The sequence below is a fragment of the Cupressus sempervirens genome, chromosome 1 (assembly GCF_028749045.1).
Source record: "Cupressus sempervirens isolate cs-2001-9-10 chromosome 1, ASM2874904v1, whole genome shotgun sequence".
Classification (NCBI taxonomy): domain Eukaryota; kingdom Viridiplantae; phylum Streptophyta; class Pinopsida; order Cupressales; family Cupressaceae; genus Cupressus; species Cupressus sempervirens.
The window spans coordinates 401,606,878-401,751,056 of record NC_143118.1 but is presented as its reverse complement, the minus strand read 5'-3'; the positions used below and the strand labels follow the sequence as shown (position 1 = coordinate 401,751,056).

At 36.0% G+C, this 144,179-nt stretch overlaps 1 protein-coding gene across 1 annotated transcript; it reads left to right on the top strand.

Annotated features, from left to right (window-relative positions):
- The first annotated feature begins 39,203 nt into the window (after positions 1–39,203).
- Positions 39,204–114,183, top strand: LOC149577992 (Plasma-membrane choline transporter family protein). The gene is made up of 10 exons (XM_089827089.1): positions 39,204–39,714; positions 41,664–42,022; positions 64,100–64,245; positions 64,570–64,753; positions 74,720–74,796; positions 74,914–75,027; positions 112,362–112,718; positions 112,815–113,072; positions 113,198–113,425; positions 113,562–114,183. Exons 1-10 carry the CDS (start codon positions 39,497–39,499, stop codon positions 113,745–113,747), a joined length of 2,127 nt encoding a protein of 708 aa, XP_089683215.1. The 5' UTR covers positions 39,204–39,496; the 3' UTR covers positions 113,748–114,183.
- The last annotated feature ends 29,996 nt before the right edge of the window (positions 114,184–144,179 follow it).

The window sequence follows — 144,179 nt, the reverse complement described above, 5'->3', positions numbered from 1 at the left end:
TTCTAGGTTAAGCTTGCAAAGGCTGCACCTATTGGGGATGAATTGGCCTTTATTGGCTAAATTGTCCAGGGTAACAATTTTGTCTTGCAGTAGCAACCAGAAAAAGATATTAATTTTGGGAGTGAGGCCAGAAATCCAGGCATTGGCCCACAACGGCTTCTCCATTCTGGCCCATAAGGAGAAGTAGCCAGAGACTATAGAGAAAATCCCATCCGAGTTATCACCCTAAATGATAGAGTCCCTATTGTTGTTGATGGGAGTGGCATTTAACAAAATCATCAGAGGGATAAGGTCCAGGGATAGCTCAGAGAGGTCCTGCCAACCTTGACCATTTCTATAATCACTGACTTGCCTACCATAACTTTCAATGTACTATTCTTCCCATCTTCCATAAAGGGGGTGGTTGATAAGAGGTCCCTGACTAGTCCAGTTGTCCTGCCAGAATAAGATATTATCCCCTTTGCCAACTTTCCATTTGGCCTTTGACTTGGCCAGGGGTCTAGCCTTTGAGATCCCATTCCAGATATAGGACCCTTGGGGAATCTCGGTCTCTTTTATCAGGAAGTTAAAGGGTTGTCTTCTCAAATATTTCTCGATCAGGATATCCCTCCAAACACCTATGCTTTGAAAGATACGCCATAACTATTTGGCCAAAAGGGCATTGTTGAGGTGTTTAATCTTTCGGATGCTTAGACCTCCATAGCATTTTGGGAGACAGATGAGATCCTAGGCGACAAGGTGATATCTCTTATGGTCATCAGCCCCTGACTAGAGGAAGTCCCTCTGAATCTTCTCCATTCTATCTGCATGTTTGGCAGGGATTCCAAAGAGGCTTAAAGCATAAGTGGGGAGGTTCTAGAAAATGGATTTCACCAGGGTACACTTGCCAACTTGGCTAAGGGTAGGCCCTTTCCATCTAGCAAGTTTCTTATTGAATCTATCAATGATGTTGTTCCAGAAGGAGTCCGGGGGTCTGGAGCCCAAGGGCAGGCCAAGATAATTGGCTGGCAGGGATCTAATGCCACTTCCCAAAATTTGAGCAATTTTCCTCTGTCTCTCCAAAGGGGTGTTGATGAAGAAAACTGAGCTCTTCTCCCAGCTAATAGCTTGGCCTGAACCCCTAGTGTAGGTGTTCAGAATGCCCTTGAAAGCTTTGGCTTCACAGATAGTAGCTTCTCCCCCCAAGATGGTGTCATCCATGAATTGTTGGTGAGATAAGGTCGAGGAGCCCGAAGAGGGCTTGAGACCCTGTAGACTCCTGTCCTGATGTTTCCTATGGATGAGTCTTCCCAGGCATTCATCCAAAATGATAAAGAGAATAGGGGAGATGGGGTCACCCTACCTCAGTCCTCTCGAAGGGAAGAAGAAATGAGAGGAGGAGCCATTAACCAAAATAGATAAAGATGGAGAGGAGACAAGTTGAGAGATAATCTTGCATACCTGAGCATCAAAACCAAATGCCTGAAGGACTGCCATGAGAAAATTCCAATCCACCCTATCGTAGGCTTTAGACTTATCCAACTTTAGCAAAAAGCCTTCCTTTTTGTCCGCTTCCAGAGAGTGGATGACCTCATGAACTGTGACAATAGAGTCAAGAATCTCCCTGCCAGGGACAAAACCAGTCAGCTGGGGGGAGATAAACAGGGGGAGAATGCTAAGGAGTCTGGTGGTAAGAACCTTAGAGATGATTTTGTAAAAAGAATTGCAAAGACTAATAGGCCTAAACTTGTCTAGAGTATCAACCCCCGAATCTTAGGAATGAGAACCAGGAAAGTGGCGTTGATTAGTTCATTCAGTTATTCTCTAACTTTTTGGTACTTCTCAAATTGTGTTCTAAACCTTTATGCATTCTCGTAAGTGGTTAAATTAACATATTATTAACATATACAATAAAAATATTGGTATCCACTTCATACGTGATAGGAATTATCCATAATGTCCTAGGTTTAACAACCTCAATACAACATGTATCGGTGTTAACCATAAAACAAACTAAATCAACATACTTCTCAACAATGTGCTTCAATTTCCTCTTCTTTGTTGCATTTATTTTTTAAACATCTTAATGTATCAATGAATCTCTTCAGTCAAACAAATATTCTCATCCTATATTATGCGATCTATACTAATTTCAAATTTAGAAGGAGTATCCTTCTCCTATGTGATACTGTCTATACTAGGAAAATAATTCATAGGGTAAAAGAAAATGTGAATAAGAAGAGAACCAAACTTGAATATCTAAGATTTATCCTTATTTGTATTTGAAATATTTTTCATAAGTTTATCTCTCAAGATTTGACATGCATCTATTTATGTATCCTTCTTCAGCTTTCAGTAAGAACCATTTATGATGGTTGTTGAGATTGAATTCATTCAATTGCTATAGTATACCTTGTAACCAAGTATCATAGAAGCTAATTTCACATTAGGTTAGATGATATCATTGCTTATCATCACTCTTATCACATCTTGAATTGGTTGACTTTTTAGCCATATTCTTCTTTGATGATCTCAATTGAGGGGCTTGTCCAATTGTATTGAATCTAGTAACTTATTCCATGAGTTCCTTCACCATCTTAAGAAATCTATCACCTAGCCAAAATAATTGATCATGAATCTAACTTAGCACTATCCAAACCCATTTTGATTCATCAAACACATAGAAATCTCAATATTGTGCAAGCTTTGTTTCCTCCAATTTCTTGTATTCTTCTTTCAAAACTCCATCAACAAACAACAAATCATACTAATTATTGATCTCAAGGTCTCCTAATTCTTTCATTTTGTAATGAATGCAAGAATGGATTTATTTGACACGAAGAACATCTCAAGGCACTAAAAAATGCATCATGAGGGTCATTTTCCATTGATTTATAAGGATGTTTCTTGAATATGTATATTGTCTTATCTAATACACTTAAAATATATGGTGTACACATATTATTTGATGAAATTAATGGATTTTAAAAGAGATAAGTACCTTTTGAGTGTCATTAGGTTTTTCTTGCCAATTTAATTGATAACTTGAATCAATCACCAAATCCCTATGAAATCAAATTTGCAATGTGAAGAATGGATCATAAAAATTTCTTTTTATCCTTTTGATCTATCTATTTTTTTATATCATTTTAAATTGGCATTCTTACCCTAGGTTCAATAAATATGGTACAAATTAGTGAACCAAAAAATCACCTGTGATTACTGAAACTTTAATATCTTTGTCTCTAATCGAAGATGTAGAAATTTAAGATCTAAATCCAACTATGCCTGCTAGCCCATCATTCCATGATGTCATCTTTTGGCATCTCATAATATTATAGTATTATTTCTCCACTACATCTAAGACCTAATTAGTTTTCCATTGAAGATTTTATACCAAGAGCTAGTGTGTCTTCCCCACAAGAGCAAATCTATTCTTTTCTAACCCATGTGCTCTTCATTTCATCTCTAACTTTCTCGACGTCAATTTTTTTTCATTTTTTTTCAACATTATGATTTCTCCTATCAGCTGATGGTCTTGTTTTATCATTCATCCCATTGTATCTATAATTCCTAGCAATATTTCCTAAATTATTGCACCTATAATAAATAACATCCAAATTTCCATACCTATTATTGTTTTGGTTTGTCTTCAACATACAATCCCTTGCAATATGACCAAAATTATTGCATTTAAAGCATGCAATGTTACCTTTATTTGTGGATCTTGCATTAGGTACGCCTCTAGATTTTCATTCATTTAATTTTATGTCCATATTCCCCCAACATGTGAAATAATATCTTGAAAATGGTGTGGTAGAAATAGTATTTCTCCTACAATGTTTTTTCCTACGTTCAAATTTATTGCATGTAAAACATCTACCATTGAATTTATTCTCATTAGCTTATTTTTTAGGTGCTGAATTGGTTTTATAGTCAAATTTACTCTAGCTTTAGCTATTTTAGAATATTCTCCTTGTTCATAATGTAAGCCTTGTTTGTCTCCAACTGGTCTCCACTGTTTCAACTACTCATCAATCTTTTTAGTTCTTAATTTGAATTGTTCCTTGAATTTCTTTTCATAAGCTAAATCAATACTTAATACTTGATTCACTTTCTCAAGTTCCTTCTCATTGTGTTTTGTTTCATCTAGCTCAAGATGCACCTATTCAATCCTAATATTTAATTTTTGACATTCATTATATTTCTCCTTTAGGGCCTTTTCAAGCTTGTCTTGATTTTCTTGTCTTTCATTAAGATTGTTAGTCAAACTTAGAACTGTAATGTCCATTTCATTTGTAAATAATATTTTCTCTAATCACCTTCTCAAGATGCTCCGATGAAGATTTATCAACCTCCATAATAGCATTTCCATCATATTTTATTTGACCAATAAGTTGTTTTCCTTTTAGATGTTGATTTCTCCAATTGATATCTAAAAGTCTTGATAAAACTATCAACCTCCTTAAGATTTACTTTCAACTCAAGGTTCTCTACTTTCTACTTGTCAATATATTCAAGTGCAATCAAGAGCAACCTTTAAATACTACTAGTTCCCATTAGGATTCTCCTGAAGATGTTAGACTTCCCATGAGACACAAATATTTGATACCAATTATTGGGATTGAAGAATACTTGGGGTAGGTGGGTGAATTAGAATCTAGCTCTTTTAATAACCTTAAATTGTCTTCTCAACTACCATATAAAGTAAATAGAGATATAGTAAAAAATAAATTCAAGAAGTCATAAAACCATTTTTTTTGTGTAGAAACCCCATTTAGGAAAAAACCATAGTAGGAGTTGTGACTCACAAAATTACTCTGCATAAGTAACTATTTGAGTTAAAGGATTTAACAAAATAATCAACCCTATCAAAGGTCTAAAAAAATGCACAAGGCACTTGGAACTTTCTTGGAGCTTACTACTCTATTACATTATTAGGGCACAACCTAATCAAATACAACAAAATATGGGCAACAACCCAATCGTGAATTGGAGAGTCGCATTGCCTATGCTAGATTAGTTTTGACTAGCTATTCTCTATATACTTTCCTTTACATCTCAAATTATAATTTTTTTTTTAATGAAAAAAACATTACATATCATATCATCAATCATATCTTCTCATATTTTCCTTTGCATTATGAAACTCAATATATTCAAAACGATTCTTAATCAGTTGGCAAGTCCTAAACAAATGTGTAAAATAATCCATTTTACTCAACCAAGTTATAAATCCATCATATGATATCAAGAGATAAAGCCTCTATTAGTCATCTCAAATATAATGATTAACCCAAATAATTCATCTTACCAAAATTCAAATATAGCCAATGAAATCATTGCATCTCTAGATTATATTCTTGACCAAAATTATGAATCCAATATTGAGACATGAATATCTCCTAATTATGGAACTCCAAGACTTGCAATCATAGAATTAGACTCTTATAATTGTTTCAAAATTATATCCATAATCACATCACATAACTTTGTCCCATTAGTGTGTACCAATTCATTTTTTGTACCTATATATTGTTTTGTATTCTATACTTTGTTGATTTCAATCAACTCTACATTGATAAGTCAAAATCTATTGTCATGACCAAGAGAAATGTATGTAGTTTCCATCGATGAAAATGTGCCATCCATAGTAAGTGATTGTTTTCCAACAAAAAATGCACAAATATTTTGTAGTCTTCAACATTTTTGCAAATAAAATATGGACTTTACCTACACAAGAACTATATGTCTAATAATGCAACAAGATACACCATTCCAACCAAGAACAATATCGGCCAAGTATGATGGGCATCCAATGTGTTAATCTCTTGTAACAATTATCATGAGGAAAGATATTCTTAGACCTACAAAGCCAAGTGTAGTCAATGTCTAGAACTTTCCATTAGTACAACAATGTACATCAAGCCTAGATACTCATGTGTTAAATAACTGACGCACATGTATAATAATATAGAAATAGAAATCAATGAAAGGACATTTTAATTATGATGCAGAAGCATCCTGGGTTGCCTTGTTATCCTACTCATTTTTGTTCATTTTGCATGTGGATGCCGAGTTACTGTAGCTCCAGTGTATGCCAAGTGACTCTTCATTTGCCAAGTTACCTAGTGTATGCCATGTGACTCTTCATTCGCCAAGTTACCTAGTGTATGCCAAGTGACTCTTCATTCACCAACTTACCCAGTGTATGCCAACTAACTCTTCATTCACCAAATTACCCAGTGTACTCCAAGTGACTCTTCATTCACCAAGTTACCCAGTGTATGCCAAGTGACTCTTCATTTTCCCAATTACCTAGTGTATGCCAAGTGACTCTTCATTTGCCAAGTTACCCAATGTATGCCAAGTGACTCTTCACTCGCCAAGTTACCCAATGTACGCCAAGTGACTCTTCATTCATTGAGTTACCTAGTGTATGCCAAGTGACTCTTCATTCGTTGAGTTACCCAGTGTATGCCAAGTGGCTCTTCATTTGTTGAGTTACCCAGTGTATGCCAAGTGACTCTTCATTCTCCAAGTTACCCAGTGTACACCAAGTGACTATTCATTCGCTGAGTTACCCAGTGTATGCCAAGTGACTCTTTATTCATCAAGTTACCCAGTGTACACCAAGTGACTCTTCATTCACCGAGTTACCTAGTGTATGCCAAGTGACTCTTCATTCGTTATGTTACCCAGTGTATGCTGAGTGTCAGCATTTGGACGTGATTTCTGCGAGCCAACTTGCGGGATTTATTTTGTTCGCGACATTTATGTTAAGATATTTTCTTGGGATGCATCTAGACTATTGTTGGGTTGGCCTTCCTCTTATGTAATGTTCTAGAATAATTTGTAAGCCATTTTGGCAAGTATATATAGAGTGTGTAGGCTTAGAGTTAGGTAAGTTTTTGGGAAGAAGATTAGAGAGCAGAACTGAAAGTACAAATTTGCAATTGGATCTTTGAATGTGAATGTATTTGTAATTAGTCGTAACCCAGAAGGCCTTACAGCTACGCATGTATGAAGATATTTTGATGAATCAATAAAAGTATTTCACTCTTCTTCCTCCTTTGGTTGTTGTTCTTTGTGCTTACTTCTGTTGTGTTAACTCTTGCAAGGTGGTTTGGATAGCTGGGTGAGCCTTTGGCCCTAATTATTCATCTTTTTGCCTGCGTTAGTTGGTATTAGAGCTTGAGGTTCATCCTCGTGGAGATTGGATCGTGTAGAACCCTGATTTGAGATTTGGTTGTAGGGTGGTAGATCTGCGAATTTGACCTATAACTTGTAGAGGGTTATGATCTTCCAGGAACCTGATTTGTAAAGATGGTTCATGGTAGATTAAATAATGTTGATAATGCTATATTGGATCAGTTGAGACAAATTGCAACCAGATTAGATGCTGTGGAGATAGCCCAGAGGAGGGGAGCACATCTTGATGATGTAAGTGGTGATGAAGCAGCAACACCAAACCATAATCCAGAACCTAAAGAAGATCAAGATGAGGAAAGATTGTTGCAAATATTGTCTAGGGAAAATTCAAAGCCTACTATAGAAGTTTTTCCTTATGGTGGAAAACTAGATACCAATGTTGTGTTGGATTGAGTCTCTGATATGGAGAAGTTCTTTGAGTATGAAAACACTCTTGATAATAGAAAGGTGAAGATTGTAGTCACTAGGTTGAAAGGTTATGCTTCACTATGGTGGGAGCACTTGCAAACTGATAGACATAGGAGAGGAAAGGAGAAGATCAGAACTTGGCCAAAGATGGTGAACAAGGTAAAGAACAAATTCCTTCCTACTGATTACCAAGTTAGGTTGTTGAGAAAGATGCAAAATTTGAAACAAAAGGACATGACTATGAAAGAATATACTGAGGAATTCTATAGATCGAACATCAGATCTGGACATGTGGATGATGATGTTGAGAAAATTTCAAGGTACATTAATGGATTGAGATCTAGAATTTAGGATGAAATAAGTTTTGTGAAGTTGGAAAGCATAGAAGAAGCATATCAATATGCCTTGAAAGCTAAAATGAACAAAGATAAGGAGGTAGAGGTGGTAGATTCCAAAGAGGCAAAGGTGGATCTTATGGAGAAAGTGGCAGATCTGACAGTTCTATGCAAGATAGAGGCAAATTTGAATGGAAGAATGATGACAAAGGCAAGACTGAATGGAAAAGTGGTAATTCTTATCGAGGAGGCTAATTCTTACTAAGGAAGAGATAATTCTTATTCTAGAGGTGGATTTCATGGTAATTGTTTTAGATGTGGTAAAGAGGGACATAGATCTTTTGAATGTAGATCCTCTGAAAGTAAGCAAGGTAATAGAAATGATGTGATTCAAGAAGATGATGAGGGTTGACCAAGTGGACCTAAGGTTGCAAAAAATTTGATGGTGAGAAGAACCTTATGTAATAAGGGAAGTGATGAGGAACCTATTTTAAGGAGAAGTCTTTTCAAGACCAGATGTAAGATGGCTGGAAAATGTTGCAAGGTGATTATTGATAGTGGAATTTCTACAAATTTGGCATCAGAAGAGGTGGTTACCAAGTTGTAGTTGCAAAGGCTGAAACATCCCAAACCTGATCATGTTTCATGGATCAAAGATGAGCATAAGATATTGGTAAGTGAGCAATGCCTTGTGAAGTTCAAAATTGGACAATACTTTGATGAAGTTTTGTGTGATATTATGCCCATGGATTGTTGTCATATTTTTTTGGGTAGACCTTGGAAATATGATAGATATGTTTTACATGATGGAAGATTGAATCAATATACTCTTCAGGTAAATGGGAAGAAACAAACATTATTGCCTTTGATTGAAAGTCCAAATGAGGTTAATTGTACTACTGTAAAAATTTGCATGGTTAATCGAAAACAATTCGAAAAGGAAATGAAAAAGAATCAAGTTTGTTTTGCCATAGTTCTTAGAGGACTGAGTGTTGGTAGTAATGACCGAGCAGTAGAAGCTAGTAATGATCGATTGACCGCAAATAGTGATAGCCGAGTGCCAGTAGAAATTACCGAATTACAGAATGAGTATAAAGAAATTATTGCTGATGATATTCCTGATGGTTTACCTCCAGTAAGAAGTATATGTCATTGTATGGATCTAATCCCTAGAGCTAGTTTTCTAAACAAAGCACCATATAGATTGACACCTACAGGAATGAAGAACTTAATAGACAAGTGCATGAGTTGATGTGGAAAGGTTTGATCAAAGAAAGCTTGAGTCCATGTGTTGTACCTATTGTATTAGCACTTAAAAAGAATGGAGAATGGAGAATTTGTACTGGTTCTAGAGCTATTAACAAAATCACAGTGAAATATAGGTTTCCTATGCCAAGGATGGATGACATAATGGATTGTTTGAGTGGAGCAAAGTATTTTACCAAGATTGATTTGAAGAGTGGCTATCATCATATTAGAATCGGAGAAGGTGATGAATGGAAGACTGCTTTCAAGACAAAAGATGGTTTGTATGAATGGTTGGTTATGCCTTTTGGTTTGACTAATGCACCTAGTACTTTCATGAGGTTGATGAATGAAGTTTTGAAAAGATTCTTGGGTAAGTTTAGGATTGTTTATTTGGCTGATATTATTATATTCAGCAAGACTAAGGAAGAACATCTTGAGCATATTAGACAAGTATTGTAGAGGTTGAAAGAGGAAAAGTTGTTGATTAATCTGAAAAAGTGTTCTTTTATGCAAGAGGAGATTGTGTATTTGGGATTTGTGATTTTAGTTGATGATTGAAAATGAATCTTGAGAAGGTTAAAGCAATTTTGGAATGGCCTACACTTGAGAATGTGGGTGAGGTAAGATCATTTCATGGTTTGGCTAGTTTTTAGAGAAATTTTATAAAGAATTTCAGCGTTGTTTGTAATGCTATGACTGAAACAATGAGGGGAGATAAAAAGGAATTAAAGTGGACACATGGAGCTGATAAGAGTTTTGAGACTTTGAAAAAAAAGGTTGTTGAATTACCTGTATTGGCTTTTCTCGATTTCAACAAAGTATTTCAAGTTGAATGTGATGCAAGTGGTAATGCAATAGGAGCTGTACTAAGTCAAGAAGGTAAACCCGTTGCTTTCTTTAGTGAAAAGTTAAATAATGCTAAAAGGAAATATTTTGTGTATGATCAAGAGTTTTATGCTATTGTTCAAGCCTTGAAGAAGTGGAGACATTATTTGATTCCTAAAGAGTTTGTGTTGTATACTAATCATAAAGCTTTACAATACTTGGGAAGTCAACATAAATTGAATCAAAGACATATGAAGTGGGTTGAGTACTTGTAGAATTTTACATTTGTGATCAAGCATAAGAGTGGAGTTACTAACAGAGTTGTTGATGCATTGAGTAGAAGACTTTTTTTGTTGACTGAAATGAAGGTTGAAGTTCTTGGTTTTGATGAAATGAAATAATTGTATCATGTTGATCCTGATTTTTCTGAGGCGTGGAGAGAGTGTAGAGCACCAAATCTGACAAACCACATAAGTAAGTATGATGAATATTTCATTCAAGAAGGTATGTTATTCAAAAGTATTCAGTTGTGTATTCCTATAAGTCCTATGAGGTTGAATCCGATTAAGGAAAAGCATAGTGGTGGATTAGCTAGACATTTTGGAATTGATAAGACATTGAGTTTGCTAAAAGAGAAGTATTATTGGCCACAAATGTATAAGGATGTTCAAAAATTTGTAAAGAGTTGTGGAGTTTGTCAAATTGCAAAGGGAGTGAGTCAAAATAGTGGTTTGTATACACCTATTACTGTTCTTGAGGAACCTTGGATTGACATTAGTATGGATTTTGTTCTTGGATTGCCTAAGACAGTGAAGGGGTATGATCCTATATTTGTTGTAGTGGATAGATTTTCTAAGATGACTCATTTCAGACCATGTAAGAAGACATCAGATGCTGAGCATGTTGCTAAACTTTTATTTAAAGAGATTGTGAGATTGCATGGATTACCAAGAAGTATTATTTTAGATAGAGACAGAAAGTTTGTTGGTTATTTTTGGAAGACTTTGTGGAAGAAGATGGGTACCGAGCTAAAGTTCAGTTCTACATTCCATCCAAAGACAGATGGACAGACAGAGGTTGTGAATAGAAGCTTGGGAAATTTGCTGAGATGTTTCGTTGGGAATAAGCCAGGTAATTGGGAGATGGTATTGGCACAAGTTGAATTTGCATATAATAATTCTGTGAATAGGAGTACAGGGAAGACACCTTTTGAGATTGTTACCAGAATGCATCCTAGAGGTATATCAGATTTGAGAGATGTTGCTAGTGAAGAAAAGAAAAGCATTGGAGGAGAAGAATTTTTTGATTTTATGGAGTCTTTGCATAAGGAAGTGAAGTTGAGGTTGGAACAAAGTAAGCATAAGTATAAGGAGAATGTTGATCAGTCTAGAAGACACCATGATTTTCAAGTTGGTGATAAGGTGATGGTTCATCTAAAGAAAGGAAGATTCCTAGTTGGAACATATAGTAAACTAAAGATGAAGAAATTTGGACCTTGTAAGATCTTGAAGAAGTTTGATAGTGGTAATGCTTATGAAGTTGAGTTACCTGATGACATGGATATATTGCCTATATTCAATATTGCTGATTTGTATAAGTATCATGAGTTAGATGATGAAGTTGTTGTATTAGAAGATTATCCTAAGAAGCAGATTGAAGAAATTGAATAGATATTGGATCAGAGAGTTGGCAGGAGCACAAGAGGAAAAGATTACTATGAATATTTGGTAAAGTGGAAGAACGGGCCTATTGAAGATGCTTCATGGATTTCTCAATTTGAGTTGGATTCCACTCAGATTGTGACATCTCAATGATTCAGGAGAATCATTTCTTTCAACCCCAGTTGTCTGATGTAGGAGCATCCTGGGTTGCCTTGTTATCCTGCTCATTTTTGTTTATTATACATGTGGATGTCGAGTTACTGTAGCTCCAATGTATACCAAGTGACTCTTCATTCACCAAGTTACCTAATGTATGCCAAGTTACTCTTCATTTGCCAAGTTACCTAGTGTACACCAAGTGACTCTTCATTCGCCAAGTTACTCAGTGTACGCCAAGTGACTCTTCATTCTCCAAGTTACTCAATGTATGCCAAATGACTCTTCATTTGCCAAGTTATCCAGTGTACGCCAACTAACTCTTCATTCGCCAAGTTACCCAATGTATGCCAAGTGACTCTTCATTCACCAAGTTACCCAGTGTATGCCAAGTGACTCTTCATTTGCCGAGTTACCCAGTGTATGCCAAGTGACTCTTCATTTGCCAAGTTACCCAATGTACACCAAGTAACTCTTCATTCGCCGAGTTACCCAATGTACACCAAGTGACTCTTCATTCGCCAAGTTACCGAGTGTATGCCAAGTGACTCTTCAATTGCCAAGTTACCCAATGTATGTCAAGTGACTCTTCATTCACTGAGTTACCCAATGTATGCTAAGTGACTCTTCATTCGTCGAGTTACCCAGTGTATGCCAAGTGACTCTTCATTTGCCAAGTTACCTAGTGTATGTTGAGTGTCAGCATTTGGACATGATTTCTATGAGCCGACTTGCAAGATTTGTTTTGTTTGTGACATTTATGTTAAGATATATTCTTGGGATGTGTTCAGACTATTGTTGGGTCGGCCTTCCTCTTATGTAATGTTCTAGAATAATTTGTAAGCCATTTTGGCAAGTATATATAGAGTGTTTAGGCTTAGAGTTAGGTAAGTTTTTGGGAAGAAGATTAGAGAGCATAACTGAAAGTGCAAATTTGCAGATGGATCTTTGAATGTGAATGTATTTGTAATTGGTCATAACCTAGAAGGCCTTACAGTTGGGCATGTATGAAGATATTTTGATGAATCAATAAAAGTATTTCACTCTTCTTCCTCCTTTGGTTGTTGTTCTTTGTGTTTGCTTCTATTGTGTTAACTCTTGCAAGGTGGTTTGGATAACTGGGTGAGCCTTTGGCCCTAGTTAGCTTGTGCCAAATTACATAATCATTCTTATGTGTTAAAATATTATAAAATCACCCCCTTTATATTTAATCCTCATCAAAACCCATAATAATAAGTGTATTTTATCTATGCATTCAATAATATTTGATGACAATACAAATATAAATAAAATCCCTAAACTAGAATGTAACCAAACATGGTAAAAAATAATATCCCAATGGCCACAAACACATACATAATTAAAATAGTCATGAAATCACATTAGGATTCATATAATCTAACAATCTCATATGTCATAAACTAAATATCATCATATAACATCATGTTGCATTATTGTAGATTCATCACACATATAAAATAATTACTCAACTACAAGTAGAAACTACCATCTACATTAGTAGTAGCATTGATATGAACAAAAAAAATCATGACTATAGTTGGGTGCATCGCACAAGTGCCAATCAATGTATATTTTAGTGGCTAATATTTGCAAATTGGCTAATTTTAGAATTTTTTGGCTAGTAATTTGGCTAATAACTTAAGCTTTGATACAACATAAATTGCCATAGTTTTATAAATTTGAATTCTAGAATATTAAAATTGCTCAATAATTTATTTTATTGAAAATTTTAAATTCAAGTATTCACCACAATATTCGTTACATGATTAGATTTGAGTCACCTAAATATAATATATTATTGGAGAAATTAAATTGAACTGATTAATAATTATCATAATTATTAGTTACTTCTGGGATATATCACTAATATTTAGTTTTCACTATTGATTTAAAGTATATGTAACTATCCTCATAACATTCCATGAGGCAAAAAATGTTCAATTTTGATTTGTAATATTCCATGGTGATTAATGAACTCCCTATTATTATTGAGATTCATCAATATTTTAAACAAAAGAAAATATGATTCAAAAATAATCGTTAATATTAATCGTATTTAGAATAAAAATTTGAGAAATTCGCCAATAGAAATAATTTTGTTTTTTCAAAATAATGAAATATTTGCCAATATTTTATATCCTTTTTTGGAGGTGACTTTCTTAAAATTTAGCCTGATGCCAATACCAAAATAATAACATACAATTAGTCTTAAAATCAAGAAAAAGACCAACTCTAATCAAAATACACAAGAACATAATGCAACTGCAAGAGGCATTACATTCAAACCCAACTCGAGGTCCCATAAAACATATATAATATCAATATTTGTCTAGTAGTAGTGCATTGATTGCATAAATTCCCCTCCAAGGATCAAATTAAAAATCTACCAAAAGAGAGGTTCACCTATTTTCAAAATCCCTCTCAACCACTTCTTCATTATCTAAACTAAGAAATATTTTTTATATTTTAGAGAAATTAGGGTGAAATTCGCTCCCATATCTATTGTCACTTGGCTTTTCAATATTTGACATCAAAAGTGAAAATGGAAGAAATGTTACATGCCCTCAACATGCATGCCTATGTTGTCACTTCAATTCCTCTACTACCTATTGCATGTGATGCCCCACCTCTGCCTAACTAATATCTCAGGGAATTGTTTCCCTGTGATACAAAATATATGGCACAACAAACCTTAAAAAGGCCTATGCCAACATGTTACCATTTTGTTCGACATGGATTGCTTTGTAGTCCTAAAAAATGATTTAAAAAAAGCTTCCAAAAATTAAATTTCTCTAATGCAAAGTCACCTACTATGGCATATTCAAACCCCTTAGGTATTTGGACATTATGCTTAGTTTATGAAAGGATAGTGCCCATTTTGAAAGAGTATAAACAATGTGGTTTCCTTCAGATAGTATAAGGGTCCTTTAAAAACTTGTCAAACCTTTTTGTAAATAATGCTTATGAATTTCTCAATTTTCCACTCACGCACATTATCATTGGTCATGCCAATGATAATTATTTGGGAGTCTCCTTCTAGATGTAGTTGTTTCATGCCACTTTTTAAAGCCAATTGAATGGGAATACGAGTTTTCTTTACCTTTTCATTGTTATAATTGGTACCATTTTCAAGTTTGTCAGTTGCCATATCTGCTATATTGAAATCTATGTCTTGTGCTCCACAACTATTTCTTGAACAACCAAAATTCCCTTTGGATACACCATCAAAACTAATCTTAATCCAAACCCTCTTAAGCTTCTCCCCTTAACCTAAGATCTTAATAGAAATGAGATGAACCCGAGACAACCCATAAGAAGGCACCAATATTAAAAATATTACTGTAAAATATTATATAGTATTAAAGAGTAAAATATAATCACTTTTCTCCTTTGTAACATAAAAGAATTTTGAATGATGGAGGCCCCTAAACCTCCGGATTTGCCTTCTTGCTCGGACCTGTAACTGGTGCTTGCGGTGAGTAGAGATGTTGACCAGTTGTTTGGCAGTGGGTCCATGGTGTTTGATGGGTTGGGGTATGTCAAGCCAGCTTTGGAGGATGGACGGTCGAGTGTGAACATCCCTGAGCAGGTGGGAGGAAGTTCTGTCAGTTGTCAGCATGGAGATGCCCAAAAGTTGGATGTGGGTTCTCTGTCAGGATAGAAGAATGCGCTCATGGGTTCCAAGATATCTAGCCCCATCATGGAGAATCCCATGGTAACACATGGACAAGATGGACCTGTGATTGTACTCCTTGATGGCATGATGGATAATGTGACTTCTGGCCTCAAACTTTGTGTTCTTGGTAGATTTGTTGCTTTTCGCCCTTCTATCGAGATGGTAAGGAAATGGGTGGACCATAAGTGGAAGGTCAAAGGAACTGTAAGTGTTTCTGCCATGCCAAGTGGTCTTTTTGTTTCAGATTCACCACGGAAGAAGATCTCATGGTGGTTTTGTCTGGGACTTGGTATGTTGGGAAGCATTGTCTAGCCTTGACTAGATGGCATCTGAGCTTTGATGTTGGTTTGGAGCTAAAAAAACTTGCCCCAGTTTGGGTAAGATTACCTGGCTTCCCTCTAGAATTTTGGGATGAAAGGATATTAAGATGGATGGGGAACTTTGTTGGTCATTTTGTTACTACTGACAAAGTGACAATGCAAAAATTGAGACTTGTCTATGCTAGATTCTGTGTGAATGTAGCATTGAACAGAACACTACCTACTGTGGTCACTTTAAAAACTAAATGGGGTGAGAGAGTTTAGCCCATAGAATATAAGAATGTTGGCTTGTTTTGCCAAAGATGTGGGCAATTCGGTCACCTTATTGTAAATTGCAAAGCTAAAATGCAAAAAGATAAATAGAAGGAGTGCTCCCCAGGGATAGTTATGGAGAACATTGGGGAACCTTCTGTACAGACTGAGAAGACAGTAACGAATCCTCCTTTGACCTTGCCCATTATGACCCCTACGTAGGAGATGAGTCCTAGGGGTAAGGAGACCAAGGAAGATGAGAAGGCTTAGGAGGAATACCCTTTCAAAAGAGACTTGGAGGATCTTCTGGGCTCACCTTTGGCGAGGTCTTCGGCGGAAGAGTGTTTGGAAGATGGAGAAATAGAAGGAACCAACACTATACAAGATTTGACAACAATCAAGTCTAGGGGGAGCATGCTTGAAAACCCTTCTAAGGGGAAAGGGATAACCCCCGCTTTCATGGGCTCCTCAACAACAGGGGGGGAACCATAAGCATAAGGAAGGTGATATAAGGGAGTTAGTTTGCTCCCCTCTGAGGATAGTAAAGGCCTCGCAGGCTGAGATAGCAGCGAGAATAATGGCAAGCATTGATAATATGGATAAGGAGATGAGCCCCTCTTCACCTCAAGAGGATAATGGGGAATGGGAAGTGCAAAAGAAGAAGAAAAGGGGAGGGAGAAAACCAGATATTGGAGTTTCAAGAACAGTAGGAAGACCATCAAGTAGAGTTACAAGGACAAAGCAAACTGCTAGAGATGTAGCCAGTGGTAGACAGCTTACACTGGAGACAGTAAGAAAAGGTAAGAAATGAAACTCCTTTCATGGAATATAAGGGGATTGAATAATCCCCAGAAGCAGTATGCTCTTAAGCAATTAATATCTCAAGAAAAAATAGACTGTGTGTTAATTCAAGAGACAAAAATGTCTAGCTTAAATTTTGATAAAATTGCTAGCTATATCTGGCCAGGGGTGGGGTATATACATAGGGATTCAGATGGAGCTTCAAGGGGAATTTCTACCATGTGGAATCTAAACTCGTTGAAGGGCTATGAGATCTGGAAGGAAAAAAACTTTATAATTACTCATTTCCAATCGAATAGTCACAGCTAGAAACAGAGTAATATCTATGCACCTAATAGCAGATTAGGGAGGAAGGAAATGTATGACAATTTGATAAGGATATCTGAAACTATGTTGGAGGAGAAATGGATGTGTATGGGTGATTTCAATACCCCTCTTTACCATTCGGAGAAGAGGGGAGGCAACAGAGAATGTCAGGAGAGCTTGCGAGATCTAAGTGATTTTACGGGGAAGCTGAACTTCATGGATGTGGAGTTGAGGGGTAACCCATACACCTGGACTAATAATAGGAAAGGAGAAGATCTCATTTAGGTTAGGCTGGACAGATTATTACTGTCAGGGAATTGGAATAGCATGGGCAACTCCTACTTGGAAAATCTCAACAGAACGGTGTCTGACCACTCACCCATTTTATTCCATTAGGAGGATGGCTATAAAGGGGGAAAGAAACCTTTTAGATATGAAATAATGTGGGAATCACATCTGGAATTCAAAGATAAGATTCAGGAGTGGTGGAATATAAGAATAGAGGGTACTGCAATGTACAGACTTACCCAGAAACTAGATAATATTCGAAGAAATGTCAGAGCTTGGGCTAAAAGTTCATTTGGGGATCTGTTTAAAGGTAAAGGAGAAGTAGAGGAAAAGCTTAAAAAAATCCAAGGGGCTATTGCAGAAGGGAATAATTCGAAGGAGAATATTCAGGAAGAGGAAGAACTTAGAAGGAGGTGGAAAGAGATCCTACAAAAGGAGGAAATTTTTTGGAAACAAAGATCTAGAATCCAATGGCTGGAGGAAGGGGATAAAAATACCACATTCTTTCACAGATCTACTTCTAACCACAAAAGAAGAAACACTATCTCAAAACTAAGTGATGAAGGAGGAAGGGTATTGAAAGAGCAGGAGGAAATGGGGAAACTTGTGGTTGATCACTTCAGTAAGGCACTTAAGGAAGATAACTTTGCTGGGAACCAGGTGATTAGGAGAAGTCTGATTAATTCAATTCCAAGGAGTATAAGAGAAGAGGAAAATGATTGGATCCTTGGTAAGATCTCGGAAGAGGAAGTGAAAAAGGCGGTATTCTCAATGAAAGCTTTTAAGGCCCCAGGCCCCGATGGCTTCCCACCTACTTTCTTTTAGCATTTCTAGGAGGTGATCAAATCAGAAGTTATTTGGGCGACTAGGGATTTTTTCAGAACTGGAAAAATTCTACAAAGCATAAATAAGACCTTTATTGCACTAGTTCCTAAAAATTCCAATCCTCTAAATTTGAATGATTTTAGACCTATAAGTCTATGTAATACTATTTACAAGGTCTTTGCCAAGGTTTTAGTGAACAGATTAAAGCCTTTCTTGGAAAAAATTATTGGTAGTCCTCAGAAGGGGTTTGTGCCAGGAAGACGGATCCTTGATGCAGCTATTTCAACCCATGAGGTTATCCATTCAATGGAAAAGAGCAAGCAACCTAGAATGGCATTCAAGTTAGACATTTCCAAAGCTTATGATAAGGTCAAGTGGGACTTCCTTCAGGATGTACTAGAAAGAATTGGATTTAACAATAGGATTATAAACCTGATCATGTTGATGGTGAGCTCAGTGCAGTGCTCCGTCCTACTAAATGGGTCCCCATGGGGTAACATAATGGCAGGAAAAGGCTTAAGACAGGGTGACCCCCTCTCACCTTACCTTTTTATCATGGTTGTTGAAGTCTTGGAAAGGTCATTTTGTAAATTAGCTGATTCGGGTTGCATTAAAGGTGTGAAACCAACCACTAATGCAAAAGCTAAGGTTATTCAACAATTTGTGGATGACACCTTCCTATTTGGAGAATCTTAAATCATGGAGGTTGAAGCCTAGAAGATGATTTTACATAATTATGAAGAAAGCTCAAGGCAACAGGTGAACTACCGTAAAAGCAAGATTTATTTCTTTAACGCTGATCCTTCACTTCAAGGAAGGATTAGGAAAATCTTGGATTGCCAATCCGCTTGCCTCCCAGACACTTATTTAGGCCTCCCTCTCACTACCAAGGAGGTGTCTAATGAATTTTGGAATTCAATAGTGGAGAGAATTCAAAAGAAGCTTGCAGGGTGGAAAGGGAAGATATTAAGCAATGCTGAAAAACTTCAACTGATTGTTGCTAATCTTAATATGGCCGAGAAAATTGAGAGAATTCAAAGGAATTTCCTATGGTCAGGGACTAAAGAGAAAAATAAATTGAATCTAGTCAACTGGGAGGAGGTGTGTAAACCAAAAGCTAAGGGGGGGCTTGGGATTAGAAGAATGAAAGACATTAATAAAGCTCTCCTTACAAAAATTGGATGGAGACTGGCAGAAGGAAACACGGGGTGGGGAAATATTATGAAAGCTAAACATTTGTCTAATACCTCCTTTCGGTGGAACTTGTATAATAATGACCTCCCGAGTGGTTCAAAGATCTGGCAGAACATTATTAGAAATAGAGGACTGCTAAGAGAAGGATTGAGGTGGATTATGGGCAATGGCTTCAATATAAGGTTTTGGGAAGATAGGTGGACGGAGGGGAAACCATTGGCTTTAAGTAAATATAGTGGTTTAAAGGAACTCCTTAAGGAGGACATAGGGGTTAGAGTGGGAGACTACATTGATCAGGGGAGGAGATGGAAGAAGCTATTGAAGGAGGATTATCTGCGGGAGATAGGTATTCTCATAGAGGAACTGGAAGAACTAATAAAGGAATAGAGTATCCCAATGCTGCCATAGGAAGATGTATTAGCTTGGGATTTAACTCCGACTGGGAACTTCACTGTCAAATCTGCTTATACCCTAATGTTCAGTAAGGAACTATGCCCAACTAGGTGGAGTAAGGTTTGGATCAGTAACCTTATACCTAAGATTAATTTCTTTTGGTGGACGGTTCAACATGGAAAAATCCTAACAATCGATAATTTGAAAAAAAGGGGATTCTACATAACAAACCGTTGTTGCCTTTGTGAACAAAAGGAAGAAAGTATTTACCACCTTTTCATTGAATGTCAGTTTGCGGTTGACATCTGGACTAAAGTTTGGGAAAGATTGGGGGTGGTTTGGGTCATGAAAGATAACTTGGAACAGTTTGTGGATAATTGGGATTGCCCATTCCATCATCCAAGACTAATCCTCTTATGGAAGTTTATCCCACCATATGTATGCTGGCACATATGGAAAGAAAGGAATAACAAGATATTTAGGGGAGAAAATAGGATGGTTGAAGTGGTTTTTGGAGTGATGAACAAACTTTTGAAGGAAAATATAAGAGTAGCTAAATACAAGATGCCAAAGGAGGAACCTAGAAGACTTGAAGGCATTGTGGTTGAGAATTGGGGTTGTCAAGAGGACTTCTTCCTTTTTGATAGCTCTGCTAGGAGGAGGAGACAACAGACAATATGGAGACCACCCACCATCACACAGTATAAATTAAATTTTGACAAAGCTGCGAAAGGAGGACAGGGAGCAGTTGGTGGTGTGTTGAGAGACAGGAATGGTGATGTTCTATTGGTTTATACAGGCCAGGTGGAGATTGGTAGAAATAATGTGGCAGAAGCTATGGCATTATTATGGGGTCTACAACTCTTTAGGGAAAGAAACATTTTAGAGTTAACTATAGAAGGGGACTCCAAACTAGTGATCATTGGGTAAAAGGGGAGGCAAATTTGGGATGGAAGATTAGAAATATCATCCTAGATATTAAAAATATATTAGAGGAAATTAGAATGGTCCACCTACAGCATATCTACCGGGAGGGTAATCAAGTGGTAGACGCTGCGGCTACCATGGGGTTTAACGTTAGGGCAATCACATGTTGGGAAAATTTAGTTGATATCAACGAAAATCTAAGGATGTTGATATTCAAGGAAAAAGGCAGCAGAATTCAAAATGATGATCACTAAATTTAGAAGTAAGGCCAATTTTGGCGAGATGGAGAACTTTGTCGCCAAATTTAACTTTAGCATTTTGGAAATAAGAGACAGATGTGGCCGTACAAATGACAAGTGGAGTAATTACAAATTAAGGAAATTGTCTTTTCGCAATTATGGTAACTCGAGGCAAGCTTCAAATCGCTTCCCAAATGGAAGTACAATAGATATTATGGATTGGGATGTCAGAAATCGACGAGGAGAGAAAATTAGGTTTTTTAATACCCACGAATCTCATAATAAGATGTTATGGGATTCTGGTGCTCATCATACACGGGTCTGTAATTTTGATCCTTATTCCCCCAAAGGATTAAAGCAAGAGAGCAGCCACAGAGAATTGGAAAGTGATAAAATTCTGATGCATATTTTTGAGGAAGAGAGGCTGGATAGTGGTGAAATTAATATGGGAGGTGATCTGAATCAGTTGGAACCAACGAGACTTGAGAACTTCAAGGACAGGACGACGACCTGGTATCTCCTGAAGGAAGGGAGTTTTTTGCCATATATGATGTCCATGGCTGGGCACGATGAAAATTGTGCGTTACAATTTGTGAATAATTGGGATGATAGGAAGGTCACAATCAATGGCATTACTTTTCAAGTCACGGAGGAGGTTATTGCCATGGCAACAGGACTCACAATGAAGGGAAAAAAGTGGAAGAAAGTCAACGAAGTCTCAGATGAGAATAGCATGAAAAAATTCTTTGTGGAGAATGAGGAGCTGATTCACTACAGAGGAGGGTTTAAAAGGGATAAGCTACCTGAGCCCTGAGATGATGTGTGTCTGGTCCTGATGAAGTATCTCACCCTGGAAGGTAGGTTTGGAGTGTGCTATTACTATCATTTTCCCTTGTTGAATCATTTTAGAAATAGGGATTTCATTTCCATTCCATTTTTTCTTCTACATTCGCTTGAGGATATGATTAAGGATATTAAGGGAAAAAAAAAGTAAAGGCCTGAACTTCACCATTATTCATCAGGGGTTAATTTTCCGTCTGTATCAGTTCCACTTAGCTCTATGTCCCCCCAGAGAGGTTGTTGTGGAAAACCCCTGCCATAGCAGGATTTCCCCCCCGAGCTCCAATACGAGGACGAAAATCCATACTCCTAGGCCATCTCCTAGTAAGGATACTAAGAAAAACAAAAAACTTGACATAGCCATAGAACAAAAGGGAAACAAGAACTTAAAAGTTGATAAGGTGGTTGAGATTGTTGGAGAGGATTTTGGTGAAGATATTGGGGGAAAAGCAAGAAGAAGGTCTGGTAGGCTAGCTTAGTCCCAGGCTAGGGGTAAGCAGAAGTCAATTAGATACCCTGTTGAGGAAGTTGAAGAAGATAGCTCTGACAATAACAGTGACAAAAGGGAGGAGGAAAGCATTTCCAACTCTAAAAAGGATGATGGTAATGAGGAGGGGGGAAAAAGTTTCAATTCTAGGAACATTTTGATGGATGACACTCAAACTCAAGTGTCAGATAACAAAGAAAGGAATACTGAGACAACCCATGTTTCAGCTAGCTTCTCACTTAAACCCATTACTTTTTGTGATGAGATGAGCAAAAAGGATAATTCCCCTATTACCATTTCTTCCCCTGTTAAGGAAAATTTGAAGATTTCTTCTAACCCACGGGTGCTGCAAGATAAACCAAAGGGACATAAAATGAAGGAGGTTGATACTAAGAAGGTCCAGGAGCATAAAGAGGAGACAGTGACAGTGGAGGAGCATTATAGAAACCTGGAGGAAAGAGTCAAAGCTTTGGAGGAGGGGTTTTTCACCTTCTCCAAGTTTGGACTTAAAGTTACTCATGCTGCTGCGACTACCCTCCAATTGCTAGCACAGGAGAAGGAGGAAGCTGGCTTGGACATGGAGGACAATAAATTACTCTTTAAGTTCCTTGTTGACGACTGGGCCCAAATTCTTCTTCATGCAAGAGGAAAAGGAAAAAAAGAAATCTAAGTCTTTTTTTATTTCTGTTCAGTTATGGGGTCCATGGATCCAAAGACTTTATATACTATTATGATAGTTATAGTTTTGTTGGTTATCAGCTGTAATTAAGATTTAGGCCTGGGTGCCTCGTTGGACTTTGGTTAGTTGCTTGGGTTCCTTTCTAGTTCTACCTCTCTAGTTTTAGGTTCTTGTCTCTGACTGCTGGTTCTCCTGTTCTTTTTGTCTGGTTTTGTTACTGGTTGGTAATGTGCTGGTTACTAGCCTTTTGACTGTTAAGGGCCGAACCCCTTGCTTTTGGTCGCTTTTAATTTCAAAAACATAAAACCATAAAATAAATTATAAATCTTTTAAAAATGTAATATGAATTCTAAGACAAGAAATGTATCTTGTTCCTACTTATACTAATTAAATACATGGTAGGGTTGTTGGCAATTGTAGTTATCTTAGTCACTCTTACAATTCATTTTTTAAAAATATATTAAAATATAAAGATCAACTATAAGGAACAAAATGACTAAGAAATAACTTTCATAGAAATTTAATTTACTACCATGTCATGTCTATAATGCTATTCATTGTCTTTGAAACAAGTTTCACATATTGACTAGTATTTGTTGATCAACTTGTTATTGTTATAATAATTAAAATTATTAAAATTGCAATATTAAATCAAATATAATTTAATAAAAATTATGTAAAATAAATAATATATTCAAAGTACCTATAAAAAATGTAATATTATCAAATATGATTTCATATGAATTTAGATACAACTGTAGATGGTTAAAATCATCCCAAAATAATATATTAATTTATTAATATTTCCCTTGACATTATAATTTAATTAATTATATTTGTCATGTTCATGTACTTATTTAAATAAAATTATTTAATTAAATAGGTTCACTTTCCAAAGTATTTAAATTTAATTTAAATGTATCCCCTTAAATGTGTTAAATTTATTTAATGCATAATGCTCAATAAATCCCCTTTAAATAAATTTTGATTTATTTAATACCCTCCACTTTATTAAATTCTCTAATCCTATGATTAAATTAAATCCTATTTGACTTAATGCTAATCCCACCTAAAACCTAGCCTACCACCCATCACTCTCATCCTTTTAAGCCTACCCACTTGCTAAACCCACCTTATTAATCCTAAGCTCCCCTTTAAACACTTTTTAGCCCCTAAGCTATTAATAGCTCATACATGTGTGAGAAAATCAATCCCTATTAGCCCCCTTTTCATTAATGTCTCTAAAAGGACTCTTACACCTTTGTCCCCCACTCCTTTCCCCAAGGTTTCTCACACATGTGCGAGTGCACCTTGAGCCTCTCAACCCTAAAGGCTCTTTTTTACTTTTGCATGGCTTGTCCTTTAGCCCATGTGTCTCCCTTGTGGCACCTATGTGGATGCCATGTAGATGCCACCTCCTTAAGGTCTCCCTCAAGCCTATAAATAAAGCCCTTGTCTCAAGCATTTTCAATCTCCTCCATTGCATTGGTAACATGCCAATATAATGTTAGAGCTTTTTAGAGATTTTATTCATTATGCTAACCTTTGGTAGTTGATTTCGATTCATTTTCATTTGTATTTGCATTGGTAACCTAGTTGTTTTTCTTGCATCCACCTTCATTATCCTTGAATGCTCTCAAGAATGGTTGCTTCCATAGCCATTTCTTGAGGTGTTCTTCACTCATTTAGCATAGGTTCATACTCATTTTCATATTTTCATCATCTTGGGATTCAATAATTGTGTTTGAGGAGAGCACATCGACATCCCTCAATCCTAAGCACACCAACAAGGTCTCATTTGAGTGCCCCTATTGAGTTGTTCTGAGGTTGTGTGGGGATTCTTTCTTTCGGTTGCATTATTGTAGTAAAACACAATGATACTTAGTAGTTCTTTGTTTGATTTAAATCTTGATATATGCACATGCTACTAATGTTTTCTTGTTTACACATGCTCCCAAAAGATTAGGTTTTCACATATACATTTTGGCATGTCCAGTGGGACCCACATCCCTTTTTCACACTTAAAATTTGTTAAAATTCACAACTTTTTGGAAAAAAATGTGCATTGTCTTCTCTATTCCAATGCAATGTCATTTGCGCAGATGAACTGTCATCTCCGCTTCCAAATTGTTGTCTAGGATCAATTATCGTCTATGCATTTTTTTGCATGCACATTTTTGTCGTCTGCACAGAAGAACAATCATCTATGCTAAACTATCATCTACGCAAAATTATCGGCTATACATTTTTGTTGTTAGTGCATTTTTGTCATCTGCGTAGAAGAACTATCATCTGTGCTAAAATGTCATCTGCGCAATATGTCGTGTGCACAAAGCTGTCCAATGCATTGCACATTTTATCGGTTGCACATTTTGGCATCTACACATTTCAACATTTGTGATTTTTTCCACGTGGTTTGGTGTCTGCAGTTTCATATTGTCATATGCAATCTACAAAATGTAAGTATCAAGTATACCTTTTTTTTCCCTTCTATCGTTTGTGTTTTATCATCTCCATTATTTTTTCATCTACGATTGCATTTTGTCATCTCTAGTATTTAGTAGATTTGCTAATTTTTTAAGGATTCTTGATATTCACCTCATCATTTACTTCATATATAGAGATTACTGATAATATTTTGTTGTAGGAAGCAGACTTTGAAGGACTTTAAAGTTAGGGATTGGAATGAACTTGTATGATTGAGCCATTGGTCATTTGGATGAATGTGCTTAAATTGCATAAAATCAAACCCACTCTTGAATGAGTAAAGTTAAAATAATCAAATCCAATCTTGAATGCTTAGTAAGTTAAACAATATCTTTCATTGAATGAATATTGTTCAAACACAATCTTGAGTGCCTAATAAATCTACGTGCTTTCATTGGAATGAATGTTAACACACAATCTTGAATGCTTAAAGGATCGAAGAACATTGCAATGAACATTTGGATTTAGTGTTTAAAAAAAACACTCAGTCAATCTTGAATGCAAAAGGAATTTACTCTATCTCTATCGAATTGCTTATGTTGACACTGATCGATTTATTTTTGTTGACGAACTCTCGATTTCTTATGTTGATGACGTTGTCAAGTTGGAAAGATCATTGTATGATATAAACACAAGTGTCTTCAAGAATAGGTTACAAAACCTAAAGCTTCATTAGGAAAGAGCAAGTGTCTTTTAAACCCCGAGGCCATTTACGTATCTCTCCTCTTGCGCCTTTGGGTGATCTTGAGTGCATAAGAAATAAGTGGTCTTATTCTTCTTCTTTTAGGAGGTCTTCTTGGGGATTTCATCACCTCAAGGGACAACCTCAACTCCTGTGTTTTGACTGAGTATAAATAGCGGGAGGTGAATCCAAATACACCTCTTTTGGAAGTAGAATCCTATCACTCGTGGCTAAGACCCAAAGAACTTTATACCTATGGGAAGTGAAGGTGGAGATTTGGGTTATAGTCTCCTCCTGACTGTGTGCTATTATTCTCTTTCATCTACGAATTTGGGCCTCACATACTGTTGGCTCCTGATTTAAAAGTTTTGAAAATGACCAAGAAACCAGAAAAATGCATCTAAGGCTAGCAAATTTTTATGATGGATGCACTCGAATGCAGTCTTGGGCCAACTATAAGGCATAACTCCTTCTTCACTTTAGGCTCTACAAGACCTAGGTGGGTTAACCTTGGATTCAATTGATATTGTACCAATGCAAAACATATCCTTGAATCTATTTACTATAGATGTAAACCCTTGTATCTCCTAATAACTCATGCAATAACACAGATCTACAATAGCTAGATGCATATCTATGAAATTCATAAGTTGAGTGAGGGTTAATCCTTTTCAACCCACTACAAGACATGAAAATTTGAATTTATTTTGAATAAAAGATTTTGTGCAAATGACATTCATATCAGCTTGCATCTGATTTAGTGATTAGTGCCTTATCCATTGAAACATAGAGTCATTACTAGCAAGATGACCTAACTTGTTTGCATTACAATCAAGTTTATCAACTAAAATCCCCAAATCCCATTCTTATGCAATATCCCCTTCATACACCCAGAAACCCTATCAAAATGATGAAGCATTTACTTAACTCTTTGAGTCAAAAGCAACAATAGATCTGACATACAACTCATCCAAGCTGCCTTAAATCAAATGAACCTTATCCATTTAATCACAAAGTTAATGACATATGAAGAATCAAGAGATAGAATAAGAGAACTTAGATAATTCATGTAAATCCCCTTTTGTATTCATCCATGGAAAGACTGAATACATTAGACTGGTAAAGCTAAATGAAGCTCAAGATATGTCACATAATCTAGCATCAAATTCCTATATCTCAGAAAACAATACATGACATGAACTAAAAATCTGCCCATAAATGGGTGTGTGGCCTTCACTGCTAGAGCTTAGCTCGATAGACCGAAAGCAAAACCATCAACAACCCTAGTTTCAACAGTAGAACTGGAACCTTGCTGGTATTACCCAAAGCAAACTACCAATAACCTTGCAAACAAGAAAAAGGAAGAAAGATATAGGAGAAGAGTTGATTCCTGGATCTGATCAAAACATGACACTTGTCCATTTGGAAAACCTTCTTAACAGGTTAAAACAACTCTCTAATCTCTCCCCTCAACTGGTGAATCAAATCTTCATCATTTGGCCTTCCAAATGCAAAAATATCTCATATATTTTGGTTGAAAAGATAACTGATTTTGATTCCTGATCTGGAACTAAAAACCAAAGCAAAAATTAGTTAGATGACTTCCAAAATGTAATATAATCTTTTCAAACTTGTTTTTTCCACATTCAAGCTTTAACAAGCCTTTATATATGCCTCCAAATTGATTTTGACATCCCATGATGAATTCTACCCCTTTTGCTGAGAATGCCCCAAAATTTACAAAACTACTTATAGACTGAACCGATGGATTGCTGTGCAAAATCTGACCTCAAAACTGGAAAATTCAACTTCTCTCGGTTCCAACGATATGCTACACTGCACATTTTTGATAAAAATCACCCCTATTATGGCCATTTGAAATTCAGGCTCCTGGACTATGAACAGGCATTAAAAATAAAAATTTAAAATTAAAAAAATTATATAGTCAAAACTATATAAAACTTCAAAATATTTCAATTTTTCATTCTGTGCGTTTGAAGCATCTCAATTTCTATTTGAAATTCAATTCTTTACTTTCTCCCTCAATCTGCTATTGTTATGTGATAGGTCCCTATTGGCTTGGACCCATCTTGAAATATTTTTAATTAATTAATTAAATAATTCCTGCTCGTAGCATTGGAGGCTCTCATTTCTCCATTTACGCTTATACGTGAATGATATATTAATATTTTATTTATATTTCATTCCATCCTTCTCCTGTAGCAACAGAGCCTTTTAAATCTTCCTTCCCAACCATACACTCACCTTTGATATTTCAAATCCTTTTACGCCTTTACGTTTCACCATTTACACCTTTACGAGCACATGCCACTGTGAACCTTCAGAATTTTCTTTTCGTTCTTACAGGGATATGATTTGGCATATCACCGAGACCCTCTGCAAATCTCCTTTACGTTCTTACGCTGAAGATGTAGCATCAGAGACCCTTAAAAATTTGTTTACGCTCTTACGCGAGCGAATTCCCTTTACGCTCCTATGAGTCGAGCGTAACACCGAAGAAGTTTGAAAATTCCCATCCACTCATACACTTCATCATGATCATTCACCGAGTCAAAACTTTGACTTTGGATCTGTAGGCCCCTCCACGTGGCCGTGGCTTCTAAAAGCCCATGTCCTTAGACATTTTAACTAATGTGTGTTGTATTAAAAAAGTTGAAGAAACCCAAACACAAAAAATATGGGACTAATGTTTTTACTATTCCTCCTTTTGCATATAGCGGCTTCCTCCAGTGTGAGTCTCTATTCTTTTCTTGCAGCTTCAAGCTTGCTTACATGAATGCATTCTTTGTTCTTCCTTTCATGTAGACTGCGGCTTGATGCTGAACACCCCTCATCTTTCAAAACCTCTTTTTTGTAGAATTTTTTTCTGGTTCTTTGAAAATGGCTCCAGAGGCACCTACTAATGTGTTCTGCAATAATGTTGGGGCCTTAGCGAGGGTTACTCCAAGCAAGTGTATGTAACATTTCCTACAGGAGATGGAGATTATGTGAAGGGAGTTGTTGGAATGGTGAAGGGCTTGCACGAGGTTAAGAGAGTGTATCCTTTGCATTTTACTCCTAGCTGGCTCCCAACGGCTTCTTCTACTCTTTCTTCAAAATCTCGATCCTTATAACATACTGCAACCAACTAGATGTACCTCCCCTGCCGCTTTCACTCCATTGTGGGAGCCATGTTTACAAATCTTAGTCCCCTGCCGCTGCTCTTCATTACATGGGCGACTTGTTTCTATGCCAGATTACTTCCTCTTTTTCATGTTGTGAGCTGCCTTCTATGTTTGCTGGATTGCGTGGAAGTCTTTTTTGTTAAGCTGCTTCCTATACTGCCTCAAAATTTGGTACACGCTGTCCTTATCTACAGAAAATGCGAGATTTCCCATAAATAGTGTTGTAACACTGGGAGTTGTTGGGGATTTTCCCTTTATGAATGTAGTTGGACCACCAAATTTTTACCTTGACCAACTACTGTAATTTCCAACCTGATTGCCAGAAGGTGTAAAACACTCTCCATGAGGTCTAGAAAGATTAGGTTTAACACTTCATCCCAAAAGCTCTTCTTTGTAAAGCTTGATGCTCACAAACCAGTCATACAATAAAATTTGCCACCTCTTCATTCTTAAACGACTCCACCTCCATCTATGGTGCACCGATCACCAATATCAAAAGGGTGGGTGACGAATAGAAAGACTACTAATTCGAAAACTGTCTTGCAGGTTTCTTGAAACAAAAATGTGAAAAGCATTATTTGAGAAACTTCAAATACTATAATGTGTGATGTAATGATTCCGAGTAGTAGAAGCCACATTAGTTTGATGCTTGTTCACACCAACATATCCACCATCAATTTTTTAGCGGATTCATGTTTAAAAAACACATTTTGCTCTTCAAAGTGCAAAATGTAGAATGAATTTCATCATCATAAATATATGGTAAATTAGACATTGCCTTGAATTTCATTTGTCTTCTATCCGAAAATTCCATGCCACCTCCAGTAACCTGATTTTCCAACTCTATTTCTAGGAACCATTGTTTTCCTCATTTGTTTTACTTTTGATAGCAACTATATCCCTTCGCAATGGAGACATATTTTCATCTTTAGATCCAAGTAGCTTTGGTGGACACCACTGAGTATCATTGCATGTAATATTTGATGCATTGTCAAAATAAGAAATTGATAATAGAGTAACTTTATTTGTGTTTTGTTCAATCCTTTTGTGCACAGGCATCTGTGAAATTTCACTAAACATTTCTGTTGATACTTCTCTTTGTTTCCTTTTGCAATATGTTTCCCTGTCTGAAAAATAATAATCACCCATTATTTTAGAACCCTCAATGACTTCAATGGAGGACATATCTGTTACAGTAAACTGTTCGGTTCTTATTAAATATGAATATCCATTTGAAGCAATATATTTCACATTTTATCAATCTAGAGAAATCAATTTGGAAAAGTTTAGATGGTATGCAACTCATACAATGAAATATATACAAGAAATATATACAATAAAATATTTCTCTAGAAAGTAGTTGCAATATTTACACCATTGGCAAGATATTCAGTTGCAAACGCAGCCTCCTGTCATTGCTTGACAGTTAGGTGAAAATGCATAATTGACACTAGCTCAAAATAGGACTTCGCCAAATGACTCAAAATCTCAAATTAACTTCATGGAACAGAAGGATAGGTTGAATGGAGGGTGTTAGAAAATTAAACACCTTAGGGGTCTCATAGGTATAGCCGGGTACAATCACATTTATGAGCATTCATAGGGGTTGAATTTCTCAATGGTACTCAAAATTGACCATGCAATTTTTTGTCCCAACACATACCTTGCGTATATCGAGGACACCCCTAGTTGAGCTTGTATATCCTAATTGAAACCTTATAGGATTATTGGTGTGTTCAACGTGCTTAAGTATTCAAAACCCTCCCTATTTGAAGGGGACACACCATCTAAACTTTTCTTGTATATATTTCATTGTATGAGTTGCATGTTATGTTTCAAAAAAATCCAAAAACATCATAAAAGTTCAAAATCCAAAAACATTTCAAAAAATAATAATAACAAAAAGAAGCTCTAGTTTTCCACATCACTTATTCTATTCATCCATTTCATCGGACCCTTCAAAATATTAACCATCCTAATCATTACCTCATCTTCTTAATCATTCAATCAAATCCCTAATCTTCATCCTAGTCATGATTCATAATCCACATCAAGATCCAATTCCCTCATCCAATGATTCATCCTCATGATTCTTAATCCAATCCCTTGTCAAATTCATTCCTTTCTAATCAATTCCCAATTCAATCCATTTACATCTTCATCCAAAATTAATCTTTCTAATTTCATCTATTCAAATCTTCCTCTAATTCAAATTTTCAAAAAAATCTTTGACTTTGGACATAGGAGCATCATTATAAACCTTGGAAAGTAATCCTAACTATCTTGATTGACTTAAATCAATATCATCAATCATCTTTCTCCTTCGTCAAGATTCAATCCAATCTTTAGGAAGAAAAATTTATGCAACATGTGATACTGGATCTTCATCCTTAGCAAACATTGTCATAGCTACACCCTCTCACTTGGGATCATTTGCCCATCATCAAGTATTGAGTCATCTATCTTGTATCCATTCCAACTTGGTATCATTTTTCCATCTCCAAGTGGAAGACGATATCATCATTCAAATCCAACATCCAATTGTTTGCAATACCATAAGGTCTTTATCTACATCAAGGTTATCTTAAACCTTCATCGAATGTCAAATCAAATCTATATCAAATTAAAACAAAGTAAAAAATTGCTCCTAGTCCTAAGGTCATATTTCATATATCATCAAATCTTTTACCACTCCTCATCTAAATTCATGGATAAGAATTGGCTTAACCAACTGGTCAAAGATCTTCAAAGGCAATATGGAGTTATACCTCCCATTCAACCCACGTACCAAATCGATCCTCAAAATTGCATGTCCAATCCTAGTCCATCTCACATTTATTATTCTTCCTCTACCTTTGACAAGGGAAATCCACCTCATTATCCTTCATCCACATATGATTCCCTTCACATCCCACATAATTCCTTGAACATAAATGACATTATCGAAGAAATTGAAGAACTCAAAAATTATATCCTTAGCCCACAAAATGGGGGTCAAAAGAAAAAAAATACCTTCCAAAATATATGTCCTCTTCTCTCATTTTTACAAGTCCATAGTCCTCATGTCCCATCTAACCCAAATCCTCCATGTAATTTCCCATACTTTGAGCTTAATGTCCAAGATCGTCATCCCAATCCCCTACCTAGCTCCCAATCTCCACACAATCCTAATCCTCCAAAACCAACATCATCTCCATCTTGTAATAAGTATGTCTTTGTCCCACAACCATTGGTATAAAGCTTGTCTAAATACAAAACTAGAAATAAAGTGACCCAATCACCCAAAGTCATACACCCAATGCCATGCCAAGAACTCGTTCCAAAGCATGCCATTATGGATTCCTCCTCTCCTTTAGATCCAAGAAATTCCCCATCCCATAATTCCCTTATCCCTCAAAACCCATTTATCCCTCTTAATCCCTCTCATGATCCCCTTCCTAATCAAGATCAAGACATTACCTCTATTTCACCCATTATTGATTCCCCTCCACCTCAAGAGCTAACATCCATTGATCCTCAACTTCATGAAGATGTTCCTTCCACTCCATCCACTAATACTCATCCATGTCAAGATCAAATCACTCCACCTTATGGTTCCATTCCCTCCGCTCCATCATATGATTCTATTCCACCTCATGGTCCAATAATTCCACCACATAATCCCCTTATAAGTCAAGATCAAAGTACCCCTTAATTTATATTTCATGATCCTAATCCATTTGAAGATCCTATTATCCCTCATAATCCCACTCGTGATCCTAATCCTCCACATGATCTTATCACACTTATCCAATCCACTCATGAACCCCATATACATGGACTCGCATTTTGTATTGAAAATAATATCTCATTGAAGAAATAATGTCACAAGATGTTGGTACACCTTTCACTCCTTCCAAATCCAAAATTCCTCCATCCAAACCTAAATGTTCCCATCATCCATATTCCAAGTCCATTTTGGGCCCTTATATCCATATTCCCATTACTTCCTCATTTCCATCCATTTTGGGTCCTTATGTTCCAAAGAAAAACCCTTCATCCCTTCCATCCATTTTGGGTCCTTATATCCATCCATCTACCATATTCAATTCTTCCACTTCATCCCCTCATGCTCCTAATAAAGATCAACAAAGGCACACATCCTTGAATTCCTTCCAATGTTCACAATCCATAATTTCATTCATAAACTCTCCATACCATTTATCATCATAAACCCATATCATGGCTAATGGAAGCAAATTAGATGCCAAAGATAAAGTGATTCAAGCCAAAAATCTGCAAAAATCCAAGGATCAACATGTCCCCTCTAAAAGACATGTTCAAGAAAAGGAAAATACGATCCAAAAGAAAGAAAAAATCAAAAGGCCACAAAGGCTGAAAATAAAAAATGCAAAAATTATGTGGATTCTAAAGCTACTTAATGAAACAATGAATCTGAAAGAAAAATTTAAAATGACGTCCATATTCACTAATCCAAAGGCTTCCTTCATCCATAAATCCTTAAAATTTTCATTTGCCAACTCTATTTTGGGTCCTTATGTACCCAAATCCACCATCTTAAATCCATCATCTCCTTCATCCATTTTGGGTCCCTATATCCCAAAATTTAGACTTTCTCCTACATATTCTCTAAAATTTCCTCCTTTCCATCACCCTTCAAGGTGTGTGTCAATGATGATATTTCCACCTCCTTCATCCACTCATTCACAAATCTTCCAACCTAGCATCCATCAACCATGTCTTCCTCCCAACCATTCCACCCCCTTAATCCAAACTTTTTCATAAGTCACCGTCCTCCATTTCCCAACCCATTTCATCCTTTGTTTCCCTATCCTACCAACATCTATGAGAAAATAGTAAAAATTCCTTTAAAATAACAAAGAAAAAGACATAAGAAGAAATATCAAGGGATGCCATCCATGTGAATAGATGCTCGAGTCCTCCCTCCATTTCCCTATCATGTATCCACCATCTTTTGAATTCATATATCTAGCCATTCACTTATCCTTCCACTTGCACTCTACATTGGGGGCAATCCCCATCCATACCACATCACCTTACATATCTTCCATATTTCCATCCATCGTCCATCATCCTTTCCATCTTTGATCTTGACTATCCTATTCCTTTCATCCATTCGTGATGACTTTTTATATCCATTCATTATCCTACATATTTCCATCCACTTTCACGTATTTGATCTTGACATCCTATCCATATCGTGTATCCCTCGTCCTTGTTAGATTTATTTCCTCCATCCTCCATCCATAGTCCCATATAATCCCATTCTCCTTTAATATGTCCTTCATCTTGATTATCCCATGCATTTCCTTTGTTTCATATTCATACTATCCCTCTTATGCCTTGTATTCATATCTCTTCCACTTACATACCTTTTCTTAAAATCGAAACTAGAGGAACCATAAATAACAACCAAAAAGAAAGTTATAATATCCATGTATTCATTGGAAACAATTCATGAACCTCCATTTCCTCCATGAGTATCTCATGCACACCATCTGTCCATTTTCATGCATCCTTTCCCACCGTATTTCCTTCCATTTTCCTATCTTTGGTATGGGGCATTTTAACTCCTTTGAAACATGGTCCTTGGCTCCACATTTTTCGATACCATATCCTTTGGTCCTCCATATTCTTTCACCTTTCATTTCATCCATATATCATCCCATCCATAAAAGTCTTCCCACCCTTCCCATTTATTTACCATTCCTTGGTTCTCCCTTGTCATTGGTTTTAATCTATTCCACCTTCCATCAATTTTTACTTCTTCCAATTCAATTCAATCAACTCATTTATCCTCTAATCTGATCAAATTCCCTTCTCCCAATCATTTCTTACAAATCATTTTCCATCCTATCTAACTATCTTTTTCTACTAACCCAAGCTTATCACAACCATTCTGCTAATTCAATCAAGTTCTTCCTACATCCATCATCTTGTCCAAACTATTCTATTCATCATCTCTTCTCATGATGCTAAGCTTCAATCCATCAAATTGAGCTTATCAAAATAGTGATTGCAAACAAAACTTACACAAATTCATAGTGAGACTAAATGATTTGAAAACCTTGTTTCTTTCACACAATTGCTAGCAAACAATCACAAACATTTCAATACAATTCAATCAAACAATCAATTTTTGCCTTACAAGATGCATCCTTCCCACATAGGATTAAAAAATTCACCATCAAAATAAAGTTTATGGCAAGAACTGTGGACTGAATGACTACTTGGTCACAAGGTCTTTTGTTGATTTTATCTTTGTGTGTCAGCGATAGCCTCCCCAAGTGTGCCCCGATCTTCAATAGCTTGATATTATTTGAACGACTTAACTTGATGACATAGGTCATTTTGTGATACGATCTGTTTTCATGAATTTTTAGCACATCTATGTTGCTTTTGAGTTATGGTATGCATTGCTCAATAAGGGCAACAGATTAACACACTTTCCACTAAGATCCCTAAAAATACTTTGGGTGTGCCTAGGCCTCTCTAGTGTTTATCTGTCATTTGTTCCATCATAGCTACGAAATCTACATTATGTTTTAATAGTCTATTCCATGCAAAGAAACCTTTCCATCTATGCTAATATAACATTTGATGCATAAATCCTCTTGCAATATCAAACTAGGGTGTGCTTTCCCATATGAACACAATTGAATCCCATGAACTCGTGTAGTCAAGATTCATTTTGATTTGTTATCTAGTTAAATCATTATCCAATTCACCCAACTTCATTCTAGTCTTACTGACAAGTCATGCAAGGTCATTTTTTAAGCCTTTTCTCTTTCCCTTTTCCTTCCCGTGTCTATTTTCAAGAAAATGGGGCAAAAATATATTTCTTTTTCACCCCATTTCCTCAAGGGGGCACACTCCTCCCTTGTCGTCACTACAACATGACTCTTGCAACTCCTCTCCTCACTGGGGCAACTTATATATATTTTTCTTTGATGTAATGTAATTCCAACACTACATCAAAGAGGGGCAAAATGCAGATGGTTAAAATCATCCCAAAACACTATATTAATTTATTAATATTTCCCTTGACATTATAATTTAATTAATTATAATTTTCATGTTCCTCTACTTATTTAAATAAATATATTTAATTAAATAGGCTCACTTTCCTAAAGTATTTAAATTTAATTTAAATGCCTCCCTTCTAATGTGTTAAATTTATTTAATGTATAGTGCTCCATAAATCCCCTTTTAAGTAAATTCTAATTTATTTAATACCCTCCACTTTATTAAATTCTCTAATCTTGTGATTAAATTAAATCCTATTTGATTTAATCATAGTCCCACCTAAACCTAGCCTACCACCCATCACTCTCATCCTTCTAAGCCTACCCACTTGCTAAACCCACTTTATTAATCCTAAGCTATCCTTTAAACACTTTTTAGCCCCTAAGTGCTTGCTCACATGTGTGAGCAACTCAATCCCTAGGAGCTCCCTTTTTCATTAACCTCTCTAAAAGGACTTTTACACCTTTGTCCCCCACTCCTTTTCCCAAGGTTTCTCACACATGTGTGAGCGCACCTTGAGCCTCTCAACCATAAAGGCTCTTTCTGAATTTTGCATGGCTTGTCCTTTAGCCCATGTGTCTCCCTTATGACACCTATGTGGATGCCACATAGATGCCACATCCTTAAGGTCTCCCTCAAGCCTAAAAATAGAGTCCTTGTCTCAAGCATTTTCAATCTCCTCTATTGCATTGCTATCATACTAGTATAGTGTTAGAGCTTTTTAGAGATTTTATGCATTATGCTAACCTTTGGTAGTTGATCTAGATTCATTTTCATTTGCATTGATAACTTAGTTGTTTTTCTTGCATCCACCTCCATTATCCTTGAATGCTCTCAAGAATGGTTGCTTTCATAGCCATTTCTTGAGGTGTTCTTCACTCATTTAGCATGGGTTTATACTCATTTTCATATTTTCATCATCTTGGGATTCAATAGTTGTGTTTGAGGAGAGCACATCCACATCCCTCAATCTTGAGCACACCAACAAGGTCTCATTTGGGTGCCCTTGTTGAGTTGCTCCGAGGTTGTGTGGGGATTCTTTCTTTCGGTTGCATTAGTGTAGTAAAATACAATGATAGTTAGTAGTTCTTTGTTTGATTTAAATCTTGATATATGCACATGTTACTAACGTTCACTTGTTTAAACGTGCTCTCGAGAGATTAGGTTTTCACGTATACAATAACTAGTAGAGAAATATAAAATTTTATACAAATTATACTTTTTAAAATATTTTGAGAAAGATAAAAAAATGTTTTATTGTTGAAAATTGATTATTTATTTTAATGATTGAAAAATTAAATAATATTATTTAACTAATTTAATCAAATAATATTAAAATTTAAAAATAAATTTACTAACAATTAATTGACATATCTATCAACTAAACCACAAATATTACCTTGGAAATTGCATAGACATAGTTCTTTCTAATTCACCCAAGAAGACTTCAAAGTGATTAACCAATCATTGTGATAAAAAATAATTTTGATCAATTCACAACTTTAAAATTTGACATGTTTAAATTGAACTTAAATGGTTAAAAGATAATTTGGTTGAAATAAAGTATTATTAATAACTAGTTGACACAATGTGATTGCAGTATTATAGCCTACTACAAATACTAAGTGCTACTATTGGCCAAGTACTTGTCTTTAGCTTAAAAGTAATTTTTTTGTTTAATATAGTTATAACAATATGAGAGTCATAAATAAAAAAAATTATAACTTTTTTAATTAATAAAAACTTTTAGAATAACATTTTCTATTATAGCAACAAAAATATATTTTTAGTCATAATAATTTAAATAATTATTGTTTCTGAATTATAATAAATTTAATTGCTATTTTTTAATTTTATGTGTATTATTTCTTAATTTTTAATATTAATTTATTAATATATCATTTAATTATATATGATCAATCAGACTATATATAGTCTATATTATAATATTTTATTGATTTAGTCAGTGAGACATTTGATTTTTTTTATTATCAATTATAAACTTTAAAATATAACATTAATACTATAAGAAATGTGTTTTTTAACAAAATAAAACCTCACTAATTTTTAATTGGTGAAAAGTTGATTCTAATTGAAAAATTCATAAAATGACACAATAGTACTATAATAATTAGTGTTGATAGTTTAATCATAAAATTTAAGCTATTATAATATTTCTATAATAAAAATTGGAAAACAAGTTATTTTAAAAAACCATTCTAAAACCAACCAATAAAATCTATACAATGATGTCCTATGACATATACAATGGTAATCATGTCATTCAAGCCATTAATATAATTGATAACTGATATTTGATTCAATGAATTAAATATTTTAAGACAATGTTTTTATTAAATAAGAATTTTCTTTGTTGTTGACTAAGAGCAAACCATTTTAGCCCAATGGCTGAAATTTCCCAGAGTCAAATGCAATCTCTTCAACTAAAATAAATACAAGGAATATTTAATCCATTAAAGTAATTACATAAATTTAATTTTCAATAAAAAAAAACTGATTTTATATTATAAATAATGCTAAATATATTGATATAAAAAATTGAATGCAATAAGACGAGGGAATCTAATAAACATTCAAAAATTTATCCCACCCTTAATCGGCCAATTAGTAAATCCTCTTTCCTTGAAAAAGGTAAGAAAAACATCTCATGTCGAAGAGAATATTGCGTTCTAAATATAACAAAACATAAAAAGAAGATTAAGTTCCGACAACAAAATTCAGTTTTCCTCCAAAGATACACACGATACTGCCTTCACCTCGGGCAAGTGAGTGAAAGACCGAGTTAATCATGCGAGCAAGACGTACATTTCATCAATATTCATGCTTAGCCATAGACCATATGGGCAAAAGTTGAGGGTAGCTAAAGCCAATGGTATTCCATTTCCTACTGCTTTTATGGCAATAAAAACTGATCTTTTCCCCTTTTTATTTTGTGGGTTACATCTGAAGTTGTTGAAGCTCTGAGTTCACACTAAACAAGCTGAAGGAAGGAAGAGAAGGTAATGGGCATGGACAAAGAAGAAGAAGAAGTGGGTATGAGAATGGGATACTCTGAAACTACTTCTAACGCCAATGCCAGACAGCAAGAGCACCCAAGGAACCGGCGAATCAGGGATAGAAGGAAATGCAGGGATATAGCGTTTCTGATTGTGTTCATTGCATTCTTGGTTGGAATGGTGGTTAACTCTAGCTTTGCATTCAACAGAGGTGATCCCCACAGGTAAGTACTGTCCATGATTTGTTCTTTTTCCTTCCTCTGCTCAGATTGTTGCAATGAATACTAGTTACTCATCACATTGAGTTTTGAAGGACTCTCGTGTGATGACTAGTGTGTTTTCTGATCAAAATCTCTTGGCCTTTGCTTTTGGGTTGAGTTTGATCAAGGGAACACTGCATGTGTAAAGGGGTGCTTGCTTTGGTGTGAAGTAAATATGTTTCAGATTCTATAACCCCAATTGATCAAATGACAAAAAAAACCTCAAGATCATCTATCTGGGTAAGCAAAGTAATTCTATTTCCTAGTTGCGGTGGGAGATGGGTTTTGAACTCACAAATCGGTACTGTTTGGGCTTTTCTTTTTTAATAAACAAAAGCAAATTTGTACTCCCCGGAAAATATGTTTCTAAGGCTGAAGAAACGTAGAAGTTTATAAATGTCCTAGAAACTTGGGAAATATAAGACACTTCGCGGCTTTTTAGGACATTGCAAAGTTGGTCGATTACTTTTGAAAGTCACTCATGTCGAAAGCAGATCACTTCCATTCCCACTCGTAGCTGCTTATGCATTGTGAAGTCACCATCCACAAAATGTTGTTGTTTACAATCAAAAGCAAATGTATTTCTTTAAATCGTTATCACTAATGGTAACCTGCGGAAGTCTAATTTTTTTACCATTAGATATGTTCATTCTTTGAGTTTTAAGTCATCAGGGCTGTGCTTCTCTTTTTGGTTCCAGAATTTAAAATGGGACCTATGCAGTTGATTTGTTCTCTTCAGTTCAAGTGGGATCGACCAGTCTATGGGAATGTAGTTCATCCACCTTTGCAATTTCGATATCAAAAAGCTCTCCAGATTCATTTCCTGGCAAAGAGAAATTTCAGAGTCTATGGATTGCCTATGTCGTGAGCTCAATTTTTTTAATAAACATTGGATTTGAGTCAAGAATCAGCACTTTCACTAAAAATGAGTTTACGTTTTTCTCTCCCTATTCCACAAACATGTCACCTTATTGTATTCTATTCTTTTTTTAAAACATTCTGTTTATATAGTCGTGATAACCAGTTAATCTTGAATTTGTCATTGCTCTGGTAAAAAACTGAGTAGATTTAACTTTGATGAGTTGCTGAATAGTTGCCACTTTTTATGCCAAGTGCCTTGTCAGCCTTTACTCTAGTTGTTCAGAGTCTTGTCAGCCTATACTCTAGTTGTTCAGAGTTGTTATTGTGACCAGCTTTTTAAACTCTACTTACCAGAACACATAAAATATATTAGGCAAAGTTTTACGATGCTTGCCATTTAACACGTTACTCTTAGCGTTTAAACATTATTTTAATGTCCACTGAGTATGTTTACCATGTGATAATAAATATTGTTTTTTCCTGCGAGATTTTAAATATACTTTAGTGCTATATTGTCCAAAGTTTCGCAGAGTTTTTGCCAAGTGTTCTCAGCATGAGTTGTGCTCTTCCACTCTGCCTTCATTTACACCTTGCTGAATTCCACTTGTGATTCTGACTCCCAGTTGTAAGCTTTTTGTCCACACTAAGAATACATGGGGCTCGTGCTCTTTTAATTATTCTATTGTACATGCATTTTAGTTTGTTGCTTGTGCAATAATCATGCAATGCTCACATATGTTATTAGCATCTAGCCTGTCCCAAATCCAAATATTTGATTACGAACAAATATTCTTGTTGGCTCAAACAATTTACTCAATGACATTCTTTTAGATTGCATTGTGGACATCTTCGCTTGTAATGTTTTGGTTGAGAATGACTGCTAGGAAAGCCAGTCCAGTTTTAGAGAAAATTTAGAAGCAAGTCACTTTTTGTTCAGGTCTTGTTACAAAGAGCATTTGATATCTTTCATGGGAATCGTCTGTGTTTCTTTCATGCATTGTTTTCAGCGGCAACCTCACAGGACAGGTGTTTAACACCTACCTTTGATGCAGGCTTGTATATGGAACAGATTACAAGGGAAATGTCTGTGGGAACAAGAACTCTAAGCCTGATGTTCGAGAATTTGAGGTTAGATATTGGCAAAATCCAAACCAGGTGTATCAAAGTGGGCTTCGAAAGAGTCCTCTCAAGCTTGCTGATGCACGGAGTGTCTGTCTAAAGGAATGCCCAATTCCTTCAGATGAGGATGTCAATTGGATCTGTGACTATCCAGAGGGGAATATAAAGCTCACGATGGATGAGTGGAATGACAGAAATTATGACTACTATGAATTTCTGAGTTCGGAAGAAAGGAACAGTTCTCTTCAACTTCAGGGCCCATGCTATCCTGTCATATTTCATAGCACAAATGGTTAGTCCCACCTCCTGGGTTATTTATTTTGAGAAATGCAATGCATGAAGAGGTTTTCTAAGGCATGTCAGTAGTAGTTCAGTAATGGTATGTTTTCTAATGAGTTTTTGACTGGATTTTCTGTTCAGAAAGTTATGCCAGCTGCATTCCTTATTTGTCTCTTAAGATTTTAAATGTTAAATGTTTTTTTCCTGTCTCATGGCCCCCTTTTGATGTATTATGTATTTCTAGTTACTTTCATATTTTTTTTGAATTTTCTTTGACAAACTCAAAAGTTTCGTTTCCCTCTTTCTATCCAAATTAATGAGGCTGACATATACTGCTAGACCTGGTTGAAGGCATTAACTAATCCAACGTTAATAAACTTGGGAGTTTTTGCTTGCTTAATTTAAATGAGTGAATACAGTCTCAATTTTTGCCTTAAAAAGTGGATGTTGTGTATAGTTTGACCTATGTGCTTGCCTTTTGCACTACAATTGAGTCCCAATGGTTCTAGACTTGGTTGAAAGCGCTGACTAATTGAATACAACTTAAGTAGGATGTTTCTACTGCTTATCCCATACACGTTATAAGTCATCCATTTTACCTTAAAAACAGTGATTATGTTGTAGTTTGGCCTACATAATTGCCTTTTGCACTACAATTGACTGGTATGAATGTTGTTCTGGAGATTTTAGTCAATGCCTTGAGTTATCTTACGTAGTTGCAGATGAAATAGTGGTTACCTTCGATACATTTAGAAGACATTAACCTTTAATGGGAGGTGAGAATGCAACTTGAAGGACTAAACCAATGACTACATCTGTTAAGATGATGGTGAGAAGTATATTAGCAGCAGTAACACAGAAAGTGGTGAATGCTTAATTGGGCAGGGAAAACCATCATGCCGGGTAATTCAAGGTGAGGGTATTGTCATTTACCACTAACAATGTAATGCCCCAATCTAGAATTTTGTGGAAATATATGATTATTTTTTGTACTTTGCTGATGTTTTTTTGAGACAAACTAAAATGGAACAGCAACTAGAAAATGGAAACAAGTAGCTCCAAACCGTCACCAACTTATCAGGGAACTTTTATAATTAGATCTGAATTGTACTACATTAAAATAAGGGTAAATTTGTGACCCTGGATTTTGTAACAAATTTATGTAATCTGCACTTGCAATGCATCAGCAACTATGACAGTCTAAAGAACAATCTGCACACTGCATTGGCAGTCTTCAGCCCCACAAAAGTACTGTTCTGAAAGGCATATCAGCTTTCCCAAATTCATATGAGAAATTGAATTATAGTTACTTGGTGGCAATTACTAAAGAAAGGTTTGTTCTTCATCATTGTTTGAAAGGGTATTACTGTTTTTTTGGTAGATTTTCAATCTAAGGTGGACAAAAAAACATTATGGAGAATGGAACATGGATTGAAGGAAAGTCTTATCCTAACTCTAGGGTTTTAGTATTTTAACTTGTCCACTTTCCTTTTGTTCTGTTATTCTGATCTTAATCTTGTCAAGCATGCCACTTTACTTCTGAAAAGAGGGCCCTCTGATTGCTAGTGAGAATGAATCAGCCTTTATTTCAACTAATTGGTATTTGCAAAAAACAACCCTAGAACGAATTTTTGTAACTTTTGCTTGGATCAATAAGGAGTTTGGCTTAAATTTTGTACTTTCTTAAAGAGATTCATCTAAGCATTAATAACTCAGGGCATATTCAAATTTGAAAATGTGACAATGCTATGATTAGATGCTTCTTTGGAGCTGATGAGGCTCAAAGCTCAAATGCAATCACATGTTTTCTACACTCAATGGGATTTCTACCTAGGGTACTAGAGATATTAACAAGGCTCTCATCGCAGCTCATAATCTCTACAAGGTAAATTCACAATGGTCACTTGCAAGAAATCCCAATGACATGTGAACACTCCAAATTGCAAGAGGAATCCATCTAGCTTTGTTAATAATAAAGATTCAGTACTCTCACCTCAAATTAACCAACATAGGAATCTATAGGCATTCGCATGGCAAATTGCTACACATGCTTGTAGAGTGGAAATATCACTCAAGTTTACAGAGATATAATATGCTAACCATACAAAATAGCCCAATTGAGGTACATATGAAGTAAAACACAGAACATACTGTTCATACCACAATACCAGTAGGCGAGGAAATGATTTCTCTATTAATACCAAAAAATCAACGCGAGTACATTGACAATATTCCAAATATTTATAGAAGGGTTGGTTGGTTGGAAACTAACCGACGCATTCCCTCACCTCCTAACTACCTAGCCCGACTAGCTTTAACAAGTACTAAACATAATAGTTACTTTATTCCGACTACAATGTCCAAACTTCTCATACACAATCACACAACTAGCATTTCTAAATAAACAATACTACTATGTAGTTTAAGCTCCAAAGATGTCATTTTTCAAATTTGTGGGCAGCATGCTAGCAAAATATTTCTTATCTATCTATAAAACATTTCCATGCAAAGTAAAAATGATCCTTAAAATCAGTACATAAATCATTAAATTTCAAGCAAGTCCAATATCATGATGCTACTTTTAGGGGGTCGCATGTTCTATCTTCTTCTTCTCCCTTATGAGGGGGCCTTTTTTGTTCACATGGGTTTTTTCCTCTCATTTTGCTATTAGAGCATTTTGTATTTCTCTCTTGTAAGGAGGAGTTTTGTCCCACTGTGATTTCTTATTTTCTTTGTGTTACAGATTGTTTTCCACATGGATATCTAACATGATTTGATAGCTTAGACCCACCCTTGCACCTTGACATCTTGCATATTCTCTTTGAGTTGCACTTAATGGGACTTTGTTGTTGTGAATGAGGCATTTTACCTAGTTCATTTATTGCCTAGGTCATATTCACACTAGTCACTTATTTTTAACCTAGGGTGCACATAGATACTAATAACTTTATGTTTCACGTCATAAGATTAAGACACTTGCCATAATCTAATGCTTTATATCTCACCTTGGTCTTTATAACCAAGGGGCATTGTCAATTATCATTTACATCATTGACAAATTGACATTACTCTTTCGTTTTTGATCTTTCTTGTGCATCCATTAAAGCTTCTAGATTTTGGGTGGCTGCATTTTAAGCCAAATCTTGCATGGTATAGAGCATTCTATACTGACTCTTACAAATCTAAAATTTATTTGCCTCCTTACCCAAACCACCTTGTTACAAGGAGATGACCCACCATCAAAAACTAGGGAATACCATTTAACCTCATTTAAAATAACAGCCAGTCCTTTGCCTTTTACATGTTGAGTAGAGATTGATCCTCCCTAGACAAACTTCAAAATAGACTCTAGCTTGAAACCAATAGCTTTAGTTTCTTGCAAGCAAAGGAAATTCAATTTAGACCTTGTAAGACTATGAAGGTAGCCACCCAAGATCTAGAGGCCTAATGGAAAGCACAATATCAAGAGACAATGAATACGACAAGTATAAACTATATTCTGTCGAAGAATGCAATAGAATCAATCAACTAAATTACTGAATTAATTGAATTCACTTAATTAAATCAATTGGAATGATATTACAAATGAGACCTGTTGATTAGATAGGCCAAGGTGAGAACATAGTAGTGCATAAGATTATGACAAGTGCCATAATCTTATGACACGAGACATAAAGTGATAACTTACCACCCACATAAGGGGGACAAGTGAAAATGTCACTTGTCCACTAAAGGTGGATAACTCTCCAAGGTGGAAAGGAGTTTGTGCCACATGACCACTAAAGGTGGATCACTTGGAAGGTGGAAAGGCGTCTATGCAACACATCCCACTAAAGGCGGAAAATGATGAAGTCCACCAAAGGTGGAAGTCCCACTTAATGTGGAAAAGTGATAATGTGATAACATTGCTGAAAGTGGGAACATTCCTATGTGGTCCCCAAATAAACTTCAGCACATTTGTGTTTAGAACCTAGAAGAATGACTTACTAGGTGCAAAAATTAAACATACCAACACCCCTGCTTAAGTGCAACTTAGGAAGAATGTATACATACAATGCACGATGGGTCCCAACTACTAGGCCATGTTAGGTACCCATGTACTTTGAGATCATTTATAAAATGTGTAATTAAAACCTTATAGCGCATGCCCTTTCTTGATGATTAGAGGAAGAAAATATTTGTGTTATTTCTATATTACAACCGAAATGGTGGAATGAAGAGTGACATCAAGATTAGTAATTACGTAATCTCATTCCAAAAACTTCAAAATGACTTGTCTTTTGATAAGTATGTTTGGAAAGAAGATTCATTATGATACAATTCTTTTGTTAGTAAAATTCTCAGTTAAAAGAAGACATTATCTCAAGACTTAAAAGCACGATTCACCAAGAGGAGGACATTTAGGGCTTTTAAGACCAATCATCATATAAAGAAAGATTTCTTTTAGGAAGGTCTAACAACAAATGCCATGAAATTTGTGTCTGAATGCTTGATATGCCAAGAAAATAAAGGTGAAACAGTAAAGACTGACCCTCTTACAAGCATAGGCATTCCAACACAATGTTGGGAGGAAATATCAATGGACTTCATTTCTGGACTGCCAAATTCTAATAAGCTTGATATAGTTTTGGTTGTTGTGGATAGAATCACTAAATATGCACATTTTTATGGGTTCTATCATCCATTTCATGTTGGTACTGTGACAAATATTCATGGAAAGTGTACAAAATCTTCATGTAATTATCAAAATCATAGCGAGTGTTTGTAACCCTGTGTGTTGCTTAGTTTTCTTAGCTCTTGTCATGATGAGTTTAACTAATCGGGTAATGAAATCATGTTAAACAGTCCTTTCATTTCTTGTGGCACCATAGGCTTAAGTTACATTATCCTTCACAATGGAAAAGATTTGAAGTGTTCTAAAAGCTTTGTATCCTAGAGCATTGCCTTAGCATAGGATTGCTCTATATTTCTCTCTCTCCCATTTCGTTACCTCAAAATTTGAAGATCTGGCTTCTAAAATCCCAGAGGTTGTTTTGCATAATGCAATCAGGTCCCATGTCTGTGAAAATTCTGGAAAGCCCTCCATGAGTGCAAGTTTCAGAGGTCAATAATATCTTTTTTTATCATTGTTAGTAAATAATTTCTTTGTTTGGAATTCAAACCTTAAGCTGTTATCTGGTTCCTTCTACCATTCAATTTTTCGAAATAAAATTGCTGCTGGATTCTTCTAGTTTCAAGTCTTTCTTCCATTTGATCCTGAGGCCCTTGGATTCAAGCAGTGGTCTTTTCCCTTTGTTTTTCCAAAGCCTTGTTTTCTCCTATAAATTGGAGCCATAGAAAAGTCTCGTGTAGTTGATATGTGTCCAAAGATAGAGCCAGGCAAGAGAAGTTGAAAAAACAAACTCTGATTCACAAAGTGTAAAGGAACATGTTTGTAGAACAAGAGGGCAATTACTATGTGAAGCTCTCATCAATTTTATATGGAAGAAGAGTCACGAAGATCCTGCTCGAGAGTGCCCTGTTATGTATCTTGACATATAACAAGCCACAACTACCTCGGATGCACTATCTGACATGTAATCAAGTAAACTTTAAGAACCGGCATTTCTCAGTATACTTCAATTAGAAGTACGATGAGTAGGTATGTATGTATTTGCATATTATAAAAATGAAAATACAAAAAAAATGACCATTTAGTGAGAATATTGTTAGCTAAATATTTTTCAAGCTATCATAAACACACTACTTACAAAATGGAGTATTTAGACACAATATGTGAGATATATAATCTCTCCTCTCAACCTATGGGAGGCACCCTTGTTATTACTTCTGAATCAACTAAAACTTAACGAGAATTTCAAACCAATCTAAGATATGGTGTTGCATGTATCACTTCCATTTTCTTCAGGAAAGATTTCCAATTTTACAAATATGCACTTTACAAACTTGAGACCTTCGGTAGCTTCACTTTTAGGTGGTAGTTGGAGCAAAAATGCCAATAATCCTAAAATTAATTTTTAAGCATGCTAGTAAACTATAAATAAGGAATGTACATTTGCAGGAGTTCTGAGACCACAGTGTCTTTCAAAATTACCTTTTTGCCATCATTTACCAGTTTGCATACTATCTCTATAAACTTGGTATTTATCTCCTGCCTTTTCTCGGCACAAGTTTCTATTGCCTCCTGGAGGTTTGTAATGAGGCCCTTAATGACTTGGCCTCTATTCACCAAAAGCTCCTTGGATTTAGTATTTGTCTCACGAGAAAGTATTACCTCGTTCTTGCACAACATCTCCACTTCCAAATTTGAAAATTTGCTGGACCTCTAAGCCCTTTTCAAGTCACTGCATGACTTGAATGAAAGTTCCTAGAATTTCATTTAACTTAGATGTGACTGTTCTAGCATATGTGGGCACCTGGAGTGCTTTCTTTACCAACTCCACCCCTCTGTGCCATCATCTAACCTACCCTTGCATTAATGGCTGTAGCCATTTCCCCAACTCTCTCAACCTGCCTAATGGAGTCTTCTGCAATGGAAGATGCCAATGGATCAACCTGCTCTGAAGATCTGATAATCTTTCAAACCACTGCAATGAGCAACACATTTTGTTCTTTCTGCAGGATTCTCTTTATGAGCTCATCACACTCCATTGCCAACATTGCTACAGAGTCTTGAGCATCATTGATTTATATCATTATGTGTTTGCTTGCCCAAATCAAATCCGGTGATTCTAAAGTCAGCAAGTCGCATTTCATCCCATGGCTTTTCTGCAAGGGGTTGGACTATCTCCACAATTTTTTGCTGACTTTGTCTATTCGAACCCTTGATACTGTTTTAGCTCTCTTGACACACCTGGTTCTGACTTGCTTCAGCTGGTCAAAATCAAAGTCATCTGGCAAGGCTTCTTGCTCCATTTTTTACGAACGATACTTAAACCAAGAAGGAAGGTAAGAAAGGACAACTTGAGTATCTTTGGTTGCAACTTGTGATGAGTTAGGTTAGGTACATGCTTTGGTGGAATCAGTTGCTAGTTTTTTAGTTTGGACAGTAATGGAGATAGTTCCTGTAGTGACATGAGGCATTGGTTCTGATATGAACCTGTCAAAGTCACTAAGGGTAGCTGCCTTCCACAAAAGGAATTGTGGGTGAACATGGATGGGAATCATAGGAGAATTTGCTGGCCAACTTATGATGTGGCTTATTATGAATAGACTCTGTGGCTTGAGAAGATGTAAGAGATGCCAGAGGAGGAATTAAAACTGAAGAGAAAGAGTCAACATCAACACCAATCATGAAGCAGATGCATCCATATGAATGAATACCTACACAGTTTTAGCAGGGGTAGATCGTGCATTTGGTGCCACGGGAAGTACTTGTACTTCCTCTTTCTGTTGATCATCTTCTCAAAAATCTCCTGAATCACCACTTGTTCATTTCTTTTTCCCTAAGTTGCAGAATTGGGAACATGAATGGGTACATGCACGTGGGTACTAAACACTGGTACGGCAAATTTTTGTAGGGGGTTGGGTACGTTTTTGCATTCATATATATATATACACACACACACAGACACACACACACATACATATGTATATGTGTATGTATGTATCCATATATGCAGCTTAAAAATAAAATTAAGTTTAGAATGTCATATACCTATGCATATGCTAAAAGAAAACTATTACAGATTTCAAATTTTGAAACATATCACTCCAATTTTAATTCAGGTTTCTGTGTCAAGAAGATCATGCCAGAATCTCATGGTAGATTAGTTCAGAGCTCGCTAATCAGCAGTCTAGGTCTTAGAAATATCAAAATGAGCAAACTAGAATTACTAAACATTTCTGCAATTAAAAACAAAAATCCCAGATGTGTAACCACAGGAGATTTGTTTCAGAATCAGATTCTGGTACGTTTTGTACCAAGAAATGCCCAAAAAAGTCTCACGATTCAGAAACTTAACTTTTGGCCGAAGAATCCTCGCGAGCTTCTCCTTTGATTCAATTTCCAGCTTTACTATGGTTCAAGAGGAGGCATTGTCTTTATTCTTAGTTCTCACCTCTGATTTCCAGCCCACAGGTCTAGTTGTATCATCGTCTGACTCTGATTTGAATATTTTGACCTTAATACCCTTATGTGTAAGCCAAGCATGGTTATAATATTAACCATGATGGATTGTAATCTATCAGTTATGGAATTTTTTTTCTTTTGATGACCACTAAATTAAGGGGAGGTCCTGAGATGCAAACCTTGCTTCGTCATACTCTGGATCTAGTATATCTCCATCATCTTCAGACTTCCATTCCTTCTGGAATGTTAGCAAGATCCATATCAATGATCTATTCCAGGGATAATCTGCAATAATCCATTCTCCTAATGTCCGTATCTGTATGAAGGTCTATCCAGACATCTTCAATATGATGAACATGAGTGAAAGACGTCTTAATCTTGTCCCTGATGCCTCGATAGTCAAAATCACCTCTGATTTTAAACTTCTTGAGCTTAATTTATTGAAATTCAGTTTCCTTATCCTTTGCCTTTGCAGTAGAAGTAAGTGAATGCCTGCTAATCACCAGGGGATGTTGGGTGGAAATTGCGAATGCGGGGTTACGTGCTGCAGACTGCTTAGCATGCACATACGTCAATTGTCTTCCCAGCTCCATCAGAACAATTTTGTTAGTTGGTTACCTTGGCACAATGTATGGGTAGTCATCAAAGCATCTGACTCTCATGTAAGTGAAAGTCCGGAATAGTAAAAACACGTACCCATACTTATTTTCCTTTCTCCATGCTGCCTCTGAAACCTTTATGTTCTCAAGTGTTCTGCAAAATAGGCACATGAATTTACCAAAGGAAGCATCTTGAAGTTTGCAGTAATGATATCTCCTTGTGGCCATGGGTAATTGACTGAAGTATCTCCATACCGGCAATCTACTTCTGTTCCTATCATTGGAGAGTCCTGGAAATGCTTCGAAAGATGTAGCAATATACACAAGATATGAACTCCTGTAAAATCAGAGTAGCAGATACTTCTGACATTTGTTCATACAAAGAGTCACCGATTGGCTCTGCCCAAATCAGCTGCTGCTTCCCCTTTTTGACAATAGCAATATACTAAAACATCTAACTCAAAAACATTGACTTTCTTCAGTCCTCACATTCTGCCAAGGAGAGTGATCATGTCATTGATCTCCTCCTTGAACTCAGTTCTGTATAGTATTGCAGTCCACCAGGTTGAAATCGATTGCCTCGACTTGACAAACCAAACAGTATTGATTTCCCTCTTGTTGTCATAATCTAAAGCCTTTTCATGACAAATGTCTGCATATGCAAGAGCAGAGGGAACATGGAAGATTTTATTGATAGCCTCTGCATCCAACATCATGATTATTTTACCATTTGCATCCTTGACTGTTCACATCTCTTTTTGTCAAAGTGTGATGTGTGTGCCATCACAAACTCAGGTTCCGATACTGCTATAGCAAAGGTTGAGAGCACGTGCATATGGCTTTTGAGGAGTTTCTTCATTTCATCTGTTGATTTCACTACCTCTATCCTTTAAATGAATTTGGAAATATCCACATGCTCAACTTCTAAATCTTTCATCTTATCTATGTTTGAGACCACTAAAGTAGGAATGCCAACAATCTGATATATGTGAAACTTGAGTTTCATCTTTTTCTTCTTTAAGAGTACTCAGGAGCCTTCAATGGACAACTCATAAACAAGATAGGAGACTCAACTCCCTCATCATTATTCTGCATTAAAATTGCAGATACAGTATGCTCGGAACCATAACTATTCACAACAAAATTCTTTGTGTAGTCTAGGCAGACTGAGACTGGGGCATGCACAATTGCCTCTTTGATATCTGCAAATGCCATCTTTCCTTCTGCACTCCATTAGAAGATATTTTCACTTTTCATCATATCTATAATATAATGAGTCTTCTCAGCAAAGTTTGGAACGAACCTCCGTAAGAAATTTAACTTTTTGAAGAAAGAATGAACTGATGTTTTGCTTCAAGGCGGTGACTTTGGATTGACTTTGGTGTTGGCCCCAAAAGCTTTCGCTCAGTCACACGAAAAATTGTTTTCTTGGTGTTAAGAGAAACACCATGTCGCCTACATCTTTCTAGAACTTATTGAAGATGATAGAAATCACCTTGTCGATTCTTTCAGAATATGGTCAAGTCATCTAAATAAACAACAATAAACTTATCTGTGGTTTCTTGAAATGCAAGGTTTGTTGCTTGCTGAAATGTTGCTCCTGCAGTGATGAGATCAAAAGGCATTGTGATATACATAGGTATCCCATGGCCTCATGAATGCGGTCTTATGCTGGTCATCTTAACTGACTTCAATCTGATTTTAGCCAGAGAGTCCATTATGCATGCACAACATTTCAAAGCCCGTCGTTGTTTGCAGCACTTGGCCCATTATCGACAATGGGTAATTATCCTGAAGTGACAATTGGTTGAGGTTCTTGAAATCCACACAAATGCAGATTTCTTCTCCATTCTATAATAATCAGATATGAGATAATGAGATAGTTATAAAGGTATTATCTCATATCTGATTATTATAGAATTTGCAGAAACTTTACATGGTATCAGAGCTCTGGTAGTCGAACCTAGGCTCTGCAAATTAAATAATCAGACTTGATATATATCTAGCATCATTCTTCTATCTTCAATGGCATACACAATCAAACCCGAGGATAGGTTTGATGGGAAAGAACACTTTGATGCTTGGAAATTCAGAATCATGATGATTCTCGAAAAAAATGATGTAAAACAATTTGTTGATTCAGCATCCAGACAACCTACTGTTGAACCTCATAAAACTATCTAGAGTAAAGGAAACAAGATAGCCATACAGATCATATTAGATGGGGTGAAAAATGAAATAGTACCCATGCTAATGAAACATCATACATCATCTGATATGATTAATGCATTATTAAATGCATATGAAGTTAACAATGCAACTAGAGTTCTCGCACTAAAAAGACAACTAAATCATATACAAATAAAGAAGGGAGAATCGATGAATTCTTTCTTCTTATGGGTTCCCAGTCTAAGAGATGAACTTGCAAGTATAGGAACCATCATTAATGACACGAAACTAACATGGATGACTATAGATGGATTACCAAATTCATGGGGAAACATTCGCACAAGGAGTAAGTGCCAGAGACAATCTTCTTAACTTCAATAGACATAAGGGAGATTGTCTTTAGGAAGAATTCAGAAAACTTAAGAAAGGGGGAAGTTGAAAACTGAAGATGAAGAACTTCATGTTCTTAGCATAAATTCCTATAAAAGCAAGCAGAAGCACTTCAAGAAGAAAAAGGGTAATCAAAAGAATGACAAACCTAAGAAAGATCTATCCAAAATAAAATGCTTTAGATGCAAAAATTTTGGACACTACAGATCTAATTGCCTTGAGAATTCTAAACAGCAAGTGAACTGTACAAACATTACTTGGGAAAAAGATAACTATGATTTTGAGAATCATGTATTATATCGGCACTATCAAATGAAGTCTCAAGTAAGGCATGTGTGATTGATAGTGGATCATTTCGACATATTACAGGATACAGAGAAGCACTAGACTTTATATCAGAAAAAATTAATGGCGAAGTCACCATCGATGATAATTCAGCACATTCCGTCAAAGGAATTGGAAATTACAACTTGAAACTAAAGTTGGGTAGTTCTCTTCTTCTCAAAGGAGTACTCTATGTACTAGGAATAAAAAGGAATCGAATCTCGGTTACAACACTTGAAGATGATGGACATAATGTTGCATTAATGGACGATAAAGTAATAACTTGGGCTAAGAACTCCTCATTTAAGAAAGAAAAATTGATTGGTCAAAGAAAGGGGTACTCGTATGAATTAAATTTTGAACCAAGTTGACCCATTCAAGCCTTAATTCATGAAGCTGCTGGTATAAACGAAATATGGCACAAAACATTAGGACATCTAAATTTCAAAACCTTATCTACCATGGAGAAGATGGTTACAAGTTTACCTAAGTTAAATAAAGATCATTCAAGCATATGCGAAGGATGCACTCTAGGTAAGAACACCAAAAGTCCATTTCATGATAGCATTAGAAAAAACTAACAATGTTTTGGAATTAATTCACTCAGATTTATGTGGACCTATGTTTGTTCCTTCTCTTGGAGGATTTTGGTACTATATACTTTTTATAGATGACCTCTGTAGGATAACTTGGATTTACTGCTTAAAATGTAAAGAATCAAAAGGAATCCTTAAGAGATTTAAAGAATTTAAACCTTTTACTGAAAACTTATCAGGACATAAAATTAAAACTCTTAGGACTGATAATGGAGGGGAATATACCTCAGATTTGTTTAAAGAGTTTTGTAAAGAAACAGGAATTAAGAGGGAGTATACCGTTCCTTATAACCCACAACAAAACAGGGTAGTAGAAAGGGAGAATAGGATAATTATAGAGGTTGTAGGAACTATGATATTTGATCTAAATCTAGGATATTATCTTTGGGTAGAAGCCTCTTGGATTGTTGTCTATATACAAAATAGAAGTCCTCACTCCTACCTTAGAGATAAAACTCCCAAAGAAGTCTTTACTAAAGTTAAACCTAATATAAGTCATCTTAAGATTTTTGGGTGTCTAGTATATATACATGTTCCAAAAGAAAATAGAACTAAGTTAGAACCCTCCAGGAGGAAAGGTATTTTTGTTGGGTATAGCGAAACATCTAAAGCATATAGGATTTTCATGCCTGGAATATTGAAATTAGTAGGGATATCATTTTTGAAGAAGATTTAGCATTCAAAAGAGCTCTAAGTTCAAAAAAACCCTCTCTCTTACCTAGTTCTAAAGGAAATACTGAATCTGAGTCTCAGAGGGAGAACATTAAAGAAATTAAAGATGAAATTCAAAACCTCAATCTTGAAGAAACCAAAAATTCGAAGAAAAGACCACTTTGGGCCATTAAGACAGTAGAGGAAGCACAAGACTTAGCTGCACCATTTGGAACATTCAAAGAAAGCAAAAGACCCAAAAGATTTTTTAGTTATGCAACAAACATGAATGATTTATCTAAATCAGAACCAACCAATGTTTCAGATGCTATTAAACATACAGCTTGGAAGGATGCCATGACAGAAGAATACCAATCCATTAAGAAGAATGATGTTTGGGAAATTGTTCCAAGACCTAAAGGAAAATCTGTTGTTTCTTCCAAGTGGATATTTAAAATCAAGCATGTTGCTGATGGTAGCATTTAAAAATATAAAGCCAGATTCGTAGCTAGGGGATTCTCTTAGAAAGAGGGGATTAATTATGAAGAACTTTTGCTCCTATTGCCAGATACACCTCTGTAAGAGCAATCCTAGCTATTGTAGCATCGAAGGGATGGAAAGTACATCAAATGGATATAAAAACAACATTTCTGAATGGAAAGATTACATAAGAAGTATATTTGGAGCAACCTGAAGGATTTGAAACTCATAACCCTGAAATTTTTGTTTCCAAGCTCAAGAAAGCTCTCTATGGGCTTAAACAGGCTCCAAGGCCATGGTATGAACAAATTGATAAGTATCTCACCAGCTTAGGATTTTCTAAGAATGAAGCTGATCCAAATCTATATTATAAAAGGGATAAAGATGATATGGTAATTTTGATACTGTATGTTAATGTATTAAGTCAGTTTATGTGTGAGCCAAAGGAGATTCACCTAGTTGCAGTTAAACACATCATGAGATAGTTGAATTAGACCTACATGGATACATAGACTCAGATTGGGCTAGAAGTGTTACTGACAGGAAAAACACTTCAGGATGTTGTTTCAGTTTAGGCTCAGCAATGATATCATGAATATGCAGAAAGCAGTCTTCAGTAGCACAAAGTTCCACAGAAGCCGAATACATTGCAGCAGCGATGGCCTCTCGGGAAGTAGTTTGGCTTAGAAAGTTACTTGTGGGATTATTTGGTCAGGCCTTGAATCCTACGATTATTCATTGTGATAATCAGAGTTCAATCAAGCTTTTTGTGAATCTAGTTTTCCATGACAGGTCCAAACATATCGAAATTCCTTACCATTATGTAAGAGATATGGTAGATAGGAATAGTGAAAAATTAGAATACATTTGCACTGTAGAGCATACAACAGATATTCTCACCAAACCTCTCTCTCGAGTGAAGATAGATCACTTCAGAAAAAGACTTTGTATGGTTGAGTTGTAAGTCATTTTGTATTCTTTAAATTATTAATAAAATAATTTTATTGTCAGGCTATTGACTGTTATGGGCTCCACCATTTCTATTCATTTTTTTAGAGGTGATGATCTCTGAGATAATGAACACTTGTATGAAATACATTATGAGAGATGACAATCTCTTAGATAATGGGCTAAACAGTAGAGATCTATTGTTAGATTTAGATGAGTTCAAGATCACATTGTGATTCTATGAGTCACAATTTGGATAAAGGAAGAATTTTGTTATTCTCCGGAGTTTATCCTGTGTTTTGGTAGATCTTAACTCAGGTGCATGTTGTGATATAGGAATACCAGTACCTATGAGTCACAACTTAGATAAATGAAGAATTTAATTATTCTCCGGATGTTATCTTATATATTGTATTCATTGCAATACTGTTATCACTTATACTAGTGATATGTCATATCACAGATATAGTAATATGACATAGTATCATGTGTTCAATAATACCACATCCTAAGAGGAAGATTCAGATAGATATAGAGTATCATTCTATGCTTATTCATCGTAGTTGATGATGCTAGATATGTTATCTCTCAGTATGATTATCAAGTTAAGAGGAGTGTTAAAGTTATACCTTCGATCCTCATACTGGTCTGACTGTGCAGATCACACAGACCTCATCTTTGATATAATACTGTTTTAAAGGCTATTTATACATTACTCCTCTGTTAGGCATGATTGGCGATCCTTAATGGTGACTATATGATTAGCATTAATATCAACTAAGTTAGTTATGTTTATTGTTAAACTACGTCTCCTTGAGGCGCTGATTATGAGAAGGTATTGTGGGCCGACCTAGGTAGGGTCATGTCCCTTTAAGGGACACGCCCTTTGGTTATGGTATATAAGGATGGTGTGATTGTAGTTAAAGGACACACAACAATATATCAAGTCTGTTCCTTTAAGCAACCCTGCCACAAATCGAGTACTTGCTGAGATAAATAATTATTTCAGAATAACAATTAATATTGTCGTCTCATTTCAAAGGTCAGGAATAAAGGAAGATCAGAACAGCAAGTTATAAAGGTATTATCTCAGATCTGATTAGTATAGAATTTGCAGAAACTTTACATCAAGAAAATAAACTCTTCACCTGTTTCTAGATCAATATCTGGGACTGATTCTGTAGATGGTGGCTTGCTGCCCTGAAAGTAGAGCTCATCAAAATTTCCCTTTGTTTCAAGAAAATTGATAATCTGCTTATCATAATTGAAGACTTGCCAATGGTCTGAATTGTCTAGAATGCTTGCCCTAAATATCAACTTAGTCTGATACAAATTATCAGCAAAATCTTTGTGAGGAATCAACAAGGTTGCTGATGCGGCAAGAGAGTCAACTCTGTCATTCTACTCTCATGGAAGGACAAGGATGTTGAAAGCGTCAAATGGCTCGATGCAGTCCCCCACCAAATTACATTAGTGTTTCAGTCTCTCATTTCTAGTTTGGTACTGATATCTGGTTTGACACTCCACCAATTTGGCATCACCTTGGGCATGTAAATTTTTGATTCCCTTCTTGTGCACCATTTCAATACCCAATAACAATGCCTCACGTTTGGTGTTGTTAGTATTGTTGAACTGCAACTTGAAGGAAAAGGGAAAGACTTTGCTTTTTGGAGATACCAAGACTACCTCGCACCAAATTCCAGAGACGCGTAGCTTTCATCAAATTCCAATATCCAAACGTCATTGCAGCTACTGCTACTTACTTCTATGGAACTTTGGGTAGGACTTAAGCTTTTTCAACCATGGTGGAAGATTCATTAGAGCCGAGGTCAGTCTCTTGATCGTCACTTGCATCTCCAAATCTGTCAGCATCGGAGAGACAGGAAGAACCTTCTGATCCATCAGTCCAGTGTTGTGCAAACTCCGAAATTTCATCAGCATAAAGGTAATAATTTCCCATTCCTGCTGACTCAAAAAAAAACTGAGCACGAGAGTCAATGGATTTAACCACCATATACTTTTGTCTCCCTCTTAAGAAGCAGTTTCTGCCCAACACTCTTGACGAGTATTCTTGCGTCGGACATGATCATGTTGAGCTTGCCCCCCACATATTTACAAAAGTTACAGCCAAGTAACATTCCATAGGAAGCAGGAATGTCTGTGACCAAGACAATCATTTTAATCTTTTATTAGGGAAGGATGCAAGTGCAAACTGTGGATCCTTAATTTGCCTTCTAAGAGGCACTTGCTTATTCTCCATGGAATAGTAGTTCCCAACTTTTTTTGTCAAGATCAAATCCAATGCATCTGCCACTTTGGTTGGCGTGACACTGTTAGAGGCACCAATATCAATAACTAAGGTACTCAACTTGAAGCCATTGATCAACAAAGAAATGTACAAAGGTTCTATTTTCCTGGGAATGGACGACAATATAGTCACTAGGTTATTGGATAAGTTCTTTTGCTGAGGGGTGGTAGTTGAGGCTTGAGCAGGTTGGGATTCCTTGACATGTTTGGTAAGTCTATCCAACTGATCTGGATAAGCTTGTAAGTACTCAATCTCAGACATTTGTATTTTCATCTTTTTAGCACGGTCAATGATATCAAATGCTTGAAAAGAGCTTGCTAGGGAAAAGGAAAAACTTCTTGGGGTTTCAGATAGACACACTGGGTTTGGGTACACTTGGAGAAGAAGAAGGATCATTGTTACTTAATTGGTTTTTTGCTGCATCTTTAAGAAGAGTGGACAAAAGTGTTCCTCTTTTAGCAATAGTGACTGGGAATTGAGGACCATCCTTTGCTTTCTTGTCATTTTGATGATTGTTTGAGAAGGAGGCATCATAACAAATGCTTGACCATGGCTTCTTCAGATTCTGCATCATAGTGTATGTACCCGATATTAGAGTTGCCAGCTGTCTCTTCATCCTCCTGATAAGGGGCAGCAATGGCCTTTGTTTGATATTCAGTTGATTGGTAACGAAGTTGATCTGCTTCCTAGTACCTCATTGCTTGGAGGGGCTGCAAGCACAAGCCTCTCTGGAGGAGGGGGAAGCTGGGCTTGATTGTTTGCTGCATAATTGTGGGCAGTATTTGGATATGTCCGCCATGGAATATCCTTGCACAGGGCAGCGAATGATCCTTGAGAAATTTGCTTCTTGCGAGCAAGAATTTCATTTGATAGCTTCTGCACCATTGGATTTGTGGTGCTTGATGCGGAAGATTTTGAAAATGAATTTCCTTTGGAGTGGTTTGAGTCTCTTTGAATCTTACCAGCCAAGATCAAGTGATCTTAAATCTCTGTCGCTAGAGTTTGTGCATTAGCCAGATCTGTAGGAACAACCCTTCTCAATAAGAAGCTGACTTTAGGCAATTGCATATTGATGAAGAAACACTTGAGGTTCTTAGGTGTAGGCCATGCTACAGTAGGAATTCTATTTGCTAGTTTATTAAACTTGGCAATGAATTCTCACATGCCTTCATGCTTGTCCTTTTTCATTTACGTCAATTGAGCTAGTAGAGCACACTTATCCTGAGTAGTCTAGAGTCGTTCCTCAAACTTGTTTTTAAGTGTATCACAGATAGAACCTTGTTCAAGATCGTAGAACCAATCAGCTGCATTGCCTTGGCGAGTTTCCTCAAACAACCGTACTTACACAGCTCAATGCTCTACACCGAGCGCACCACAAGCAATTTAAAAGCCTTTAATATGTTCGTTAGGATGCTGTTTCACCATAGAATGTCAGGAACTTCTCATGGGAACCTTGTGGAATTGGATGAAGTGGTGGAGTTACCAAAAGATTGTTGAGAGATGAATGCTGATGATATTCCTATGGGGGAGTATTGTAGATATGTTACTATGATGATATGTTACATTCATGACTGAGTTTGTCATTGATGTCAGCATAGCAATCTTTTGTAGTATTTGACAGAAGAGCAGCGGAAAGATAAAGTTGGTATGGATGACTAGTTGAGTATTCTAACCATCCGAGGTTATGGGAGATATGTCTGAGTATTTGGTATATGCAGTTAACGTCAGAAGAAGAAATGACAAGTCTGGAAGAAGTTATGTAAGTTTTGGTGATGTCTGTTCTGAGATAGAGTTTACAAAGGCATGTTCTGGTAAACTTGTTATATCTCTTAGTAGAGTTGTTATTCTGAGAATTGAGGTTGAGGATGTGTAGAAGACATGTTTGTGATGACATGGCTAAGTTCGCTCGTCATAATATTGTGTGTACGGAAAGTTATTCAAGTTGCAAGGCAGAAGATTAATGTTATCGCTAAGTGTAACGTGTTCTTAATATGGTCCTATAATGTTTAATTGAGAAGGTCTTAAAGCTGACTTAGGGAATTATTCTATGGACTCGGTATAAAGGAAGGACATTTTTCTTTATCATGATATGGATGTGGAATTGTGTGGATGATATTTGTAAGCAATAGAGAGAGCGGAATGTGAAGTTGAGTAGAGCAGAGTGGAAGTGAAGGAAACTTCATTGTCGAGGTTTTGCTGAGTGATCCAAGGTTTGATATTTGGATCCGAGGTTCGTGACCTGGTCTACAAGGTCTAATAGTGGTTGGTTTGATTGATAGAACAAAGGAAAGAAGAACATAACAGTAAATTGCATGTTTGAGCAGTGAGCTCTTCTTGTAGTTGAATTGCATGTTTGGGCAGTGGGCTCTTCTTGCATACATTGTACTACAACTCCTAACAAGGATTCAAAGTCTCCTAACAGGGACTCTATGTACTAAATATTGTAATAGACTCCTAATAGGGTCCATCCTCTAACAAGGAATATTTATATTAGTACATCATCTTGTGGTCATCATTCCCACCGGGGTTTTCCCTTTGATCAAGGGTTTCCCTAGTTAACATATCTGGTGTAGTTGTCTACGTCATCTTATTATGGTTGCTGTTTACTTTGGTTGAATGGTTAAGTTTGTTTAAAGAAGATAAATATTTTAAATGTTGGATAATTGATTCACCCCCCAGTTATCTTGGTGGACTATTGTTTCTAACAAAGATGACCCCAAGGGACCTATGGCAGCCATCTTTGGAAAAATTGGGATGAGTGGAATGGAAGGAATTAACTGTTTGAAAAAGAATGGTGAGGCTTCACTTGTATAGGCTTCTTTTTCTTTGATTGTGGAAAACTAGTAGTTCATGAAAGAGGGGGGTCTGATAGTAAGAAGATCAAGCTTAGTTTGTTGAGCCCAACTTGGTGTAGTATCTTTTGACTCTTCACCCTTCTTGCGTCAGACATAACGGCTTAATCCCACTACCATGGAGATATACAACTTGGAAAATAAAGTTTTTGAACAATAACAAGATACTAGACTTCAAACAAAAGTGTGAGGCTTCTGAATGCCTTTGTGTCTGCACCAAAGTCGCCAAAAACTATTGGCTAAATTTTGTAAGCTGTTGTAGACACACTACTTGCAAAATGAAGTATTTAGACACAATACGTAAAATATAATCTCTTGTCTCAACTTAGGGGAGGCACCCTTCTTATTTCTGCCGAATCAACTAAAACTTAACAAGAAATCCAAACTAATCTAAGATTGGGTATTGCAAGTATGACTTCCTCTTTCTTTAGGAAGGATTTTTACTTCCATAAATATGTGCTTTATAAACTTGAGATCTTTGACAACTTCACTTTTAAGCACTAGTTGGAGCAATAATGCCAATAATCTTAACATTAACCAAAATATTAATTTTTAAGCATACCAGTAAATTATTATCTAAGTAATCTTCATAAGTTCAAAGACTCATAAACTTTCCTGTATAAAGTGGAAGTGATACAACACCCAATTGTTGATTAGTTCGAAATTATTTTTAAGTTTTAGTTGAGCCAGTAGCAATAAGAAGGGCACCTCCCTAAGTTGAGAGGAGAGATTATATCTCACACAGTGTGTCTAAATTCTAAATACTCCATTTTACAAAATATTTAGCCAACAAATATATATATTGAATCTTCATGATTTGTTCGGTGGCTTAGTTGTTTTCATTATCAAGTCTATTATCAATTTATCAATTCTTTTTTGAGCTTTCCTCCAATTTGTGCATTTCTGCCAAGTTACGTTATTGGTACTTCCTTGCAGGCCCCTGTAGGTGTACCTTGTGTGATTATGGTATTGTTGTTCTTTTACCTCTCCGGTATCTCCTGGATCCTGCCACTGTGCTGGGTTGTGCACGTATGCTGTACCATGACAGGATCCCTGGTAGTTAGCATGATCCGACTGTCAAACAACAGTCATAAACAAGACAAAAAAATATTTAAAACAAATATCATTAAAGAACATAAAATAAACACTCTGATGCAAATAAACCCAAGCTAATTCATTTCTATTCTGTTCACTTTATCATTATTTAATTTAATTTTTTATATTGTTCTTGATTTTATACAAATTTATTGAAGCCATACTGAGTTAGGCGCCAAAACAATTAGTGAACTTCTGTGCCTGTACACATAACTTACCTGTACCACTGGTGACTTAGCTACCAAGTATTACATATTCACCCATACATATACCATACCTGTACCCTGGTAACTTAGTTGCCAAGTTTTGAATTAAATATTCTGAGAAATTGTTGTCTGCTTGTTCTTCTTCCTTGAAATTTTGGCATGGTTTTCTTCATTATTGGTCTCAATCCCCTTGCCTTCTTATCTGTAAAATTTGTACAATTGTGTGCACTGCTGAATTATGCTTTGTTTTGCACAGCCTTGTGGCTCTATGACTTACTGCATCTGTGGAAGTTTTTACTCAGCCCTCCCTTTTCTACTTGGCAACATATGATGTCCCATTAAACATATTAAAAGCTGCAAAATATTCCAACTGCCACTTTAACACTCTTGAGCTGCTGTTGTCATTGAATTTTTTGTTCAGTCTTCCTTGAGATTTGTTTGTACACTAATGCCTCCAGGGTCTACTTCAAATTGTGCTCCAATGAAAAGTTTGAATAGAGCACTAGTCAGTTCCTTCAAAAAGTGGCCAGTCAATACTCCTTGTCACAAATTATGTGTTATCCTCCATACCAGGAGAGTCAGTATGGTGTCTTCATGATGCCTATCCAAGTAAGCTGTTTATAGAACAGCATGGGGTGTTAATCAGTGCCCATTAGATAATACCTTAGCATCATTAAATTCCAAATAGCATTTATTTGCATATAAAGAGCCGTACAGATGGCTGTCGTATGAAATGCGCTACTAGTACAACCACCACCACAGAAAGAAGGAAATTATGTCTCCATCTATGCAGTAGCATTATAGATTATTGTGAATAAGGGTTCCATGCATCTAAATTATCTAATACTAGTCAAATTCTCGCCTTTCCTTTTTGGTGGATGCTTAGTCAAATTCTCACCTTTCCTTTTTGGTGGATGCTTAGGCGATGTAGGCATTATTGATAATTTTTTAATTGTTTGATGTGAAATTTTACTGCATATGTCTTGGAAGTGGGTAAATAAATATCAAGCATGATGCAAATTGTAAAATTGGATCTAAATTGTTGTTACATCTGAAATGTGTAAACATTATAAATTATAACAATGAACCCTTATTTTGCATAGCTGTGCAGACTTTCTTAGTGACACACTATAATATCTGACAAGAGTGGTGGTTATATGATAATTATAAAAATTCATTGCTACTTAATCCCAAAACAGACAATTTTGCGAATTTGATGTTTTGTTCAGTCTTTATAATCTGTTCCATTTGCTTGAGTAGTCTCAGTTCGAGGAGTTAGGGGTATAGTTGATATTTTTGGAATTTATTAGCAATTGTTTTCATTTTCTTCTATGTTTTTTTTATCAAGTTCATCACTGCTGCTTATTGACTTTGTTTTTCCTCTTTGACCATGTTTGATAGTATTTTGGAGTTGTCAGTTTGCGGCCCGCCCCTCAAATTCTTCATTGCAGTTTTGGAAGCAGATGGGTGGGGTGGATATTGATGAAGGTGGTATCATAGTAAAATCTGTCCATACGTCCATCAATTCCCATCAAGCTGTTCTCAAGGTGCATTTCTGAGTGATTGCTTAAATATGCAAATCTTCAAGAAAGAATGTAACTATCCAGCATTTTGGGTTAACTATTTACAGAATGAGATTGCTGCTTCAGAGCTCGATTCTTTATTTGTTTATTGCACAAATCGTCAGGCATATTCACTTCACTTTTTGTGAACATTAAGTACATTGATAATAAATAAAGTGCATATTTATGTTCATTTTTGTGACCGTATTGTTTTGTTTATCAGAGGATACCTTTAATTTAATAATTCTTTTCTTCAACTGTTATTTTCTTTGGCCTTGAGTTAATATTTTCATATTTGTTGACTTACAGAGATATGTAGCTGATGTTGGGAAAGCATGGCCTGTTTTGATTGTATGTGGGGGATTGCTGCCATTGTTTTTGTCAGTGGTTTGGTTGGTTATGATTCGCTACTTTGTTGCAGTGATGATATGGGCAACAATTGTTCTCCTCAATATTCTTACCTTTTCCATCACACTGTTTTTCTACACAAAAGGTTAGTCACTATTTAAAAACTTAACGCAATATTATTGGAAGGAAAGGTACATTCAGCAACAAAATGCATATGCACAGTATCTTTGGGAATGCTTTTTCATAGGAGGATCTGAATTAGGAAATAGTTAATCTAAGAAGAGGAAAGGGACATTATACTGTCTTCAAGCTCTGTTTCCAATGTGGAATTGAATCAAAATCTAGTATGGTTTATTGGGTTATTAGTATTTTCATCACCATGTCTTATCTGCTTAAGTAGTAGTTTAATTGTATAAAGAGGATATGCACAGTATCTTTGGGAATGCCTTTTCAAAGGAGGATCTGAATTAGAAATAGTTAATCTAAGAAGAGGAAAGGGACATTATACTGTCTTCAGGCTCTGTTTCCAATGTGGAATCGAATCAAAATCTAGTATGGTTTATTGGGTTATTAGTATTTTCATCACCATGTCTTATCTGCTTAAGCAGTAGTTTAATTGTATAATGTGGAAGACTTTTTTGTTTCAAATTTCCATTTAAGTTGTGTTTTCTTTGATCAATTGTAAATCACAAAATTTTCATTGAAATCTCTTGTGATACCAGTTTTTAAAGCTTGTTCCATTATTCATAAATCTGCTTGAATAAATTTGATGATTGGGAGACTGGAACATGATTTTTGAAGCTTGTTCCGTTACATCATAAATCTGTTGATGAATGTGAGATCTGAACATGATGGCTGTTAAAGTATGACCATTCCCGTAGTTTTCAAGAACTTGGAGGATTTGACTATTTGGTGAATTCAAACTGTGCAAGTGAGCTGAGAGTATAGTACTCAAGCCTTCTCTCTAATTCTATATTCTTTGAACTATAATGGAGGAAAAATGAATCAGGACCGATTTTCTGAATGACTAGAGTTAATGGACAGTGTTTGCATTGTCTCTTGGAATAGCAGAGTGGGTATATGGAAGACAACTTATGCAATAGAGGGCAAAGTGCTTGGTCGTTGTGTAATTGCTTTAGCTATAATGTGCTACAAGTAGAAAGTAGAAACCTTTTATGAGAAAAATTTATAAAACTAGAGTACTAGCTATATGCTTATAGTCATTAGAATCAATATATTATCACTGTCTGTTATTCAGAAAAAATGTTTATTTAAAGTTTTTAGTTGCAGTGTAAGTGATGATTACAATATTTATGCACTTTAAACGTTATCAAAACATATTTTTTCTGTTGATTATATGTTATCCATTAATAGTTGTTAAGTACCTTGGAAAGAAGAACTGACTTGTACGAATTACATACCATACCAAAAAAGGAAGAGTTCAGCATCAGATTGATATACAACAATACAACAATATGTCAAAAACTGATAATAACCAAAGCCTACATTGCTAAGACATAAACAGCCTGGGATCTGATCTGTGTGACAGAAAGGGGAAAAGAAACTGAAGCTGGTGCATCGGAAGACCCTGCAGCCTGCTGAAAGGTTCCCTGTTTGCATTTGCCTTTAGAACTTTCTGATTTACTTCTTAGATCTCTCAACAGCTGAATGAACTGGCTCAGAGGGATGTCGAAATCATCATCAGGTTCACCGCTGGCAGGTAAGGTGTTGCCCCTAGATCCACTGTCATCTTTCCTTTCGACTACCATGTAGCCATGTGCCACCTCATTTTTTTCGATCAACTCCCTGCCAGTGTTAAGTAAATTGACAAATTCCTGCTTCATTTTCAAAATCACAGTGACCTGTAGAGAAACATCAGAGTAAATGAGTCTCCGCAGATACTCAGTAAGGTACCTGCTCTTCCTATTAAAAAATCATTATTCCTAATTGTCTAGATATTCCATAACAATAAAGAAGAATAGATAGGCCAAAAGGAATCCCTGCTATTGTAATCACTCAAGATGTTGCCAGATATAACATGAGAGACACTGAAATCATAATTAGGAACCAGCCCAAAAATACCCTAAACTTCCTTTGCAAAGATACAATCAAAGAACACATGAAAGACTGATTCACAACAGTTGGGCTCACCATTTAGCTTCTTGAAAGGAAGTCTGTGCCAGAGAAAACAAAGAATTTTAGGCTCAACCGGACGGTGCCATAGGTTAAGGAGATGTTTGCTCCAAGAAGGCTGATCAATGCTGAGGTTCTACTTTGCATTGAGGTGTTCAATGATGTCCTGTTTTCATGTGAGTAGAAAATAAAGGTATTTTGCTTTGACCAAGGGGAGAGGGGTACCATCAGGCCAAATGAAGTCAGCAATTCTAAGAGAAGGTTCACAATGAGGCTTGGGTGGGTTGAGGTGGCTACAAGAACCTCTCAGAAAAGAATAGGTTCTCCATTGAGATTGAGGTAGATCAAAATTTTCAGCCAAGACTTCCCATTCCAACTTGCAATCATCATTGCTAATATCCTGAAAGCATCTAATACCTTTAGCGTCCCACTTTTTGGCAGAGCAGCCTTGTAATAGAGCCAGGGGTTTATTGTTATGTATCTTTCACCACATATACTGTTACCAATAACTACAGTTTTCCCAGAAATATGATCTTTCACTAAGCTCCAATGCTTCCAGATAGATTTAAAGACAGCTGAGCCTCCTATCTTCAAGTCCAACTTGCCTGCTAAGAATTCATTAATATGAAGCCCTTTACAGTATTTGACATGAATAGGTAAAGCCCTGGATATGTTGTTCCTAACAAGGATCTTCCTTGGTTCATCTTCAGCAGAGGCTTTAGCTATCCATTTAGCTGCAAGCGCCGCACCTTGGATCCTTAGATCATTTGATCCAAGCCCCCCAAGCTCTATACTGGTGGTGTGCCATTCCCAACACACAGAATGAGATTTATAGTTACCTTTCCATCTGACCATAGAAAGCCCCTGATAATTTTTTGGATGTAATTCATATGCCCCTGATTGAACATCCAGACTGACGAATCGTATACAGTATATGAAGACAAGATCATTTGACATACCTAAATTTTGCCAACTAAGGAGAGGAAGTGAGTGTTCCATTTGCTAAGTTTCTTCTCAACCTATCCTTCACCCATTCCCACATATTCTTCAAGTTTGGGCTGACAGTAAAGGGGATGCCAAACCTGACAATGGGATTGGGTCGACCCCAGGGAATGGAGAGTCTGCTGCACCATGATGGAGGGGATTCTTCCTAGCCCAAAAGGATAGACTTAGTCTGGGAGATCTTACTACCAGAAGCAGAGCAAAACAAATCTACCTTGCACATCAGATTACTTAGGTTCCCTTCAAAAAGATGGAAGAGGATGGCAGTATCATCTGCAAATTGAACATTGATGAGCTCCTCGATGTTAGGTAGAACAAGGCCAGACACTCTAGGAGAGAAAACAGCATCCCTTAGGAGATAGTGCAAGGAATCAACAACAAGAACAAAGAGGGAGGGGGCAGGGAACAACCTTGTCTGATAGACCTGGTGATCTCAAACTGTTCAGACTAGCACCAATGATTTTAAAAACAGTCTTGGCTCCATTAAGCAGTGTGAACCATACAACAAAAGATAGGTGGGAAGCCCAGACACTCTAACATCATACCAACAAACTTCCATTCAATTCAGGCGTAGGCCTTCTTGTAATCGATCAACAACATGCTCACCTGCTGATTGGACTCTTTAGTCCAGTCCAAGGCTTCCTGATTTTCTAGGATGAGCCTTCCTTTAACAAAACCAGTCTGAGATGGGGAGATAATTGAAAGTAGAATATTATCAATGCTCAATGCAAGGAACTTTAGCCAAGATTTTGTATGAAACATTCAAAAGTGTAATTGGTCTCCAATTCTTAATGAGGGATCTAGCACCATCTTTTGGTATCAGTTCAATAGGACCAGAGTTAATATCAGCACCCAGAGACATCTTCCCAATTGCCTTTTCATATACTTGTAGAAGCTCCGCACCAATCCATTCAATGTTGGCTTTGAAAACTCCATCAGGAGTCCATCTGGACCTGGCGCTTTGTCATTTGCCATTTTGAGTATAGGATTGTTAATTTCCTCCACAGATGTTCCTACCAACCTAGGCCGCATTCTCGGATATTTTCTTTGGAATAATACCTCTGATCTTGAGCCTAGCTGACTCCATAGACTGCTCAGTAGCCTAGAAGAGAAGAGTTTCTGTAATAGGAGACAAAGGCACTGAGGATCTTCTCTCGAGTCTCCAACTTATGACCTTCATCACAGATACTCAATCCTATCTCTGGATTCCTTCTGATTAAGCACATTGAAGAAGAATTTGAAGCCCCTATCTCCAAGATTTATCCAATTAATCCTGGCCCTGGTTTTGGCCCCCTTGAACTTCTCATTTTGGAGTCTCCTGAGAGAATCCCTGCACGGAGATAAAGTCTTCACAACAGGCAAATCAGCAGGGTCCCCTTGCACCCTCATCTCTGCCGCACAAAGTAGGTTATGTAGCTCATATTCTTCCCTCCGAAAATCTTTGTCTTCTTCTTCCCAACAGTTTGAAACAATGCTTCCCAAGTGGTAATATTTTGAGACCACTTTTCAGTAGCACTTTTGTAATGAACGATACATGAATTAAACCAATTAATGATATTCACAGCTGCTCCAATTCTCTCATCTTCCAATAGGGAAGAATTGAGATCAAAGCCGTCTCTCAACCCTCTCACTTGTGTTGGCCTATCTATAAAGAAGATAGTGGCAAGGATAGGATGATGGTCAGACAAGGGAAACGGACCAATCTTCACATTGATACTATTAGAGTTAGTTCTGCAACCAAACACCTCTTTATTAAGATAGAATCTATCTAACCTACAATAGATTCTCCTTTCCCCTTTCTGAAAATTTAACCAAGTGTGCTAGATACCTTTGTACTCTGGTTTGAGGCAATGCTTCAGAAGTGGGGTAGTATTTTAAGGCTACTTTTCAGTAGCACTTTCGTAATGAATGATACATGAATTAAACCAATTAATGATATTCACAGCTGCTCCAATTCTCTCATCTTCCAATAGGGAAGAATTGAGATCAAAGCCATCTCTCAACCCTCTCACTTGTGTTGGCCTATCTATAAAGAAGATAGTGGCAAGGATAGGATGATGGTTAGATAAGGGAAAGGGACCAATCTTCACATTGATACCATTAGAGTTAGTTCTGCAACCAAACACCTCTTTGTTAAGATAGAATCTATCTAACCTACAATAGATTCTCCTTTCCCCTTTCTGAAAATTCAACCAAGTGTGCTAGATACCTTTGTACTCTGGTTTGAGGCCATCTAGCGGATTAAAATGCTTAAGTTTATTCATCATTTTATACCGGTAGAACTTCTCATTACCCTTCCAATCAAATCTACACCCTCCTGCTTTATCTTAGGGCTTTTCAATCATATTAAAGTCTCCAACAACACTCCAAGGGATATCTCTGAGGTTGTAGGCCCATTTCCGCATATCAATTCTTTCATGATAATTATTAGAGGCATAAATAGAATAGACCCCAAACTGAACATTCTTGTATTTGAAGGAAATCCAAAGGGCTCTATTAGAAAGTGAAATACCCCTTTCTGAAATATATTTTTCCATTTAGGGCCAACGAGGATAGATGTACCCCCCTTGCCTCTTTGATGTTTGGTTGACAAGGCTAACAAATCTTTCCATATACATTTAAGGGAGATATCAAGAGTAAAACCCACGGCTGTAACCTCTTGAAGGAGGAGGATATCAATATCACTATTCATTCTAAGAAATCTCTTGATATTTCCTGTCTGGAGATTCTAATCTGTGAACATTCCAAGAAGCACATTTAATATCCATAAACAAGATTCTAACAATCTTAAGGGTGGGGGGAGGAATAACAACCAGGGTAAAATTGCTTGATTTATCATCCCTATCACAGGCACTAGAGTTCTCTTTAGAGACCACAGCAGGTTCATGAGAGTTCATAGTAGTCGCATTCATTAGAACCCCATCCTCAGTGGGTAGCTTTTCCTTGGAAACAACTGAGACAATGGGGCTTGGAACCACATCCCCTCCACGATGTGTGGATGGAAGGTTGGAGTCATCGGCTAGAGTACTGGAAGGAGGGGTGCAATGCTCCTTATCCAACATTGACCTGTTAGAAATGGATTTCCTCCTTAATGAGATCATGAAGCTGAATATTATAGTATATAGTAGAAGCATTTAGAATTTTGGTTCAATTGATTGTCAATTGTTTACATAAATGATAAAGTGCAATTTCCTTTTCTAGTTTTCTTTAATTAATTTTTCAAATATCATATATTATTGTAGCTAGTTCCCAGCCATTCGAGAAAGAAATTTCTGCGCTTGAAACTTTCCCTTGCATCCACTCATCCCAAGCTTTTGTAGAACACTGCTTCTTTTTTTTTTTTTCTTCATAAAACAGTGCAACAGAGGAGCCAATCAGCCATTTCCATGTCACTGCAAGGTAAACGGAGTAAATAATGTGTCCCCTTGAAAATGGTTGGCTAGATGGTGAATTAGTCAATTTATTACATATTGTTATTGATCAAGATGGTCTCATTTTATGCATCAACATGTAGAAAAGGGTGTTTTATATTTTACCCCAAGCTTGGTATCATCATTTTGAAGATACCGTTACAGATTGATAAAATAGGTGGAGGAATTGGCCCTCTATAAGACAATGACTTGTTGTAACAACCACTTTTTCCTGGGTCTTAATTAACAACTTAACATATCAAAGAAATAAAGTTATTACTTCATTTTCATAAGAAAACAGTTATATCAGTTATGTTCATGTGAATGAGATTAATAGTTACAATTATTTAAATGGAAAACTCATAACTAACATCTGAAAACACTATCAATGAATTTACTATGGAAATTAAAATCTACATACCATGGAATTTGAACCGAAAATCAATGGAGGGATGCTTCTGCAATCACCCAGATTAGTCCACAACTATCAATATCAAATGACGATTACCATCAACTACCACTATATCATTTAGGGCATCAAATACCACTGTATCAATTAGGGCATCAATTACCATTAGATCATTTAGGGCATCAGATACCATTGTATCATTTCGGGCTTCAGATACCACTGTATCATTTCGGGCTTTAGATACCACTGTATCATTTAGGGCATCAATTACCATTGGATCATTTAGGGCATCAGATACCACTATATCATTTGGGGTGTCAGATACCTCTGTTTCATTCCTTTTCTTCCTATTGCTAATTGTGGCAATAACATAATATTAGAAGATATGCTCATAATCATTATTCTTATAAATGAAAGACTGAAATAACAATCCTATAGATATATTCCATATTCAGTTGGAAGGTTAACCGATCTAAATGGTTACTAATTACATCGACGAGAAAGGTTGCTTTCATCAAAGGAAATAATTGAATTCAACGATATAAATTAATCCATCATATCTTCTACTTGTATAGATATCATAAAAGTAAAAATACCCGTTACCAATAAATGTTTGAATACTCAACTTATCTTTATATGATGCACGTCCTAACATCTCATGGAGAGGGGAAACATTGTCAGGGGCTTAACCTCCCAACTGCGGACCTTAAACTTATCCCCACACTTTCTTTAACTATATAGGCCCTCCCTATCCGGAATAGACATGAAACACCTTGTTAGCCATTGAGCATCCTGGTATCTAATCACACCACTCAATTTGACAGCAGGAGAAAACAATAAACATAATCGTGCAAGAGCTATTAAATGATTCCTTTAAAAAAAATAATAAACATTGTTATGTCACATCTGATTTTGTTTCATGTTATTGCAGATTCTTTTTTCTTACCTCTTCACCCTTTTTCTTGGCTATACAGCCAGGTGACTTCCAAGTGTTTGAATCTTAGAGCAACCCGCTCTTTCTGTTTTCCAGCTTATCACATTTCTGTGATTTGAGAAAAGTAGTTATTATCATTGCAGAATAATATTATTTAATTCTGACTTCAATGGCATAAATAAATATGAAATCATGTCATGGATACTTGGCTTTTACTCCTCTTAACTAATGATATTATAAACAAGGATGATTTGCTTCATAATCCAGAATTGTATCTTACTGCTATAAAAATCAGACTGCAGTAATAACTGATTAATAAATTATAATGCAATGTTTGGATTTTTGGTTAATCACATAACTTGGTATAATCTGTAGGAAAGAATGGAGCATTGCTGGATGCTCAACAACCTGCCTCACTCTTAATAGGAAAGATCTTGAATGTTAATCTCCAGTATAAATGCTGCTCACGATTTCAGCAGAACTTAAATATAACAAGGAAATTGTGGAAGGAAAAACAATGCATTGGTTACTAGATGGTAACTGCAGAGGTATCAAATGCTAAGAAAAAACGCAGTCGGGTAATATGGAGGAGTCAGGTGAAAAACAAGGAAGTCGGACGCTTGAACAGGGAAGTTGGGTGATGGTAAAAATGAATGTATTCTGCCTCTCTCGACTTCTGAAATAAAAAGGTAATGTGTCTCCTTGGCTTCCAATAAGCCGTCACATAAAAAGAATATCTTGGCTCTTGGACGCCAAATAAATGTGCCAAGTGTTTAATTGATTTCAAACAAGAAAAATAATAAAAAGATGGAAGAAGATTTGAAAGTTATAAATCGAAAATAATTATGGTTTATATCTATCTACATGCATGTAGATATATTTGTGAGGTGGCATCATTTTATTATAAAGAAAATAATATTATAGTATCACTTTATTTTATATCTGTGTACGTACATGGGTATATATTATAATAATATAGTGAAAGATCAATCAAAATCTTTGAGGTACACATTATATTTTAATTAAGTTAATGTTTTAAATTGTTTATTTAATAGCTCATGCGGTTCCATCGATTGTATCTTGATTTTCAAGTCACTAGGTCTTCAACCATGGTGGTTCACGATTCATACCCATTTGCCCAGTGATGGTGATGCTTTTGTGCCCAATTCTTTTCTGACAATGCTTCCACCCCTTCGATGTGCTTCCTACAAGGAAATTCTCCGCAGTTAAATCATATTACCATAAAAAGTTATTTAATTATAAATAATCATAACGGCTAATCGCCTTTTCAATTCCATGAATTCATGATAAATAATCAACTAGCATGTTATCTTCACATGAAATTATAACGACTAACCATCTTACCATTTCACAAGATTATAACAAATTTAATTGTCAACTGACTTCATGTGAACCTCAATGGCTATATGAACATTTTAAATCAGGTCAAAAAATTGGGATGTAACACTTGTATTTAATAGCAGTGACTTCAGTAGATGCATGTATGTTTCTGGGTCTTTTAGGCATATATTTTTGTTTTCTAGAACAGATTTTGATGCATGTGCACGTATTTTCTGAATTCAGTGCATAATATCTCCAAAACAAGAGCTAAGCTACAAAGTTTTCTATAATTGCTGTATACTCACATTTAATTTATATTGTCATTTTTTTCCTTTTCTTCATATGTAGTCCTTGTGGATGTATGATGCACATGTAATGCATAATAAGTGATATGATAAAGAAGACAGACATTTTTAGTATTTACAGAGCAAGTCATATGCTTGTAAAAGACACTTTGAAAAGTATGAAGTGTTGAGGATACTTGCCATAATCACTCTCTCCAGAAGCTTGCGCGAACTTTTAAGCACCTAAATTTTGGTTAACTATTTGCCAATATAGGTTCTGTGATGATATCCGACTACTTGGAGGTTCCAGACAATCACCCAATATAAATATGGAGCTTATACTATGAATTTGAGCTACAAGCTTAGATAAAACCTGAACAATTAAGCTTATTTCATAAGTTGGTAACAAGCAAGAAAGGAGGCATTCAGTAGTTCAGTCTATGCCTTCTGATTTACCTTCTCGTGCTAAGAGTTTCAACCCAATCAGAGCAAATAACTGATGGGAAGTAGATACAAATATTGTATGGGAATAGGTTTTGCCACTTCCGTAATTGTAGATGTGACATATTTTAATTGTTTTATTGCTTCTCTTGAGCAGCTGGTTGGATTGGGCATGATGGCATCTCAAATGTCATTGGAAAAAATGCGGAAGATTATATTAAAGCAAATGGCAGGGTAAGCTGTACTTTTCTTGATGTGTTATGTTTCTTTATTTTTGTACATCGCTGATGGTTTGAATTTGAAATGTTTTAACAAGGAATGCTGAAGATATTTGTATCCTTTTTTGTGTAGGAACTTGATCATCTAAGGGCCATTGCTGTACTCATGACAATCGTAGTAGTAGTTGTAATTTTGTCAACAATTGCACTTATCAAGCGAATACTTATTGCTCCTGCTGTTTTAAAGGTATTATTCTATTCAACTGTTATGAAATTTGAAAGGACTTTGTGATTTTTTAGCAAGATTCTTGTTGTTGAATCTGTTCAATGTATTTTATATTTATGCTCTTGTCCTAGAACTATAAACCTTAAATAGACCTGTGCTCAATCGCTAATAGCTTTTTTAGGTAAAGATAGAACTGAACAAGCTAATATCAGTTTTAATTTTTCCTTTTTAATATGTAATTAACTACAGAGCATTTTATTCATAACACCACCATGGAGCTGCAACTAAATATGTGTAAAGGTCTACCTCCATAAACAAGAAGTAAAATAAATGGTTCTATGCTTTTCTTTGGACCCTATCTTGGTCATTTGTCAATTAAATATGTCATGTCTTCTGAATTTTTGATATGATATAAGCTATTTCTCTTCAGATTAGCAGAGCTATATTATACTGACCTTCAACAAATAAAGTGGATTTAGACGGTGATATATAGATAATGGTTGCAAAATGAAAACTTGTGGAAGTAATTTCAAAATAACAATATTTTTTTTTTCTGATAATGACAACATTACGTACATGTCAGCCTTGTATGCTTCGCTGATATGATCATCACTACCAAATCTGGCCAGATCCAGATGTTTTTGACAACTCAGACTTGTCCTATTTTGTTCGGATTTTTCAAATTACATAATTTTTTATTTTGAAAGTTCTGGATTTCCAATTTTTGGTCATCTCTCAAATAAATTGATTTTTCCAATCTGGTACGTAATATTGAAGTTTTGAACATAATCCTGTGGAGGAGTCTTTTATTAGTTCCATTCTGTCTATGGTCAGAATTCTTCTGGATCTTAGGTTGTAGGTTGCTGTGCTCCCAATAGATTTAACATAAATGTCAAGAAATTGTTTGACATATTTCCTGGGCATGTTGCAGTGATTAAACTGAGGAATATCATGCTACAAGGCTCAGTTCATTATACATGTTTTGTTTCATCTTGGATTAAAGAGAACGTGCTTAGCATTGGCAAGCCTGTGAGATGCATGGAGACTTAACTTACTTTATTCATTTAGCTTTTATGTTTAGCCTATGCGTAAACCATATTGACCATATGATATGCTCAACCATGAGGTGGTTTCCAGAGAGAATGTCCAAGTGATGGGCCATAGAAGGTGGAAAGTAACTTAATTTGGAAGGAGTAGCGAATTAAGTGTCAACCAAAGCTTGAGAAATTTCTTTGGTTCTCCAAGGAATTTAACCTATTATGTTACTTTTACAGGGTTTTGGTTAGCATTGCTTGGGTTTTGCTGGGAGTTTGACCTATTATGTTACTTTATAGCTTTGAGTCATAAAGCAATTGCACATACAAACATAGAAGTCAAAGTAGTTGTTGTGGGGTCAGCTTGTAATGTTCTACTAAAATTCAAGGAACTGATGGTGCAGCCTAAACATTTTCAACTTGTTACTTAGGAAGGATAATATGCCATTTACAAAACTTTTTGTAGAGATCGCGCATATGTATTCTTCGCTCTATTATCATCATCAATTTGTTTAAATCATAAATGCAGTGTAACACTAGCACTAGGGTAAGTCGGGATGACGGGATCAGTTTCCGAGACGGGGGGACAATGAGCCTTTATTTCGAGATGGCGGGGGGATGACTAGGGGATGCTAGCAAGGGGATGACGAGGCAGGGAGGGGTGTTGTATACTATACATCTAGAACTTGAAATGCTGGTTATGAAATGATGTTTCAGTATAACATACCAAATTAAAATACTTGAACTTAGCAAAATTGCAACATGAACTAGAACCATGAAACATTCTACATAGTAACATAGTACATACCCAATAGTAATATTCAAAAATCAAAATTCAAATAGAAATTCAAGTACCCATACCAGTGGCGGCATGGTTGCGGAATGGCGAAGGTGTGGGTGTCAGCCGACTGGATTGTCGTCGGTGTTTCCGTAGCCGACGGAGTGATTGTCGTTGGTGTTTCTGTAGCTGACGGGATGATTGTCGTCGGTGTTTCTGTAGACGACGGGTTGATTGTCGTCGATGTTTCTGTATTCTGTAGCCGATGGGTAAATAGTTTGTAGCGGACATAATGTTTGTGGCCGACGGACTCTTTCGGGAAGGTTCGGCGGATAGTATTTATATCCCGTCTGAGATCATTGTAAAGCATCTTCTATCATTGAATCTTATCTTATCAAGCATAATGTAATGTTCTGGCATATGCGAATAATCTAAGGTATTCTGCTGTTCGTGTTCATTGTCTGTGTGCATTTCTTAATTAACTTATGTGGTAAACATTTGGTGCCGTTGCTTTATGAATTTGGAAGGTGGGAGGAATGAAGATTAATGCTAAATCCGCTTAACAAGGATCGGAATAAGGCCAAGGGGAAAGATGGAATCCGTACTGCACAAGAACATTTAATTTTGGCACAGCAAGCCCAACGCCGAAGGAGATTTCAGAAGATTGACGACGAAAATCGGAGCACGGAAGAATTGTTGGAGGAAACTCGGCAGCGGGTGGAATTGGTGGAAGAAGCACGAGAGGAGTTCTTGAATTTGTGTTCGCCGAGGGAAGAGAATTCAGACGGAAGAGCATCGACTCGCACGGCTCGGAGTGCCGAGGGAGCACGAGCGTGGAGTGACCTCTTCGTCCAAGATACACTTCCACGGGAGACAACTTCAGAACACCCTTCTTCACCAAGGTTTGCAGCTGTTGAGTTTGATGGTGTGGGAAAACAGTCTGCCGGTGTGGGATTGCAGTTTGCCGGTGTGGGAGACCAGTCCGCTGGTGTGGGAGTGCAGACCGTCGGTGTGGGAGTGCAGTCCGCCGATGTGGGAGTGCAAATTGCCGGTGTGGGAGTGCAGTCCGCCGGTGTGGGAGACCAGTCCGCCAGTTTGGGAGTGCAGACCGCCGGTGTGGGAGTGAAGAGCGCCGGTGTTGCAGGGCCGAGCAACGCTTGTTTATAGAAACCAATTGTGATGGCGGGACCAAAAGAGAAATTGCCGAAGTTCAATGGCGATCGTATGGCCAATCCCTTTCGACATTGCAAAACATGTGAAACGATTTGGAAGGCAAATGGGATAACTGATGAACACGATTGGATGAGGCAATTTTCGGCCACCCTACGAGGCGTAGCAATTGATTGGTTCACTGATACCAATCCACAAAAGCTAAACAGTTGGGATAACATTAAAAAGGAGTTTCTGGCAGAATTTAAACTATTGCGGGATGATAATGAAATTGTAGCAGAGATCTTCAATACTAAGTAGGGGAAGAACGAAACCGTCCGCGTTTATGCCAGGAAATTAAAAGACTTGATAAACAAAATGGAAAGTAAGCCGGTAGACGAACTTCAGAAAATATGGTTTGTGGAAGGCCTACGCTCGAAGTTGTGGATGAAAATGAAAATTGTGCCACTGTCGTCATATACGGAAGCTTATAACAGAGCATTGGACCTCGAAAGTGAGCTGGAAACAAAGAAGAAGACGAAGACTAGCTCATCTGATTCAGATGACGACAAGCCTGTCGGAGGTGATAGCAGCGACGATGAAGGCAACGGTAAGAAGGTTTGTGCCCTACAGAAGGACATGATCCGCATGACGAAGGAGTTTAAAAACATGCAGAAGGAGCCAAAAGGCAATGAGCTGTGGTGCACGGAGTGTAAGACTGATGGTCATACTAAAGGATTGTGTCCAAAGAACCAATTTTGTGACATTTGTCAGATCATGGGCCATTCGACAAAAGAGTGCCCCTTTAACATGAAGACAAGAGGATCTCCGCAGGTGCTTCTTACATAGGAGGCTTCCTCGTCGGGCAATAGCGGAAATACGAATAGCGCAGGTGCCACATCTAGAGGGTACAAGAATAATAACAAAGGGCAAAATAACAACAATGCGAACAATAACAATAATAATGGGAGCTGAAGTTGAACCCAGTATGATGCAAACGGACGACCAATCATTCAATGCCGAGCGTGTAATTTGTGGGGTCATTTTGCGCGGGATTGTACAGCGGCAACCACACCGAAATTATTATGCAGATGGTGTGGACACGATGACCATGAAGATGCCAAGTGCCCAAAGTCTAGAGTAAACTTGATCATTGTCGGCACGGATGAAGAGGAGGTTTTGGCAATTATGCGGAGGCAAGCAAAATTGCCGACGGAGGAAAAAAGAAAATTGGGGGAAGCGCAGGCAGAAATTGGAAAGGCATCGTCGACAGGGACATCTCAGTTGAAGTACATCACCGGCACCTTGGCAAGGAACTTCGCAGAACAAAACATTGTATGACAGATCTTACAAACGGAGATATCGGTCAAGATAAGTGACCTCCTTCTCACAATGCCCTAGTTACGGACGGCCATTTTGAATCATACACCATTTCTGAAAGCAACGAAGGACACAGGAAGGGACAATAGTCCAACAACGACAACAGACCCAATGCTTTTGGCGCTCACGACGGGAAGACATTCGGCGGTCATCGAGATGGGGATCTTGGAAAATGTTTTGACAGACACAATTGTTGACGGAGGGTCCAGCGTGAATGCCTTACCGGAGGATACCTGGAAGAAGTTGGGAAAGCTGATGTTGTGGCCACCTGCATTTCAGTTGCTCACAGCAGACCAACATGGAATCAAACCGTTGGGAATTTTGAAAGCGCAATTGGTAACTATTGGAACGCAAACATTTTTATTGGACTTCGTGGTCATTCCATTGAAAAGAAAAGGATATGATGCTATTCTGGGACGGACTTGGTTGGTGCAAGCAAAAGTAAAACATGATTGGAAATGAAATACCCTATCAATGGAGCGCGGAGGCAAAATATTCATAATTGACCTGCACACACAAATGGTAGGTGAGGAGGCAGCATCGTCAGACTCAGAAGGTGAAGGCGACAGTGACGACAAAGGAAATGATGACGAAGGAAAGAGGAAAATGGAACCGGACGAAGGAGTATTGACACTAGAAGGAGGATCGAATGACGACGACCTAGACTCGGTGAATGGCCTTTACCACTGGCAAATAGAAGACTACGAACTCTTTCCGAGTTGTAATATGCTAAAGGTCAACGAAGGTGAGAAAAAGGAGGAAAATGAGTGTTCGAAGGAATACAGAGAAGTAGATGGCGCAAAGGAGGTTACGGCTGAAGAAGGGAAGGACATACAATACAGACCTAGATAAAAGAAAAATTCCATCGTTCGGTACATGGTGAATGGACCACACAAGAAGAAAAGAATGCATCGCACCATAAAATTGGTTGAAGGGTGCTGACAACAAGGAAATAAGCTAGATCCGTGACGACCGCAGGCATGGTGGGCGACGGAGGTGACACAAAATAGACATAAGGCGTGGTATGACAAACTCAACAAGTTTCAGTCGGGGCAATCGGTATTCAAGTACGACGGTTGGAAGGAAATCAAACTGAAAAAGTTTAAGGCTAGATGGGTTGGACCATATCAGATCCAGAAGGTTGACGACAATGGATCAATAAAATTGGAGACATTGGACAAGCAAGAGGTGCCTCCGGTAGTCAACGGATTTAAATTGCAAATATATGGTGCCAGGAAGACTTTGTCGCTGTCATAGAATGGCCAGCTGACTCCCTCGTCGTTGCAGAATGGTGACGCCTTGAGGCAAAATTGAGGTGCTGTATGTTTCATCAAAAAAAAAAAAATAAAAAAATTGAAAAAGCGCTCGCGGGAGGTGCTCCGCGGGCACTTGTCCGCGGGAGATGCTTCGCAGGCATATGTTCGTGGGCACCTGTCCGCGGGAGGTGCTCCGTGGGCACCTGTCCGTGGGGAGATGCTCCGCGAGCATCTGTTCGCGGGAGGTGCTCCGCGGGCACCTGTCCGTGGTAGCTTGTCCGCGGGGTTTTCCTAGTCAAGCAAAGATTCTTTTCAATGCAGCAGTGCCGCAGCCAACATGAAACCGACTCCGCAGATGTCAAAATCCCCATCTATAGCACAATGATAAGTTTCTGCGAGTTAGGAAGTTGCCCGCGGGTGTACAACAGTATTCCCGTGGTGATTTTTTTGTTCATTTGTAAACCAATCCGAAGATTGAATCCTCGGAAGTGTCGAGTTTGATTCCCTCTATCCACTGGGTGGTTCTAAAAGCCGCGGGATTCTTTTTGCCGGAAGATGTAACATGCCCATGGAAAATACTGGAGATGCCCTCATGGAGGCCCGCGGAAATGAATCTCTTGTTCATGTCAATCTGTCAGAATGTCGTGGCCGACGTATATAGATGACCACTGGATGTGCGATTTGGGGCAGGGTAATCGCCTGACTGCAGCTGCAATTATCGGCCATGATGGTAGTATTTGGGCTTAGAGTGACGCGCCGGTGCTTTAAAAAAAAAAAAAAAAAAACGATAGATTCAAGTTGTTTAGAATGAGTGACGGATAATGCCAAAGGGAAGGGGAAGTCTCAGTGATTGCCAGAAAGAGTGTAGAATCGGCAGAAAATGACAGAAATAGTGTGTTCCGTGCATTTTTGTATGAGGTTCGGAGTGCGGATTTGATCTTGGCGGCAAGGGGCGCTGCCCCCTGGACTCTGAGTCATTGCGGATATCACTCGTGAAGTGTGACCAGTTGAGAAGACTTGAAGCTGCTACAGGCAGGGAGTGTCTGTGTACCAGAGGCACTGGGAGTAGGTGTTGGTCGAGAGGCTGTCTTGGTGGATGCATAGAGAGCTCAGGAGGAGTGGGTCATCCAGAAGGTAGTACAGCGACACTTAGCTTAGTGGACCCAGTGTTGGTAGCAGAGAAAGCGGCACGGGTGGCTATCAAGGTCAGCTTGAGGAGACAGTATTGTGTTAGCAGAGGCTATAGATGTAACGGGATGAATGTCGAAGTGATGTGACAAAAGCAGATTTATCTTCTTGTAGTCACTCTGTTAATGTATTTTGTTTGTTAATTTGTCTCAGATATTTTGTTAGTCGTCAGGAGACGACTTTTCTTTTTGGGGGGGATGGTGTCAGCTGACTGGATTGTCGTCGGTGTTTCCGTAGCCGACGGAGTGATTGTCGTCGGTGTTTCTGTAGCCGACGGGATGATTGTCATCGGTGTTTCTGTAGCCGACGGGATGATTGTTGTCAGTGTTTCTGTAGATGACGGGGTGATTGTCGTCGGTGTTTCTCTATTTTGTAGCCGACGGGTAAATAGTTTGTAGCAAACATAATGTTTGTGGCCGACGGACTCCTTCGGGAAGGTCCGGCAGATAGTATTTATATCTCGTCTGAGATCATTGTAAAGCATCTTCTATCATTGAATCTTATCTTATCAAGCATAATGTAGTGTTCTGGCATATGCAAATAATCTAAGGTATTTTGCTGTTAGTGTTCATTGTTTGTGTGCATTTCTTAATTAACCTATGCGGTAAACAATGGGTACTTGGATACTTCAAGTACCTGATGCAGGGATGTCTGGGGGATGGGCACTTGGAAGTTTGGGAGGGGGTGCAAGTTCCTGTGTTTCACTGTATAAATGTGCCAGTGTTTGGAAGGTCCAATGGGACTTCCTTTCCTATGTTATTGTACCCATAGGCACAAGTGTCCAGGAACCTCCATTAAGGGTAAGGATGGCTTAGAATTATCAACAAGCGCTTCTTTATGTTCAATGTTGTATTACCTTTGCTTGCACAGGATAATTGAAATCATGTAATACTTTTTGATGCTTCATATTACGGCAGATTAATTGCACCAGCATGCAAACATAACACAAGAGCCAAAGATGTGATAGGTATTGATAGAGTTTGCCGTAGAGGATCTATTATCTAGGATCTGCCTTAAGTGCTTGATCATTATTAAGGATAATCGCAAGCTGCTTACAATTAGGGAACATGATAATCTCTTAAAAAGTGGCAATGGAAATGGCTCATGGTATGCATAAAGCAATTTGTGCACTTGCAAATGTAAACATACTTAAACAAGATAAAATAGATTAACTGATTTGTTTACTCCTAAAGCAACTCCCTAATTAAATATAAGGATTGGTCAAAATATCGATGAAAAGGTAGAGAATTTCACAAATACCAACCCTTGTTGCACTAATGCATGGTCATGGTCATTGTGCTCCTAGATAGTTGATGATGATATGTGTGTGCTCTTACTAATAACGTAATATTGTCTTAAGGAGGCTCCTATATAAAAATGGCTTCGGTTGAGGATAAAGTTTTTTTGGGATGAGGATTGGATGGTTAGAATTGTTTTGGGGGATCAAGGGCTCACATTACTTGAGATGCTTTGGGAAGATGAGGAGAAAACAAATGTCTCCATGTAGTTGGTGTAGACGAAGAGTAAAAAAGAATGAGGCTTCAAGTCCAAGCCTTGACATAGAGGTGCAGACAAGGAAGGGCTAGATTTCGATCCCCTCTTGTCGTAGCTTAGACAAGGAAGGGTTGGGATATGATCCTCTCTTGTCCACCCTTGGATGAAGACTCCTATATTTTCTGCATCGTTTTGATATGAAAGTGCTTGGTGGAAATGAAAACAAGCAAAACCAAAGCCAAAAACCAATTTTCCTCCTAAGTTAAATTAGGTTTGAGAGGGTTACAGTGATTGTTTTTGATACTAAGTGGAAAATTAAAAGAAAAATTTAATCAAGATTTGAGATAAAAAAATAAATTGATTAACCAAGAGGGAGTTGTGAAGCAAAATTGTTGAAGGAGACTGAATTTGGAAAGGAAATGGTAGGTGGAAATGAAATTGCAAATTGTTAGAAGCCATAACCCATGCCCATCAGTAAATGAATTGTGGACATAGAGGTGGTTGATTCCACCTCCCTCTTGTCAAAGGCTGGACATGGAGGTGGGAGATTCCACCCTTCACTTATCCACCCTTGGACGACCCCCCCTACAATTTCTGCCACCTCCTTTGGAGAGTCAACCACACAGACAGATTCACCTCCTTGGTCGATCAACAAGGGGAAAATTGATTATTTAAAAGGACAAAATGAATTTTTATTAATAAAAAATTGGAAATTAGGTGAGGTAGGTCTGCATTTGGGAATAAGGAGATAGAAAATTTTAATTAAAAAATATATTTATTTTCCCAAGGCAAGTCGGCCTAGCTAGGGGTCACGACCTTTGGTCTTTAGTTGCCTGATTAAATACTTGGCGAATTTCATAATAGATCAATTTGGAAGAAAGTGATTGATAAGTAGTGGGAGTCAAACACTTAGCAGCTCTAGCTTCGTAAAATTTGGGCTAATAACTTCATGATTTCCAAAATAATCAGAGAGAAAGGGGGCTCCAAATCACAAATTTGGGCATGAAATCAGGATTTACAGAGGTAAACAATATTAGAGTCAGTCCTTGGTTGCAAAAACATTAAATTTAATCAGGTTTAAGGGCAAAAATCAGAACTTTGGGGAGAAAACTAATTGTAGGAAGACTAACTCCTTATAGACTTGAAGGTGTAAAAGTATTTTCTTGACAATCAGTAGGGTATTGAGTTTTAGTGGCAATCTTAGCTTTTGATGAAGGTTGTGAAAGCATTTTGATTTGTTTTGCATCTAATGGATTCATTCTAATTTACTATTTTGCCTTAGAAATGCAAATTGATTTAAGGGATAAATGCTTCATTCCTTCCATAGTTGATTTTGTTGAGTTCGGTTTTAAGCGAGTTGGTGTCACTCTTTTAGTTTAAAATTATGATTTTCAAGTTAAAATCCAAGTTCCTAACAAATAATGTTGCCTTTTACATTAAAGATGTTAGAGCCTAAGGAAGGAGAGGCACCCACAGTTGAAGCATGATATGAAGGAGATAATACTTGAGTTGAGCTTTCCTTAAAAATGGAAAAAGATTGGAGACACAAATCTTAGACTAATCAATATGAAACGTATTACGGATTGAATGTTTAGAAGCACCCCTTCAAAGGTGGCAAGGAGGATGACAAGAAATTGAACAGTTCAAGCAACGACTTTTCCTCACACGGTGTAGTGCCCGAAGTTGATAATCGAGTGTTCCAAGCATTATGATTGTCAAACAAGATCAATTTGGTGTAAGAAAGACAAGAAGTTATTGATAACACTCATAGAGAGAGGGTTTGAGCAAATATTCAATATTCTACATCACAAGGTGGGTGTCTACCTCACCAAAGATGAAGTCTTAAGGCATTATAATGAGAAACAAGATGATTGCTTTGCCATAATTTGTAGTGATTGGCAAGTTGAGCTAAGAAAGAGTCCCCAAAAGTTTCCAAAGTTATCCAATTCAAATTTTCAAGAGGTTTATGATGATCTCATCCGCATGTTGAGTTGAGTAATAGGGAGCCCTCAAGGTGGATTTTTCGAAGTACAAATGTTTTATTTTATGGCTAAGATTTCGAGTAAAGAAGTGATATATTGGGCTAGGATCATCAACGATAACTTGTATCTTTAACTGAGAATGCTATAATATTCAAAGACATTCTTCATGGGTTCATATTTGTTCTATACGATAGTAATGATGTTTAGATATCTAAGATGGAGATATTTGGGTCAAGTTAGAGCAAAAACAGGGCAATACTTGGTACATGAATGTTATCTGCAATTGCATCTCCACAACCACAACCACAACCACTTCAAAATATTCAATGATGCATTTTCCATGAAGATTGTGAGAATTTCACAAGTGGGCACTCACAAGAGGTTGTTGATGACGCGAAGCAGTTTGTAGAGAAATATGGCTCAAGTACATCTGATTTCCGAAGTCCACCTATATTAGAGTATTAGGAACTACAAGTTTCTCAAAGAGACTACTAGATCCTCCCAAGTTGCATATGATAAGAATTAAAAAACACAAGCACAATGAGATAGTTACATTTCCATTCAAGCTTGGAGCTAAAAGTTGTCCATCCCTTCTAGTTGTGAAAGTAGTGGAGAAAGAATTTGAATACTATGCATTGGGATCCTATGATGCAAGGGGAGATTTTCATCCAAAAATGAAAATCAAAAGAGCTTATGTGTACAAGTTTGAACACATTTCACATTTGGAGGATTATTGGGCAAATACAGTTGATGATTTCAAAATAAGGAAGAGGTAGTTTTCAAGGTTGGCAATGAACATGATTATGGAGTACATATGGAAACAAATTCACAAGTTTGATCGGTTGTAGGATGATGATAGACTCATTAGAAAGGATTTTGAAACAACGAATAGACAAGAACTCAAACCCATTGGTTGATTGGATGATTGTGAGATCAATTTGGAGCTTTGATGATACTAGTTACATTGTTCACCTAAGAGTTGTTGGATAGAAAGTTTAGTGAGAAGAGGAATCCCACAAACTTATGAAGAGATGAAAGAGGTGGAGGAAATCGAAGATGAATCATTTGAGAAACCTCAAGAGGTTAGTGAGAGGCAACAGGGTGAAAGCAACAAGAAAAGAAAGAATAATGATAAAGCTTCACAAACCAAAGGTTCAAAGGGAAAGAGATAATCATTCAAGAACCTCCAACCAAGAAGCAAAAACCAAGTGTGCCTCCATCAAAAGAAAGAACAACTTTAACACAAAAGAAGACTCTGCCAATCAAGGACTAGGAGGTACACCAAGAATTTATAGTCGAGTCAAAATCTAGTATAAGCCAAAGGTTTGTATATCCTTCCTTGCACCCAAGAAAGCTAGAAGGAAATTCTCTCACACAAGGATAGTGTGAGGATGAAATGATTAATATTGTAGGTACTCCTGAAGAAGGTTAAGTTGTTCCTTCAAATGAAAATCCTTATGAAGATGAAGTTATGGAACTAGCTTAAAATAGAGAGGTAGAAAATCAATGTCATGATGGCTAAATAAATGAGGAGCAACATAAAGAAGAACTAAATATGGAATTGGGAGAATGTACAACACCTTGTTTGAGAGAGATATTGCAAAAGTAAGATGTTGTCAATCAAGAGCCACTTGCAAATATCATGAAAAATGTTGGGAAAGAAAAAGAAAGAGAACAAAGAGATTAGCGAATATTATCAAAGATGATTTAGGTACCGACAAAGGTCAATGTCATTCCAAAGGGTGACAAAGGAAGAAAATTTGTCCTTCCTCAAGATTACTATGTTGTGGAGCATCACTTGGGGGCTACCTCAAAGAAACAAGAGATTGAGGATGCTCATGAAGCCATTCAAGTTTTGGAGAAAAGTGTAAGGAGTTGGAAAGAAGAAGACATACAAGGAAGAAACTTGACAACTGAAATAGTATATCAATCATTTAATGAATCCGGTACAAGAAAAGGATCAAATATTTTCACCACCCCTTACACTTGAAAGAGAATCAATTGAGAATCTTAAAGTCATGAAGGCAACATTGGACGAGGGAAGAGCATTAGTTGAAGTTTTACAACAAGCAAATATTTTTCTTCACAAGTTCTTATAATATTGCAAAGTGATCGTATTCGTTAAGGCAAGACCTCAAGCTTTGTGTGTCGTTTATGAAGGATTTTTGTCCATTAAGGAGAAATTCATTCGATGATTGTAGGCAATGAAAAGAACCTTTATGTTCATGTTGGAAAATGACAAGGTGATAAAGGCGAAAGATGGACAATATCAATGAATAGTATTTTGTATTGGTTTCAAAATAGGACACTCTTGAGAAATAAAATGTGATTTTCAATGGATCACTGAAACAATTGAGGTAGTTTGAGATGAAATTCAAGAATTGGCGACGGAAACATTTCAATTCGGTAAAGGAAAGGATGAGAACATGGAATTGGAAATCTTGAGGGAAAGAATGAAGGTTATCTACTTCAAAGATGACATTATCAAGAGGAAAAAAGTTGGGAAGTGTTCTAGCATTTAGAGCCTTCATAGCCGCTTGTCATGATAATACACTTGATTGGGAGAGGACTCCTGCAACATGTATTACTGAATACACCTTTCTATGGACCTTTTGCCATTGAAAACTTGTGATATTCACTCAATTCTCTTTACGTATAATGCTGGCCACGTTTTTACTTTATTTGGCCACTTTTGGTGCTGATTTTACCTGGCAGGTCCTAGGAAATGTTTGAGATTCATGTTATTAGGCATGCTCCTTTTGCCTTGTTTGTTGAAGATTCCAATCTGGTTGCCACTCAAAAAGTGTTTATTTTGTCCATGTTTGCATTACCATGAGTTTCATGAATTAGCTGCCAACATAAGTCTTGATGTTCCCTTGGGTTTCATGAATTAGGTGTTTGTATTTATGGATGCATTGAAGGAGCCAACTATATTATCATCAACCATTGAAGGTGTATTGATGTAGAATTTGAGAAAGTTTTATTTTTTGGGGAAAGGCTTGGGCTAAGGGGGTTGGGTTGGACAATCTTAAGAGGTAATTTATTTTACGTAGGACCTCCCCTAACACTCAAGGTCAATGAACTATTGGTGATAGAAAATAATTTGATAATATGAGCTTGCCCAATTAATTTGTGTTTTAAAAGAGAGTTGTTAGAGGTTCCTTGACGGTGATAAGAGATGAAATCTTGACCATTAGAATTAGTAGGGATACAAGGAGCCTTAGCATAGTAAACCACAAAGATGAGTGCTACCTCATTGATTGGCCTTCATTTGTACACAATTCAGTTGCATTTAAAGTGCACTCAATGACTCCAACATCAATCACAAGATGAAATATGGAAGTAATGTTTGAAGTTCCCAAATTGGGAAAACCCTAACCTAACCCCAGTCAAGTAGCAAATTGGGTTTAGAGTATCTTTCCCTGATTTGTACTCCTGCAAATAGTGTTAGCAAAATTTCTTTCGTATTTAAATAAAGCATTCATATCAGACTATATTAAAGATCATATGTGGCATATATAATTAGCAAGGATGGTAATTGGAGCGAATGGTAAGACTTAGGGTGTGGTAGCTTTGACGGGGTGTCTAGATCCTCCATCCTAGGCCAAGAGTGGATCCACTACCCCTCTTGGCTCCATGAGGCCCTGTGCTCTTCCAATGGAGTGGGGTACCAAGTGAGGTATCAGACCTGTTATCCCCTCATCTCAGTTATCTCCATTGTAAGTCCAATCATCCGTCTTCCTTTTACAAGCACGTTATGATAAGAATGCAATTGGGTGTCCTAGCAGCACCACTCTTCCAAGCCCAAAGACAGTCCTATACCCCTTTGGCCTCAGTCTGACTCTGTTGGTCCTTTCCTTGAGGTGGGCTACTTGGAAGAGGGCTCTGTCTTGCTGTAGCCTTTGCATACCTATCAAGGTTGTCTTAAAATACATAAATGAAACCACTAACCAGTAATTTAGGATAAATAGAAAATGAGAGACATACAGCAAGGTATTACATTAGTATTCAATGAATCATTTGCATACACAGTGGAGCATATAATTGATTGAATATCCAAGATTCATACCAAATTCTTAATATCCGATTGGCTTCTGAGTATTAATGGTTTCACTTTTGCCATGTCTTCCATCTCCTACAGTATTTAGTGTTATATGCTCTCCTCTTTGCTGCAGCTGACCGTTGATGATCTGATTTGTGTGTTTTCCTTCTACGCCAGTCTGTCCAGGTGGGAAGGCCTCTTATAACTCTTTCTTTGGGTGTAGGGTCATGACCCCTCATTGTGAGTTGTCTCGCCAAGAGACATGATTGGGGAATTATCATTCATCAGCATGTGGCTTTAACCAAAGCTAACCTTTTCCTTAACTGATATTAATCAAGGATCCATTTGCTACTGCTGATTATTTATGTGTCTTAACAAGGGTTTAACAACTATAACTGATCATGGATTAATAACTAATTAGCATGGATTTATTATCACTGTTAATGTAATGTCCCGTTTTAGGCTACGTAGGGACACTATGATCTTCCTTTCATGCTATGTTAACCAAATATGAATTGATGCAGATGATAGAAGACAATGGAATAACAATGCAAACTGTAATATATATTCAATGCAAAATGACAATACCTTATAATTACAGTGTCTGATATATAATTGTGAGGCTTATAATGGCAATTGTTGTATCTGATAGGCAGTTTGATGCACACTAACAAATATCTCTTATCACTTAGGGTGATAGACCCGTTGTGCAGACAATTGTTATCAACGCTTGCTGCTTCTGATAAAGTCACTTAATACATGCAATGTCTGAAAATGATATTGCAACAATATGGTTGCCGTCCCTGATCTCTAGCTATGTCCTTGCAACCACAATGATGGCTGTGTCTGATATAATCAATAAATTTATGAGATGCTCTCCTTGAGTAAGGCTTTATGAACTTGCACCAGATATGACATAAGGCAACAAGTTCTAAGCAGCGCGGTTCTGTAAAGGATAAAAACACAAAATAAAAGTATTTGGTCATGCTTGGTGAAGTGTTTGAGACTTCATATATACCTCTATTGGTCTAAGGTCACACCTCTCTGATAAGGCATGTCTATATATTATTGGTGCACTCCTTCATGACAATTATTAATCTGCACCTCTTTATTAAGTCTCACAATTGCTGGTGATACATCTCTTAATAATTTCATCATGTCATAATTTATTGATGCCTATACTATTGCTGCCTCCTCACATAATAATATTGATTATGATTGTCTTGTTACTAGCTAACATCAAATATAATTGACAATCCTTGTGTTATTCACTTACATTTGATCTCCTCGACTTGTGTTGTTCTACATATTTGACCATTGACACCACACAATCGATTTATGATTATATAATAAGGTGGTTTTGGAAGTAAATCACCAACAGACTCTAAACACTTCATCGATGAGTATAGATATAGTGGGCATCCTCTATAACATAGTTTGCAAACTCAGACTCGGAGAGTACTCAACAAGCCCAATATTTCCAACTTGGCAAAAACTCTGCCGCTTAGAAGGAACTAAAAATTTAAATCTTGTAAAGAAAAATATTTGTTTTATAAAATTCAATTAAAAAATGTATTAAATTAAAAAATGTTATCTTGAAAGAGAATGCATGGTTTTATAGCAAAAATAACATGTGAAAAACACATTTAAATTTTGTTTTACGTGTATCGACATTATTACCCATGATTTTTTGTGTCTATAAAAATGCGAGATTTAAACTTGTAATGTACCCATTTTTGCTACCATTGGAGTTTGAGGGATTAGCCTATTATTGTGATCCTCGTAGGCTAATTAGTGTGGATAGAGGGTCATCTGAGGCTAAGGCTTGGTTATGGGAGGGTCTAGTCTTCTTCACAATTCAGTATGGTCCAAAGTAGTCTTCGTTTGACTCAGATTGGAATTCATTTGGGCTTAGTTTCATGCACTTGCTATTTACGGCAAGCCCGGTGATGGGTGAGAGGGACCCTTTCTATTTTAGGAGGGTGCATTTGGTCACATGGGGAAATAATAGGTGTGACTCCTATTTCAGATGGCATGTTTAAAGGATAAGTATTTTGGGAGTTATTATTATTTTAGTGGCCAAATTATTATTGAATTGATAAATGAGAGCTTCTAATTGAAAGGTGTATTGATGAAGGCTGTTTTATGAAAAGTGTGAGGAAGAAGCCAAGTTGCATTATAAAAGAGATGTCATGGAGAAAAATAAATTGTTCTCTTGGCTATTTTTTTAATAATTGGGTGAAGTTGTTGAAGGTTTTCAACAAGGGTTTCTTTAGGATTGATTCCTCTTCTGATTCACACTTTGAGCTATTGAAAGACATGTTGAATTGTGCCTGATTTCTGAGGTTGAATTCTACAATCAAAGTCTGGAATCTCGGTGCTGTTGAATACCAAGATTAGTTCTTTTGCAGCGATTTATTCTACTAAATTGGGTGTTTGACATTCCCAGCCTTCATGATCGAGTTCTGTGAATTGAAGGTAATTTAATACTGCATTTTGGTGTCATATATCTCTGCTATTATCATCTTGCTGGGTGGCAATTATGTTAGTATTTAGGCACTGTAATTTGGCGCCTAAAGTCCCAATTGGTTTACTATTTCTTGGATGCCAAGAGGTGTTTTTCCTGAGTTTCTTTTTCACATCATTGGTGTGAATACTGCTGCTGATGTGGGTGTTATTATACCTGTTGTAGCTTCCTTTCAGCAGCTACGATCTGATTGGTGACAAGTGGTGTTTGGCTTAGGGCAGCATTGATGCATTGGGAGCTGTGATTTGATTAGTGTTGGAGCTGTATGTGGTTTTCTCCTATCTGCTGCAATTAACTCCTACAACAGCTACATACAGGTTCTTTAATTATAATTGCAATGTATTTGAGAGCTGTTGTAATGATTTGAAAATACCATAATTGCAAACCATTGGCTTTGCTTGACATATTTCAGTTTGTAGTCAATTGCATTAAATTGTAATATCATTCGAGTCACAAGGAGTTGAATGTTAGGATTTGTTTGGTTGATATTTAGTTTCATGCCAATTGATTGCATTAATTTCTAGCTGCTATAGGTGCATATTTATTTTGTGTATGACATCTATATGCATTCAAATGATCAAAAAAAGGGTAATGGCACTACAGTTCTTTGCCTAGTTATCTTGTAACCATTTGAAGTATTTAAATCGCATTTGGCATCATCTCAAGCAATCATTATCAGTCTGAAAATAAAGTACAACAACTTAAAGGTTTCGTGCAAAGTGTTTGATAAAATGTCGAACATCCAAAAGTGAAGTAATTTGATGTTTTTTGGAGTTAGAATTGGTTGGGGTTCTTCCAAAACTTGCGAGTACTCGCCCAACAAAAAAAATAGAATACTCAACAACTTGGGGAGTACTCAGAGAGTTTGCAAACTTTTTTATGTAAGATCAAGAGGACCTTCATTGCTACATACGATATATTGGCATTTATATATTAGAATTGATGCTCCTTTGTATCATCGATACTTTCTGTGGAAGTCAATAAGATCGCTAAGTGATCAATGCAAATGTTCTTACCATAGATGGACAAATTGCAGACTACTTGCCGAGTTATAGGTCGGCAAATTTTCCAAAGAAAAACTTGTAGGTTAAGGAGGGTGAGTTTTTAGAAAAACTTGCCGAAAATTGGGGAGTTTTTAGAAAAAAATCGTGAGTATTTTGAAAAGAACTCACCACAATTTCTTTTAGTGTCTAAAAGCCAAAAAAAGAACTTCATTTTTGAAGCTCATTTCTTATTTGCAATAGGATTTAGTCATTTTTTCAGCTTAGGTGCAGGAGGATTTATACAAATATAACATTTATACTTTAAGTTATATTTGTATACATTTTGTTACGATGTTTGAGAAGGTTTCAGCTTCATAGGATTTAAAAATACAAATTCTAGATTTTGGGGGTTTTCAAAAAATTCTAAACTAAGCCAAATTTTAGGATTCAACATGCCTTCAACAATGTTATCTCCCACAACCTGTCTTGACTATTTGAGGTCAAATTGAAGCTAGAACAAGTATTTTCTAATTATTCTAACTCATTTTCTCACAAATCATTTGGTTTCAATTCTATATTCTTGAGTCCTGATAGACTTAGCTCAACCACTTGCTCACATCCAAGATGGGCATTACTTTCCACAAGGCCATAATTATTCAAACTCAGTCTCAGACTATTTTGCTATGATGTATTTACTTCTAGTTTAATGGAAAGTATTTACTATGATGTATATGCTTTTGATCTCTTTCTTTCTATCATACATTCGATTCAAGATATCTTGGGGCTTAATTGGAGTTGTTAGTCAAAAGATATTAAGGATTAAGTGCCTAAAAAGTGGAGTTTGCAACTTCAATTGCATATTTAAAATATTGACCTTATATTTTAATGTTGAGTTGCACTTTTTGAAAAATATGACTTAAAATCACTTTATATTATGTTTTTAAGTTACTTTTTGACTTCGAATCTATCACTTAAGTCATTATAGTGCACTTTATGTTATATTTTGATGTTGAGTTGTTTTTTAATTTATCACTTCAGTTTTTTAAGCACTTTATAGTCTATTTTGATGTTGAGATTTACTTTAATGTTTTAATTTAAAACATTTAAGTGAAATTTCACTTTTTGAACATATTTACACATAATATGTAAAATATGTTAGTGTAAATATGTAATGGACCCTTTAAAGTGAGATTCATTTAAGTGAATCAAATAGACATGTGGTAAATAGAAAACTTAAGTGATGCAAGTCCGTTACATGTTATTTTTGAATGAAATACATGTAAGTGCTCTTCCAAAGCACATTTTTGGCTTGGAAACCACTAGTTTCTCATCAAAACAACTACTTGGGTGGTTTCACTTGCATTTTTAAGCATGTAAATAAGTCTCCAAACCACGATTTGGTCAAATACATGCAAAACACGATTTACCAAAGGATTGTGTCGTCGTGCAAACACAAGCCATTTAAAACATACATTGACTCCTTCAAACCCCGATTTGCTCTAGGCATCCAAATGCATGCATTTGCATTACATGCATCATGTAAATGCTTTTTCAAACCACGTTTTGCCTTTAAGGTTATTTTAAACACGTGTTTGAGTTTCAAAACACTGATTTGAGTCTAAAAAGACAAATGTTGCATCTTCATGTCTTCTCCAACACATGCAATGGTCTTTCTAAACCATGATTTACCACTCCAAGGCAAAACATCCATGTAAAGAGTCTTTCAAAGTTCAAACCACATTTTGAGGCAAAGTGTTTTCTCCATCACATGTAATGCTTTCCTCAAACCCCGATCTAGGCTTTGAAGAAAAATGCTGCATGCATATGGCCCTCCAAAACCCGATTTTGGCTTACCAATGCATATTTTTAAATATGCAAAAAATTTGGTAAACCTTGATTTTGGCCTAGACTTGGAATACATGCACCTGTAATGCATATTTTGTACATGTGTTTGGACTTGCAAGCCACAATTTGATCATTTCATGCAAAAACGTCCATGTAATAAGGCACTCAAACCACATTTCACCAAAGTGTCTGGAGGGAAAGAGAATTACAACAATTCTTTGTATCATTTCATGTAATTGTAAGCAAGTTGTGAAGCACGTTTTGCTCTTGGGAAGACATTTTCATCCATGCAAATTCCTCCAAGAAGTGCGATCTGCACTTAGAAAGGCATTTGCAACATCATTTGCATTATCTAGCACATGTATTTGCATCGACAAACCATGATTTGGAGCTATGTTTTGGATCTTTCAAATGCATTTGATCCTTACATGCAAATGCACTTGTGAAACCCGATTTTGGAGAGGAAAAAGTTCATTCCAACTTCTTCTAGATTTTGCTCTTTGCTCTCCAAGTAAGTTTAAAACTCTCATTTCTTGTAAATGCAAAAGGAATTCATTTCAAAAATGAAATTGCATGCAAGAGTGAAGTTTTGGAATTGATCAAGTTTGAGTCAAAGCAAGAGGTTGGTTTTTCTTTTTTTCTTTTTAGTTTTTGTATATACTTTGTTGCTTGTTTTTGGTTTGTTTATGAAGAAAAGTTGGAGACCTTCCTTCAAAGAATGCAAGTATCTTTCCACGCTTTCATCTTCCATGTTCAATGCATCATCAAGATTCATGCAAACTCCGTACTACTAAATATGTAATTGCATTCCTAAAACTCGATTACATATTTACACCAAGTAAAAATGAGTTTTTTAACCACATGTAATTGCATCTCCAAAACTCGATTTTGATAAAAGCTCACATTTTTTAACATAAAAACTCTCATCCTATGCACATCCATATGCTTCCAATTTGCATTCTTAGCCATCCAAAACAAAAGCTCTTTTCTGTCTACATGTAATCCACCATCTAAAACCCAATTCTTTCCATTTTAGCCCAAAATACAAGCTGTTCCATTCATTTCTAGCCTTCAAAAGTGTTCAATAAGTATCTAAATAATCCTCTGAACACTTATTCTTCATAGAATCCGCCATTGAAACTCAAAACCCCAAAACTTTTATGGACCCAATCCCATCCGATGATGTATTCACTCTATGGAACTTTCATGTTGTAGCTCGAGATATGTTCGAGAAATCCACACCTTCAAAAAGCAAAGGAAAAATGAAATACCAATGCGTGACAAGCTAACACATGCAACTTCGTCTCATGTTTTATCCTCTTTTGATGAAATTATGGATATAGAGATTGGTCATGTAGGCATAGCAAATTTCTTGCAGAGGATTGAGACGTCTTCTAACCAAGACATGTTGCGGATCAAAAGGAGTAACATCCACTTGGTCTCCACCTTTCCTATGGCAACCTGCAAAATTGTGTTCGTGTTTGAATGTGCTAACCATTTTGCTGTCAAAACCATAGCGGTTAAGGATGCAGACGGGAAAGTTATTTTCAGTTTGTACCCGGATGTAATTGAGAAGGTATTCAAGGTTCCTGAAACTCCAGAGTACGTGGATTTGACAAAAGAAAACTCCTTGCAGTGGTGGAATGAGAAACAAAATTGATTATCTCAAGCATGTTAATGCCAAGTGGTTGATCAATAAAAGATCAAATTTCTCCAGATGGCCTAAGACGATACACAGATCTGGTTTCTCCCAAGAAGTCAATGATCTGATCACCCTTCTAAGTAGAGTCTATGGTCTCAAAGAATCTAATCACTTTGAGACTTGCATGTACAAATTCATATACTAGATTCTCAAAAGAAGAGAACCCATCTACTAGGGTGAAATCATTAGTGCAACAATATGTGAACAATTGGTTCATGCGAAGAGCTCCCTCTCATTCCATATGAATTCATATTTGGTTTACTGCAATCATAAGAGCATTTTCAGGACTCTACCAAGAGAGACCGGGCCCTAGATCCCATCTAGAGCTATTATGAGCAGCTGACTCTCACGCAGAGTAAACACCACTTTAGAAGGGTACATGATGGACTCTATAGGCATTTCAAGTGCCTTTTCAATAAGGAGTTGGTGACAAAGAGTGTCGCATGAGGCATGGGAAAAGGTGAATCAATACGGATGCATATTCGTGCTATTTTCAACTTTCGCTTATATGAGAGTTGGTTACTTCGAAGGTAACAAGAAAATCCTCATAGAATTGGCAAGACAACTTATGGTGGTGTAGTCATATCAAACCAACCAATATAAGCCAAGATTTGGGATCTCTTCTACTAATCCTCTCTAGATCAACAAGTATTGACTGACCACAGTGTACAAGGCCAAGGCCATGGAATCCGAGCTTTAGTTGATCACAATGAAATTCAGATTCAAGGTGGACTTTGATTTCAGAGGCATGCTTTCCAAAATGAAGTGGACATTAACCCTTGTTCATCGTATGGAGGATGTATGGATAGATCTGCACAGTGAGGTAGATGTGGCTAGAATGGATTATTGTCTGCTCACTCTGCGCAGATCATTGATCTCGACTTAGTCCGTATTCTAGAAGGGGTTGAGGATGACAACATGATTATGGACAAAGAATTCCACAATAGCCAATTGGAGAAGCTTTTTACTATTTCCATCTAGTGGCAACATAAAGAAATGATGTCAATCTTTGATAGATTTCAAGCCATAATGATGAATACCAATTCATGGTTGGAAGAAATAAATCTAAATAGAATCAAGCTGAAAGCTGGTATAGATTGTACTCATTTTGGGCCAATAGGAAGGAAATCCTAGGTTGAAGTTAAGAAGAAAAACAATTCATCCACATCACAACTGGAAAAGAGTTTCTGGAGGGAGGAAAGGTTTTCATTCTTGAATCACATTCTTCACCAACTCCTCTCAAAGCACAGGAACTAGAAGATGAATAGGTGATGATTTCTCCCACATGTTGGCCAAACGACCAAGAGTCATCCATCCCAGATGAACCATTGGCTGCCATAGATACCAACATGGATTCTTTTTCTACAATATTCACATGTACCATTCCTATTCCCGAGGTGAATACTTCACCATTGCCTATCTCTTCTACGGCTCCTATTCTCACCTCAAAACAATGAGAAATCTTGGATAATGTCTTTGAAGCTTTTTCTTCTTTTTTGGCCTTACTAAAGGGACAAGTTTCCCAACTTGATACCTCGGGTTGTAGGATTCGAGATGTTCATGTCAGAATCATCCCAAAGAATGCCCATGGTTCTAGCTGTGAATTTTGAGGTGTGCACTATGATGACAAAGATACAATTCCGATAAATGTTTGCCATAGCCACCATCCCAGTTTGAGTGGAAGAAAATTTCAAGTTGCTTGCATGGTTAGGCTATTAGCATGAATGTTGATGGTATTCCTATGGGGGAGTATCCTAGCATTGTTGGAGAGATGATCCAGTGATCATGTGTTGCATTCATTATTGTATTTGTCATTGATGTAATATCCACTTTTCCCGGGTCTTAATTAACAACTAACATATCAAAGAAATACAGTTATTACTTCATCTCTATAGGAAGACAGTTATATCAGTTATGTTCATGTGAATGAGATTAATAGTTAAAGACAGTTAAACAAAATTTCATAAGTAAGAATTGAAAACACCATCAATGAATTTACTATGGAAATTAAAAATCTACATACCATGGAATTTGAACCGAAAAACACTGTAAGGATGTTTCACTATATCAATTAGGGCATCAAATACCATTGGAGCATTTAGGGCATCATATACCATTGTATCATTTAGGGCATCAAATACCATTGGATCATTTAGGGCATCAGATACCACTGTATCATTTAGGGCATCAAATACCATTGGATCATTTCTTTTCTTCCCATTGCTAACTGTGGCATTAACATAAGATTAGAAGATATGCTCATAATCATTATTCATATTAGGGAAGACTGAAATAGCAATCCTATAGATATATTCCATATTTAGTTGAAAGGTCAACCAATCTAATGATTACCAATTACATTGACACGAAAGATTGCTTACAAGAAGGAATAACCGAATTCAACAATATAAATTAATCCATCATAAATTCTACTTGTATAAATATCATAAAAGTAAAAATACCTATTACCAATAAATATTTGAATACTTCAACTTATCTTTATTAGATGCATGTCCTAATATCTTGTGGAGAGGGGAAACATTGTCAGGGGCTTAACCACCCAACCTCGGACCATAACTTATCTTCACACAATCTTTAACGAGAAAGGCTCTCCCTACCCGGAATAGACATGGAACATCTTGTCATCCATTGAGCATCTTGGTATCTAATCACACCACTCAACTCGACAACAGGAGAATACAATAAACATGAATCATGTATCAGCTATGAAATGATATTATTCTAGATTTAATGTATCATATCTGACTTTTATTTCTATGTCATTGCAGACTCCATCTCACCTCTTCACCTTTTTCATGGCTATACAACCGATGAATTCTAGGTGCTCGGATCTCGGAGCAATCGACTGTCTGTTGATTCTCAACTAATTTATGATCGATATATACATATATTCCAGCTTATCACAATCAGTGATTTGAGAAAAATATTCTTAAAGATTGCAAAAATTATTGTTTAACTCTATCTCCACTGGCAAAATGATTCATGGATTCATATTATGGTTACTTGGCTTTCACTTGCCATGATCAAATCTACTTTAAAGAGGATCAATTCTGTAATATCAAACAAGATATCAAACAAGATATTATCATGATAAATACTGTAGCTTACTGTTATGTAATTTGATGTCATTGTACCATTTAATTCAAGAAAATCAAATTGAAATATTGGATTCGGGTATTCCACATAACCTAGATTAATTCTGAAATGATGTCTTGCTGGACACTCAGTTGCTTGCCACACCTTTACTTACAAAAGTATCAAACGTAGTCCCAACATAAGAGTGCTCACGATTTTTGCAAATCTTCTGAATAATCAGAAATCGTGGTTGGAAAAGACAATGCAAAGATTACTAATTACAGAGCTATCGGTTGCCATGATAAATGTGGTCCGTAATGAAGAAGTTAGGTGCTTGAGAATGGAAATCGGGTGCCAGAAAAATAGAAGTCGGGTGCCATGAAAATATAAGTCGGGTGCGATGAAATAAAAATACTGCCTTCCGTCTCCTTCGACTTCAAAATATATAATGAATAATGTGACTCTTTGGCTTCCAAGAAGCCGTAACATAACGGAAATGTATTGGCTCTTGGACGCCAAGTAAATGTGCCGAGTGTTCAATCGATTTTTAAACAAGAAAAAGAATAAAAGGTTGGAAGAAGATTTGTAGGTTATAATTCGAAAATTATTATGATTTATATTTATATACATACATGTAAATATATTGGTGAGGTGGCATCATTTTATTATAATAAAATAATATGATGGTGTCACTTCATTTTTATATCTATGTACACGTACATAGATATATTTATTATAATAATAAGGTGAAAGATCATTTAAATCCTTTGAGGTATGCATTATACTTTAATTAAGTTATTTTAATTAAATTATTTTATGTTTTAAATTATTTATTTAATAGCTCATGTGGTTTCATCAATTGTATGCTGATTTTCAAGTCACTAGGTCCTCAACTATGGTGATTCGCGATTCATACCCATTTGCCCAATGATAGTGATGCTCTTGTGCCCAATTCTTTTTTGACAATGCTTCCACCCCTTCGACGTGCTTCCTACAAGGAAATTTTTCGCAATTAAATTCTATTACCATCATAAATAATCATAACGGTTAATCGCCTTTTCAATTCATGAATTTGTGATAATTAATCACTTGCATGTTATCTTCATATGAAATTATAACGACTAACCATCTTACCATTTCGCAGGATTATAACAAATTTAATTGTCAATTGACTTCATGTGAACCTCAACGGCTATATTTTAAATTAGGTAAAAAATTGAGATGTAACAATTGATGTCAACATACATGTTATTCTGTGAGATTGACAGAGCAGCAGACAAAGATTGAGGTCGCATGGTTCCAGGATTAAAGATTAGGCTATGTGCAATTGAGAACATATTCTATAGAGTGTCTTGATGATGTGGTTAAGTGCACATGCCAAAATATGAAGACACTAGACAGTTATTTGAGATTTATTGAAGACAACATTCAGACAAAGTTCCTATGTAGCAGTTGCTGATGTTTTGATTATATCTCCTAACAGAGATAAAATCTAGTTGAGCGAGCTTAGATAGAGGTAGAAGACATGATGAGGATGCAGTGGTCAAACACGCACATCCCGATGAGCATCGAGTGAAGAGTTATGAAGACTGAGCCTACAGTTTGGTTGTAATTATGAAAAGTTGAAATATTGTAATGTAATATCTTAAGGTGGTCTTACATTGTAATTGTAAATTGGGAAAGCCTCAAGGCCGATTCAATTATTAGTTTTAGGACTTGGTATAAAGGAAAGATGTTTTCCTTAAGGTAGAGTGTGAAATATGTGAATCCAGTGCGGATATTTGTAGTATGAGTATGCGAACTTGTATGTGAGACCAACGAACCTGATATTGAATTTCTTTTGATAAGAGTAGTGTTCGGTTAAGGCATGACAAGTTGATAGAGACTGTATTTGGCAAAGAGGTTGCTTTGGACAGGTGATTATTGGTATTATTCTGAGAAGGATAGTACTAAGGCTAGTTGGACAATGAGTTTGGTGGTCTTGCCCATGAATTGTTTGGAGAGTGGGTCCTTCTGCCTTCAACAACTCCTAATAGGGTTGACAGAACTCCTAACAGGGTTGGAATCTCCTAACAGGAACTCAAAGTCTCCTAACAAGGACTAATATGTACTGAATGTATCTCATTGACTCCTAATAGGGTCCATCTTCTTACAAAAAACTTATATATTAGTACATCATTTTGTGGGTACCATCCCCACCGCGGCTTTCCCTCTGATCAAGGGTTTCCCTAGTTAACAAATCTGGTGTTATTGTGTATGTTTATTTTTCTATGGTTGTTACAATTGATGATTACGTGTTTCATATTAATAAGGTTAATAAGAGTTGTTTTAATTTGATAGCTGATTCACCGCCCACCCGCTCAGTTATCTTGGTGGACTTTACAATCTAACAATTGGTATTAGAGCATCAGGGCCTTGAAGGAAAAGCTGAACATCTTAAGGAGATCTATGGCGAGTCATTTTAGAAAAGAAAGTTCAAAGTTTGACGGAGTTAACTATGACAATTGGAAGGAGAAGATGAAGACACATTTCCTATGCATGGGTCCAGGATATTTGCTGATCACTAAGAAAGAGAAGTGGTAGATGAAGATAAGCTTGAGGGAGTGTCCAAAACCTCGGAGAGAATTGTTTATGTGTAATGTGCTTGCTAGAGAAGCACTTTGGACAACTCTTCCCGAAAATGAGTATAGTTAGGTAAATTCTTTTAATTCAGCACATAAAATTTGCAAAGCTTTGGACTCTACTTTTGAAGGTGATAAGCATGCTGAAAAGGTTAGATTGCAGAGTTTTGATATGTTTTAAAAAGTTATTTTGGTAGAATATCAGAGATTGTTGCAGGGATTAAGCTCTATGATGGAAAGAAGGATGAAGATGAAATTGTATGGAAGATTTTGAAAACTTTGACATCAGCATATAAGTAGATAGCGAGGATGATTGAACAGGTTATACCTTGCACGAATAATTTTACAAGAGACTCTTCTTGGAAGATTGGAATCAGCTAAGATTAGTTTTAGACAAAGTGGAGATTTGCATAGGATTGAGACTGTTTTCAATGCATTGAGTGTTCGACCTACATTGACAAGAAGTGCAAGTACTAGTGGAGATTATGCTAGTAGCAGTAGAGGAAAATCAGAAGAAGACAAGAAGATTGAAGAAGGAATTGCTCTACTTGTGAGAAGAGAACCTAAAGGTAAGAAAATCTTTAAATGTTGGACTTGTACTGAATTATGATCATTATGCTTCTAAGTGCCCTAAAATAGTAAAGAAGTATAGAAGGAACTTGAAGCCTAGGAAGACTAGAGAATGTCTCTATGCAAATGATGAGGATTTAGAAGCTAGTGTGGTAAGATTTTGAGTGAAAGTGATGATGATAGTGATGAAATAGGATTTGTTGCAATTAAGGAGGAAAGTCCTGAAAAAGAAGAAGTTAGAGAAGAAAAAACATTAGTGTCACAAGTTGAAAGGAAGAAATCTGATTGGATTATAGATAGTGGTTGTTCACATCATATGATTGGAGATATGAACAAATTCATTGAACTAAACAGTTGTGATGGAGGAATTGTTAGAGTTGGAAACAATGCAGCCTGCCACATAAAAGAAATAGGATTTATTACTCTTGATGGAAAAACTAACATTGATGATATTTATTTTGTTGATGGTCTGAAACATAATCTTTTGAGTGTTGGACAGCTAGTAGGCAAGGGATATTAGTTATTGTTCACAGAGAAGACATGTATTATCAATGATAAAGATTGTAAGGTGATTGGTACTGGTAAAAGAACAAGAGGTAATGCTTTTCAGTTGAATCCCGCTGAGATGACATGTTTAGTTACTGAAGTTGGTGACAGTTGGCTATGGCACAAAAGGTTTTGTCACATAAACTTTGATAATATTGTGAAGATTAGTACTACACTTGCTCTTAGGGATTTACCTAAAATTGTAAAGCCTACTACCATAGTATGCAAGGAATGTGTTATAGCGAAGCAAAAGAAAAAATCATTCTGAGCAAGAATTTTACTACATCAACGAAGTTGGAGATGGTACATACAAATTTGAGTGGTCCTACAAAGACGAGCTTTCTATGGTGAAAGGTATTTCATGATTCTTGTTGGTTATTTTACTAGAATGATGTGGGTAAGTTCTTAGAGAGAAGTCTAAAGCATTTGAGGATTTTAAGTTGTTTAAGAATAGAGTTGAAAATGAATCTGGCTTACAGATTAAATGTTCGAGATCTAATAGAGGTGGAGAATTTACCTCGAATGAGTAACATTTTTTGTGAAGTGAATGGCATTAAAAGACAACTTTCAGCCCCTAAGACACCTGAGTAGAATGGTATAGCAGAGAGGAGAAACAGATCAGTAACAAAGGCAACAAGAGCTATGATGTTTGAGAATAATGTGGCAAAGATATTCTGGAGATAAGTAGTAAATACAACAATATACACCATGAATAGAGTACAGATCAAACAAAGCACTGGAAAGACTCCCTATGAGCTTTGGTTTGGACATACACCCTCAGTTAAGTATTTTAGAATCTTTGGAAGTAAGTGTTACATTAAGAGAGAAGATGATATTGGTAAATTTGATTCAAAGAGTGATGAAGGTATGTTTCTTGGTTATTCATTGAAAAAAAAAGCATACAAATGTATTAATCAGAGAACTAAGACTTTTGTTGAGAGCACAAATGTTAAAGTGGATGAGAAGTTTTGAGTTCAAGAAAAGATGCTTGATTATAATTATGATGAAGAGACTAATTTAAAGGCTAACTAGGAGAATGTTGAGTTGTTTCATTAGATTGACACAAATTTGTAGAATGGCATACAAGTTGTGGAACATAGAGAAGATCCAAGGAATGAACCTAGAGCAAAAGTAAGAGTTGAGACAGTGACACCTAATAAGAATTTGATAAAGAATCACCCTGCTGATCAGATTATTGAAAGCAAGGACAAAGGAGTAATGACAAGAAATAAGGTACAAAGAGAAGAATTATGTTTGATTTCACAAATAGAACCTAAAAGTGCTGATGAAGCTAGTAAAGATGACTTTTGAATGAAAGCTATGAGAGAAGAATTAGATCCAAGTGTTTTTTCAGAAATAAGATGAATGAACAAGGTGAGGTTGTGGGAAACAAAACAAGATTGGTATGTAAAGGTTATTCACAGCAAGAATGTATTGATTATGAGGAAACTTTCGCACCTATTGCTAGAATAGAGGCAGTTAGAATGTTTTTGGCATATGTGGCTAACAAGAAATTCAAAGTGTATCAGATGGATGTCAAATCAGCATTTTTGAATGAAGAACTTGAAGAAGTTTACATTGAGCAGCCTGAAGGTTTTCCTTTGACAAAAGGAGATATGGTTTGTAAATTGAAGCAAACATTGTATGGATTGAAACAAACACCTAGAGCATGGTATGCAAGATTGGATAAGTATTTGGCAGAATTGTGATTTATTAGAGTTATTGTAGACGGTAATTTGTACTTGAAGGATATTGAAAATGGTTTACTAATTGTTGAAGTGTTTGTGGATGATATAATCATTGGAGGTGATGACGAAGCAAGCAAAGTATTTGCTAGTGAAATGAAAAGTAATTTGAGATGAGCACGATTGGTGAGATGAAATATTTCTTGGGATTGCAGATTGTACAGAATAATGATGGTATTTTCTTATCACAGTAAGTATTTGAAAGATTTGTTGAAAAGAATTGGTTTGGAAAGTTGTAAACCTATTGGTACGCCTATGGTAACTGGTCACAAGTTATTTAACAAAGATGAGACATCTACTGTTGGGTAGAAGAAGTATAGCTCTATGATTGGAGGTTTGCAATATTTAACACACACAAGACTTGATATAGCTCATGCAGTTAGCATTGTGACGAGATTTCAAGCCAATCCTAAAGAATCACATTATGTAGCAATAAAAAGGATTTTCAAATATTTGAAGGGTACACCTGATTTTGGTTTATGGTATGATAGATCAAATGACTTTACCTTATGTGCATACATTGATGCGGAGTGGGTAGACAGTGCAGATGACATGAAAAGTACAAGTGGTGGAGCATTTTTCTAAGGAGGAAGATTTGGTTTCTTGGCTAAACAAGAAACAAGATTGTATTTCACAGAGCACGACAAAACCAAAGTATGTAGCAGCAACAAATAATTGTAATCAGATCATTTGGATGAAACAAATGTTGAAGGACATTGGAATTGAGTTTACAGATCCTATTATCATACATTGTGATAACACAAGTATAGTGAGTATGTCTAAGAATCATGTTTTACATTCAAAGACAAAGCACATATCTATCAAGTTTTACGTTTTGAGAGAGAAAGTTACAAATAATGAGACCGGATTGGAGTATATCAATACAAAAGAGAAAATAGTAGATATATTTACAAAGCCTTTTCCGAAGGACACATTTGAGTACTTGAGAGGTATGCTTGGGGTTATGTCCCTGCCTACTTTTGAGTAGTTGATGCAAATATTGCATCAGTCCAGTGGTAGTAGAGCACTATTTTCATTGTTTAGACTGGATGCTTGATGCTTCCTCTATGGAGGAGTATCTATGTTGAGATGAGTCATGAAGGACTCTTGGTAATTGGTATTTAACAGTGTCTTTGGACACTTGAGCTTAGTGAAGATCTTATGCAACAAAATTGACATAATGATGCCTTTGTCATTGATGTCAGTGGGGAGAGTAGTATATGAAAAACATCCTTTGCATGTGTATATTTGAGGGAGAATAGCATATATCTTATAGGAGAGAATATTGATGTCAATGGGGGAGATTGATGTTCTTGAGAGATTGATTTGATTGATGAAGAGAATTTGAAAGTTAATTATAGTATAGCGGACATTCATGGTAACATGAATGGGGGAGCTATTGTAGTAGAGTGTTTGGTATTATGGAACTTAGATGGTTTTCATCTGTTTTGCCATCAATGCCAAATAGGGAGATTGTTAGCATGAATGCTAATGGTATTTCTATGGGGGAGTATCCTAGCATTGCTAGAGAGATGATACAATGATCATATGTTACATTCATTATTGTGTTTGTCATTGATATCAACATACATGTTATTTTGTGAGATTGACAGAGCAGCAGACAAAGATTGAGGTTGTGCGGTTCGAGGATTAAAGATGAGGCTATGCGCAGTTGAGAACGTGTTCTACAGAGTGTATTGATGATGTGGTTAAGTGCACATGCAGAAATATGAAGATAGTGGACAATTATTCAAGATTTATTGAAGACAATGTTCAGGTAGAATTCCTGTGTAGCAGTTGCTGATGTTTTGATTATATCTCCTAATAGAGATAGAATCCGGTTGAGCAAGCTTAGACAAAGGTAGAAGACATGATGAGAATGCAGTGGTCAAACACGCACATCCTGATGAGCATCGAGTGAATAGTTATGAAGAGTGTGAGCCGACAATTTGGTTGTAATTGTGAAAAGTTGAAATATCTTAATGTAACATGTATTGTAATATCTTAAGGTGGTCCTACATTGTAATTGTAAATTGGGAAAGCCTCAAGGCCGACTCAATAATTAGTTTTAGGACTTGGTATAAAGGAAAGATGTTTTCCTTGAAGTAGAGTGTGGAATATGTGAATCCAATGCTGATATTTGTAATACGAGTATGCAAACTTGTATGTGAGATCCAACGAACCTCATATTGAATATCTTTTGATAAGAGAAGTGTTTGGTGCAGTAAGGCACAACGAGCTGACAAAGAGACTCTATTTGGCAAAGAGGTTGTTGTGGACAGTTGTTTACTATTATTATTCGAAGAAGGATAGTACTAAGGCCAGTTGGACAGTGAGTTCAGTGGTCTTGCCCTAAAGCTGTTTGAACAGTGGGTCCTTCTGTCTTCCACAACTCCTAATAGGGTTGACACAACTTCTAATGGGGTTGGAATCTCATAACAGGGATTCAAGGTCTCCTAATAGAGACTGATATGTATTGAATGTATCTCATTGACTCCTAACATGGTCCATCATCTTACAAGGAATCCATATATTAGTACATCATTTTATGGGTACCATCTCAACTGGGGTTTTCCCTCTGATGAAGGGTTTCCCTAGTTAGCAAATCTGGTGTTGTTGTGTATGGTTATCTTCTTATGGTTGTTGCACTTGCTGATTACAATTGTCCACCATTGGAACAAGATGACTATTCCTTTGCATCTCCTAGCTTCTGCTCTCTGCCCTAGGTATTATAGCCTAGAGGTATTTGTTATTCTCGGCAATGTGGCACCTTATAGAGCTCGTGAGGTTGCTAGTGAATATAAGAAGGCATTGAGTAGGGATCTTCAACAATCCAGAGGTAGGAGCAAATGTTAGGAGAGAGTTTGGGTTATTCATCGAAGGAAAAAATCTAGATCCTGTTGTTGTGAATGATCAAAGAAAAATGGATGGTATTACATGGCGGTACCTCCATTGGCAAGATTATATGTACCTTCAACCTCTTGCATTAAAGATCCTATCCAAAGTGTGTTTTTTAATTCTAATTTGTAAGTATTTTTCATTTGTTGTGGCCACTTGCAATGTGTTATTTTAATACTAAATTTTGTTTGTTTTCTCTCTAGGTTACTAGCTCTTCTGCCACTGACAGGAATCAGAGTACACACTCCTTTATCCACTTATTGAAGTGTAATTGATTGGGCTCAAAAAAAGCAGAAGCTTGGTGTTTGTGCACTACTTCTGTTTTCTATCACGTAAGGACCCTTTGGTTCCCAAAACCCCAAATTAGAAATCCAAGAGCTTGCCACTTCTCTGATAGGATTTCGCAATCAGTTCTGGTCAACGAATGAGAATCACCTTGATTCCCCTACACTTTAGGCTCTGCTACTCCTAGGTAGGTAAACCTTCTCCTTGAACTTGATTACTTGGTTCAGAGCTTTTCTAAAGTGAATTTAAGCTTTGAAGAGTTCTTTTGTTGGCAAAGTCTTTGAACTCAATTAAAACGAAACTGAATGCTGAGTGTTCAAAATGGTTGGATGTTTTGTATAATGTTTGTCAATAATGAATTTGATGCTTGTAGGAAGATAATAGATTTTCTGACTTCAATAATTAAAAGACCAGCACTTCTGCTCATTTGGGCAATAGAGTCAAATTCAGTGAAGATTTTCACGTACAACTTTATAATGTTCTACACACTTATATTGCCAACAATTAAATAATCAAGATGTGATAGAGCAAATATATATGCAATCTTAAATTAGTCTAGATTGAACTTTAACTCCTCTGGTAGGGAGATAAACTGGATATAGATACGGAAACAATTTGATATTTCACAATATCTATGATGATCGAGTTTAAGATGCTAAATGACTATGTTGACTTATCTGACATTTAAATTGTACACAGAATTCAAAAAAAAATTACAAAGGATGAATCATCTCCAGTTTAAATCTCCATGCCATTTAGAAATAAACAAAGAAAATAAAATAAATGAATTTATATTACAAGTCATATTTAAGCCCTTATTCCTCCTTTCAAATAAATATAAAATGTTTTTTTTGTTGAATATGGGTGTTCGAATCTCTTGCTTGTTCCTTTTTTATGTAATTGCCTATATATGTGGACGAAGGGTTAACAGTCCAAACTATACAGTTGACCAATTTTCAAAAAAATCGAAAACATCATGGATTTTTCTGAAAATTTCAGCGTTTGATCTTCATGATCTGCATAGTTTGTAGTCGAAAACAACAAAAAGATTAGAAAAAAATCACTGCATTTTCTTGAATCTGGAAAAAAAAAGTTTTGTTTTGTCTTTAGTGCATTTTGGATGGAGATTAACCCAAGCTTCTAAACCGATGTGTCCCTTAACAATAGAAAATAATTACCTAATTCTAATATTTGGAATCGATTAAAATGTAAACTAAACACAAATATTGTTTGACTATCGTATTAACATATCATCATTAGGGATGCTCGGGAATAGTTTTCCACATCACTGTCTTTGAACATGTTTTGTATAATAAACAAAGATAAAAAGCTATATGTCATTTAATCTCTATGACTTGTGCTTTCATCATCCCTTGTTGTCTAAAACATTTTTCTACTCAATGATATTTTCCTCTATTATGCAACTTTGCAGGATGCGATCATTTGTTCAGGATAGTCTGGACACATCACTCGACACATTCTGTCCACCACACATTCTCTTGCTTCCATTCCTCTATTGCCGTATATTGTCATTGACTGGGATGGCAATTTGTTGTTAATTCTTTAATTTAATTCATCAAGCCCTCCTTCACGACACATCCTCTATTTTGTAAACGGTGATATGAAAATTCTTCTAGATATGTATCTTTGCTTTTATTCCTTCCTGTCACTAGATTTGTTTTCATTCGATTCATGAATTGTTCTTAATCGTTCAAATCTCTTAGAGGCAACAACATCTCCAGGTTCGTATGTCAAAGACATATCATTTCAAAAATACATTGCTCCCGATATCATATGTGCATCCCCTCAATCTGTTCAACAACATATGTTTGATTTGAATATTTGATTTGCACTGAGTAATCCAGTAGTGGATTATCATGGGACTCACGGCATAGGGAAATGTCCGGTCATGTGCTCAACCCAATTTATAACACGAAGTCGCCATATACCAATTCTTCAAACATTGGTTCTGAGTCTGAATATCTGCCTTTTGTATTGTAGTGTAACGTAATTGACTTTAATATCAATTTTCTTCAGAACTCTACTGCCGTTCTTGATTTCATCTTCATAATCAACATATCTTAGTTTCATTTACTTTGACTGAAACGATATGTTTGCTGTAAGCCTTCGTCAATCTATATGATCTGTTAATTATACTCTTAGGATTACCAATTTGATCTGTAGTTTGGCTACACATCTTAGCATCCATTGCAACTGCAACTGACATCCTCAAGATGGTTGGGGCAAGTCTGGAAGAGAGTAGCATACATTTCATGAGACTTGTGTTTGTGCTTACTGATTATAGAGCTTGAGACATTTTCAACAGATTTGTTTTGTTCTTTAGTTGTAAATTTTTTACTTTATTTGATGAGAATACTTCTTTTGGCTGCATTAATCATCCTGTTGCAGATCTTCCATTTTGCTTTCCCTCAACCACTCAAGCTTTAGCATCATTGTATTCATACAATTCTCATTATATCAATGTCCTTTTGCTAGTATGGTATGCTGCATCCTTCCTTTATCTTTGTTTCTTACCAAACGAACTAAATATGTATGTCACTGTTTTATGCTGAATTGCTACTGAAGCATATCTCCCTAACAAACTGGATCACTGTATAATATCTGTTCGGATATGTGTGTCTCTCAACTCTTGTAATGAGCACCAATAGATAATGATTGCCTTAGCCTGTATCTGTCTGAACACTATATGAGAAGTTACTGTGTTGGTAGGTATCAATGATCGCCCTTCATCATGTCATTTCTTTAGAACAGTCAACACTTAATCAGTAAACACCTTTCAAGATGTCCTATGTCTGGTCACTGATCTGCTGTTGTATAATATTGAGAAGTTCCTCATAAGAGGCTCTAGTCTCCCTCGTCTTGTCAATAGACAAAACACTCTATTCGTGGACTTGCCTTATAAGAACATATTATATCCACTCATTGTATTGATTTGCAGCATGTTTGCTCAAATGGAGGCCCAAAAAATAGGGTTCTATCAGACCCAAAATACAAGAAGGGTGTAGAGAAGCTTTTTGGGACGTGGCACCTGAGTCTGCTGACTTGGATATGATGATTGATGATCTTGCTAGAGCCACATTGCTTGATATAGATGATGCAGTGAATGGTGCAACACTCTCTACAGCTGTTGCACTGGCTTATGGTTTTAATGATGAGGATGATGAAATACTTGCAGCCATTGAAGACCCCAATGATCCACATTTTTTAGATAATCCATTTGATGACTGAGAACACTTCAGTCTTTCATGATTATTGAATCATGTTTCAAACATTATTGAACTATAAGTTATAACAATATCTAAGTTTTGTGAATTCGATATGATGATTTCCTTGATGAATCATAATGTTTATCTTTGACTTTTGGCAATTGATGTATAGTCAAGCATCATAGATTCATAGGATGAAATGATCTAGTTTTAGAATTATGTATATTTTTCTTATTTTTTTAATATATAATGCGCATGCTCGCGCCCGCGCACACACACGCACTCACGAATCCTTCACGAGTCGTAATGGGAAAAATAAAATCATGAATCCACGAATTGGATTCTTGAACCTGCATCCGCCCCCAAAACCCAAACCAGCAACTAAGTTGAGAATATCAACTTCTGTTTCAACAATTATGTCATCAACATCTTCTTGTTTTTTTGGCATTTCATCTTGTCTCTGGTCTTGGGTATTTCACCTAGAATAAAAGATGCAATGAATTGTTTGGTCGATAGTTCAAGGTGTTCCCAAGGGTGTTAGCCTATTGGTTTGATTAGGACTTATCTATCTTCGACACTGGTTCCACCTAATCTAGTTTACGTTGTTTTTCCTAAATTTAACTTTGTACAAAGTATAGTTGGTGACTTAAGAAGGTTTTCTGATACAAGTGTTTATTATGCATCAAGGGTTCCCTTAAAATGGTACCTAAACTCTGAAAGTGTTGGCAAGAGCCTTTTCTAACAACTTTTGCTATTCATAACTGATATCTGATGGTCCTGTATATAACTGATATCTGATGGTCCTGTATCCTCAAGTGTTTGCCAATCTTTCTTTTTAAATATAGCAGTTTGGGATTAGTAGTCACTGATTTATAGTACACATGGAATACTAATGTCTGCTACACTTATCATCCCTGAGTTAATTGTTATTTTGAAGGCTTTCAAGTTTCTATTTTAATTCTTAAATATTATTTTCCGATTGACTTTTTTTGGTGAATGCTTGGCAGGTAGCTTCAAAGGCCATTGGAGCAATTCGAATGATGATTATATTTCCTATTCTTCCTTTTTCTATTCTTGGAGTATTCTATATGTATTGGGTTGGAGCAGCATTATATCTTTTCAGTGCAGGTGAAATTCGACAGAATGACTGCAATGGTAATTGTTGTGCATATGATCTTCTTGCTGGGAAGGTTAAATGTGATGGATGCTGTGGATACAGTATTTACTATACACATCATCTTACTCTTGCCATCCTTTACCATCTGTTTGGTTGCTTTTGGATCACTCAATTTATAATGGCATGCTCAGTCACAGTTATAGCTGGCTCAGTTGCTTCTTATTACTGGGAGCGTGGTGAAAGCCCTGTAAGCTTTGGGTTCCTATTTCAAAGTTTCTAGATTGTTTGATTTACTTTGTAATCTATATCCATGGAGTGAGATAACATCTAAATCATGTTGCAGGAAATGCTTTTACTTCCACTTATTTCTTCAGTAAATCGTCTTCTACGCTATAACCTTGGTTCCATGGCACTTGGTTCATTGGTTGTGGCACCCATTGAGTCAATCCGCTACATACTGGAGTGTGTTCGGAGGCGGCTGAAACTTATGGAAGCTGGCTCAGAAGGCTTCATTACAAAAACAGTATGGTGTTGCAGACAGTGCTGCTTAGGCTGCATTGATCGGACCATAAAATTTGTGAATCGAAATGCTTACATCATGGTGAGAATGCAGATTTTCCCTAACTCTACCTGTTTTTACTTTCTACCATTCAGCCTTTTTTGAAGAACATTACATGCATAATTTCAGCAATTATGAATCACTGACAAATTTTATGTGTTACGCAGATTGCTATTACTGGAAAAGGTTTCTGTACAGCTGCAGAAATGGCAACTGGATTAATCATTAGCAACATATTAAGGATCGGCACTGTTAATGTTGTTGGAGATGTCATTCTGTTTTTGGGCAAGCTATGTGTTAGTCTTGCATGTGCACTGTTTGCATTCCTTATGCTAGACACCCACCCATACAAGTCTGCTCATGATAAGATCTCATCCCCATTGTTTCCTGTCCTGGTAAGATGGAAACATGCTTCTGCCAGTCATAAATTTTCCCCTCTTATTGGGATATTGACAAGTATATCTATTCACCTTTTGACACAGTTTTATTTTGGTATAGTGGTGAAACCTGCATCGTGACTTTTTTGTGCAGGCTTGTTGGGGCATTGGATATGTTGCTGCTTCTCTTTTTTTTGCTGTTGTAGAAACGACCATTGATACAATTATGCTATCCTTTTGCCAAGATGCTGAAGAGCACCAAGGAATGCCACAATATGCACCACCTCTACTTGTGGAGACATTGGGAAATCACAGTGAGATGCAACGGTTAACACAGTAAGTTGAATTGTCATGAGAGAAGCAGTGGATTGCATTTTATTCATTCATGAGAATTGAGCAAATGTCAGAGATTTGTCATGGCTTGCCTTCAGTTAGTGTATGAGCCACTTGTGTGAAGGCTCAAGAATAGCACGGACCCTTTCCTAGGAAGGTGATCGTTCTGAGAGAAATGCTTACTTGAGCACCCATCAGGAGCACGTCATTTATTGCTTCAGAGGAGTGTCTGTAATTACCTCAACATTAGCTGGTTTGCTTTGACTTGGAGGCACAAGCTGTACATTGTAGGACTAGGTGGTTTTGTTAGTTCTAGTGTGTTTTGCCAACCGGATCATTTGAAATTACTCAAGTTCAATTTAATCAAATTTCAGTCCAAATGTGTAAATCCTATATCCAAAATAATTAATTATATGAAAGCAATGGTGATTAATTTATGACCCTATTCCTCATTATATCAGTACTGCTGGTTTCATTCGATGCATTAATTCAGGTGATTAATATGATTTTAGAGAAAAACTTGTGTCAGCATGTCAGATTATATTAATATTGTACTAGTGTTTGTACTACACTAGTGAAATATTAAATGACATGCATGCAATGTTTTAACCAGTTTAAAGTAACTTCCAAGTAGACTTAAGCAATGGGTGAAAGCAGTTTAAAATTTGACCATGAGATAAAAACTACTCGAACCTGAGGGATTGATTGTTATTTTGATCATTGATTTTGACGGAAGTTCTGTTAGTGTTTTTATAATCAATTTATTTTTTCCATTACTTTGTATGTATTGATCAATAGTCATGGACCATATTGAAGCTCTCCTGATCCCGTTTTATAATCATGGAGCATATTGAAGCTCTCCTGATCCCGTTTTAAGTAATTGAACAGATGAAATAAAGTTTACATCAGGGATAGCTTAGAACGTATGAGAATGAGTGCAGGCTACTCGAGTTTTATTAAATTTACAGCATCACTCAGTAAGCAAGTGGGAGATATATCACCTACAATTTATGACATCGAAGAACTAGTATCGAGTGTTTGTCATTTAACGATATATTTGATATATAAATGGCGTACAAATAGGTAAGTTTTCTCATTTTACGGGCCCTATAATAAATATTTATTACTGCTAGAAGTAAGCACTTCAAACTCTCGTCATCAAGGTTCACGTGGGTGTGATTGTAAAAGTAGTCATTATCAACAATTGGATTATAAAATGGATAGAAGCTTGTTTACAATCCATTTTTCCAATCCAAAAGAAGTGGAAGTGGATTGTGGTTGGACACTATTCAAGGGAGAGTAAATATATCCTATATGTTAATTAGGAGAACAAAGGAATATATATATATATATATATATATATATATATATATATATATATATATATATATATATATATATAGTCTAACTTGAAAAAGATCCCATCCCTTCTGTTGATTATACCAACTACCAAGTGGAAAGGTGTCCCAAAAGATCAATAGTCAACATGGTTTTTTTGTTAATGAACTCAAATCCACCATACTATCAATAAGTCCGCAAGGAAACCTAACTTCTCAAAGGGGAAAAGAGGAGACTTTAAATCCCCACAAGATGCTATTAGGAAGTAGTGAAGTGTTGAATAAGTGAGGTAATGCCATTCAAAACTATCTTTTTATCTAGTGTACAATTTGAGGGCATAAACATTAATTATGGACCAAGTAAAATCTTCAGAGTTGAGTCTGGTAACCAAGACATTCTAGTTAGAGAAGGTCAAAGACCCATTAATCTTTTACAAATTTTGCATGGTAAAAATGCCTTGAGAGGCTCCAATAACTTAAGTTATATAGAAATGTAAATCCAACCACATAACTCTCACAAGAGCACTAAACAAGGATTCAATCATTTTAACTTCTTGAAGAAGGAGAATATCAATACCATTTTCTAGGATACATTTCCTAAGATAAAGAATAATAATTTAGGGTCATTCAGCCCTTGCACGTTGCATGGTAAGAATCTCATTTCTTTATCTTAGTTGTGGAATCAAGGGTCTTCTCCCTACCACTAGCAATTCCCATTATGATCTTCCTTTCCTTATAAACCATTATGATGTTCAAACAACCTTAATATTAGAGCCAGCATATGCTCTCTTATTGTTATTATTCTTTTTCTAAATCATTTGTTACTACCGACTGTAGTGCTAGTTGAATCTTTTGGTGAAGAAAATCTATTTTCCATGGGTGGTGTGGGGAGGTCAACAATGGTTTTGATGGTACACACTTAGTAGGAGTAGATGAAACTCCCATTTAAGGAGTAGCTAGTATTTCACCTTAATGGTCGTTATTTGGAATGAGGAATTTGCCAAGTTTTCCAGCCAACCATCTCTGCTAACACATGTATGTTTAACAATATTAGTCACATTCATCACTTGATTATGTTTCTTCGAGGTATTCATAAGCTCAATTAGCCCATCCATGAAAGGATAACCATCATTATTAGAGTCTAACTCCACATTATTTGGGGGTGCACTAACCCTCAGAGGGGACACATATATGGCTTTCAATTTTTTATTGTTCTTGTTGCTCTTTTCTTGGGTCCTTACAATCAAAGATCAAATGACCATATATATTGCATTTTTAGAAGAAAAAAAATGTGACATTCTCATAAACTAGTGCTTGCATCCATTCACCTAGTTTAGATTGTAGGCTAATAAAAAAATTTAGGGTCTTGTTAATAGCCACATTAACACAAAAATGAACAAATAATAACCTAAAACTCGTCTTTATGACCTCATATTTTGAAATGAAGTTGTTGAAAGTGTTGTTGATCCATGGGAAGATCTATTCATCTTAGAAATCAAGTAGGAGACTTGAAAACTCGGCCCATGCTAGAGCCATTTAGATTAGAACCACCATTTGGTCAAAGCTTGACTTCCAAAAATAAAGAGAAAGAAGATTCATGAGCTACATAAAACAAAGATTAAATCCTCTGCTACTATACACTTAAACCACAAAAAAAAGGCCACATACATTGCACAAGTTACCATGCTACCCTTAAGCCTCCATCTTTGGGAAACCCATCTCCTTACCATGTCAATAGTTGATCAAGAGGAAAAGAAGCAACTTACCAAAGTGTTGTTCATAGAGGAGACGATACAATCCTTTATTGCATTAAGAAGCATGATAGTAGTTGCATCCTTTGTGTACACTTTAGTATAATATCAAAATCCATCTCATTCTAGAAATCCCCCACTATAGCTTGCTTTCATCCATCAAGCCTAGAGCCAATTTGAGTCTTTTCTTGGTCACTCTTGTTAGTTGTTGTGCGCAAGACAACACAAACACCTTTGGACACTAAACGATTGTCAACATCACACAATACATTTTTAGTGGAGTATGGGTCCCATCTAATAGAACTGCTAGGCCCATCCAATAGAAGATTAATAACATATGGTGAGGGCTCCACCATAGGGGTTTTCCCCATTGCAAATTCACATTATGAAAGTTCAAAAATTTTGAAAAATTTGCAAAGGCAAAAGAGAGTTAGTAAGTTTTCACTAATTGTTTATGACTAGTGGTAATTTAAAATACTTTGTGAAGATCATTGGATCACAATGTTTGTGTTCACCTCATAGTTAGATTGTTGGTGTTAGTATTATTTAAGTTATTCATCAATTTGATAAATTAGTTGTTATGTTGTTTTTCTTAAATTGGATAGATATAATTTATTAATGATACTAATAGTATAGGGTTGTGAATTCAAAGTTGCACCACAAGTATAGTTTTAAACCACATGTAACTACGTCTGAATCACTTCACCAGACACCTACAACCATTGTTATGTAGATAAGTTTGGTTCTCACATTGCTCATATTTTTCTAAGTGACAAATTTAGTTAGTTCCATTTATGTAATTTTATGCAGCCTTGGAGAGCTCTTGGTTGTGCATATAGTACTGACATCATCCAAGAAGGTGCACCGTTGGTCAATAATCAAATAAACTTCTATAGGATAGTATGTAACTTTGTATGAGATTCTGTGGCTGAGGATGGCGATCATTCCGAGCCGGTGGTTGAGGATTTGGTCTCTTCCCCTATTTTGGATGATCCTCCTAGGGGCTAGACGTCGTCTGATTCTCACAGGGAGTTTGTTGCGGCTTCTGCGTCCCCTGGGTTCCACGGGTCTTTGTCCTTTGAGGCTTGGGTGGCTGAGGCAGCGAAGATTGAGGATGGTTGGATTGCGGTTAAAAGGAAGAAGGCTAAGCCTTTTGCTCCCCCCTTAGATATGACCCTTAGGTCGCGAAAGGGAAACTTCAAATCAAAAGGAAAATCTTATGTTCCCTTATGCTGACTGGTTTTTCTGTGTTGGTGAACTGGTTGCGTTACTGGTTTATTGGATACTAGTTTGGGAGGCTTTTCAGGTTGCTTTGCTCTAGTCTGCTATCTTTCCAGGTTCCAGTGTTTTTATGGTTATTTTTTTTGGTCATATCTGTTGGTCTCATGTCCCTGTAAAGTTGTTTAGCTGGTTTTAGGTCCTTTTAAAACTTGATTGTGCTTAATGGTTTATCTTTCTTTTTGATGAAAAGGGTTTCGAGGCCCCTTCAAAACCTGCTTTTACCTTAATCTAAAACTTTGTATGAGATTTGTTAGTCTATTATGTATATTCATTGAGTTGTTTGCATCAACATACTACACTTAGAGTCAATCACATGCCTTCTTAAATATTCTTTATTTGGAGACAAAACTCATTAGTATAGGTTAATAATTGAAAACCCTTAATAGGTATCAATTAATGGAACAACAATAATAAGTACTATTAAAAAATCCTCATGAGAAACATCAAATGCTTGAGTAAAATAAAAAATGTGAATTCAAGGATTCTTGCAAGCAATAAATATTATTAAATTATTTAAAATAACAACCATATTGGCTCTACAACTTCCAATAAGTTGCAAGCTATAGGAAATTAAACTCGAACTCCTTCAATGAAAACAATATAAATAGTAAAAATTATATTAAATATCTATTTTAGAATGATCTAGCTCTTACAAAAACCACATTATTCACCACTCTGTGGATTCTTTGCATTTCAATACCTTCTTTTTTCTCTTCACAAGATTTTCTCTTCACAAGATTTTCTCCCCTTAGTTTTACAATTCAACTCCTCCTCTACTTTTAATTTCCTGGGTATCTTGTATCTCATTCAAATTTTCTATTTTGTCTAATTTCCCTCCTCAACTAGACATAGGAATCCTCTATGCCACTACTTCCTACAATACGTCATTTTGGAAATGTAACCGCCCAATTGCATTTAAATTTGAAACCTTTATTCCACCTATAATTGCCAAACACTAGGAAATATAACATACCTTTATAGGGCCATGGGAATTTTAAATTTGAGTCATACTACACATTAAATTGTCCTATACAAGGTTGTACATTACATTTTCCCTTTTTTTTCAAAATTGAGGAGAAAAGGGAGAAAAAAATATTAAAACAATATCTTGGATAATCTATTTAGACCATAGTTTGAAAGCCAAAAATAGATAAATTTAAATGTGTCATAAGTGCTTGAAGGTACGTGTAAATCATGTTTGTAAGATAAAAAACCAAAATCACAACATTAAGAAATGAAACCATAATGTGAAAATCAAATAATCACTAAAAATATAATTTTTATCAAAATCGCCACTATAAATGTGCATTCATCGCTTGGTACTTTTTCTATGGATGGAAAACGCTTGAAATTTAGATAGGATTAATTTGGAAGGTACTACTAAAGAAGATCCTAAGAACATGATTGATATGGTAGTGCGATATTCAAAAGAGAGACTATATGAGTACTTAAAAAACTACGAAGGATCACTGATGAGTTAAATGACATTATTATTTGGTGTGAAATTCAATAATGTGGCTTATACCTTCAATTAATGCTTTGTAAGTAGGTGTGGACAACTATAAGTTTTGTTAATATTACATACAATACAAAAGGAATATATGTGGAAATTATGTTGACACCCTTAGAATGTACTAAATAGAATCTCAAGGTAATTCAATAAACTAGCACCATTATTACAATGAAGGGCTTGAATGCTTAGTATAAACGTAATATAAAAATAAATATTTATGAAAAAAGTAAGATGATTGTGATGTCACGACACAAATTATGAAAGATAAAGAAACATAAGAAATATTTTTTTTGTTGATGCAATATTTCTCTTAGGTATGAGATTCTTAAACATATTAGAATATGGCTATTCTAATTATAAATATAGAACACAAAAATACAAAAATAATTAAAATAATAAAAAATCAAGATTGATACTTTACTTATAAATGAAATTAGGTCCTAAATATTATAAATAGAATTTAAAACATCCAAATGAATTCCATGCCAAATATTTCGAGATGAGAGTAAATGAATAATTTTCTTATAGATATTATATATTTTAGTATAAAAATACTTTACTATATAATTAAGTTTTCTCCCCACCAATGTTAAGAGTATTCACAAAAAAATAAAAATAAAAATTAAATTATAGATATTTGAAATTATATTGTTTGAAAAGCCTACTTTGAGGGCTACAATTCTACACCTTCTCCTATCACATGTTGATTTCAATTTTTAATTTGACCTAAAACTTTGACAAAAAAGAGGAAGATATCAAGACTTCCATAAAAAAGGTCCAAGGACAACCAAGGACCATTAAGAGTACATATATTTGAATGAAAGTCCTTTATGACCTAGAAAAATAAATTTGAATAAGCTTTGAATGAATGTTCCCTTTCACTTCAAAGGTAAATGAATGATTTTTAAATTTATTTTCTTTCTTGCCATGATAATTCCTAATGTCCCACAAGTGGGAGATTCTATTGTGTTTCTTCTCTAATGACCACTCATATAATTTGTTATTACAAATGCACCCTTTTCAATGATGGTAACAAGTAGTGTGGGGTGTGTATTATCGCCATAATTGGCATTGATCTCACAAAATGGAAGGGACCTATTGTGCAATATGAGATATAACAACATTCCTTTTTTTGATATGAGACACACTTAAGGATTTTATATCAATAAACTAAGTGTATGGAAGATCCTTGTATTAAAGTTTCCATCACTTCCCTTTATGCCCTCTAGTTATTTTTGAGCTGTTCACAATGTGTGCATGTTATATATGCATGAGTTAATCATATTGTGTATATATGTAACATACACTCAAATTAGTCACAATATTCTTAGGTGAAATATGCATAAGCTAGTCATGTTGTGTGCATGTGATCTATACACAAGAATTCATGAGTTGGAATGAAACAAAATTTTGACACTAGTGCATGGTCACTATGTTGGCATACTTGTCAAAAAGACTAAGGAACAAAACTAGAGGAGCTTACCAGTGTGACCAATAAGTTCTAGTTGTCATTGATGTCAAAGACCAAGATATAATATAAACTGATACAAGATTGTGATCGATGATATAGTGAGATCACATGAGTGTATCTTCCATCCACAGGTGACTGGAGATAAGGCAAGGCTATGATAGGCAAAGGAAGTCATAAGAACATTCACACTTAGACAAATTGGGCTAAGTATGTAAGCACAAGTTGCAAGAAGTCAGGGAAGCATGAAGGATAAATTGATTGATGCTCATGAAGACAAGTTTGAAACAAGTCAGCTAGACGAAGTACATAGGCAAGACACATGTGACTAACGCATCATAAAGTAGGTGGATCGTGCTTCACATTTCAATTAATGGAGTTGGTATTGTAATCACCCAAAATTGGCCCTGCAAAATCAAATTGCTAAATCCATCAATTCTTATGATCAAATCAAGCAAAATTGAACAATCACTAAATCAAATTCTAGCTCATACTCATTAAACTCTCATTTCTACCCAGGATGACTATACATTTGAATTTATTTAAATGTTAGACATTCTAATTTAACTCAAATTTGAACCCCTTTGAGAAAAATACATGAATATCCATTAATTTAATATCTCCTTTGATATTATGATTAATTATTAATTAATTAATTGTATTTTATCATATTCTTCTACTTATTTAATTAATTTTACTTAATTAAATAATTTCACTTCCCTAATGTATTTTGAATTTAATTCAAATATTCCCCTCTAATGTGTTAAATTCATTTAATGCATAGTGACATCATATATTCCCTTTTAAATAAATTCAATTTATTTAAATCCTCCACATGCTTAAGTTTCATAAACCTAATTAAGATTAATCTAAATTAATCTTAATCCTAACCTATCCTCCACCAAATTTAATAAATGATTTCTTAAAATCATTTATTCCTCCTTTATCCACATAGCCCTTAAATGAATTTTTAATTCATTTATCCCTTACATGTCTCCACTTGAATAAATTCTTAAATGTTTTATTTATGACATTTATGACATTATTCCTCCACTATGACATGTCTCCCACTCACCTCATTCTTTATTCCTCCACTATGACATGTCTTCAACTATCCTCATTTCTTTATTCCTCCACTATGACATGTCCCCCATTACCCTCATTTCTTTACTCCTCCAGTATGACATCTCTTCCACTCTCCTCATTTCTTTTTTCCTCCACTATGACATGTCTTCCACTCTCCTCCACTATGAATTGTCTCTTCCATTAGAATATGATCCACTTATTCTAGATTCATCTCAACCCTTGATTGGGATATTCTTGTCTTTTGATCTCTACCGTCCATTTTTCTTTAAAAGGGAGAGAGCTTTCCCCCTCAAGCATCCACCATTTTTGAGTATTGTTGTGCTGTAGGTTTTCTAATAGGTTTCCTTGGAACTTTGTGGAGAACTTATCATATCTTGTTTCATTCTCTCATGCCATGGCATTTTAGCATAAAATCATGTTGCAGGTTAGTTTAGCTTATATTTTGCAGTAATCTAGCTCACATAGCATAATAGTTGGAGTGTAATACTCTCATCATTGTTTAGAATAGTTGCACTTTGCATTCTCATACTAGCTTAGTCTTCATATTTGCATTGCATCTTCGAGAGATTCATTGTAGACACTTGCATTCTTGCTCTTGTCTCAAAGAACCTCCTGTTGCATGGTTTACTAACAAGAAGTGTACCTCTAAGGCTAAACTGAGAGCCTTCATACTTGAAACATACCTTCTTGCACTTCGTGGATAGGGAGCTCTAAGCCGGCATCCAAGCATTCCAAACTCATGGAATCGTTTGGATAGAAGGGTTTAGAGTGAGACACTTTCTTAGTGTACATTTTTGGTGCCCACTGTGGGGCAACCCATCTTTGCTTGCTAGTTTTAGATATTTTTGGAGTTAACCCCCTTGTGCAGATTTGTTTGGAGACAAAAAAAACCCTAGATTTGAAAGATTTGATCATATCTCCCAAATGGCTAAGTATTTTGATCTGAATTTTTTGTGTAAGGTGGTGACATATCAGACAAGCTTTAGTCCAATTTTTAGATTTTTCTGAGGTATTTTCTATTTTTTATAATTTTTTCTTTATTTTTAATGAAAAATTGTTTTAAGGAGAAAATTAGCAATTTTTTTTGGAAAAGTTTGCATTTTTGGAAAGCTCTCTGAATTCTCAATAGAGTTGGTTCTTTGTGTTTTGATTTTAGAGATCATATTAGGGCTCAATAATTTGATTTGCAAAAACTAGTTTGTTTTGACAAAATGGCTCTCTAGGGCACAAATGAAAAGATATTTTCAAAATTCTAATTTTTTTGGAAATCTCTTTGATTTTTGATAGGGGTCACTTTTTTGCATTTAGGGTTTTGGATTTGAATTCATATCATATCGGTCCAATCTTGATGACTAGGTCAAAAATTAATAAAAAAAGGCATTTAATGAATAGTGTGCATTTAATTTTTACAATGGATCAATGCATGATGTGAGCTTTCATTTGGGTTATTTACTTACTATTATCACTCTTAAAAATTAGATTTTTAGATCTAACCCTAGTTTTGCATAAGTTGGATATATATTGCATATCTTGTGTTTGCTTGTTGCTTTGTTCGTTGCGAGCAAGCATTCAAGCATAAACGAAAGATACAACAGAGAAAAGACACAATGCAAGGATTACCAAGTATTTTTTTGGATCTCTATAATATTTGGATTTGGAAGTAAAATGAACATCTCATGTGTTTGACTTGAGTGCTCTTACATGCTTTCATAGATTCACACTTCATTTGGCTCTAAAATTGGATCTAGATTTGTTTTCACACATCTATGTTTCACACAGTAATTAGGCCCTATGAACACTATTTGGGAGATCTTGAGAGACTGAGCTTCATTCACTTGCTTTATATGCGAAGCTCTTCTTGATGACAGATCCCCTTGTAGGTAGAGAAGGATATTTGTTATTATCTCACCATTCCACTTGGATTTGTCTTCAACATCCACTAGTACTTTCTCTTTTGAGATTGGTGGTGTTTGTTGTTGGATTTTACAAAAAGTTGGTGAGGTTATTTCAAATAATTGTGTCAAAGAATCTTGTTTGCTATGTTTGGGTAAGGTGAAGAGCTTAGAGGAGTATGCTCTGTTCCCTTTTGGGAACATCAAAAACTTGAAACCCTTGAATCCAAACCAAGTCCCCATGTGGTACAACTTTGTGAGTCTTCCTTGATTAGAGAGGGTTAAACCATAGTGGACATTCTCTTTATTGGGTCAACCACATGGACGAAACCTCAAGCGGTAATAGCCATTTTTGATGTGGTAGTAGCAATTGCTATGTAAATGTCCTTGTAGGGGAAATCCTCATTGGTGTAGTCTTTTGTTGGGATGTCAGATCTCCTCAGTATCTTCGATTGATTAAATTGTCAAAATATGTCAAAACCCTGGTACGATGGGATTGGATTTCATCCACTCTAGATTGCAAAAGCTGCAGAATTGAACATTACTAAGAACCATAGTGCTGCCAAATTTTCTTTTCTAGGACTATGTGCGTGATTGGAAAACATTTTGAGAACATACATAGTAGTGGTTCTAGGGATTAGATTGATACTACAACACTATTCTTATTCATGTAGAAGGTTGCTTTGTCCCTTGCTCATTGTTTGAAAACATTTTCTTGAAATCCCTGATTGTTGTCTTGTGTGCTTGGTTGACACATGCTAAACACTTACTGTTTGCAAACCTTGCTAATAATCGACATAAACTGAAAATGTACACTATCTGATCTAAAAATCATTTGATTGTCAAAACTGAAACACAAATCTTGGAGTCGAAACTAGTCTTTTGCACACAAACTGACACTTTATCGCCTGGTCTCCAGAGAAATATCATGCGACAGTAATTTTTCAAAATTGTGTCTCCCTCATGTTATGAGATATATCGCCTTTGCATACCAACATCTATCACCTCGCTTTGTATGAACTATCACCAAAGAGAATAGTATCACACTACTATTGAAAATTGTGTTGTGCAACATTTTATGCTGTCCTACTGTCACCTAGTTTCTGAGAAAGTATCACCTAAGGTTATTTGTTGTCAAAATAGAGTCTGTGTTTTGATTTTCTGATCTAGGGTCTCATTACTTCCACCCCCCTGGTCTTGGTTACACATCTGTGTGTTAGGAAGTTGTCCTAGGTTGAAAAGATGGGTTTAGTCCATCAGATGTAAGTCTTGAAACATCATTGATAAATCACATGTCAAGATACAATTACCATTTTTCTATTGAGCTTTTTGTTCGCTTGCTCGGCTCGAGTCACCAGTGCTGTAAATTCTTGAGTATTGCTTGACAAGCCATCTATCATACTTTGACAACCGACTAATCTTGATTGTAAGAGCTTCAAATATGACTTACTTTTCTTGTCCTATTAAACAAAGACAAATCCTTACATGCCAGTTACAACTAAATTTCAAGTTGGGAGCCGTAGTCATACCCCTTTTGTTTTCAAACAATTAGAAACCCCACCTAGATGTCCTCGTGGACAACCTTGTGTAGAAGACCCTGAGCCTGTTGAAACACAAATAGCTAATGTTAGGCATATTCCACTTTACAATTTTGAAGACCTGTTCGACACACCCTATGAGACACCTAAAGGTGAGAATGGTTTGGTCACCATGGTGCACCCCAATGAAGTCCAACGTCGTTTAGAGGAAAAAGCATGTGAAAATCAAAGGATTTTAGAAGCCATGTATGCTAGGGAGAAAGAACATCAACAATCTTGTTGGGTGGTCATTATGCATGAGGTCAACAATAGGAATCCATTGTGCAATTCCTCTCTTGAAAAGCTAATCTTTTTGGGATCAAATCTAAGGTTAAGTATTTGTCTTACGATGTACCAAAATATGCTCAGTTGAAGATAAATGTGATTGTTCATGAGGAGGCCTTTGCTGGTTCTTTTTTTGATCTCGGAATGAAGTAAAATCTGTTTGCTGTCTCAAAATAACACACAAAAGAACTATGTTTTTTTATTTTCTATTTTTCAATGAATGCAATCTAACAATGCAACTAAAATGAGTTCCTATTCTAACACGGGGTTAGCAAAGCAAATAACAAAACTGAAAGTAAATAAAATGAAATTGAAAACCTAATAGACATAAGCTATAGAAAACAACATGCTACGAGTTAAACTTTCGAATAAATCGGTAGAAACCAATGAAAACAGGAGTGGCGCTTCCTATAATCCACTGATGCAATCATCAGTGAGAAACTTTAACAATTGTATGATATTTCACCTTTCATCAAATTGCAAGGCCATGGAAAGTGTGCTCATGTGAGACGAAAAGCTATGTAGGCACAATTTAATGATCTCTTCTCAAGCTCGATACATCAGCGAAATTTATAAATCTGTAGCAAACACTAGAACTAAAAGATCGTACAACTAGAAACAATGCAATAAACCTTTGGCTCAATCACAATCTCATGAACAAAATTCACAAAACAATGACACATTCAGGCAAGAATCACTACACTCCAAATGCGAGCACCAAAAGCATAATTTTATTGCATAATAACGGTCACCTTTGTTACATATTACAATGGGGTATTTATAAGAAATTGTCTCCTCAATTTGTTTTGAGAGTGAGAGATATCTTTATGCAATAAAATGCTTTAAAAACATTAAAACAAACTAAATATATATAATCTAAAAGTTAATCTAGTGCTTAGAGGGACTCCATCCATATTTTATTCATTACTTGGATGCATGAGCCCTTTATATGTCAAAAAAAAAGAAAATATGAGAGAAGAAATAGGAGGAAGCCTTTAGTCGAAGTAAGAGCATTTGGAGGTGCCAAAAATAGAAGTTGGTCCTTTACTAGGCGTGTGTCAAAGTTAAACTGCCGTCAGAATGCATTTTCGATACATGGAAAGTGCTATTTTTGGAACAAGCAATTAACTGTTGACACACCTCTGAACTATGGAGCTATGGACCTGCGTATCTGTAGAACTATGCACTTGCGGAGCTGCGAACCTCGACAGGGTCAAAAATATCAAAATTTTATTGAGTGTCAAAATTGAAATTCTGGCATCTGGGTTTTGTTCTTCTTCATCCCAAAGCTATGTTTGGATGTTTGCCCTTGAATTTCTCTATCATCTCAGTAATCTTAGCCACATTTGGAAGATCTAAAGCCTCATACTTATCTTTTACCTTCTATGTGTAATTGTCTACCTCAATCAGAGTGTCAACAAAATCCTTGAGTTTGGTATCCAATTCCAACAAGGCTCCTTCTGTCCTAAAGGCTTGTCGAATATCCTCATCATCAATAACCTCCACAAAAATATTCCTAAAATTCTCCACTATTGTCTCTACAGGTAACAACTTTTCTTGTTCCTCATCTTCAAAAATATCCAAGCATGCATCACTGTATTGTCTCTCTGCTTCCAAAATTCACTCTTGGGCTTGGTCCTTGAGTCGATGAATCTCCTCATGTAATGTTCCCATTACCTTATTGCTATCTACTATCTTTTCTATCCAGTCATCAATCATGTCTAATTCTTCTCCGATATATACATCAATTAAAACCCAATGTCTTTGGTCCTTTATGGCTTGTAGAGTCTACAAATCCTTACTCCAGGCCCATACGTCATCCATGATATTGAAGTCCTACTTCAAAATTGCTATGATCTTATTCACATTCTCCAGCGTAGCATGCAGTAACTTCAAATTCCCTGTGATGATCGTAACACCTTTCTCCTCAAAACTTTCTCACCACTTCTGACAAGCCTTAAAAAATGGATCAAGTTGTACACCTCCCCCTTCTCTAAGAATAGTATTCAAAGTCTACTCAGGGTGTTCAAGATCTAGAGGACCAACTACTTTGGCTAGATATCCCTTTAGGATCTCAACCTACCTTCAAAGTGCTTGGAGTTTGGCCTCATCCTATTCAATATGCTTAAGAACCTCTTTGACTTGCAGAGTCATCATTAATCAAGCTGAATCCTGTGTAGTCCTCCCAAAAATAACATCCTTCAATTCATAATCCTTAAGACCAAGACCCTCTACATCTGTGCCTTCAGGAGGGAGAGCCACTTGTGCAAACAGTTCCTGGTTCTTTGTGCTAGTGATAAATGCCAATGACATTGCCTTGTGTGATGGAGACTCAGGTTTATTGAAAACCTCTGCAATGTCACAAATGTCTTCCTCTGAAGCACATAATTAAGGCTTGGTACTCCTCATTATTTCCTTTCAAATCCATCTAGGGTTGTATCTCGTTGAGGACCTGGCTCTTGATGGCGAAGGAGTATGTTCTGCAATTTCCTTCCCTTTGTCACTCTTGCTCGGAGCTGTATCCTATTGGGAGGGCTCCTCTTCTATAGCCTTAGTCTTAGTAAACCTTGTAGCCTAAGCCTTAGTGTCTCAGGAAGGTGGTTGAGAATATTCCACCATTTGTTCCTCCTTTGATACTTCATCAGTCAGCATTTGTTCTGGTCACTCTTCTGGTGATGGTTCCTTCTGAACTTGCTCTCCTTCTGAATTTTGAGGTGGAGGAGTCACCGAGCCTTGTTCTACCACTATAACTCATGGTCAAGATGGAGGAGTAAGATCAGGACCCTATTTATTTGGTGGCATTTGTGTCCAGTCTTCCTGTTGAGGTTCACCTATAGGGGTATCCCTGATCTTATCCCCAATCAACTTTGTACTTATAGGCATGAAATCAAAATCTAACATTGAGAACACATCATCGCCCTCTTCACTTTTCTCATTCACCCATTGTTGCACTTAATTTTTTGAAGAAGAGAGTTCTAAGCATTCTTCTTGAGTGGATGGTGGGGTACCCATGACAATCTTTCTCCTTGGTAGCTCTGTGGCTCTTGCTAGCTGAGTTCTTCCTTGTAAAGGAACTTGTTCCTCTTCCTCTTTCGATTCTTCTTCTTCCTCCTCTTTGTCTCCTTCTGGAATACTTTCAGGAACAGATGGGGAAGGCACTAATCTTCTGTTGATCCTTTGCCTCTTTTTCATCTGAATCTTAATCCTCTTCTTTTATTTCTTGGAGGTAGAAGGAGAAGCTGGCTCTTCTTGCATAGGAGGAATGGAGGCCTATGGAATCTCACCCTCTTTCAGTTGGGTAGACACGATGGGTGGCAACTGAGGTTCATCCTGGACTTGAGTAGGTCCAGTATCATCAAACCCTTGTGCACTTTTTTCTTGCTATTGGGGAGGCATCTATTCTTCGGCCTATTCTGGCTGAATCCTCTAAGGGGAGGTCCTCTTACTTTTTTTCTTTCCCTCCTCTTTGAAGGGTGATAGTATCCAACTGGGTGATCAAGCTAGTATACTATCTCGGGCCTGATGGGAGACTGGGTTGAGAAGGTAGGAATTGTTACTTTCTTCTCTCTACCTCTTTTTGGACAGGCATGTGCATGAAAGATCGCTGTATCAGGAATTGGATCAAGTGGAAAAGGTTTCTTGATCCAATCCTTTGTCATTCTGACAACATGCCTCACTCGATGATTAAGATCATCAACCTCATCCTTGTTAATCTCAACATTCATAATGGGTCTTTCACCAATTTTGTTTGCGTTGAACAGGGGGTCCAGTAGCTCCTTAGAATCCTGTTGCCTTATTTCCTCCGAGATGTTCAACTGGAGAGCCTTTTCTGCTAGATACAAAGTTATCCTATAGTAGTCCCTAATCTAGAAATTGTAGTCATTTGTGGCATTCATCCAATGATCTTCAACAACATCCTCATGATAGAATTCCTTTCCTGCTAGACTCTCCACTCTCCCAACATTGTCAAAATAGGGCCAGGGAGAGTTGTATTCTTCAAGGGGATAGTTCTCCCACTCCCACTCAAAGGACAGACTATCCTACTTCCTCTTCACTTGATATGGTCCAATGACCAATGGCCATGCCCAACAAGGTCTTCGTTGTCTCTTTATCTTCTCATAGGCTGACTCAATTTTCTAGGAAATCTCCAATAGCACTAGTTTGACACTTGGGTATCTTGGGAGCTTCTTAGGATTGATGGATGCACCAACTACCTGTAGATAGGTGAACATTTTGAACTAGATGAAGTAGGCTCTAAGAAGTGTGATCTGTGCTTTGGCTTCATCAGATAACCTCTTCCCATTGTCTCCCTCAATGAATCAAATGATTGCAAAAATGAACGCATCATTCAAGATTCTATATTCTTTGCTCTATGCTGAGAGCTTCTTCTTCACCAGCTCAGGGTAGACTATGTATGGCTAGTCATTGGGATCTACATACTACCTCTGCTATACAAACCAAGATAGTTTTTTTTCCCTTGATGCAAGAAGGTATACCATGTAAGAATTCATGTAGAACTTCTTCTTGTCCTTCACCATCCTCAATTTCTCACACAAGTTTTCTCTTAGTCTGGTGGCCCAGTCCAGTGGTATCTTAACTGCCTTGATGGTCTCAATGAAGTTGACCATAAAGGTGCTGAGGTGGCCTATTGCGAGTAAGCCCATGACTCTACTTAGGAGAATGATGGAAAAACCGATATCCTCCTTCATGTATCCCTGAGTCATGTCTACTTTGCCTATTATTCTTCCTTGAGGAGGCTTCTTAATGAGGTAAGGGGATTGAATGATGTTAATCGCTTCCTGCTAGTGTTCCCTATACCATCTCTCAGCTGCTTCATACAAGAGCCTAATGAATTGGTCTGCTCTGGGAGATGGAAGACCCTCTCAATGTTATCGGGTCAAAGGTCCAACATAACTTCTCCTATGACACTCTTGACGACCCTTTCTTCAGGAACAAAATGCTGTACCAAGGTCATGATTAATTCTGTAGATTGTACCACTAGTACATTTGACCCCATTTTTAGACCAAAAATTTCAACCATTAATAAAATGGGGTCAAATTGGTTGAAATATGCAATGAAAAATATGTTTAAAAAAAAAAATCCATGCCCATGTTGGTCAAAATTTTGACCAACACTAGGTGTTGGTCCAAATTTCAACCAACACGGGCATGTATTTTAAAAAAAAAACCATATTTTTCATTGCATATTTTGACATATTTAATATATATATAATAGATGCATCTTATATATTTAACATTAATTATATTAAACAATTATATTATATTTAACAAATATAATATAACATATAATAATATAATAATAATTATGTTGTAATAAAATGAGATTTATATTGTATTAAATATAACATTAACTATATATTATATATAATAATTTCTTAATAGTTTCTAATAGTTATTGTTACAATCATATTGTAATAAAAATAAATTTTAAATACAGTTAAAGAAAGACTAATTTTTTTTTATAAAAAAAGATAATGTAATTAGTATGAGAAAATTACAACTTGCAATGTCAAATCGTCATTCTGGAAGACCGTATTTTCTCATCTATTACCATCCAAGTATCTATGAATTACATTAAATGGAAGTGACTAAAATAATAATAATTTGACTAATTACTAGTCTAAAGAGGATCCATCATATGAAATGGAGAACTGGTGACAAATTTTAAAAAAGCAAGTAAAAAATATTTTTCGCGATCGAAGGACATCGTAAAGTAGGGCTCTTTATTCAACACGGGGCTGAGGCATTGTAAACCATAAACCACATTTACTCAAGAGAGAGACTGAGTACATCAATTAGGTCTAGTATTTGTGAATATGCGCTGACTATTACCCGTGGTTCATGGATGCCTGTTGTTGAGTATTGAGAGTAGTTGAAGTCTCGTGCCCACAAGGATTCACATCTTGTTTCTATTGTCGAGTGTTGAGAGTGGTTGAAGACTCGTGAGCCATAGTCTCTGTGGAAGTCTCGTAACATGGCTGCAGAAGGGTTCTAACTATTCTCCATCAAAGACAAGAGTACGTCTATAACGCTTTTCTTGGTAGGTTGAATTGGGTCCTTGCGTGTTGTGTATCGCTAGAGATAGGTTTTCAAGATAGGTTTTTATCATTGTATATTTTTTTCCTTTTTCTTTGCTAGCATTGACTGAATTGCATGGTAAAGAAAGAATCCTCACAATGTTCCATCAATTGTATCAACTTATGTTGGCATTTTTGTGATGCCCATTAAACCCTAGCCTTGAGTTTTTGAAAATTTGCTTCATGAATTTTTGATACAGTTGAAAAGGATTTTGGATTCATCAACTTTGTGAGAAACACATTGGCTATTTGTTCAATTGGCAGAAATGGCATTTTCCATTCTCATCCAAATTTTGCTATTTTGGTTTTGTGCAATCCTAGTTTTCTGTGTTGGTGAACAAGATTTGGGGGTTTCTTTGAAGCACAGGGGCTTGTACACACGAGTAAAGACTTAGGATGAGTGCTTGGTGAATGCTTGGTGAGGAGGATGAGTGCTATTTTGTAAATGAAGATTTGACGTAGGGTTTGGATTAGGGTCAAGGTCTTCTGATAATTTTTAGGCATCCCATGTTTAACCCTATTTTAGGGTTTTAGATTTATAAAATTGTTTTAACCATTCATAAGTTTTTTAGGGTTTTTTAGATTTATAAAATTGTGTGCTTACTGTAGCTGCATAAATGGGTTTTATTATAATTTAGAAGGCTTAACAATAATGATATGAGATTTGTAGGTTTAAAATCTTATAACATTTCATCCAATTATTGATAAAGTATAGTTTAGAATAGATAGGATGGAAAATGAAATTATACATTTCATTAGAGTTTAGATAGAGCAATGGAATCCTTGGGCTGTGGGCCACACTGCAACTTCAGCGAAAATGTTTGATTGCATTCATGTTATAAGAACTTTACCTTTTTGTTTGTTTCAATTCATGAAAACGAAGGGTGTACTATCATGTGTACAAATGATTGAGAGAGCAAAACAATTTCTAGCTACCCATGTGAAAATAAATGTTGGTCTTAATAAAAGACAGAGATATTGAGACATGGATGCAGTTTTCTTCATCGCATAAATTGCCTATGCAGGTGCAATGTGGTCCACTAGATTAGGCATTGATAGCTTCATACAATGGAAAGAACTGCTAAAAGTTAATCATTTCATTTTCTCTCATATTCTCTCTCCAACTTTAGATATTTTGGTATAAAAATTTTATTAACTAAAGCTTTACGAAATGATGCAATAACTTAAACTAACAATTTTTATTTGATTATCTATAAGCTAGTGAATCTTATGTTGAAATAGCTGGCCTAGTCATTGAAGTTCTAAGAAGATTGTCTTTTTAATTTAACGAGAGGATAATAAAACCCATTTATTCTCGTTAAGCCTTCTAAATTATAATAAAAATCATATCCTATGTTTTTGTTTTTGTGTCACGCCTTCTGCATACTTGTAACCCTAACACATAATGTGTAGTGTTTTTAGCACAATTCTTACTTGTAACCCTTGGATAGGGATATTAAAATCGAGCTCATCTTTTCATACCTTTAGAATTTAGTGGAACCATGGCAGGGATGAGAAGAAAACACTGCAAACTAACTGATATGTTAAAGCTCACAAAAAACTAAGGTATCTACTATTCTGACTGAGTTTCTTTTAGACTAGAAAGATATATGGGTTGCTTAATTTTATTGAATTGAGAGTTTTGGTTTCTCTTATTTATGTCACTCTAGCTTAATTAAAAAGAAAAAGTGGTATAGGCTACCAATTCACTGTTCATAAAATTCTATAGCACCACTCTTGTTTCTTTTAGTGTAATCATTATCCTGGATGAAGGTCCAGAATTGAAAATCTTATTTTAAGTATTTGTACAATTTAGAAGATAATTTATGCATTCTTAGTAATGATTCATGATTGGATTAAAAAGTGGAGAATGGGGAAAGGATAACATGGATGATGGATAAAATATGTAAACAATTAGCGTTATTTTAGTAGTAGAAATATGTTTGTAGTGTAGAAGTAGATATTTCTCTTTACAAAGCAATTTTGAAAGTCACATTTGAAATTTAATGTTAAAGTTAATTTCTCCATTGATTATTCAATACCAAAATGCAATTGATATCTCATTTGAAAAATTTGAATCTATGTTCCCAACTCCCTTGACAAAACATCTTTAATAAAAGAAAATAAAAACAAAGAAAAACTTTGACCTAGCTAAGATAGACAACGATATAAATATTCTGAAATGTATTTGCAAGAGCTTTCCTAAAGAAATTATTATATTGATATGGATGAAAATTAAACAATTCTAGAAACTTCTACTAAACCAAGCACTAAAACTTACCATCTATAAACACTCAGCCATGTGAAATGGAGGTCCAATGGGGCACAAACTCATAAATAAAAGAAGAAATAGTACAACCTCTGTACATAGTATATTCATATAATATGGATAATAAAGATGATATTTTTACTGATCATTATGATATTTGGTTAATCATTAAACAAGAACCCAAAATGTAGTAATTTAGTTTGACATGATAATGGTACTAAGAGTTAAAGAAAAAAAATGATGAACTGATGTAAGCTTGTGTCTCTCAAGATCTTTTTATTAATGGGAAAAATGCATCGCAGAAAATTGAACTATCCATCAAACTCTCCAGGATGCTCATTGCTAAGGGGAACCCCATAACCAAAAATGTTATCATTTAGACAATATAATAGAAAAAATCATTTGCAATTTATCAGTGAACAAATTTATTACCTGACACCCATTTTAGTTCCATGTTTTAGTAGGATATGACTAATAATTGATTATATCATGTGCAAAATACATAAGATGGTGATTGTACAACAACTAATGCAGAACGAATTTCATGTCATACATACAAACTAATGACCCTAGCACAACATCCTATGACATGTATTAGTTAAATTCTATTGTAGAAGCAACACCTAATAGTGAAATTATATGAACTTGATGCCTTGCAAATTAGACCTGAATCCAGAGTAGGAAGAACTACAAATGCAACAGAGGTTATGTTTTTTCTACCTCCTTTTGGTCCTCATTGATATGTATGCTATAAGTAATATTTGAGGTTTGTATTGGTCATTCATGGACATTTAAACAATTTATTTTGTTTGCTCCATAGCTATATTTTGGGCTTCGAGAATTGTCACATTTTGCATAAACAATTCATAGTCCATATCTACATCAAAAAATAAAAATAACAAGGATGGCTCCCACACTTCTTGTGAGTTCCTTGTCCCTGTAGACAACCATGACTTTAAGGTCTCTTCATGACTATATAATTCTTCCTCTTCATGTACCTATTCAAAGAATTCTCTCATTACTCCACCTTTCTCTTGCCATTCCTCAACTATGGCATTCATCTCATCCCACAAATCTATCTCTTTATCAAGTCCTTGTAGACTTGCTGCTCCACCATCTTCAACACAATGTTTTACCTCACAATCATCCTCTAGAACCTTTATCTTAGTAGGTTCCCTCAACAACTTCCTCTTCTCAGTCAACCTCTTAATTGGCCAAACAATCTTTCTTGTCATCTTCATGTACCAACTTGTGGCATTGTTCACCATCTCTGTTTCCAAGAGTCTTAACTCTTCATCCCTTAAGGTCCCTGTCATCTTTGAGACCTCCTACAACTTATCCTCCCAATGCCATCCTACTTGGCATTCAAACATCTCATCTATGGATTGTTTAACAACCCTATCCTCTCTATTTTTAATAGCATCATATAAGGGACATATGATTGTCCCAACTTGAATATCTCCACCCATGCACTCTTCTATTACCTTAGCAACCTCTAAGATAGTCTCCTCTATCCCTGTCTTCTCATCTTTTTGATCCTCTTCCTTTTGTGGCTCACCTATCACCATCTTCACTATCCTATGATCTTTAGGTGCTAACTTCTCCATATGTATCTGCACTTGCATCTCTGTCTCTTCTTCAACTGAACTAGTCATCTCAACCACTACCCTCTCTAGGATCTTTGTTTGATCCACAACTCCTTGTGCCTCAACATAGGCCTGATGTACCAAATCAATTGCTATATTTCTATCTACCTTATCTTCTTCTTGTTCCCTTTGTCCTAGGAACCACACTCTTTCAAACAAGAAACTAGTTGGCATCCTCCATGATGGTTCATCTTCTTTTAAAGATCTCAATATCACTTGTCTTCCACCATGCTTGAAGGTGTAACTATTCAGTGCCCCATCATATAATGTATTCTTCTCTACTTTCCATGCCCTCCCAAGGATGAAATGGCATCCTACCAATGGAATAACATCACATAAAACATAATCCTCATAGGTTCCAATGTTGAAAGGAACATATACTTGCCTTCCAACCTCAACTTGGTGTCTATCATGAAATCCTTGTGCCATGTAAGGTCTTCTATGCACTAGTTGTTGTAGGTTCAACTTCTCAACCATCTCAAATGAAACAAAATTGAAAAATGAACTACTGGAAATGACCATTCTACAAACCTTACCCATACATTTGCATTGTGTTTTAAATTGCGAGTACCCATGAGTCTCCAAATCTGTATTCATGATGGCTTTAACTTATTTTACCCTTCAACCTGACTTCCTTTACAAACTAAGATCCATCCAACTTTGAATCACCACCTTAGAATACTCTTAAAGGATAATTCAACTTCAAGGTTCAACAAGGGATTCTAAGTCTTCAAAACCTTAGTTTGCCTCCTCCTCTTATGCCAAAGAATCTTCTATGCTGTCCATTCATCTATGCCTTCCCTTTGTCCCCTCTATCTCCCACACCCTCCATCTATTTTTTGTGAGGATGAGAAAGGAACTAGAAAGATTTATCTTCATACGGCTTACAATTATCTTCATAATAGAAAATGAAGAGAGGATAAAAGGAGATTAAATTTGCTTCTTATTTTCACTAATGATTTCTCTCCTTATCTAAATTAATTTATAATTATTTCTTCTTGACAAAATTAATTCTTTTCCCACATATTATGTGTCTATTCTAGCTTGTTCTTGTTATGGGGACAAAGCTGCAACATGTTATTGCAACACTTGCACTAGAGAATGTGACTGGAAGTGGACATTTATCTGGTTCAAAGATCAAGCCACATGATGAATTTTTTTGGTTTAACAAGCCAGAGTTGCTTCTTTCTCTGATCCATTTCATACTTTTCTAGGTATAAAATACTACAGATTGATTTTGTGTTTACTCTTAGTCCCTATGGAATTGAATTGGGTTGGGGTAACAATGTGTTCTCTTTGGTGTGTGATTTTGGAGAATGCATTTGAGTTGGCTTCATTCTTTTGGTTTTGGGTATGGATTAGAATACACATATCTATAGGAGCTCTTGGTTTTTTATTATATATTACCAGAAAGTTTTCTACATTATCTATTGTAATTTTTTTTAAAGATATCTTTGTAATCACTTTTTATTTTTAATCTCTTTAATCAATGCAATGGCAATTTGGATATAATTCATGTTATCTTAAGAATCACATGCTTGTCTATGTACGTCTGATTTTGGGGTATGAAATTGATTATTTTATCACTAATTTCTAAGATTTTCTTAGGGTCCTTTGGACATAGCTTACGTCTATTGTTTTGAGGAACAACTTTGCAGGGTAGTTTCTTTGTAGCTTTAGTACTCTACCACTTCATGCACTTGCTACTCAGATAATCCACACACTACTTACCCTTTTAGGAATTTTAGAAGGCCTTTAGATTGCTTTTGCAAACATATAAATGATAAGACACACACACATAACACTTTGCACAAGGGTTGCACAGATTCATTTTTGGTCTATCGAATTCTTAATCTCCCACCCTAGTTTCTACATGTACCTTTGTCCCTCTGTCCCTCTCTCTCTCTCTGTGCATCATTTCCTACAAACATTAAAACATAAATTTCTAGCTTTAATGGTTCTAGACTCTAGTGTTTTTTTTATTGGTTCCTCTATTCTACTATAGGTAAAATATATCATATCTATATTGATGCTTTTGAGGGTGACTGATAGACAATATCGACTATTCTTGGCTTCAAGCATATTATATGTGGGTAAGCCTTATTTTGGTTTCTTCAAAATTTTAATATGCTTCATGAAAAGTAGGTTTTTTAGTTTATTTGTATTTGTTGCCATCTTGATAAGATTTACTATTTATGGCAGGTTGGTCATTATTGGATGGTTTCTTGTGACAAGAGCATTTGTTCTCAGCAATGTGTTTATTGCACTTAACAAGTAAGTTCCGATTTGTTGAATGTGAGTCTATTATAAATGTTGTGATTATTAATCTATATCTACTCTTCCTCTGAGTTTGTTTGGTTGAAACTAGGATTCTAAATTTTTTTGGTAAAAAGAGATTTAGATTTAAAAGGGGTTAGTGTTATTTCTATAAAGTTTAGGATCTTAAAATCTTTTTACTAGAGATAGAATTCGAGGCTTGATTACAGGGTTATTCACTTATCTACAGAAATAACAAATAGCCTAATTAGCTAGAGTTACTTTTCTATCTACGAGGCTTTAAAATGACTAGAGCATGGATATTTGGACCTTTCCCAAGGGGATCTATAGCCATTTGATTTTACCTGTTTATATTGATTTTCTTCCTTCATAGCTATCTTCCTATGAAGAATATTACAGACATAATAGTATAGTATTCTTTCTCTAGGTCTTCACTTCAAGTGTTATACTTTATTGGACAGTCTTATACCTCAACCTTGGTCTTATACCTCAATCCTGGTGTTTTTTGTAAATCTAAAAGGATGAAGCTCGAAAACTTGATTTTAGGCCCTAGGGTATAACATATGTTTCCAAATTTGTAGTAGATTTTTCCCGAGATATCTCAATATTTTAAAGTTGAAATGTATCCTTTCGTATTCCCCAAATAAATTTTCTTGTTTAATTCTCCTAATCTAACATTCTCTTCATTTTAGGATTCATATTGATCTTGATTTGATTCAACCTTACAAAAAATAATAAAATAATGATGAAACTAAGCCTTTTTACAAATTGGATTTTTGCATTCATTCATACCTTTTTCTTTTGAAATAAACCTTGCTTCACTCACTTTTATCAGGTAATGAAATGGTTATCAGATGTTGGCAGATACTTCTACTCTTATGCTTTAGTAGCTAAATTGTTTTTGGATATAGAGGAAGTGTTATGCTTCACTAGGTGATCACCAGTAAGGGGGTCAGACTTGACTAAGAGGTGAGACTCAAATAGGAATTGTATAAATGAATAACTAAAATTTTTCTATAAAGGGACCCCTTCTTTAGGTTTACCTTTAACCAAAGATAGAGATAAAGAAGGAAAAATCCAATAGGGAGAAAGAACATAACATAGTATTGATGATGATGATGAGATTTTTGAAGACATGTGATGTTGAGGCTTTTGGGTGCTTATTGACATTATTGTTTTTAATTTTAATGATGAAGTTATAACATTTACCTCTAACTATTGGAGAATCTTCAAATTGACATTGCAGAGCTCATTGGGACATTTTTCATGACATTTAACTCATTTGCATTACAATATTTTAAATATTTATGGTAGTTTAGTTAATTTTAAGATGTTGTGTGGTATTTTGAATTTAATTAGTACGTATGTGATATTTTGAACTTAATATCTACTGCAAATTTGAATAAATTTGTGATTTTAAATGTTTGTGTGTGGTTTCCTTTGGTGGTCAAATGTGCTCACGGGTCTAGGCCTCAAATTTGTTAAATCGGGACGAGGTTCCCCATTTGTGAAAAATGTCAAATTTTATAACAAGATAATAGAAATACAAAATTATAAATAATTATTTATTTAAATATTAAATAATTGAATTGCTAAAAAATAGTAGAGTCACATTGGAATAAAACCCTGAAAATGGGCTTCCTTAATAGAAAAAGTACAATTGAATTGCATTAGTGAATTTATAAAAACAATTAAATTTAGCAGAATTCACATCAAAATATTTAAAAATCAAGTCATACAGTATCTAACAGAGTCGAAGAATGTGTTTGTTGGGCGTGTGTGGGTTCCAATTTGTATTCAAGCCATATTTGATAAAGTGATCTGATAAAGCAATATGACTACACATTTTGCAAACATCTAGGCCTTCTAGAAATTATAGGATCATTTTTGTTACATTTGAAAACATTAATCAACAATTTCCATACGTGCAGATATAAACATTAACTGCAACATGTCCAATTTATTTGTAGATCTATTTTCTTGTGAAGAAAGAACATGCCTGACAATATGAACCCAGAACAAAGTAATGAGACAATGGCTATATTGTGGGCTCAATTTTGAAGAAAACCTGATAAATGTTATTGTCCTTGCACAAAGTGTAAGGGCTTAAAGAATCAAAGAATTCTAATCACAATAACCTAGAGTCATTGTAGGCAACATGGTCACATTGAAGGGGGCCATGATTTTCATCCATTTCTGAAATTGGATTTCCTACTAGAGGAACATGGAGGTGTGAATATCCAAGCTGAGGATAACACTTCCATGGAAGAAGATGATAATGTGCCAGAGGACATGATTGAAGAAGATGGTATTGGGGCAGGTGACAAAAAGACTCACAATGATGGTACTAGGGAATTTGATAATGATGATGAAGATGGTCTTGATATACCTTTACTTGAGAAGGCACACAAGCCCTTATATGAAGGCTCCCAAACAACTCTACTCTCGGCTATAGTGTTGTTGGTGAACTTAAAGGTTATGAATGGTATATCCAATGTAGCAATGTCATGTATGCTAAGGTATGTCATTTTTGTCATCTTCAATGTTAGCATACGATTACTATTCATTATATTAACAATGCATATTTTTTGTTGTAGGTTGATTAGTGAGTTTTTCTTACCACCATCAAACATTTTTCCTCATTTGTATCGAGAATTATCTAACATTATGAATCAGATTGGAATGAAGTATCAGACAATACATGCATGTCCCAATGATCACATTCTATATCATAAACAACATGAATTTGCAATAGAATGCCTTGATTGTCATATTAGTAGATATTGGTCAGGTCAAATAACAAAAAAAGTCCTCCACAAGGTTCTTCGGTACATTCCCATTATTCTATGTCTTCAACGATTATTCAGGTGTGCTAGCTTGGCACAATTTACGGATTACCATGCACGTAATAGAAGTTAGGATGACATTATGTGAATTCCTGCCGATGGTTCTACATTTAAAGAGATATAATAAACATGATCACACTTTAAAGAAGAACCTCATAATCTGAAGCTTTCATTGGCAGTGAACGATGTCAATCCATATGGAGATATGAGATCTATTTATTTAGTGTGGCATATTTTTGTTATTAACAATAAAATTCCTCCTTGGATGTCCATAAAGAGGGAGCACATAATGTTGTCAATGATTGTGCCAAGTATTATTTCATTTTATAGTTATCTAAATTAATTTATAAATAGTGCATGAAAATGGTCATAATAATTATGTAATCTTTATGTTCACTCAATTACTAGGTAAATACCAAGTTAAAGATATGAACGTGTATATTGAGCCTCTAATTGACGAGTCGTTGAAGTTATGGAATGGCATCACTATGTATGACATCTCTAGACTAATAAGACATCAACAATTTCAATTCCATGCAATGCTTGTATGGAAAATACATGATGCCCTTGGGCTAATTTTTGCGGTATGTTATATTGTTAAGATCACATATTTTTGGTCTATTATAGTGCTTACACATTACTATCAAATGCTTAAGTTGCACATGATAATTGTACATGATCCAATTATACATGATCTTTTAGGTCTTCAGATGAAGGGAAAATTCGCATTTCCAGTTTGTGATCCGAAGATGAAATCTTATCATTCGAGAAGTTTAGAAAAGCAGGTGTTTGATGAGTTTAGAAACTTTCTTCACAATAATCATAGGTATCAAATTACCAATAAACATATTTTCAATGGAAAAGAAGAGACATCATCAAGGCCACGAAGAATGACACCTCATCTATGGAAATTGAAATACGATCAACTGAATCGTCAAGGTAATGTCTAATTTTTTGTCTGAAGTTTAAAATTTGTATTTTGATATTGTCTTATATTTACTAATGCTGTAATTGATGCTTGTGAAGGTTGTCAAGGCATCAATGACCAACTTCCTAGAGGAATGAAAAGTTATCCTACTCAATTTATTAGGTTACCGTACTACAAGGATCTCCCAATCATGCATTTATTTGATGCTATGCATATTGGAAAGAATGTAACTAAGATACTATGGAAAATGTTGGATGGAAGACATGATAGAGAACAAATTGCCAAAATTTGTATTGACATTCATGAATCCAATCATGCACTAAAAGATTTCATTGAATCAAATAGCAATGGAGATCGCATAAATTTCCAATAGGATTTTTTGAAAATATAAGCACTCTTCTATCAAAGAAAGATGATTTTGGGCCAAGGTTGAAAACACATGATTGGCATACCTTCGCCAAGGTAAGTCATGTTCTCTGTTTACAGTATATTTGTAAGATTGAATATAGTACCTATTGCATTATTTAATAATATATTCAAATGATCATTTTTTAATGATTGTAGTTCGTCCTACCTCTATCCCTTGCACAACAGTTTGACAAAAGTATTAAACAAGTTATATATGATCTTGGAAAATACATGAGGTTAGGAGTATTTTTTCTTAAATTTGTAGCTTTTTGTTTGAAATCTATTGTATAATTTCATTTGAAATCTCGTTTATGTGTTTTTGCATGTTGAATCTCTTTTAGGTGATTATCATCTAAAGAAATTGATACAAAAGATATAAAATATTCGAAGAGAAAAATTCCACAGCTTATGTGTGAAATGCAAAAGTATTTACCTCCAACCTTTTTCAATGCTCAAGAACACTACCTCATACATCAAGTTGAGGAGATTGGATTTTGTGGACCTGGACAAGCTAGATCAATGTGGATGGTTGAGAGGCACTTGAAATTTATGAAGGGCTTGGTTTGACAAAGAGCACATCCTAAGGGTTCTATGATAGAAGGATATATGATATACCAGACCATGGTGTACATTAGTGAATATCTTCCAAAGTTTGTAGCAGATATCCATATAGATCGCATTTGGGATCCCAACTCTAATGACAAATTGAAAGGGGAGTACTTGAAAAAGAAAGGTAGATTGAGGAGGGTGAAAGGTAATTATAAGTTTTTTTTTTTGTAGTTTAATAATTCTTATCCATCATCAATATATATAAGTTGTTTCTAACTATTGTAATTGTCTTCTTTATAGTTGGTTGTGAGTGGGATGCACTACATTGTATATTGCAAACAATCTTAATTGGATGATGGTATGGATTGAATAGTCTCAAGCAAATGGTCACTCATTAACATGGGATGGTGTTGCATCATTGGTTAAAGAAGCTCATCATAATGGAGATCCCAATGTTATGCCAATGGTACTTGATCTAATACATGGCTTAAGAAATACAAAGGTATGCATAAGATTACTAATAATGAGATGGAAGTTTAATATCAACTCAAAAATTGATGCAAATAATCTTGACATGTTTGAATAATTGCAGGTCAAACACCACAAAGCTATGTAATACCATGGCTATAAATTTTGCATGAAAAAGTTAGATGAAATAAAGAAAATGTGTGATTTTGGGATAAGTGCTGTCTTCGTGGTCACCAATATTTCATCTAGAACTGACATACATCCTCAACAATCTGAAAATCAATACTATTGCATTTTGGATGATATAATTGAGTGTGACTTTAATTCATTCAAAAAAGTGCTATTTGTCATCAAATGGTTTAAGTTATGACTGACTCAAAATGATCCTGATAGGACTGTTATTGAACATGATAGTGAATTTACTATGATTAATACAAGGTCATTTGAGCTAGTTAGAGATGAGCCCTATGTTCTTCCAGGCTAATGTGAGCAAGAGTTTTACTTTGGTGTTCCACACAAACTAGGTTGGTCATTTTTTTTAGACATGACCCAAGAGGAAGGTTGGTAAAGTATAATGTGATCAAAGAAGAAGATATTGAAGAAGCACAAGAGGAAGTAAATTATTATCAGGAACGACAGTTACCCAGTGATGAAGAAGAAGAAGATGGTGATGATTTTGGTCACGCTGACGATAATGGTGATAATGATGATGATGATGCTGATGACGATCATGATCATGGTGATGAAGATGGTGATGATC

Excerpts from the sequence above, each read along its gene's own strand:
- LOC149577992 (XM_089827089.1), top strand. The coding sequence starts at position 39,497 with ATGGGCATGGACAAAGAAGAAGAAGAAGTGGGTATGAGAATGGGATAC. Across the intron at positions 42,023-64,099 it reads CATATTTCATAGCACAAATG|TATTTTGGAGTTGTCAGTTT; the intron begins GTTAGTCCCACC and ends CATGTTTGATAG. Across the intron at positions 113,073-113,197 it reads ATCGAAATGCTTACATCATG|ATTGCTATTACTGGAAAAGG; the intron begins GTGAGAATGCAG and ends TGTGTTACGCAG.